Raw genomic sequence first — 144,179 nt, forward strand, 5'->3', positions numbered from 1 at the left:
CTTGTTTGTTGCCCTTGGAAAATAATATGAATTCTGTCTTCAGGGGATGAGCTTCAGGTAGGCCCTGGACATCCATGTCTGGATGATTTTCAGGCAGTGTTTGCGGTTTTAGATCACTGAAACAAATGACGCTTTAAAATAGAGCTTCATATCTGTGGCATATTGGTGAATCTTGATGCTGTTATCTATGAGTAGAGCTTCAAGTGGCTCCATGTAGAGATTGAAGATGAAGGGCAACAGTATAGAACCCTGGGGACTTGGGTCCAGGAGGTGCCCTTGTGGGCAAACTTGTATTGTTTGGAAACATAGGAGGAGAACCATTGAAAGACGTTGGTGCTGAATCACATTCAGGACTGCCGGGTGTGTTTGAGAGATCAATAGTGTACTGTGTCAAAGGAAGCTAAGAGGTTCAGCAATATCAGGAGGGAGATAGGGGTCATCTTCAACTGTGGTCAAGCAGGAATTGTCTACGATTGTGAGAAAGTAGCCTCTTTCTAGCATGGTTACCCCCATTTTTGGCCTATTTGTGAGTATGTATCAGTGTGTTTTTACTGTCTCACTGGGATCCTGCTAGCCAGGACCCCAGTGCCCATAATTAAAACCCTATTGGTCAGTGCGTTTTGTCTGTCTCACTGGGATCCTGCTAGCCAGGACCCCATTGCTCATAGTTTGTACCCTATGTGTGTGTTGTCAGTATGCTTAACTGAGTCAATGAAGCCCTGCTAACCAGAACTCCAGTGTTTCTGCTCTCTCTACTTACCAAATTTGTCACTATAGTTTAGTGACTCCATATTCCAATTGGCACACTGGACCCCCCCTTGTAAGTCTCTAGTATATGGTACCTAGGTACCCAGGGCATTGAGGATCCAGGAGATCCTAATGGGCTGCAGTATTTCTTTTGCCACCCATAAGGAGCTCAGACAAACCTTTCTTCAGGACTGCCACTGCAGTCTGAGTGAAATAGTGCACACACTGCCTTAAGTAACTTCTAAGTCACCTCTATGTCTAACCTTCATTTACTAAAGGTTATGTGCAAAGTTACTGTGTGTGAGGGCACCCTTGCACTAGCCAAGGTGCTTCCACATTGTCCAGGGCAATTACCTGGACTTCATGAGTGCGGGGATACCATTACACATGTGCACTACATATATGTCAATACACATATGTAGCTTCACAATGGCAACTCCGAATATGGTCATGTAAAGTGTCTTCATGGAATTGTCCCCATTCCAGATCTGGTATTGGAGGACCAATCCCATGAACCCTGTTCTCCACCATGGACCCCCAGTACTGTCAAACCAGCTCTCTGAGGTTCCACTTCAGCCCCAGCTGCTGCCACCTCACAGACAGGTTTCTGCCCTCCTGGGGACTGAGCAGCTCAGTCTCAGGAAGGCAGAACAATACATTTGCTTTAGGAGAGGGGTGTTACACCCTCTCCCTTTGGAAATAGGTGTTACATGCTTGGGAGGGGTAGCCTCCCAGAGCCTCTGGAAATGCTTTGAAGGGCACAGATGGTGTCCTCCTTGCATAAGCCAGTCTACACTGGTTCAGGGACCCCCAGTCCCTGCTCTGGCATGAAACTGGACAAAGGAAAAGGGGGTGAGCACTCCTCTGTCCATCACCACCCCAGGGGTAGTGCCAAGAGCTCCTCTAGTGTGTTCCTGACGTTAGCCATCTTGGATTCCAAGGTGTGGGGACACTCTGGAGACCTATAAGTGGCCAGTGCCAGAAGGTGACGGCAGAGACCCCTCCTGATAGGTGCATACCTGGGTAGGTAGCCAATCCCCCTCTCGGGGCTATTTAGGGACTCTTTTCTGGGTGTTTCCTCAGATTCAGCTTGCAAGACTAATCTAGGAATCCTCTGCATCCTCTGCTTCAGTTTCTGACCATCGGATCAACTGCAGACTGCTCCAGGAACCGCTGTAACTGCAACAAAGTATCCAGGACGGCTCCTGTGATCTGAAACTTCAGCTCCAGCTAGCATTTGCAACAGTTTCCAAGGTGCGCACGCTCTGAGGACTGCCTGTCTTCATCCTGCACCAGAAGAACCAAAGGAATCTCCTGTGGAGTGACACAGTCACTTCCCTGCTTCTGCAGGCACTCTTCTGCGATGATGACCAGTACTCTAGGACTCCTCTCCTGATGACGAGCTTGCTCCCTGGAACACAGGTGGTGGACCGACGTGACCCAGACTGTCCTAAGGTCCAGCTTCCAAATTTGGTGGAGGTAGGAGCTTGCCTCCCCATGCTGCGACAGTACCCGTGTGCACCACATCGTCTCCAGCTCCTTGGGCCTCTGTACACCTCTTCCAAGAATCCTTTGTGCACAGTGTAGCCCAGGTCCCCAGCACTCCATCCTGCGACGCACAACTCACTGAGTTGTTCTCCGGTGGCGTGGGAGTTTCCTTTGTAGTGCTGCGATGACTGCACTTTGGATCTTCTTTGTCCCTCTGTTCTGGGACTCCAGTGGTCGCTGCCTGGTCATCTGTGGGCTCTCTGAAGAGCCCCCTCTGTCTCCTCAGTATGAGTTGAGACCACCAGGTCCCTCATGGGTCCAGGCAGCTCCATTTTGATGAAAACTGCATACTTGCGCGAACCAAGGCTTGTTGGCGGAATCCAGCGACGCAAACAGCCTTCGTTCAACAACTCGACGTGGGACATTACCTGCAACAAGAAAGAACCCGCAGCCATCTTCTTTGGTGCTCTTCTGTACTCTTCTTCTTACCAGAGAATCAACTTTTGCGCCATCTTCTAGGTTGGCAGGGGCTCCTGTCCTTCCTATACTCTTCTTCGACTTCTGGACTTATTCTCCTCTCTCTACAAAATCTGTTATCATGAATTCTAGTGTGTCCTGAGGAAACTTACTGTACTTTACTCCTGCTTTCCTGGGCTCTGGGGTGGGGTACATTACTTCCCTTTTGTGTTTTCATGCACTCCTATCACCCCTATACACACTACACTTGCCTAGGGGGGAATTTGTGATTCATATTCCACTATTTTAGTATATGGTTTGTGTTGCCCCTAGGCCCATTGCAATCTATTGTATTTTCTACTGTTTGCACTATTCTATGACTGTTTACTTACCTGATTTTGGTTACTAGTGTATATATTGTGCATAATACTTACCTCCAGATGGAGTGTTGCCTCTAAGATATTTGTAGCCTTGTGTCACTTAAATAAAGTACCTTTATTTTTGGTAACACTGAGTATTGTCTTTTATTGTGTATAGGTACTGTGTAACTATAGTGGTATTGCAGGAGCTTTGCATTTCTCCTAGTTCAGCCTAAGCTGCTCTGCTACAGCTATATCTAGACAGCCTAAGCTGCTAGAACACTGCCTACATTTCACTAATAAAGGATAACTGGACCTGGTATACCTTTGGTACCCACTACAAACCAGGCCAGCCTCCTACATTGGTGGTGAGTGGCGGGATAAGTACTTGCAATTGCTTTACCACTTTGTTACTAGTGCTTTTCACAAGAAAAGTTTCCTCCAATTCTTAGAGCTATACATAATTGTACCCAGAAGTCATTATTAACTTTCTGAAAAGTTCTTTAAAAACTTTCTAAAAGTTTCAAAAGTTTTTGTAAAGTTTTTCTTTTCCCTAAATTCTTTTCCCTAACTTCTTTCTGTCACTATGGCCCACATTACAACCCTGGCGGTCGGTGTTGAAGCGGCGGTACTACCGCCAACCAGCCGGCGGTAAAAAAAATGGGATTTTGACCATGGTGGTTACCGCCATCCAAAACCGCCACTTTAACACACTGACCGCCAGGGTGGTAACGACCGCTGGGTTGGAGACTTCAGTCTCCAGCCCGGCGGCCGTCACTAGACCGCCGGCGGTATCAGGACCCCGCATACCGCCATGGATTTCGTGGGGTTTTGTACCGCCACGAAATCCATGGCGGTAGGCACTATCAGCGCCAGGGAATTCGTTCCCTGCCACTGATTGGGGTCTCCCCCTACCCCTTCCCTGAGTCCTCCCCGAACACCCACGACCCCCTACCATCCTCCAAAGGTGGTAAGACCCCCTCTCCACCCCCACCTCCCTGTCAGGAATAAGGCTGTGCGCGGTCCAAGTCCCGTCTGAAACTCCGCTACGCGTATTTGCGGCGCTTCATGTGCACCACTTGTCATCCCTTCCTGTTCTAAAAGTGTTCATCAGCGTCGCCTGCCCTGTGGTAAAGCTCATGTAGCTGCAGGGTCAGGACATTGGTGGACAAGATTCCCTTATCAGTGCTATTCTATGAAGGGACTACAATTCCCAGGGTTTTAGAGGCAGCGGCCATCTTGGGGTGTGGCAGGCCTATAAAGCCCAGCCACACCCAAGCACATTGCTCACTATTTTGAAGACTTCGATGCAGTCAGACCTCGTGGGGGTTCCTCTGAAGAAGAGCAGATTTCCTGCATGGCAGATTGACAGCAGGTTGGAGTATCCTTGTTTCCATGGTGAATTCAGACACGTGTATGTCGTACTCGTAGAGGTAAGGTCTTGATGAGCCCAATCTTGAAGGGAGTTGTTACTTCCAAAAGTCAGCCCCCCTTAGAACAACGAGCAATGCGTTTCCAGTTCTAAGAGTAAAGCGGCCTTGACACAACGATCAAAGCGCTTTGGATCACAGGAGTAAAGCGCCCCTTAGCACAACGAGCACAGGGCTTCAGGCCACACACATAAGCGCCCTTGGCACGATAATCAAAAGCCCTTTTGGCCACACATGTAAAGCGCCCTTGGCTACATTAATAAAGCGATCTGGGCACGAGTATCAAAACGCTTCAGGCCACATAAGTAAAGTGCCCCTTGGCATAACGAGCTTCAGACAAAGCAAGAAAAAGCGCTCTCTGGCATAATGAACAAAGCGCTTCATGTATGATGATCAAAGCGCTTCATGTACAACAAGCAAGGTGCTTCTGCCCAACGAACAAAACGCTTCAAGTTCAATGAGTAAACTTTCAGGCCTAGGTAGTAAATGTGAAAACGTTTCAGAGATAAGCAAATTATAGTTTCATTGTTTTTTGGGAAGCATAATATGTGAGATACATACTTAAGTCTTTGAGAATTTCTAGGCTGAGATCAAACGTTTATCTTATGAATGCATAATTCTTACCTTATTGATATTCAGAGTATGACCATAGTCCAAAGCTCTTGCCATCTCTAGGTTCAGAGGTTACAGTTTGTTCTTGTTCCATGATTCAAAGAAGGGGCTACGCCCAATCTACAAACAGTCTCAATCTGATATCACGGAGATGCCTTTATTCAAGAGTCTATTGGTGAGCTATACTGTTATGAATGAATGTATGCATATTTGTTCTAACCGTTTCTTTTCAGATCTCTCTCCCTGCAGTTCCCTACCCTAATTCCCTTCCCCCCACCTGGCTTCATCATAACTCTGTGCTATAATAGCTTTCCGGGAGGTGGGCCTTTTGTTCAGCAGCGTGCAGATCCTGAGGAAAGGGCACTGTGACAGAATAGTGAGCCTACGAGTTTATACTTTCCTCTTGGTCTGTACGTGAACTGTGCAAGATGGCCACCTTAGACACCGTTATGCAAGTAGTCATTCAAATGTAAAGGGATTTGACAGACTCAAAACATTTTACAGCTGATTTAGTTAACAAAGTAACCCAGTTACAGAGTAAGGTGGATGGTTCTGAATCTGATCCTCGCCCTACGCTTTCCACACCTACTAACATAGCTGTGAACGTGCCAACACAGATTCCTCTAGCTGCACCAGAAAGATTTTCTGGGGTCCCCAATAAGGTTCAGGTTTTTCTCACACAGGTGGAATTACATTTTACGTGTCGTCCCAGTGCCTTTCCGGACGCACAATCTAGAATTGCATTTCTTATATCATATCTGAATGGTGATACAGCTACTTGGGAAGTGCCATTAGTCCGATTAGACAGTCCCCTTTTGTATAATTGGCTTCGTTTTGTAGAAGAATTTGTAAAGGTATTTGACAGGCGCGCAATAACTATGTCTGCAGACAAAGAGTTACTAGAACTACGTCAAGGAAACAAAGACTTGATAACGTATTTGTCACACTTCAACCAGTTAGTAGTGGAAACCGCTTGGCCAGAGGAGAAAAGGTCAGCAGTATATTATCAAGGGCTAAAAGACGAACTGAAAGACGTATTGGCCCAAGTTGAACCGCAACCGGAAACTTGTACTGCTTTAATTAATCTAACCCTGCGGATAGATCATAGACTCTCAGAGAGAAAAGGAGTAAGGAAAAAATGGGAAAAACCCAACTGGCGAATGGAAAGATCCAGACCACTTCAGTTGTCCTAGATCCTATTATAGAACCGATGGATATCAGAACTGTTCGCCCATCATTGACCAAAGAGGAGAAAGACATGCGACGAAGAAATGGACAGTGCCTGTATTGTGGGAAAAAAGGGTAATTTCATAAAGGAATGTCAAAAGAAACCCAAAGATAAAATTGATCCATCATTTGTGACAGAGAAAAATATAGTGATTGCTTTGGAAAATTCACAGGAAAACTAAAGTACCCAAGAAAAAACGATGGGGACCTCTTGGGCAAATTGACAGTCCCTTCAGTGTGTTCTTGCACAAATCGCTATGTCAAGCATTTTCGAAATTTAGTACAACTGACTGTACAGGGAAAAAGACATAGGGCCTGATTCTGACCCCGGCGGTCACGTACCGCCGGGGCCAGGGTCGGCGGGAGCACCGCCAACAGGCTGGCGGTGCTCCTCAGGACATTCTGACCGAGGCGGTTCAGCCGCGGTCAGAACAGGAAAACCGGCGGTCTCCCGCCGGTTTTCCGCTGTCCTGCAGAATCCTCCATGGCGGCGCAGCTTGCTGCCCCGCCATGGGGATTCTGACACCCCATACCGCCAGGATGGCGGTATGGGGTGTCGTGGGGCCCCTGGGGGCCCCACAAAGAATTTCAGTGTCTGCTGAGCAGACACTGAAATTCGCGACGGGTGCAACTGCACCTGTCGCACATCCTCCACTCCGCCGGCTCCATTCGGAGCCGGCATCCTCATGGAGGGGTGCTTCCCACTGGGCTGGCAGGCGGCCTTTTGGCGGTCGCCCGCCAGCCCAGTGGGAAACCCAGAATCACCGCAGCGGTCTTATGACCGCGGAGCGGTGTTCTGGAGGGGGGAACTCTGGCGGGCGGCCTCCGCCGCCCGTCAGAGTTAGAATGACCCCCATAATGTACAAGTTCTAATTGATTTGGGGGCAACAGGAAATGTTGTGGACCAACAAACTGCACTAGATTTACATATACCCAGTGTCAAGAAAAATGTTCCTGAAGTTGTTTGTGCGTTGATGGTAGTGAATTGGCAGGAGGCACTGTTACTAAACAAACCTCACGAATACAAATGATTTGCAAAGATGATGAGAATCTGAACCACTGTGAGATAATTTGCTTCGATAAAATCAAAGCACCCCAATATGGTTTTATCTTAGGAATGCCGTTGTTAATGTTACACAATCCATGCATAGACTGGTGCAACCAGGTTTTGTGTTTTTCAAAGAAGGAAATCTTCAACAATCTATTGCTACTGCAGTCGAGAAGGAAATTAAGCTGCCACCACAGCATTCAGAATATACTGACGTTTTCTGTGAAAAGAAAGCGAGCTCCTTACCACCTCACAGGCCATATGACTGTCAGATCAACCTTGTACCAAGAGCCAATATACCAAATTGTAGAATCTTTGCATTATCAGAGAAAGAAAATCAAGTCATACGAGAATACCTTGATCAATGCTTAGCCAACGAGTTAATTCGGCCATCACGATCTCTAGCGGCTTCTCTGCTGTTTTTCGTACCCAAAGCTAATGGCGAATTGAGACCTTGTATTGACTTTAGAGCGATAAACAAGATCACTCTTAAAAATAAATATCCACTACCTCTCATACCAGTCTTGTTAGACATGGTGAAATCCGCCGTTATTTACACCAAACTTGACTTACGAGGTGCTTATCACCTAGTTTGAATTCGAGAGGGAGATGAATGGAAAACAGCTTTTAAGACTTGTTATGGTCTCTTTGAGTATCTATTGATGCTGTTTGGTCTATGTAACGCAGCTTTCCAATACTTCCTAAATGATGTTCTGAGAGAATACCTAGACATCTTTGTCATTGTTGTAGGAGGCTGGCCTGGCTTATAGTGGGTACCTGATGGTACTTACACCTTGTGCCAGGTCCAGTTATCCCTTATTAGTAGATTAGTAGTGTTCTAGCAGCTTAGGCTGATAGAGTTAGCTATAGTAGAGCAGCTTAGGCTGAACTAGGAGACATGCAAAGCTCCTACTATACCACTTATATCATATAGCACTGTATCACAAGAAAACACAATACTCAGAGTTACTAAAAATGAAGGTACTTTATTTTAGTGACGTAGGCCAAAAGTATCTCTGAGGATATACTCCCTTAGGAGGTAAGTAATATGCACAAAATATACACACAAACCAAAATCAGGTAAGTAAAACACTTAGAAAAGTAGTGCAAACACTGTAGAACACGATAAAATACAATAGGAGGAAATAGGCCTGGGGCAACACAAACCATATACTCCAAAAGAGGAATGCGAACCACGAATGGACCCCAGGCCTAGTGTAGTGTGTAGATGGCCACTGGGAGTGTAAGAAAACACTAAGGGTGTCCAAGATACCCCAACACAAGACCCTGAAAAGTAGGAGTAAAGTTACCCTACTAACCCAGAAAGACAGTAAAGTAGAGATAGGGGATTCTACAAAGACAACAACTGACTGCAAAGCACTGAAGATTGATTCCTGGACCTGAGGACCTGCAAAAGAAGGGGACCAAGTCCAAGAGTCATGCAAGTGTCCAGGGGGGGCAGGAGCCCACTAAACTCCGGATGAAGGTGCAAAAGGGCTGCCTCTAGGTGGAAGAACCCAAAGATTCAGCAACAACGGAAGGTGCCAGGAACTTCTCCTTTGGTCAAAAGATGTCCCACGGTGTGCTGGAGGATGCCGAGTTGTTCCCACGCAGAAAGACAACAAACAAGCCTTGCTAGCTGCAAGAGTCACAGTTGAAGGTTTTGGGTGCTTCCAGGGCCCAGGAAGGACGAGGAGGTCGCCCCTTGGAGGGAGAGACAGAGGGGTGATCAGCAACAGAAAGAGCCCATGCAGAAGCAGGAAGCACCTGCAGAAGTACCTGAACAGGCATTCAAGAAATCTGAGCACAGCTGTAGTCTCAGCACAACAAAAGATGGTCCCACGAAGTCAGAGGTCAACTCAGTGAGTTGGGCAATGCAGGACGAAGTGCTGGGGACCTGGGCGGTGCTGTGTATGAAGGAAGTCTTGCAAAAGTGCACAGAAGCCCTAGCAGCTGCAGATCACTCAGTACACAGGATTACTGTCTGGTGTGGACTTACCTCCACCAAATTTGGACGGAAGGACCACTGGACTGTTGGGGTCATTTCAATCCAGCTCCTGTGTTCCAGGGACCACACTCGCCAAGATGTGAGGGGACCCAGAGGACAAGTGATGCAGAAATTTGGTACCTGCGTTGGCAGGGGGAATATTCCGTTGACCCACGGGCGATTTCTTCTTGGCTTCCCGTGCAGGGTGAAGGCAGACAGCCCTCAGAGCATGCACCACCAGGAAACAGTCGAGAAAGCCTGAAAGATTAGGGGCTACAATGTTGTTGGTAGTCTTCTTGCTACTTTGTTGTGGTTTTGCAGGCGTCCTGGAGCAGTCAGCAGTCAATCCTTGGCAGAAGTTGAAGAGAGAAGTGCAGAGGAACTCTGGTGAGCTCCTGCATTCGTTATCAGAAGAGAAACCCGCAGGAGAGACCCTAAATAGCCCTCAGAGGAGGATTGGCTACCTAACCAGGTAAGAGCCTATCAGGAGGGGTCTCTGATGTCACCTGCTGGCACTGGTCACTCAGAGGTCTCCATTGTGTCCTCCCACCTCTGCATTCAAGATGACAGAGGTCTGGGACACACTGGAGGAGCTCTGGGCACCACCCCTGGGAGTGGTCACTCCCCTTTCCTTTGTCCAGTTTCGCGCCAGAGCAGGGGCTGGGGGCTCCCTGAACCGGTGTAGACTGGTTTATGCAAGGAGGGCAAAATCTGTGCCAGGAGAGGCTACTCCTCTCAGGCTCTTGACACCTATTTCCAAAGGGACTCTCAGAGGAAATCCTTTGTTCTGCCTTCCTGGGACTGGGCTGCCCAGGCCCCAGGGGGCAGAAACCAGTCTGACGGTTGGCAGTAGCGGTAGCTGCAGAGAAAACCACAGAGAGTTTGTTTGGCAGTACCCAGGTTCCCTGCTGGAGCCCCGGGGATGCATGGGATTGGCACCCCAATACCAGATTTGGCTTGGGGGGACAATTCCATGATCTTAGACATGTTACATGGCCATGTTTGGAGTTACCATTGTGAAGCTACACATAGGTATTGACCTATGTGTAGTTCACGCATGTAATGGTGTCCCCGCACTCACAAAGTCCGGGGAAATTGTCCTGAACAATGTGGGGGCACCTTTGTTTGTGCCAGGGCGCCCTCACACTTTTTAACTTTGCACCTAACCTTCACTAAGTGAGGGTTAGAAAGATAGGTGACATAAGTTATTTAAGTGCAGTGTAAAATGGTTGTGAAATAACGTGGACGTTATTTCACTCAGGCTGCAGTGGCAGTCCTGTGTAAGAATTGTCTGAGCTCCCTATGGGTGCCAAAAGAAATGCTGCAGCCCATAGGGATCTCCTGGAACCCCAATACCCTGCATACCTAGGTACCATATACTAGGTATATATACGGGTGTTCCAGTGTGCCAATCAGAATTGGTGAAAATAGTCACTAGCCTGCAGTGACAATTTTAAAAGCAGAGAGTGCATAAACACTGAGGTTTTGTATAGCAGCGCCTCAGTGAAACAGTTAGGCACCACATAGGGAACACATACAGGGCACAAGTTATGAGCACTGGAGTCCTGGCTAGCAGAATCCCAGTGACACAGGCAAAAACAAACATACACACAAGTAAAAATGGGGGTAACATGCCAGGCAAGATGGTACTTTACTACACAACCCCCCCCAAACGACAGACAATAAGGCTAACCTTGCCCAGATGAGTCTTCATTGTTTTAGTGGAAATATCTGGAGAGTCCATCTGCATTGGAGTTGGTACTCCCAGGTCTATGTTCCACTGTATAGTCCATTCCCTGTAGGGAGATGGACCACCTCAACAATTTAGGGTTTTTACCTTACATTTGTTTTAGCCAAAGTAGAGGTTTATGGTCTGTCTGAACAGTAAAGTGAGTAACAAACAGGTATTGCCTCACTTTTTTCAGGGCCCAGACCACAGCAAAGGCCTCCCTCTCTATGGCAGACCAACGCTTTTCTCTAGGGGTCAACCTCCTGCTGATAAAAGCAACAGGTTGATCCTGGCCCTCAGTATTAAGCTGTGATAGCACTGCCCCAACCCCCAATTCAGAAGCATCAGTCTCGACTATGAATTTTTCTGAGTAGCAAGGGCTTTTTAGGACAGGTGCAGAGCAGATGGCCTGTTTGAGCTCCTCAAAAACTTTTTGACATCTAGCTGTCCACAATACCTTTATAGGCATCTTCTTACTAGTGAGGTCATTAACGGGAGCTGCAATGGAGCCATAATTCTTGATGAATCTCCTATAGTACCCTGTTAGGCCTAAAAAGGATCTAACCTGGGTTTGAGTTGTAGGTGGAGCCCATTCCATAATGGTCTGGATCTTCCCCTGCAGTGGTGCAATCTGTTCCCCATCTACCAGGTGCCCCAGATAAACCACTTTCCCCTGCCGCCCTATCTGGCACTTTGAGGCCTTGATCGTGAGGCCTTCCTTTTGCAGGGCCTCCAAAACTTTCCACAGGTGGACCAGGTGATCATCCCAAGTGGAGATAAAGATAGCTATATCATCTAGATATGCTTCACTCAAAGCTTCCAACCCTTGCAGGACTATGTTCACCAACCTTTGAAAAGTGGCAGGTGCATTCTTCAGACCAAAGGGCATCACAGTGAATTGATAGTGCCCTCCAATGGTTGAAAATGCAGTTTTAGGTTTAGCATCTTCTGATAATTTAATCTGCCAATACCCTGCAGTTAAATCAAAAGTGCTTAGATACTTGGCAGAAGCCAGTGTAGCTATCAGCTCATCTGCCCTGGGTATAGGGTGAGCATCTGTCTTGGCTACTTGGTTGAGCCCTCTATATTCAACACAAAACCTCATCTCTCTTTTACCATCCTTACTGTGAGGTTTTGGGACAAGCACTACTTGGCTAGCCCATGGGCTTTCTGAAGGCTCAATCACTCCTAAGTCTAACATTTTCTGAACCTCTTGTTTTATGCAGTCCCTGACATGGTCAGGCTGCCTATAAATCTTACTTTTGACAGGAAAACTGTCTCCAGTATTGATTGTGTGCTCACACCAAGTAGTGGCACCTGGGCCCGTATTTATACTCCGTTTGCGCCGAATTTGCGTCGTTTTTTTCGACGCAAATTCAGCGCAAAACGAACGCCATATTTATACTTTGGCGTTAGACGCGTCTATCGCCAAAGTATGGGCAAATAGCGTCATTTTTTTGCGTGAACGCCTTCCTTGCGTTAATGAGATGCAAGGAAGGCGTTCCCGTCTAAAAAAATGACGGCGACGCAAATGCGTCGTATTTATACTCCCGGGCAAAAATCACGCCCGGGAGGTGGCGGGTCAAAAAACCCCGCATTTGCGCCACTATTTAACGCCTGGGTCAGGGTAGGCGTTAAGGGGCCTGTGGGCTCAAAATGAGCCCACAGGTGCCCTCCCCTGCCCCCAGGGACCCCCCCTGCCACACCTGCCCACCCCAGGAGGACACCCAAGGATGGAGGGACCCACCCCAGGGACATTCAGGTAAGTTCAGGTAAGTATAATTTTTTATTTTTTTTTATTTTTTTTGGGTGGCATAGGGGGGCCTTATTTGTGCCCCCCTACATGCCACTATGCCCAATGACCATGCCCAGGGGACACAAGTCCCCTGGGCATGGCCATTGGGCAAGGGGGCATGACTCCTGTCTTTACTAAGACAAGAGTCATGAAATGGCGTCTGGGCGTCGTAAAAAGATGGCGCAAATCGGGTTGAGGCGATTTTTTTGCCTCAACCTGACTTGCCCCATTTTAAGACGCCCTAACGTCATTTTTTCCCAACGCCGGCGCTGCCTGGTCTACGTGGTTTTTTTCCACGCACACCAGGCAGCGCCGGTCTGCTTGCGCCGGCTAACGCCATTCCATAAATACGGCGCCCGCATGGCGCTTCAGAATGGCGTTAGACGGCGCTAAATTTTTTGACGCTAAACTGCGTTAGCGCAGTTTAGCGTCAAAAAGTATAAATATGGGCCCTGGTATCAGTGAGAAAACTGACTTAAAAGATTTACACAGTTGGCGTTCTGTTCAGCAGCATGACAATCTGCAAGTACTACTCCCTCCACTAAGCCATCAGCTTCAGTGGTGGAGAAGAGATCAGGGAGAGGGTCACTCTCTTCTTCATGTCCCTCATCAGTTGCCATGAGCAGGGTGAGATCAGCCCTGTCATAGTAGGGTTTTAGGCGGTTGACATGGAGCACCCTAAGGGGACTCCTGGCAGTGCCTAGGTCTACCAAGTAGGTAACCTCACCCTTTTTCTCAACAATTAGATGGGGTCCACTCCATTTGTCTTGGAGTGCTCTTGTGGCCACAGGCTCCAATACCCACACCTTCTGTACTGGGTGGTACTGGGTCAGGACAGCCTTCTGGTCATGCCATTGCTTTTGCAGCTCCTGGCTGGCCTGAAGGTTTTTACTGGCCTTTTTCATGTACTCAGCCATTCTTGATCTTATGCCAAGTACATAATCCACAATGTATTGTTTAGGAGCTTTTAAAGGTTTTTCCCAACCCTCCTTAACAAGTAGGAGGGGACCTCTCACAGGGTGCCCAAAGAGGAGTTCAAAGGGGCTAAAGTCCACTCCTTTTTGGGGTCCCTCCCTATAAGCAAAAAGGAGGCAAGGTAAGAGGACATCCCATCTACTTCTGAGTTTTTCAGGGAGTCCCATTATCATACCTTTGAGAGTTGTATTAAACCTCTCAACCAGACCATTTGTTTGTGGATAAGGAGTAGTGAACTTGTATGTTACACCACACTCCTTCCACATTGCTTTGAGGTTTCCAGACATTAAGGCCCGTATTTATACTTTTTTAGCGCTGCATTTGCATCATTTTTTGACGCAAAAACGGCGCAAACTTGCAAAATACCATTGTATTTTGTAGGTTTGCGCCGTTTTGCGTCAAAAAGCGGCGCAAATGCGGCACTAAAAAAAGTATAAATACGGGCCTAAGTTACTACGTCTGTCTGACACCCCTTCCTTAGGGAAGCCCACCCTGGAAAATATTCCCAGGAGGGCATTTTCCACTGCAGGAGCTGTAGTGGTCCTTAAGGGAACTGCTTCAGGATACCTAGTGGCATGGTCCACTACCAACAGGATAAACTTATTGCCTGAAGCTGTTGGAGGGTCAAGGGGGCCAACTATGTGAACCCCTACCCTTTCAAAGGGCACCCCAACCACAGGAAGTGAAATTAAGGTGCCTTTGGAGTGCCACCAGTCTTGCCACTGGCTTGGCAGGTCACACAAGAGCGACAAAACTCTTTGGTGTCCTCTGACATATGAGGCCAGTGAAACAGGGGAACAAACCTGTCCCAAGTTTTACTCTGGCCCAAATGCCCATCCAAAGGAATGTCATGTGCCAAAGTAAGAAGGAACTCCTTGTACTGCAAAGGGATGGCCAATCTCCTGACAGCTCCAGGTTTAGGGTCCCTTGAATCAGTATACAGGAGGTTGTCTTCCCAATACACCTTATTGCTATCCCTGACATCCCCATTCTGCTATTTGACAGCTTGCTGTCTTAAACCCTCTAGTGTGGGACAGGTCTGCTGTGCCACACTCAGCTCTTCCCAGCATGCCCCCCTGCACCCAAAAGCTCAGCAGTGTCTGCTGCCAGCTCGTCTGGTGTAGGTTCTGCACAGAGAGAGGATTCCTCTTCCTCCAAAGAGGAATCTTCTGGTGAGGGAGGGATAGTGGGCAAGGATTTACCCTTTCAACCCCTAGCTTTTGCGAGTACTTGGTCCATTGTTCCAGGATCCAAGTTTCCCTGTTATTTTTGCTTTTTGGCCTGAGCCCTTGTCAAAGCAAAAATATGCCCAGGAATGCCCAGCATAGCTGCATGAGCCTCCACCTCCACTTCAGCCCAAGCTGATGTCTTCAAATCATTGCCTAGTAACCAATCTACAGGTAATTCAGTGGCTACCACAACTTTCTTTGGACCAGTACCTCCCCCCCCCAGTTGAGATTCACAACAGCCATGGGGTGGCTAAGTGTGTACTGCTGACCAAGTAGGTGTTGATCAGGGTGAACCAGTCTCTCTATAATCATAGTTACACTGGCTCCTGTGTCCCTGTAGACCTCAACCTCAACACAATGAATTAGGGGTAGTTGCTTGTACTTACCCATATTAAGGGGACAAGCAACCAAGGTGGCAAAGTCAATGCCTCCATCAGAGACTAAAACAGCCTCTGTGGTCTCCCTAACAAGACCAACCCCAACTACACTGCCAATAGTGATCCCAGCTACACCCTTGGATTGGCTATTTGTAGTAGACTTCCCACCACCACTGCTATTACTAGGGGCACTAGAGGTTGCAGTTGGGATTGTGGTAGTGGGAGCCTTGGTGTTTTTCTTTGGACAAGTGGAATCACTTGCCCAATGGTCTTTTTTTTTAAATATGTTTTTATTGTTATATCACTCAACAAATAAACATAAAAGAAAGATACAGGTGATTATGATATGATGCAAAGGGTGATACACTCTACTCAGCCCTTGGCAGCCACATTTACCATTTCCGGGCAGATGCCCCTCCCCATGCCCGCACACGCAAGCGCGGGAGCCCCAGCATGGGTGCGCGCCAGGCCGAAGGACAGGGCCCGAGCAAAGCGTTAGTCTAATCTACCTTGTGAAATAAAGAATCCACGAACAGGGGGGTTTGAAAGAAGAGCCCAGTGAAAGGGTCGGGGGGCCCAGTGCGCGAGGAAGGGAGAGGACAGGCGGGGGGAAGCATAGAAACGATAGGCCATAGACCCCCATCCACGCTCCGGCGACTGACTCCCTGGCCGTTAACCGCGCCGCCCGGCACGCTGATCTGGGGCAGGTAGAGAACCCCAGGGGGAGCCAGTCCACAGGCGGACCTAGGCAAGGAGGGGGGAATCCTCAGGCTGGCAAGAACGGGCAAGATCGCAGGTCCCTCTGAAGGGCAGGCAAACCCGGCGCACGCGCTCTCGTCTAGTTGGTGCGTTAGTAGTACTATCACTGTGTGTCACTTTTTTTTTTTTTTTTCTTTGTTGTTGTATGCTTATTTGCCGGTAGTGTGACTGGGCATTCACATGTGACAGTGTAATCTTGTGTGCGTTGGAGTGCGTCTTTGTAGTGTTTGTGGTGGTGTTTGGTTATTTTGACGTATTTGTTGTCTCTTTCGCACGGGAGTTGTCGTTTAGATAAATATTCATGGCGGTCGCTCGTCGTCTTTGCTTTCTATGGCTGTTACGAAGGAGTTCCAAGTGTTTAAGCCCTTGACCGGGATCCCTTTGACCAATAGAAGCTGCAGCGTCTGCGCCTCGGCCTTGGCCCAGCGCAGCAGCTCAGCACGCCACTGATCAATCCCTGGTGCGACCGGGGCTTTCCAGTGCATAGCTATGAGGCATCTGTACATCACCAGCACTAAAGCACTAAAGCTATGCATCTGAGTGATTGCTTCCGGTTTTCAGGACATGGGCCTATTCCCAATAAGCATAATTCAGGTGTAGGAGAGAGTGTAATGGCCTTCCATTCTGTCAGCAGTGTTATTATGTCATTCCATACAGTTTGGATTGGGGGGCAGTCCCAGGTCATGTGGAAGAAGTTGGCCTCGGGAGTAGAGCATCTGGGGCACATCTGCGTCGATTGAGGGAACATGCGCGTGATGCGGTGAGGTGATAGGTATGTTTGGTGCAAGTAATTGAACTAGGTATAACGGAAACGCGGGTTGCGAGACACTTCTTTTATCATTTTCATAGCCTGACTCCATGCGGGCTGTGATAGGGGTTCTGTCAGCACACTATCCCATCTGTTTTTTGCTTGTTCTTGTCTGTGTTCTAGGTGGGTGGTTAGGATCGTGTATATTCTGGATACGTTTAGTGGGGCGGCTATGCTTGGTAGCAAGTCATGAAGCGTTGGAGAGACGTTTGGTTCTGAGTTTCCGCAATTCCAGCAAGAGCGTAATACCTGTCGCACTGCTCCGAATGCTATGAAACTACCTTGCCCCAAATTATATTTGGCAGAGAGAGCATTGAAAGTTAGGAGGTGCCCTTCATTGTATATGTCGCCGACTGTGCGTATGCCCTTGTCGTACCACCCTCCCAGGCACACCTTGGAAGCTATATTAGCGAGTTTCGAGTTGGCCAGAAGTGGAATCCTGGAGGAGTACTGTGGCTTTTTGTCGCCGGCTAGGGTGTAACGGCCCCATATCCAGTGCGCGGTTTTCGTGGATGTTTGGGGTACTCGCGATTCATGAGGTAGTGTAATACTCCCAAGTTTCCCAAAGTTGAGAGGATCAATTGTGATTCCGCACTATCGGGGCATCCAAGCCAGGAAGATATCAATTGCAGGTGTGCAGCTGCATAATATAATTCGAATCTGGGTGCTCCTAGTCCACCCATAATTAGTGGTTGGTATATTTTAGTTAGTGCCACGCGCCACCGGCCATTGCCCCCTATTAGAGCTGTTAAAAGGCTATTTAGGGGTTTAAAGAAGGAGGCTGGTAAAGCCAGTGGGAGGGCCATAAAGAAATACAGCAGGCGGGGTAGAATTATCATCTTTGCTATGGCCACTCCACCCAGAGGCGAGAGTTGAAGCTCCACCAGAAGGGCAGGGAGCCTCTAATGGATCTGATCGCTTGCCCAAGGTTGCCGTCCCTGAGATCGTGTGTTTTGTGGTATATATTTATGCCCAGGTATTTAAAAGTGGTGTGGCACCACTTCAGATCGCACGGGTTGGAAAGCAACCTGTGTGCTTCGGGGACTGGGCGCATGGGAAATATACATGATATTGACCAGTTCACCATCAGTCCGGCTAGTGAGCCAAATTTACGCAGTAGTTTCAATAATTCGGGCAGAGATTCATTGTGTTTTCGGAGAAAAATGAGTGCATCGTCTGCGTTTAGGGACACTATACGACATGTATGATCGTTGCAGATGCCCCACGACGGGGCGACCGCCCGCAGACGGGCTGCCAGTGGTTCGATGGCAAGGGTGAATAAAAGTGGGGATAATGGACATCCTTGTCTGGTACCTCTTTCTATATTGAATGATTGAGAAATCGTGTCACCAGTTTTAACCCTCGCAGATGGGTTAGTGTAAAGCACCTTTACCCACTCAATGTATGCCCATCCAAAGCCCATGCGACGGAGTGTTTCAATCAGAAAGCGCCACCCTAGCGTGTCAAATGCTTTTTCTATGTCTAATGACACTGCTACACGGTGGTAGTCGCCCTCTGGAGAGTTTGCCATTAGGCGCAATAAGCTCCGGATGTTACTGAAGGTACTGCGACCCGGTATAAAGCCGGACTGATCTTGGTGGACCAAATCTGTCATACATGGGAGTAAACGATTGGCTAATAGTTTACAGAGTAGTTTACAGTCTGTGTTCAATAGCGATAGTGGCCTGTATGAGCGTACATCTAATGGGTCTCGACCCGTTTTAGGCAGTACCGCTATCAGTGCCTCCCGGCAAGTGTCAGGCAATTGGCCACGTTTCAAGGGTTCAGATAGCATTGCAAGATATGGGGTTAATATTTGAGTCGAGAACGTGCTATAATATTCAATGGGTAGGCCATCGCTGCCGGGTGCCTTGCCTTGTGATAGTTGTTGTAGAGCCCGTTGTATTTCCGTAATATCTATCGGCCTATCTAGGTCCGCTGCTTGCATGGCAGTTAGGCAGTTTAAATTATTATCATTGAAAAACTCATTTACTAGTGCTGTGGAGGGTGGGGGGTGAGCTTTGTATAGTGTGCTATAATACTCCCTAAAGGCACTATTGATATCTGCTTGGGTATTTACTATTAATCCTGTGTCAAGGCGGAGGGCCCCTATGGGAGAGCTCTGGTGCTTGGAGCGTGTGAGCCATGACAGTAATTTGCCAGATCTATCCCCTTCCGCATGCTCATGGGCCATGTAGTTACAATAATCAAAAAGCCCTAGCCGCTTATCTATTTCGTACCATTGCGCTCGCGTTCCAGTAAGCTCAGCTTGGGTAATTGTGCCACTTGCGAATTTACTTTCGGAGGAATGGACTTCCCTCTCTAGATTGCGAAGCTCACGTACTAGTGTTTGACGTACTCCAACCGTCGTTGAAATGCATGCTCCTCTTATGACTGCCTTGTGTGCATCCCATTCGTTTGCTCTGGAGCTCGTTGACCCATCATTTTGGGTGAAATAAGAAGAAATGTGTGTGGCTAATTCTTTTCTAAATGGCGGGTCCTGTTTTAACTGAGTTTGCAGGTGCCAAGTTGGGATACAAGCGCATGGCCTACCCCATCTGATGTGGGCAATAAGTGGAGAATGATCTGAGATTACCCTGGCAGTATATTCGGCGCCCGTAATTCTATGTGTAAGGTCCTGTGTGGTGAGAATGAGATCTATGCGGGTGTGGAGGAGATGTACCGGAGAATAATAGGAGTATTCCCTGTCTTGTGGGTGTAAATGTCTCCAAGAGTCTATCAGGCGGTGATTTGACATCCACAGCCGCAGTGTCTGTGAGTTTTTAGTTATTGGGGTGGCCGCTATGGGGGTGTGTGATCTGTCCATGTCAATTTGTGGAACACAGTTAATGTCCCCACCCCAGATGCATGTTGAGGGTAGGTCATTTGATATGTGGGAGATCGTTCTTTGTAAAAAGTCACCCTGTCCAACATTCGGGACTTATAGCCCATTAATCACTAACATCTCCCCGTCCAAGTGGCCTACTAGTTGTATGTACCTGCCATCCCTGTCGGTTACGCTGCATTGTACCACATAGGGGACCCCTGGGGCTATCCAGATCAAGAGCCCCCTGGCGAAAGATGAGATTCCAGAACCATAGACTTGTACCGCCCAGCTCTTTTCTAGCCGTGGGATATCTTCAGAGGTGATATGTGTTTCGTGGAGAATGGCTATGTGGATATGGTGTCTTTTTAAATGTGCATGTATCCTATTGCGCTTTTTTATTCCCACCATGCCCTTTATGTTCCAAGTCATTTTATTGTATATTGGTTCCTTATTCATTCTGCTGGATTAAGTTCTAACGCGCCAAGCGTTGTGATCCCTGGAATCCCAACCCCAGTGTCGTCAGCTAATCGCCGTCAGCCTGATGCGCGCACCCCCTTTCATGCCCCCCGTCTACCCTGCACCCACCAGCCAGCCAGCACGGCTCTAAAAGGGGAGGATAGTGCAAAGATGGGATAGAGAAAGAGGAGAGAGAAAAGAGAACGTAAAAAAGGATATTTCGGGTAAAGCCCGGTTTTAAACAAAGTGGCACAACCGGTGCCTAAACAACAGTCCGAGAAGTTATGTTCCATACTTGTATAGTTAGGGTGGTGGGGAGCGTGGGTTGGTTGAGGTCGGACATCAGGTGGCCCACCTCCAGGATAGTTCTTTCCCTGTGTGCACCAAGTTGTGGTCGCTTCTTCCAGTGGTAGTCCAATGAGGTACTGATGGGGCAGCAGTCAGTCGGGCCCCGTCCCGGGGCAGTCGCATACCTCCATGCGCGGTTACGGGGAAAGAGGTGCCCCGCCTCCCCTCACATAGCATCCGGAGAGAGCCCGACGCAGACACGCTCCAGGGCCCTAGAGTTCGTCCGCCGAGCGCGGGGTGAGGTCGGGGCCAACCAGAAGGGGGAGAGGGATGCACTGGATTCCCCTCCAGGAGAGCCACTGTTGGTGATGTCTGCTTCGCTCCTTGTGTTGGTTTGTGATCGGGTGAATGTGCTAGTTTCCCTTAAACTTTGCGCTTGATCGGCTTCCATTTGTGACTTTGTTGGGCGCAATGTTGTTTTGGCTTTTTTTTCCCTTCTGGCACTGGGGGTGATCCACTCTTCAGTTGCTTCTTTTTCTTTGGGTGAGCTGACCAGACCCTTTGCGTGGATCCATGTCTATGCGTCCTCCGGAGTGGGGAACATGATCGTTTTCTCGTCGATGATTATACGCAGGCGGGCTGGGAACATAAGAGAGTAGATTATATTATGTTCTCGCAGAAGTTGTTTTATCTTGACATATGCTGCTCTTTTACGTTGCACTTCCATCGTGTAGTCCGCATAAGCAGATACATTGCTGTTTTCCAAGCTGAGTGGGTTAGAGGATCGGAAATGTTGGAGGACTGAGTCTCTCTCTTTATGATTAAGAAACCAGGCTATCAGAGGGCGAGGTGGTGTGCTCCGGGCCGTGGGGGCCTGCCCGGGATTCTATGGGCTCTTTCTATCACTGGAGCTTTAGCGGCGCCTTGTATGTTCATTATGTCTTTCAGCCAGTTCTCTATGAAATCCTCAGCTTTAGGTAGTTCCAAGTGTTCCGGGATGCCAATAAATCTGATGTTGTTGCGTCTTGAGCGGCCTTCCGCTTCCTCGGTCCTTCGTTGCAACTGTGCTAGTTCCGTTTCCATTTGTTGGATTTTGTTTTTCATGTCTGCCACCTCTGGTTGAACAGTTTTTAGCGATAATTCTGTGTTGTGCACTCTATCTGTTAGTTTGCGGTGGTCAGCGCGAAGCAGCAAGACTTCCAATGCTGCAGCGTCAATTTTCCCTTCCAGTGAGGTTTTGGTCTCCATTATTGCTTGCATGATTTTGTCAAACTGTAGAGTGTGTGTACGTAGAGTTTCGCTCAGTTGGAGCAGCGTTGCAGATTGCGTATCAGAGTGCCCAGCAGCAGGGAGGGGATCCCCATCCGTGGGGGCCCCCGGTTTGGGGTGTTTCGGTTTGACCATGGCACCTTCCTCGCAGCGGGAGAGGATCGGGCTGGACGAGGTCACCAGCAGGCCCATGCGGATCAGGACAGGCAGCTTACATGCGGCGAATGGATGGTTCGAAGGGGGGCCGGATGGTGGTACAGTGGTAAGACTCACTGGAAGGCAGCCCAGAGTTTGGCTTTTGAGTGACGCTTCTAGCTGCTTGAGTCTTTATTGTTGTTGTAGGCCCAACTTTTCCACCACCACCTATTTAATCCCTGGTGTCACCGCTGGCTCTGCCCCGGTAGCCGTGGTTTCCTCTTGTTGTGGATTGATGGGTTATATCTTGCACCAATATTGTCCTTGCTCTAACACCTTGGTGCTTTGTTAATTTAATTGTCTTTCTACTTGTATTTTTTTTTCCCCTTTCCTTAAATTTCTCCTGTGTGTATTTTGCTTCACTTGTGACCCCACTCCCGGTCACCGCCACAGTGCCAGGTCGTCGTTCCCTGCCGATCCTCCACAACAGGGCCGTGGACAGGCCTGTATACTTTTCTGGCATGGGGGGAGGGGCAGCCGCTACCAGCAGGCCGCCTCTCCCATCCCAGGCCCAGGCGCGTACCGCGCCTGTGTCAGTAGAGGGCCCAGGAAGAGAGTTCCCGCCGTCTTGCAGCAGATGGGGCGCTCCGGCGGGCCACCCGGGGTCCGGACCCCCCGCAGATAAGCAGGGTCGACGCGTGACCAGCTCTCACGGATCTAGGAAGTGCTAGGCTTCCCCCAGGCAGGGGGGATTAGCCTCCTTGTTGAAGCGCACATCAGGGGCCAGGATAGTTGTGTAAAAGGTGGGCCGTGAGCGGAGCTCTTTGTTCTAGCGTCCGCTCCGGCCACCATCTTGGCCACGCCCCCGCCCAATGGCCTTTTACTTTACATAAATAACACCATGGCTTTTTCTGATTGTGAGAAGAGGATTTGGACCCACCACCCCAAGAGGATGTTTGTGGGCCTGATGAAGACTCAGAATGTTTTTATCTTTGTCCCCACCCTTTTCAGAAGACTTACCATCCTTCTTCTTGCCATCCTTGTCACCCCCTGTATGAACGTTTCTGTTCACTCTTGTTCTGACCCATTTGTCTGCCTTCTTTCCCAATTCTTGGGGAGGGGTCAGATCTGAGTATACCAAGAGCTGGTGCAAGAAATCAGACACACAATTGTTCAAAATATGCTCTCTAAGGATTAGATTATACAGGCTTTCATAGTTACTCACCTTACTGCCATGTAACCAACCCTCCAAGGCCTTCACTGAACAGTCTACAAAGTCTGTCCAGTCTTGAGAGGACTCGTTTCTGGTGTCTCTAAACTTAATCCTGTATTGTTCAGTGGTTAAGCCAAATCCATCAAAGAGTGCATCTTTCAAAACTTGGTAGTTATTAGCATCACTTTCTCTGACAGTAAGGAGCCTATCCCTACCCTTACCAGTGAAAGATAGCCACATGATAGCAGCCCACTGCCTCTGAGGGACCAACTGTAGCATACATGCCCCCTCAAGTGCAGCAAACCACTTGTTAATGTCATCCCACTCCTTGTAAGGGGGGACTAACTTATGCAGGTTTCTGGAATCTTGCTCTCTAACAGGATTGCTATTAAAAACACTGCTGCTGCCACCATGGGGAAATAACCCCAACCTCTTCCTATCCCTTTCCATATCCAGAGATGCCCTGTCTAAGGCCAGCTGCTGCTGTTTAAGCTTCAGCCTGGTGTCTTCCAACCTCAGCTTTCTGATTTCCCTATCCATTAAGCTACCCTCAGGGTGGGAGGCTTGGGAATTGTGAGACACAGAAAAAAATGTGGGAATTGGCAGAGTTGAACCTGTCCCTAACTGACTGCAATCTAGTAACCTGGCCTTTAGGAGTGAACGGTGTCCTACTAATGTGTGACCCCCTCCCACTACCAGTGTCACTAGGTGGCCTGTTAGCTGGCAGGTCCTTGGAAGAACCCTCCCCACCATCCTCAGGGGAGTCCTCTGAGTCTGGCTGGGTACCCCCCTCCTCTACCTCCTGATCCTGCGATGGGCCAGACTGGTTCTGGTCACTTTCTAGGAGAAGGTTAAGGAGAAGATCTTTCATAGGATTCTTTCCAATTGCTAAACCTCTTTCAATGCAGAGACCCCTCAAACATTTAAAGTTTAGATTCCCATATGTTGCCTGGACAACTGTGGGAATAGGCTCTACTGAAGACATGACAGAAAAGGTTTAGGACAGAGAGAGAAAAACGTTTTTGGAACTTCTTAAAGAACAGAGAAAACGTTTTCAAACTTATGAAAACGATTAAAAGTTTTCAGAAACTTTTCAGAAACTTTTTAGAACGTTTTAGAGAAGGAAAGTTGAACTGTTTAGGTTACTGTGTATATTCTGAAGTATTTGGTATATGTTTTTCTTATGAGAAGCGCCAATGACAAAGTGGTAAAGCAGTTACAAGTACTTATCCCACCACTGCACCACCAATGTAGGAGGCTGGCCTGGCTTATAGTGGGTACCTGATGGTAGTTACACCTTGTGCCAGGTCCAGTTATCCCTTATTAGTAGATTAGTAGTGTTCTAGCAGCTTAGGCGGATAGAGGTAGCTGTAGCAGAGCAGCTTAGGCTGAACTAGGAGACATGCAAAGGTCCTACCATACCACTTATATCACATAGCATTATATCACAAGGAACACAATATTCAGAGTTACTAAAAATAAAGGTACTTTATTTTAGTGACAATGTGCCAAAAATATCTCAGAGGATATACTCCCTCAAGAGGTAAGTAAAATACACAAAAGGGTGTCCAAGATACCCCACCCCAAGACCCTGAAAAGTAGGAGTAAAGTTACCCCAGAAACACACTAAAGTCGTGATAGGGGATTCTGCAAGGACAAAAACTGACTGCAAAGCACTGATGATGGATTCCTGGACCTGAGGACCTGTAAAGGAAGGGGACCAAGTCCAAGAGTCACAAAAGTGTCCAGGGGGGGCAGGAGCCCACTAAACCCCGGATGAAGGTGCAAAAGGGCTGCCTCTCGGTGGAAGAAGCTGAAGATTCTGCAACAACAGAAGATGCCAGGAACTTCGTCTCAACACTACAAAGGAGGGTCCCACGAAGCTGGTGGTCAACTCAGCGAAATGAGCAAAGCAAGACGGAGTGCTGGGGACCTAGGCTATGCTGTGCACAAAGGATTCCTTGCAAAAGTGCACAGAAGCCCTATCAGCTGCAGTTCATGCAGTACACAGGATTACTGTCTGGCGTGGAAAGGCAAGGACTTACTTCCACCAAATTTGGACAGAAGGACCTCTGGACTGTCTGGGTCACTTGGATCCAGCTCCTGTGTTCCAGGGACCACGCTCGTCAAGATGAGAGGGGACCCAGTGGAACAGTGATGCAGAACTTTTGTGCCTGCAGGAGCAGGGGGAAGATTCCATCGATCCACGGGAGATTTCTTCTTGGTTTCCAGTGCAGGGTGAAAGCAGACAGCCCTCAGAGCAAGCACCACCAGGAAATAGATGAGAAAGCCGGCAGGATTAGGCGCTACAATGTTGCTGGTAGTCGTCCTGCTACTTTATTGCGGTTTTGCAGCCTTCCTGGAGCATTCAGCGGTCGATCGCTGGCAGAAATCGAAGAGAGAGATGCAGAGAAACTCTGGTGAGCTCTTGCATTCGTTATCTGATGAGAAACCCACAGGAGAGACCCTAAATAGCCCTCAGAGGAGGATTGGCCACCTAACCAGGTAACCATCTATCAGGAGCGGTCTCTGACATCTCCTGCTTTCACTTGCCACTCCAAGGCCTCCATTGTGCCCTCACACCTCTGCATTCAAGATGGCAGAGGTCTGGGACACACTGGAGGAGCTCTGGGCACCACCCCTGGGCTGGTGATGGACACGGGAGTGGGCACTCCCCTTTCCTTTGTCCAGTTTCGTGCCAGAGCAGGGGCTGGGGGGTCTCTGAACTGGTCGACTGGCTTATGCAAGGAGGGCACCATCTGTGCCCTTCAAAGCATTTCCAGAGGCTGGGGAGGCTACTCCTCCCCAGCCCTTAACACCTATTTCCAAAGGGAGAGGGTGTAACACCCTCTCTCAGAGGAAATCCTTTGTTCTGCCTTCCTGGGACTGGGCTGCCCAGACCTCAAGAGAGCAGAAGGCTGTCTGTGGGTTGGCAGCAGCGGTAGCTGCAGAGAAAACCCCAGAGAGCTAGTTTGGCAGTACCCGGGGTCCATGCTGGAGCCCCGGGGATGCGTGGGATTGGCACCCCAATACCATATTTGGCATGGGGGGACAATTCCATGATCTTAGACCTGTCACATGGCCATGTTCGGAGTTACCACTGTGAAGCTACATATAGGTATTGTTGGACTTTTGCTTATGCAGGGTCATCCCCAGACTTTTTTGCCTCCTGCCTCCTATATTTTCTGACATGTTGCTGTTGGCTTTTCAACTCTGAGCACTTTACCACTGCTAACCAGTGCTAAAGTACATATGCTCTCCTGTTTAAATTGTATGTAAGTGGTTTATCCATGATTGGCATATTTGATTTACTAGTAAGTCCCTAGTAAGGTGCACTAGAGGTGCCAGGGCCTGTAAATCAAATGCTACTAGTGGGCCTGCAGCACTGGTTGTGCCACCCACATAAGTAGCTCTGTGATCATGTCTCAGACCTGCCACTGCAGTGTCTGTGTGTGTATTCTTACACTGTAAATTCGACTTGGCAAGTGTACCCACTTGCCAGGCCTAAACCTTCCCTTTTCTTACATGTAAGGCACCCCTAAGGTAGGCCCTAGGTAGCCCCAAGGGCAGGGTGCAGTGTATGGATAAGGTAGGACATATAGTAATGTGGTTTATATGTCCTGACAGTGAAATACTGCCAATTTCGTTTTCACTGTTGCAAGGTCTGTCTCTCTCTCATAGGATAATATGGGGGCTACCTTTAAATATGATTAAAGTGTAGATTCCCCTAGAGAGTAGATGGACAGGTGGAGTTTGGGATCCCTGAACTCACAATTTAAAAATACATCTTTTAGTAAAGTTGATTTTGAGATTGTGCGTTTGAAAATGCCACTTTTAGAAAGTGAGCATTTTCTTGCTTAAACCATTCTGTGACTCTGCCTTGTTTGTGGATTCCCTGTCTGGGTCAGTTGACAGTTGGGTTGTTTTTCACCTCACACCAGACAGTGACACAAAGGGAGCTGGGGTGTGATCTGCATTCCTGATTAGCCATCTCTGCTAGGAGGGAGGGGTGGAGTGGTCACTCTCATCTGAAAGGACTGTGCCTGCCTCTGACAATGCTGTCTCCAGCCCCCTGGTGTGTGTCTGAGGCCTTGCCTGGGCAAGGCAGGATTTCACAAGAAGGTGTGAGTCCCCTTTGAAGGAAGGTGACTTCAAAGACTAAAATGGGTATAAGAAGGGCACCCAAACTTACAAACTTTAGAAACACTTCTGGAATCAAGGGGAACCTCTGCCTGGAGAAGAGCTGATCGCTGAGGAACAAGTGCTGCCCTGCCTGTGACTGTGCTTTGTGGAGCTTTCCTGCAGTGCTGCTTCTGCCAGAGTAAGAGGGCAAAGACTGGACTTTGTGTGCCTTCCATCTTGAAGAAGAAATCTCCAAGGGCTTGATGTAGAGCTTGCCTCCTGTTATTGAAGTCTCAGGGATAGCAAAGACTTCTTCCTGCCAGCATCTGGAGTCTCTGGAGAGACCCCTACTCTGCTCTGTGGTGCCCTTCCAGTTCCTGGGACCCTGAAAGGAGAGGCTGGCAGCCTAAGGACAAAAATACACGCACCGAGCGCCGTGCGGAGAAAAGATCGACGCGAATCCGATCGCGGCTGAGAAAACGACGCGACGCCGGCTCCGCAGCTGCGAAACGACGCCGCAGGAAACGCGACCGAAGAATCGACGCCCGGAGCAGGAGAAACGACGCGCAGCATCGCTGACGAAGGCTGAGAGATCGCAACCTGCGCCGCGGGACTTTCGGACCGTCGCGGGGCTGGCTTTTTCGACGCGCATCGCCGTGCCGAGCTGTTTTCAACGCATATAACCGTGCAGGGTTATTTTCGACGCACACCGCCCGTGCGGGGTTATTTTTGACGCAAACCAGGTACATTTACACGCTAGCAGCGCTAGTGTGTTGTTACAACTACCTAAAGACTCTTTTTATTTTAAACCTTTTAAAAATCATAACTTGACTTGTGTATGTTGGATTTTTGTCGTTTTGGTCTTGTTTTGTCTAGATAAATATTTCCTATTTTTCTAAACTGGTGTTGTGTCATTTTGTAGTGTTTTCATTAAGTTACTGTGTGTGTTGGTACAAATACTTTACGCCCAGCACTCTGAGGTTAAGCCTACTGCTCTGCCAAGCTACCAAGGGGGTAAGCAGGGGTTAGCTGAGGGTGATTCTCTTTTATCCTAACTAGAGTGAGGGTCCTTGCTTGAACAGGGGGTAACCTGACTGTCAACCAAAGACCCCATTTCTAACATTGGTGACCAGCGGTCGGGATTTGGACTTGTATTTGTACTTGACATACAGTAATTAAGTGTACACTACTGTTTTGATCTCAGACCACTACGTGACCACATACTACTTGTCTTGTGATTCTGCTTTTTGTTCTCTGATGTCCTCCTGGAAGTATTGATGATATTTTTGGACTTTGTTTTTGGTTGTGAAGCCTTTGCAGAAATGGAAGTCAATTTCTGGCACCTATCTATGTATAAAAAGTGGCAGCTTAAAGCATTCTGCATGGAAAGGGGACTGGCTGTGAACAAGGAATCCAGAAGGGAGGATCTTGAGTCAGCCCTGTTTCAGGATGAATTGAAACGTTGTCAGGCAACACCACCAAATGAGTCTGAGGAGGATAACTACTCTGAGGAGGAGGACTACTCCAAAGAGGAGGGCAGTGGCCCTGAGGAGGGAACAGAAAGAGATGATAGGCTCCTAGCTCGAATCCGGAGTCTGGAAGAGCTTAAGAGGGCCGAGGAGAAGAGAGCCTTAGTCCTGGCAGAAAGGAGGAGGGACTTAGAGATTAAAAAAATGATTTATGCTTACGAGCTTAAATTGAAAGAGCTGGAAGTCATGAGGGCTGAGTCCAGCTGGAATGGTGGCAGCAACAATTGTATATCCAGTGATGCTGCAGAAGTACACATGCCCAGAGAGGTGGTGCCCTACTTGAAGGAGGGAGTTAACACACGCCAGGAGGTTCAGGGGTATGAGGTAGCTCCAGTGATGCACAGGGTCTCTGAGGTAGATTGGGGAACTGGCATGGGGAGTCATATTCCTACTGGTGGGAGGGACACTCTACTGACTCTAGTTGAGAGTGACAGGGAGAGGGGTTCCCCCCAGGTAGAAGTCCTGGTTATGGAGTGTGAAAACATCCCAGAAGAGTGTGGGTTGAGTGTCAGGGACAGTCAGGTACTGTCTCACCAGTCTCAGGAGGGTGATGTGGGGTGCTTTTTCAAAGCAGAGTCACTGGATGGTTGGGTGAAGGGTACTTTGGTTAATTCATGTGAGGGGCTGAGTGATGTAATGGCTGGAGAGCATATGTCTAGTCCTTATTTTCCAGAGCTATGCCAACACCAGGTGGAGTGTGAGTTCTCTGACCCCAGGGAGCTTACAATGGAGGCAGACTTCTGGGTGAGTACCAGAGAGTCTGAAGAGGCATTTGGGGGTGCTCCTGAGAGGAGTGGTCTAGGTAGTTCCCAACCAGGTGAGGTAGGGAAGGATTGTAGTGTCCCAGGTAGGTCCCAGTGTAGTGGGATGGGTGAGGGACCCCATGTCCAGTCTCAGAGGAGAGGGAATGGGGATGGGTTGAGGCCCAAGGTGCCCGAGATCCGGTCCCAGGTCCTGGAGGGTTCCCTGCGGGAACACCAGGAGGGGAGCCTAGCCTGTACCATAGGGCCATCTGTTGAGGGAGACCCCACAGTGTCAGGAGAACTTGGGGGGGCGGCTGTAGCCAGCGTCCCACCAGTTCTGGTGTCTGGCAGTACCACTCCTAGTGAGGGGGTGCAGAAGTCCAGACAGAGGGTTGAGAGGGGGTTGCGGACCCCAGTGGAGAACCTGGAGGGTCAGGGGTCAGCTCTGAGAGCAGAGCCCCCCATGAATGACCTTGGTGAGACCATTTCTGGGTTGGGGGGAATCCAGACTCTGTCAGATGGGCAGAGGTCAGGAGACCTGCGCCAGCCAGACTCTTGTGTGGCCCTTCGGGACAGTGTGTCCCTTGAGGGGGGTAAGTGTGCCCCCCTGGAAGTCCTGGTGTGCCAGGCAATGGTTCAACCGCAGGGTGGTAACTCTGGGTTGAATGATCAGGTTCAGGGGGTAAACTCTGACCTGATGGGGGGTAAGTGTGCTCCCAAGGAAGTCCTGGTGTGCCAGGCAGTGGTTCAACCGCAGGGTGGTGACTCTGGGTTGAATAATCAGGTTCAGGGGGTAAACTCTGACCTGATGGGGGGTAAGTGTGCTCCCCAGGAAGTCCTGGTGTGCCAGGCAGTGGTTCAACCGCAGGGTGGTGACCCTGGGTTGGATGACCAGGTTCAGAGGGTAAACTCTGACCTGGTAGGGGGTAGGTATGCCCCCCAAGAAGTCCTGGTTTGCCAGGCAGTGATCCAGTCTGTGGGTACAGGCCCTGGATTGGGAAGCCAGGTTAAGGGTGTCCCCCCTGACCTGGAGGAAGGGGCTACTGCTAACAGTGCCCCTACCATGTTGTCTTCTGGGGGGGCCGCTCCTAGTTGGGTGGTTCAGGACCCCAGAAGAGAGGGCAGGGGGAGGGAAGCCTCACCCCTGGCCCTGGTCCAACCTGAAGGTACAGACCCCAGGTTGGAGGATCAGTTGCAGGTTAACATCCCTGCACTGATGGAAGAATTGTGCAGGACTGCTTATACAAGCACCCTGACAGTTTTTGACTCTGGGGGTGCCGCTTCTGCAGGGAGGGTACAGAGCCCCAGAGGGGAGGACCAGGGTCAGGTTGTCATCCCTGACCTGGTGGAAGAGAGAGTGGTCAAAGGGTGCCAGGCACCTGGGGCTACCACCCCCCACTCTCCACAGTCACAGTGGTTAGAGAGGCCTGAGGTCGGGCTCTCATCCCTGACAGTTGTCTGGGGCCACTGTGGCTTGCTGTCCTGGTGGACAGAGTTGCCCCTGGGGGGGGAAGGACGAAAGTCACACCCCAGGGGTGGAGTGGGCAACACCATTGTGTTGGCCCTGGTGGTACTATCTGCCCATTGCAATACATCTGTGAGCAAAGTAAAGTTAGGTGTTGCACAGATGGTGTCTGTAGATGTGGAGAAGGGTTCCCCATGGGTTAGCTTAGTGGGCCCTGAGAGTATGGACAGAGGGATCCAACTGGAGTCAGGAAGGCGTAGAACTGGAACATGCCCCTGCTGTTGTGGGCCTGGGTCCCTGTTCTATCGCCCCAATCAGGGAAGTACATCAAGGTATTGATTGTTCTCCCCTGGCTTTAGGCTGGTAGGGGGTCGTGTTGGACTTTTGCTTATGCAGGGTCATCCCCAGACTTTTTTGCCTCCTGCCTCCTATATTTTCTGACATGTTGCTGTTGGCTTTTCAACTCTGAGCACTTTACCACTGCTAACCAGTGCTAAAGTGCATATGCTCTCCTGTTTAAATTGTATGTAAGTGGTTTATCCATGATTGGCATATTTGATTTACTAGTAAGTCCCTAGTAAGGTGCACTAGAGGTGCCAGGGCCTGTAAATCAAATGCTACTAGTGGGCCTGCAGCACTGGTTGTGCCACCCACATAAGTAGCTCTGTGATCATGTCTCAGACCTGCCACTGCAGTGTCTGTGTGTGTATTCTTACACTGTAAATTCGACTTGGCAAGTGTACCCACTTGCCAGGCCTAAACCTTCCCTTTTCTTACATGTAAGGCACCCCTAAGGTAGGCCCTAGGTAGCCCCAAGGGCAGGGTGCAGTGTATGGATAAGGTAGGACATATAGTAATGTGGTTTATATGTCCTGACAGTGAAATACTGCCAATTTCGTTTTCACTGTTGCAAGGTCTGTCTCTCTCTCATAGGATAATATGGGGGCTACCTTTAAATATGATTAAAGTGTAGATTCCCCTAGAGAGTAGATGGACAGGTGGAGTTTGGGATCCCTGAACTCACAATTTAAAAATACATCTTTTAGTAAAGTTGATTTTGAGATTGTGCGTTTGAAAATGCCACTTTTAGAAAGTGAGCATTTTCTTGCTTAAACCATTCTGTGACTCTGCCTTGTTTGTGGATTCCCTGTCTGGGTCAGTTGACAGTTGGGTTGTTTTTCACCTCACACCAGACAGTGACACAAAGGGAGCTGGGGTGTGATCTGCATTCCTGATTAGCCATCTCTGCTAGGAGGGAGGGGTGGAGTGGTCACTCTCATCTGAAAGGACTGTGCCTGCCTCTGACAATGCTGTCTCCAGCCCCCTGGTGTGTGTCTGAGGCCTTGCCTGGGCAAGGCAGGATTTCACAAGAAGGTGTGAGTCCCCTTTGAAGGAAGGTGACTTCAAAGACTAAAATGGGTATAAGAAGGGCACCCAAACTTACAAACTTTAGAAACACTTCTGGAATCAAGGGGAACCTCTGCCTGGAGAAGAGCTGATCGCTGAGGAACAAGTGCTGCCCTGCCTGTGACTGTGCTTTGTGGAGCTTTCCTGCAGTGCTGCTTCTGCCAGAGTAAGAGGGCAAAGACTGGACTTTGTGTGCCTTCCATCTTGAAGAAGAAATCTCCAAGGGCTTGATGTAGAGCTTGCCTCCTGTTATTGAAGTCTCAGGGATAGCAAAGACTTCTTCCTGCCAGCATCTGGAGTCTCTGGAGAGACCCCTACTCTGCTCTGTGGTGCCCTTCCAGTTCCTGGGACCCTGAAAGGAGAGGCTGGCAGCCTAAGGACAAAAATACACGCACCGAGCGCCGTGCGGAGAAAAGATCGACGCGAATCCGATCGCGGCTGAGAAAACGACGCGACGCCGGCTCCGCAGCTGAGAAACGACGCCGCAGGAAACGCGACCGAAGAATCGACGCCCGGAGCAGGAGAAACGACGCGCAGCATCGCTGACGAAGGCTGAGAGATCGCAACCTGCGCCGCGGGACTTTCGGACCGTCGCGGGGCTGGCTTTTTCGACGCGCATCGCCGTGCCGAGCTGTTTTCAACGCATATAACCGTGCAGGGTTATTTTCGACGCACACCGCCCGTGCGGGGTTATTTTTGACGCAAACCAGGTACATTTACACGCTAGCAGCGCTAGTGTGTTGTTACAACTACCTAAAGACTCTTTTTATTTTAAACCTTTTAAAAATCATAACTTGACTTGTGTATGTTGGATTTTTGTCGTTTTGGTCTTGTTTTGTCTAGATAAATATTTCCTATTTTTCTAAACTGGTGTTGTGTCATTTTGTAGTGTTTTCATTAAGTTACTGTGTGTGTTGGTACAAATACTTTACGCCCAGCACTCTGAGGTTAAGCCTACTGCTCTGCCAAGCTACCAAGGGGGTAAGCAGGGGTTAGCTGAGGGTGATTCTCTTTTATCCTAACTAGAGTGAGGGTCCTTGCTTGAACAGGGGGTAACCTGACTGTCAACCAAAGACCCCATTTCTAACAGGTATTGACCTATGTCTTATCCAGGTGACTGGTTGACACCTTTTCGGTATAAGTCAATAAGGACGCTCAATGAAGGACCACACGCCAATTATGAATACAATTTAGCTTTATTAGAATTTCAGGTAAATGTATGCATTTAGCACATCAACAATGGTAGAATAAAAATAGCAATGAAGAGCATCTATTTATATATGAGTACACTACAAAGAGCATCTATATATATATATATATATATGAGCAAAGAGTTAATTGACAGATATAAGCTTTGATTTACCAAAATGCATCACACTACGGTGTTCAGAAAGCAAAATATAAACGAGCTGAATACTTCAGATACGCTTTGATTAACTGCATACAAAAATGCATGTTTCAATTACTGCAGCAAGCTCACACTATGATGTTCAGAAAGCAAAATATAAACGAGCTGAATACTTCAGATTATAAACACAGTGCAAGCATAATAATCAATCATAATAATAGAGCAGAGAAACAAAGGCCTTTCATCCCTGTGTGGAACTTAGCTTAGTCCACCAAATGCTGGGAAGCCCTCTAACGCCTGCTTGGACCTCTCTCCCACTCAAGCGCCACGGTCTCTTAACCACAAACAGGGAGGCAGCACTGGGCCTGGAGATGGCAGCTTTCACAACCCCATCTGCGAGCTTCAAATCCCTCACCCGCACTTCAGTGCTTAAATAACTCGAAGCTTGGATTCTATCCCTTTCTGGCATTTTCTAGCTATGTTATCAGCACTTGTCTCTTGGCTGCTCTGCCCTTCCCCAGCCATTGTTTTCATTCCATCTTCTCACTGTACTCCTGTTCTCAAGGTTGAGACGGAGTCTCCTACACAAGCAAGCTTGAAAATAACATTGTGAACTTTTCCACGTTGTTCTTCGGGATTCAGCTGGCATCACGCTCATCTACACTGCTCAAGCTAATTAACCTTTCACGTCACAATGTCTTCCACACCTTTCCCTATACTGATCAACCTATATGTAGTGCACGCGTGTAATGGTGTCCCCGCACTCACAAAGTCTGAGGAAATTGCCCTGAACAATGTCGGGGCACCTTGGCTAGTGCCAGGATTCCCTCACAATTAGTAACTTTGCACCTAACCTTCACTAAGTGAGGGTTAGACATATAGGTGACTTATAAGTTACTTAAGTGCAGTGTAAAATGGCTGTGAAATAACGTGGACATTATTTCACTCAGGCTGCAGTGGCAGTCCTGTGTAAGAATTTCCTGAGCTCCCTATGAGTGACAAAAGAAATGAAGCCGCCCACAGGGATCTCCTGAAACCCTAATACTGTGGGTACCTAGGTACCATATACTAGGGAATTATAAGGGTGTTCCAGTGTGCCAATCAGAATTGGTGAAAATGGTCACTAGCCTGCAGTGACAATTTTAAAAGCAGAGAGAGCATAAACACTGAGGTTCTGGTTAGCAGAGCCTCAGTGGTACAGTTAGGCACCGCACAGGGAACACATATAGGCCACAAACTATGAGTCCTGGGGTCCTGGCTAGCAGGATCCCAGTGACACAGGCAAAAACAAACTGACACACAAGTAAAAATGGGGGTAACATGCCAGGCAAGATGGTACCTTCCTACATATGGTTGGCGGAAGACTGCCACCACTGGCAGTCTTCGGTCCGGCGGAACCTCAGCGGTCTTGTAAAAAGACCACCGAGGTTGAAATGAGAGCCTATATCTGGTGTAGAGGCTAACCCCAGAGCTGTACAGACAACTTATGAAAGTTTGAATTTCAAATGTTTGAGGGGTCTGCATAGAAAGAAGTTTAGAGATTGGGAAGAACCCCAACAAGAAATTTCTCTTAAATCTCCTCCTGCAGGATGACCAGGAACAAACCACTGATCAGGTACAGTCAGAGGGGGAGGTATAGGAAGATTCCAACCAGGCAGACTCAGGAGAGCATGCTGAAGATCCCAGGGAGGGTCCATCCACAAATCTTTCCATCAACATACCCCCTAGTCTAGCTGGTAGTGGGAAGGGGTCACACACAAGTAGGGCTCCCTTCACACCTAGAGGCCAGGTAACTGGGGTTACTCAAGTTAGAGAAAGATCTGCCTCTGCCATTTCCCATGTCACTTCTGTCTCAGAGGTGTCACACACCTCCAACCCTGAGGATCAGTCCCTAGATAGGGAACTCAGAAAGCTGTGGTTGGAAGAGGCCAGACTGAGGCTACAGCAGCAACAGTTGGTCTTAGACAGGGAATCCCTGGCTGTGGAAAGGGAAAGGCAGGGGTTGGGAGTAGTTCCCCATGGTGGCAGCAGCAGTACTTTCAGGAACTCCAGTGTTAGGGAACACACATTTGATTCCAGAAATCTGCACAAGGTTGTTCCCCCTTACAAGGAATTGGATGACATTTGTAAGTGGTTTGCTGCACTTGAGAAGGCCTGTAAAGTTCAGAGGATCCCTCAAGCACAGCGGGCTGCTATCCTGTGGTTGGCTTTCACTGGCAAGGGGAGGGACAGACTCCTTATTGTCAGGGAGGATGACTCAGACAACTATCACATTCTGAAAAGTGCACTCTTAGATGGTCTAGGCTTAACCACTGAACAATAAAGCATCGAGTTCAGAGAGACCAGAAAGGAGTCTTCACAGGATTGGATAGACTTTGTAGACTGTTCAGTGAAGGCCCTAGAAGCTTGGTTAAATGGCAGTAAGGTGACTGACAATGAAAGCCTGTATAAATTAACTCTGAGAGAGCATATATTGAACAATTGTGTGTCTGATTTGTTACACCAGTATCTTGTGGACTCAGATCTGACCTCTCCCAAAGAATTGGGAAAGAGGCAGACAAATGGGTCAGAACATGGGTGAGCAGAAAAGCTCATACAGGGGGTGACAAGGACAGCAAGAATAAGGATGGTAAGTCTCATGACAAGGGTGGGGACAGAGGTAAGAAATCTTAAGAGTCTTCATCAGGCCAAAAGAAATCCTCTGGGGGAGGTAGGTCCAAATCCACATCAACAGAAAAAGCCTTGGTGTTATTTATGTAAGCAAAAAGGCCATTGGGCAAGTGACCCCACTTGTCCCAAGAGAAACACCAAGCCTCCCACCCCCCCAAAAACCTGACTGCTTCCACTAGTGCCCCTAGTGAAAGCAGTGGTGGTGGGAACAACACTACTAATAGCCAGTCAAAGGGTGTAGCTGGACTCACTTTTGGTAATGTAGTGGGGGTTGGTCTGGTTAGGGAGACCACTGAGGCTGTTTCAGTCTCTGATGGTGGCATTGACCTTGCCACCTTAGTTGCTTGTTCTTTTAATATGGATAAGTACAAGCAACTACCCCTAATAAATGGTGTTCAGGTTGAGGCCTGCATGGACACAGGTGCCAGTGTCATTATGGTAATGGAGAAACTGGTCGCCCCTGAGCAACACCTACTTGGTCGTCAGTTCCAAGTGACAGACGACCATAACAACACTGTTAGCCACCCCATGGCTGTTGTGAATCTCAACTGGGGGGGGGGTTACTGGTCCAAAGAAGGCTGTGGTAACCTCTGACTTACCTGTAGAGTATCTCTTAGGCAATGATTTGGAGACTTGGGCTGGAGTGGAGTTTGAGGCCCATGCAACAATGCTGGGCATTCCAGGGCATATCTTTGCTTTTATCAGGGCTCAGGCCAAGAAGCAAAGAGGATAGGTAAACTTGGATCCTTGAATATCAGACCCAGTGCTCCCAAAAACTAGGGGTAGAGAGGGCAAACCCTTGTCCACTATCCCTCCCTCTCCAGATGATTCCCCTTTTGATGAGGAGGAGTCAACTCCCTGTGCAGAACCTACACCAGAGGAGCTTGAAGCTGATACAGCAGAGCTCTTGGGTGCAGGGGGTCCTGCCTGGGAGGAACTGAGTGTGGTACGGCAGACCTGTCCCACACTAGAGGGTCTCAGACAGCAAGCTGTCAAACAGAAAAATTGGGATCTCAGTGATGCCCAAGGAGTTTACTGGGAGAATAATCTTATCTATACTGAGGCTAGGGACCCTAAACCTGGTGCCACCAGGAGACTGGTCATCCCTTTACAGTATAGAGAATCCCTCCTAACTCGCACATGATAGTCCTTTAGCTGGACATTTGTGGCAAAGTAAAACATGGGACATGGGTCTTGTGTGACCTGCCAAGCCAGTGACAAGACTGGTGGCACCCCAAGGGCCCACTTAATCCCACTGCCAGTGGTTGGGGGGCCCTTTGAGAGGGTAGGGGTTGATGTTGTTGGCCCCCTAGCCTCTCCTACAGCTTCTGGAGATAGATTCATCCTTGTGGTAGTGGACCATTCAACAAGGTATCCAGAAGCAATCCCCTTAAGGACCACTACAGCACCTGCAGTGGCAAAGGCCCTCCTGGAAATATTTTCCAGGATGGATTTCACTAAGGAAGTTGAATCAGACAGAGGTAGTAACTTCATGTCTGCATACCTCAAAGCTATGTGGGAGGAGTGTGGCGTAATATACAAATTCACCACCCCCTATCATCCACTGACAAATGGACTGGTTGAGAGGTTTAATAAAACTTTGAAAGGCATGATCATGGGACTCTCTGAAAAACTCAGAAGGAGATGGGATGTGTTCTTGCCATGCCTCCTTTTTGCCTACAGGGAAGTACCCCAGAAAGGAGTGGGCTACAGCCCATTGAACTCCTCTTTGGTCACCCTGTTAGGGGTCCTCTTGCTCTTGTGCAAGAGGGGTGGAGGCAACCATTGAAGCCCCCTAAACCAGACATTGTTGACTATGTACTTGGCCTAAGATCCAGAATGGCTGAGTACATGAAAAAGGCTACTAAAAAACTTCAGGCAAGCCAAGAGCTTCAAAAGCAATGGCATGCACAGAAAGCTGTCCTGACTGAGTACCGCCCAGGACAGAAGGTGTGGGTATTGGAGCCTATGGCCCCAAGAGCTCTCCAGGACAAATGGAGTGGACCCCATCTCATTGTGGAGAAGAAAGGTGAGGTCACCTACCTGGTAGACCTTGGCACTGCCAGAAGTCCCCTTATGGTATTTCATGTCAACCGCCTTAAACCTTGAGGGGCAGGAGGAAGAGAGTGACCGTCTCCCTGACCTATTCCCCAACACTGAAGCTGATGGCTTGGTAGTAGGAGTAGTGCTTGCAGACTGCCTCACAGCAGAGCTGAGGGAGAACTGCAAAAACCTCCTAGGCCAAATGTCTGACCTCTTTTCCTTCATAACTGGTACAACTACCTGGTGTGAACATACACTTGATACTAGAGACAGTTTGCCTGTCAAAAGTAAGATTTATAGGCAGTCTGACCATGTCAGAGACTGTATTAAATCTAAGGTGCAGAAAATGTGGGACCTAGGAGTTATTGAGCCCACTGATAGCCCCTGGGTCAGCCCAGTGGTGCTTGTCCCCAAACCTCATTGCAAAAAAAGGAAAGACAGAAATGCAGTTTTATGTGGACTATAGAGAACTTAATACTGTAACAAAAACAGCTGCTCACCCTATACCCAGGGCAGATGAGCTCATAGATACACTGGTTTCTGCCAAGTATCTAAGGAACTTTGATCTGACTGCAGGGTATTGTCAGATCAAGGTATCAGAGGATGCTAAAGCAAAGACTGCATTTTCTACCATAAGAGGGCATTATCAGTTCACATTTATGCCCTTTGGTTTGAAAAATGCACCTGCCACTTTCCAGAGGCTGGTGAATACAGCCCTCCAAGGTTTGGACGCTTTTAGTGCAGTATACGTAGATGACAGTGCTATATTTAGCTCCACCTGGGATGACCACCTGGTCCACCTATGGAAAGTTTTGGAGGCCCTGCAAAAAGCAGGCCTCACTATCAAGGCAGATAGGGGAGGGCAAAGTGGTTTATCTGGGCCACCTGGTAGGTGGAGAACAGATTGAACCACTACAGGGAAAATCCAGACATTTATTGACTAGGATCCCCCTACTACTAAGACCCAGGTCAGAGCCTTCTTAGGTCTCACTGGGTATTACAGAAGGTTCATTAAGAACTATGGCTCCATTGTTACCCCTCTTAATCAACTCACTTACAAAAAGATGCCTAAAAAGGTATCGTGGACAGACAGCTGTCAGAAAGCTTTTGAGGAGCATAAGCAGGCTATGTGCACTGCACCTGTCCTAAAAATCCCAAATGACTTCAAAAAATTAATTGTCCAGACAGATGCTTCTGAACTGGGGGTTGGGGTAGTGTTGTCACAACTTAACTCAGAGGGACAGGATCAACCTGTTGCTTTTATCAGTAGGAGGTTGACCCCTAGGGAAAAACAACGGTTTACCATAGAAAGGGAGGCCTTTGATGTGGTCTGGGCCTTGAAGAAATTGAGACCATACTTTTTTGGGACTCAGTTCATTGTTCAAACAGACCACAAACCTCTCTTATGGCGAAAACAGATGAAAGGTGAAAACCCTAATTGCTGAGGTGGTCCCTTTCCCTACAGTGGATGGACTTTACAGGGGAACATAGACCTGGGAGTATCCACTCCAATGCAGATGGACTCTCCAGATATTTCCACTTAGACAATGAAAACTCATCTGGGTCAGGTTAGCCTTATTGTCCCTCGTTTGGATGGAAGGGTTTGTGTAGGACAATACCATCTTTCTTGGCATGTTACCCCGAAATTCAGCCTGTTTGTCAGTATGTTTTGCCTGTCTCACTGGGATCCTGCTGGCCAGGACCCCATTGCTCATAGTTTGTGGCCTAATGTATGTGTTGTCAGTAGTGCTTAACTGTGTCACTGAAATTCTGCTAACCAGAACTTCAGTGCTTATGCTCTCTATGCTTCCAAGTTAGTCAATATAGTTTAGTGACTTAATATTCCAATTCCAATTGGCACACTGGACCCCCCTTATAAGTCCCTAGTGTATGGTACCTAGGTACCCAGGGCATTGGGATTCCAGGAGATCCTTATGGGCTGTAGCATTTCTTTTGCCACCCATAAAGAGCTCAGACAAACCTTTCTTCAGGACTGCCACTGCAGCCTGAGTGAAATAGCCACAGCCATTTTCACTGCACCTAAATAACTTATAAGTCACCTATATGTCTAACCTTAATTTACTGAAGGCTAGGTGCAGGTGGCCACACTGTCCAGGGCCACTTCCCCAGACTTCGTGAGTGCGGGATTACCATTACATGTGTGCACTACATATATGTCAATACCTATATGTAGCTTCACAATGGTAACTCCAAATATGGTCATGTAAGGTGTCTAAGATCATGGAATTGTCCCCCATTCCAAATCTGGTATTGGGGGGCCAATCCCATGCAGCCTGGGGGCTCCACCATGGACCCCCAGTACTGCCAAACCAGCTCTCTGAGGCTTGCACTGCAGCTACTGCTGCTGCCACCTCACAGACATGGTTCTGCCCTCCTGGGGGCTGAGCAGCTCAGTCCCAGGAAGGCAGAACAAAGCATTTCCTTTGGGAGGATGGTGTTACACCCTCCCCCTTTGGAAAGAGGAATTACAGGCTTAGGAGGGGTAGCCTCCCAGAGTCTCTGGAAATGCTTTGAGGGGCATAAATGGTGCCCTCCTTGCATGAGCCAGTCTACACCAGTTCAGGGACCCCCAGTCCCTGCTCTGGCATGCAACTGAACAAAGGAAAGGGGACTGACCACTCCCCTGTCCATCACCACACCAGGGGCGGTGCCCCGAGCTCCTCCAGTGTGTCTCTGGTGTTAGGCATCTTGTTTTCCAAGGTGTGGGAACACTCTGGAGATCTCTGAGTGGCCAGTGCCAGCAGGTGACATCAGAGACCCCTCCTGATAGGTGCATATCTGGGTAGGTAGCCAATCCCCCTCTCAGGGCTATTTAGAGTCTCTCCTCTGGGTTCCTCTACAGATTCAGCTTGCAAGACTCCTCCAGGAATCCTCTGCACCCTCTTCTTCAACTTCTGACCATCAGATAAACCGCAGACTGCTCCAGGAACTCCCGTAACTGCAACAAATCATCCAGGACGACTCCTGTGACCTGCAACTTCAGCTCCAGCCAGCATTTGCAACAGTTTTCAAAGTGTGCATGCTCTGAGGACTCCCAGTCTTCACCCTGCACCAGAAGAACCAAAGGAATCTCCTGTGGAGTGACAGAGTCACTTCCCTGTTCCTGCAGGCACCTTCCAAGACGACAACTGATTCTCTGGGACTGCTCTCCTGACGGGGAGCGTGCTCCCGGGTACACAGGTGGTGGACTGATGTGACCCAGACTGTGCTAAGGTCCAGCTGTTCAAATTTGGAGGAGGTAAGAGCTTGCCTTCCCAGTTTGCGACAGTACCCCTGTGCACCACTAGCTCCTTGGGCATCTGTGCACTTCTCCCAAGAATCCTTTATGCACAGTGTAGTCCAGGTCCACAGCACTCCATCCTGCGACGTACAACTCGCTGGGTTGTTCTCCAGCAGCGTGAGACCTTCTTTTGTTGTGCTGCAGCAACCGTAATTTGCACCTTCTTTGTCCCTGTGTCCTGGGACTCCTGTGGGTACTGCCTGGTCATCTGTGGGCTCTCTCCAGTGTTGGAAGCCCCCTCTGCCTCCTCAGTCTGAGGTGCGGCCCCCAGGTCCAACCTGGGTGCAGGGAGCACCATTTTGACGCAAACCGTGACCTTGCTTGAACCAAGGCTTGGTGGATGAATCCATCAAGGTGAGACATCTCCTGCACCATGCAGGAACCCACAACCATCTTCTTTGGTGCTCCGCTGGCGTCTTCTTCTAACCAGAGAATCCTCTTTTGCACCATCTTCTAGGTTGGCAGGGGCTCCTGTCCTTCCTGGAATCTTCTGGACTTGGTCTCCACTCTTCACAGGTCTTCAGGTTCAGGAATCCACCATTTGTTGCTTGCAGTATTGCTTGTTTCTTGCAATAACTCTTATCATGACTTGTAGTGTGTCCTGAGGAAACTTGCAGTACTTTACTCCTACTTTCCTGGGCTCCTGGGTGGGGTATTTTACTTACTTTTGGGCCCACATTTCACTTGTTTGTGTCAAAAAATGTACCGCCAGCTAACACCATTCCTACGAGCCATGTGTGTGCCATATTTAAGGATTGGTGTTAGCCGGCACTGCGGGCTGGTCAAAGTCAAAACACATGACTCAAACCAGGCAGTGCCGGCGTAGGGGAAAATGGGGGTTGTGCGTCAAAAAATGGTGCAAGTCAGGTTTGAGTAAAAAATTATGGCTCTAACCGGACTTGCACCATCTTTTGGCGCAGAACCTCCATTAAAATGACTCCTGTCTTAGCAAAGACAGGAGTCATGCCCCCTTGCCCAATGGCCATGCCCAGGGGAATTCTGTCCCCTGGGCATGGCCATTGGGCACAGTGGCATGTAGGGGGGCCCAAATTAGGCCCCCGCATGCCACTTAAAAAAAAATAATAATAATACTTACCTGAACTTACCTGTACTTACCTGGGATGGGTCCCCCCCATCCATGGGTGGCCTCCAGGGGTGGGCGCGGGTGGCAGGGGGTGTCCCTGGGGGCAGGGAAGGGCACCTGTGGCCTGCTTCCATGGTCAGAGACCATGGAAGTGAGCCCACAGGTCCCTTAACGCCTGCTCTCACCCAGGCGTTAAAAAACAGCGCACATCAGGCTGTGCAACGTTTTTTAAGGCCCGCCTCCTCCTGTGCGTCAGAATGACACAGGAGTATAAATAAGGGGCACGGGCCTTAAAGTCATTTTTTGGGCAGGAACGCCTACCTTGCATGTCATTAACGCAAGGCAGTTTCCCGCATCCAGAAAAGTGACGTAAACGATAATTTTGACATCTGCAGGGTCGGGCGTCATGGTATAAATATGGTACACGGTTTGCGCCGAATGTGCGTCAAAATGTTTGGCGCACATTTGGTGCAGACAGAGTATAAATGTGCCCCTCAGTGTTTTCTTACATTCCCAGCACCCCTCCACACACTACACTTACCTAGGGGGGGATTTGTGATACGCATTCCACTGTCTTAGTACATGGTTTGTGTTGCCCCTAGGCCAATTGCATTCTATTTTATTTTCTACTGTTTGCACTATCCTATGACTATTTACTTACCTGATTTTGGTCTCTAGTGTATATATTGTGTATAATACTTAACTCCAGAAGGAGTATTGCCTCTAAGATATTTTTGCCTTATGTCACTAAAATAAAGTACCTTATTTTTGGTAACACTGAGTATTGTCTTTTATTGTGAAGAAGTACTGTGTAACTATAGTGGTATTGCAGGAGCTTTGCATGTCTCCTAGTTCAGCCTAAGCTGCTCTGCTACAGCTACCGCTAGACAGCCTAACCTGCTACAACACTGCATACATTTCACGGCTAAGGGATAACTGGACCTAGTATAAGGTGTAAGTACCTTAGGTACCCACTACAAACCAGGCCAGCCTCCTACAATGATGCATAAGGTAACAGTCTCTGTATTGCAGCGTGAACTGAAGTCAGACTTGTAGAGATGAAGGGGATGATTAGCATTTATATAATTTTGAATTTGAACATTGACTGCTTTTTTATGTTCCTGCCGATGAATGGTAGTTGACTAATGAGCTCATAGTTAGCAAGATCATCAGTGTCTAGTATTGGATTGTTTGGGTGTCGCAGGCATATCTTGAGTGCTCTGGGAAGGTCCCTTGAGAAAGTGAAGTATTGAAAATGGTGACTTAGGGTCAGAGAGTGTCCCGAGGGAGAGCTTTGATGAAGGACGAGAGTAAGACATCATTGGGCACTTATGAGCACCTTGCGCCATATTTGCGGCATTTATTTTGCCACAAATGTGACATTAAGGTGGCATTTCCCACACACCATATTTACAAAGTGGTGCAATGCTAGCATTGCACCACTTTGTGAACCCTTGTACCCCATTATGCCAGGCATAATGTATGCAAGGGGGCGTTCCCCCGTTAGCGGGGCTGAATAATTTCGCTAGAAAATCTATGAGATTTCCTTGTGCCATTTTCTATCGGCACTTTTAGCACCTGCCCATAGCAGACGTTAAAAGGGGCTTCCATTATTATGAATGGGCTCCTATGTGCTCTGCAGGAGTACCTCCAACATTTTGGTGCTACTCCTGCAGAGTACGTCAATAGTGTCACATAGAATTACATTATTGCCCCCTACTCTGGAGCACACATTGTGGCAGTAGCGGGGTGCTAAGGGGTTCAGGGAAAGTGGCGATGCACTCGTTGCAGCGCCACTTCACATCTGCCCCAATGTTCATAGAAGTGGCTTCCAGCACCAATAAGTACAGTCTGAGCTGAAGACTGGGAAACAGGAATGGTTTTATACTCAGCTTCATAAACCCATATATTAAACTGATTATTACTGTTAGACCTTTCATCCTTGGTGTGGCTTTACTCCAAACCTTTTTCCTCTGCACCTCCTGTTTTCTCAAAAGTGTCTTTTCTGGCATTATAATTGAATGATTTTAAATCACAATCCTCAACATGCCACTTTTAGAAAGTTACAAAGAAACAGGGTAACCCAATATTCCCCAGAGAACTGGGTAATCTAAACTGTAAAGCACACAGGCCCTCATTATGACACTGGTGGTAAATCCTGCTTACTGCCACGCTGACGGCCGCCAACTTACTGCTGCGGTGGAGGATATATGTTCACCATGTTATGACACACCCCCACCAATCTGAGAGAATACAGCCACATACACAAATCCACCAGATCAAAGGTCAGTCATAAACTGGCGGTCTCAAAACTACCACATTGTTAAGCCAACAGCACAACACCCATCACATTATGACCCACGAATCACCACGGCGGACATTCAATGGTGGTAGACCATTGGCGGTACATACCGCTGCACTCACAATGGACACCCACAGACAAAACAACATCACATTGAACAATTCAAACAACCCACACCTGACACCCATACACACACCACACCCACACACCCACACCACTATAAAACACACACCCACAGTACCCACAACCCTTTACGAATACAATTCATTGGCACGAGACTGACATCAAGACCACTGCAACAACTAGACCCACACACCACTCACACCCATACACCCCTCATGCACTCCACATCACATAGCCCAACATATTACCCAATACACCCTCACCAACACACATCACATAACACCCATGGCACCACAAAGGCAACCCCGTTTCACTGAGGAGGAGTTAAAGGTCATGGTGGAGGAAATTGTCAGGGTAGAGCCACAGCTATTTGGAGCACAGGTGCAGCAGATATCAATAGCAAGGAAGATGGAGCTATGGTGGAGAATCGTGGACAGGGTCAATGCCATGGGACAGCACCCCAGAACAAGGGACAACATCAGGAAGAGGTGGAACGACCTATGGGGGAAGGTTAGTTCCATAACAGCAAGACACCAGCTCGCTATACAGAGGACTGGCAGTGGACCCCCACCTCCTCCCCCACAACTCACAGCATGGGATGAGCAAGTCTTGGCGATACTGCATCCTGAGGGCATGGCCGGAGTTGGAGGAGGACTGGACTCTGGTAAGTCAACTTTCAACATTTATCAGCCTCCATACGTGCATGCCAACACACACCCTCATCCTCACTCCCATCACTCCACTCCATCCCACACACTCTGGACTTCAGGATCTGGACGGTCTGGACGATCTACCTGGACCATCAGGAACCACTGGACAGTCGGTCACCCAAGCCCAGTCACAGACCACCACAGAGCCTCCCCCATCACAAACCAACACCACAGCACCCACCCGGCGTCCTCAAACCTCTGTCCCCAGGACACATCAATCAGAAGTGTGCCCACCAGTACAGGGACACTAGGCCACACCTCGCACACAAGACACGGACTTGGGGTCAGTGGCAGTGGGCACACCGTTCAGGGGACAGAGGCACAGGCAAACAGGGACACTGGGAGCACTGCTGTGTGCCAGGGGAATGACAGAACCAGGGAACCAACTCTCCAGGAGGCACTTCCTGAGATCCTGGAGCCTACCAACATTCCCAGGACACGATGGGCCAGATCCTAGACAACGTGCAGGAGAACAGGCAGCTGCAGGAGGGGTAGTATCAGGGGATCAAGGAGGACTTGCAGACCATCAACAACACCCTGATCTCCATAGCAGGGGTGCTGGCAGACATGGCCAACAGTGTGAGAGAGGCAGTGTCACACCAGCAGGCTCCTGCCACTAGCCAGTCATCTGACCAGCCTTCCACCTCTGCTGCCGCTAGTGGCCAGGAGGCCCCGCCACAGGACCAACAGGCCATCAGCACCCCTCCCCCTGCAGAAGGTGAACCACCCTGCAAACGTTCCCTGCGAATTAGACAGAAGCCAGAAACACTTGCTGAGACCACCGCCAGGAAATTAAACTCTCCTGATTGTTCCCCTTGTGTCCCACTCAGTCACCTTGTCCACGTTGAACTGCCATTGCTCCCCTTCCTATGTCCCCTTGGACAATGCACCTGTGCTACAAACAGACTGGAAAAATACCCTGGACTTTCCTCCATCATCACCTCATCCCATTGCACTTTCCCCTCTATGTATAAGCACTACAATAAACACCCTTGGATAGAAATTGACTACAAGTATTTCATGTATTTCAAATATGTATTGATTGTCTGAAACAGCTACAACCATTGCAAATGAACTGTACATAGAATGAGCATTGAATTAATGACCTGTAGCTGGCTGTTGTGATCACACCAGGAGAATTTGTCAAATCACCAACATCTGCAAAATGAATATCCAGAGGTAACAGTAAGTGTGCAAAGAAGTGGGAAATGCCAGCATGTCAATGCCACACAGAATACAACCAAAGGCAAAGAAATGTAAAGTTGCACTGTCTCACCTGTGTGTCATTGGAAGTACTGACGTATCACAGATGTTCTGTTGTCCACATCCTCATCCTCTGCCTCCTCATCCTCACTGTCCTCTGGGTCCACTGCTGCCACAGGGGCATCTCCAGTCTCCTCCTCCTGCAGAAAAGGCACATGTTGTCTGAGGGCCAGGTTGTGCAACATGCAGCATGCCACGACTATCTGGCAGACCTTCTTGAGTGAGTAGCACAGGAATCCACCTGTTAGATGGAGGCACCTGAACCTGGCCTTCATAACCCAAAGGTCCTTTCAATGATCCTTCTGGTTCGCCCGTGTGCCTCATTATAACGTTCTTCTGCCCTTGTCCTGGCATTCCTCACAGGTGTCAGCAGCCATGATAGGTTTGGGTAACCAGAGTCACCTGCACATATTGAGGGACAACATTTAGCCACACACTATCCTATATGGCCCACACTATAGGCATACACCAACATATACAGGGTGGGGCTTATTTATTAGCTACCACCTGTGCCTCTGTAGTTAGGCCATCACATTTGGGATAGTGCTATTCCTCAGGACAAAGGCATCAGGCACCAACCCTGGATACTTAGCATTGACGTGGGAGATGCCAAGCACACCATCTGCGCATTCAGGGAGTGGAAACTTTTATGATTCCTGAACACCTGTTCATTCTGGCGTGGGGGCACAAATGCTATATGTGTTCCATCAATTGCACCAATTATATTGGGGATATGTCCCATTGCATAGAATCCAGCCTTTACAGTGGCCAAATCCTCAACCTGGGGGAATGCAATGTAGCAGCACATGTGTTTTATCAGGGCAGACAACACTCTTGTTAGCACATTTGAGAACATTAGCTGTGACATTCCTACTGCCAAGCCCACTGTCACTTGGAAAGAACCAGTTGCCAGGAAATGCAGAACTGATAGCACTTGCACAAGAGGAGGGAATCCCAGTGTGGTGACAGACAGCAGAACTCAGGTCAGGCTCCAATTGGGCACACAGCTCTGTGATTGTGGCCCTGTCCATTCTATAGGTGAGTATTATATGCCTGTCCTCCAGTGTAGCGAAGTCCACCAGGGGTCTGTACACAGGAGTATGTCTCCATCTCCTATTCATCTGCAGCGGTAGATATCTAAGGGACAAAAGAGTGAGCAGGCTGTCACAAACTGAACAATGGAGCCACAACAGCAGTCCGCAATTTGCAAACATGTTATGGGACAGTGTAATTTGTGAAGTATGTGCCTATTTATCCTGTGACGCAGCATTAATCCATAGGCCTGTTCACCCCCTCTGAAATGGCGTCTGCCTGTCCTGTGTGGTGGGAGAGGTGGAAGCGAGGTAATGCCGCTGATGTTGTGTGTCATGGCAGTAAGCGGTTGTGAACCGCCATGCAATTCCTCATTGGTTATAATTGGGCCCTATGGGGTACAGTGGCCAATGGTGATCTACGCTGGCGTTGATGGTATGCACCGCCGCGGACATGACTGCCATTTTCTATCTGATTCCTCACTTGTTTCCAGAACTTCCATAGGAGAGGACCTACACTGCAAGTGCTGCTGTGACCGGTGTCTAGAAGCGACCATGGCTCGAGTGTTTGGGGAAAGGGCCCCTGCCAGGAGTTGGAGAGACTGGTGGATGGGGTCCTACCCCAGTACGGACTGCTGTATGGGCCTCCAGACCAACAGTTGTGTACACTGTGGGCACAATGCATGTGGCATGAATACATGGAGTTGATTGTGAAGGCCTCCTGTAAGAGGAGTGGGTGGATGTCCTCTTGGCGGTGTACACGTTGTGTACTGAGCTATGTGTGTGCTAAAGGTGATGGAAATGGATATGGTGGGCCATTTGTGTGACTTGCTGGACTGTTTGTCCAATGGTATTCTCCTGTCTGTATTTCCTCTGCAGGTCAGTGCCCATCAAAAGAAGGGAATATGGCGTGCCATTGTCAAGGACGTGAAGACCCTAGGGGTGTACGGCAGGCGGAGCACCCACTGTTGGAAACGGTGGAGGACCTGAGACACTGGGCTTGAAAGACTTCAGAGGCCCAGCTGGGGATAGCCTCCCAACAAGGAAGGAGTGCCCATCGGACCCTGACTCCCCTGATGGCCCACATACTGGTGATGGCCTACCCTGAGCTGGATGGGCGTTTGAGGGCATCACACCAGCCCCAAGGAGTGAGTACAGTGGCTATCATTGAAACTTGCGGCTGGAGGGGTGGTATCTGGGTGGTGGTTGTATGTCAGTGGATACCCCTAGGCCAGGCCAGACATAGCAGTGTAGGTCCTCTGGTGGCTAAGGGTTTGATTGTGAAATACTGCTTACCTAGCTTGTTAGTATTCACTACTGGTCAGGGCTGAGTGGGTCCCAGGTGTGCTGAAGTTGTGGTGTGTACCCCTCCTCATTCCTTGTTGAGTAGCCATTTCATTGTGGTGCCATGTATAGTGCATAGGACTGTTACCTGTGTGTGAGGATGCTGTGTACGCCAACAGTGGTGTTGGTGCAGTCATTGACCCAGTGTATCCTTTGTCTCTCTCTCCCCCTTTCTTGTTTTGTCATCCTGTCATTATGTGCATTAGCCTCATCTGGCGGAGGAGCAGAGGCACTGGCAACAGAAGGAGCTGCATCCCACAGGACCCTGGAGGCAGAGTCCACCAATGCTGAGTGCACCAGTTGGATGGAGGGTGAGGGAAGCACCACGGCGGAGACTGGAGGGGACAATACAGACTCTGATACCTCCTCCGATGGTATCTCCCTGGTGGTGGCGGACACTTCTGTGACCACCCCAGCTGCAGGTACAGCCTCCATCCCCGTACCAGCACAGCCCTCCCAGTAGCCCCTCAGCGAGTTGCCCGTGCCCGCTCACCCGGGAGGGTGGGCATCTCCTTCGCCCCAGGCACCTCAGGCCCTGCCCCAGTGAGCCCTGCTGCCCTGAGTGAGGAGACTATTGACCTCTTGAGATACATCTCTGTAGGGCAGTCAACCATTGTGAATGCCATCCAGGAGCTGGGAGCCCAGATGCAGCAAGCTAATGCATTCCTGGAGGACATTCACGGTGGATTGGCAGCCCAACAGAGATCGATTCATGCTCTCGCCTCCTCTCTTATTACAGGCATTGTCCTTGTTTCAACCATCCCCCCTCCAATTTCCACTTCCCAGTCCCATTCTCCTCAACCCCATCCCATCCCAAGCACACAGCCCCCCAGAAGAGGCCCACAGTGATGACAGCAGCTATGCACGCCTGGATCAGGATGACCAACTGGCCCATCAGGGACCTCTGGACAGTCGGTGACCCGGCCACATTCCAAAACCACCACAGAGCCTCCCCCCAGGAAACACCACCCACCCAGCGGGCCCATACCTCTGTCCCCAGGTCACGTCAATCAGCAGTGTGTCCACCACTACAGGGACCCCAGGCAACCCCACAAACACAGGACGATCAGGGACCTGGGGTCAGCGGCAGTGGGCACACAGTTCAGGGGACAGAGGCACAGAACAACAGGGAAGCTGAAGGACTGCTGTGCGACAGGGGGAGGATAGGCCCAGGGAACCGACTCTCGACGAGGCACTCACCAACATCCTGGGAGCATACCACCATTCCCAGGAGACCATGGGCCAGAAACTGGCCAAGCTGCAGGAGACCCAGCGGCTGCAGGCGGGACAGTACCTGGGGATCAGGGAGGACCTGACAGACATCCACACCACCCTGGTCACCATTGCAGGGGTGCTGGCAGACATGGCCTACACCATGAGGGAGGAGGTGGCACACCAACGGGCCCCTGACACTAGCCACACAGATGAACAGCCCTCCACCCCCGCTGATGCTAGTGGACAGGAGGCCCCACCACTGGAACAACAGAGAACCAGAACCCCAACCCCTGCAGAAGAAGAACCCCCACGCAAAAGGTCCCTGCGATCCAGGTAGAAGCCAGAGAACATTGCTAAGACCCCTGCCAGGAAATAAGACACCCCTGAATGTCACCCTTGTGTCCCACTCTGTCACCCTGTCCACCTTGAACTGCCATTGCCCCACTCCCTATGCCCCCTTGGACAATGCATCTGTGATACCAATAGACCTGACTCTATCCTGGGCATTCCGCCATCATCAACCCAGCCCATTGCAATACCCCCTACACTTATTATCACAGAAATAAACACTCTTGGAACTAATACGTAAGTATGGAGTCTGTCAATTGATTGAAAAATGTATTAGTCTAACAAGCTGTAAACACTGCAATTCAAATGTACAGTTATATATACATAGGTATGACCTGTAGTGGGCAGCAGTAGACACACCAGGAGCCAGAGTGGGGCACAGATATCTGAAAATAGAGATGCCAAAGGGTACAGTAAGTGGCCATAGGTTTTGGAAAATCAGGCTGCCATGTACAATGTCCAACACAAAACTGCAATGAAAGGTGAAGTTACAGTGTCTTACCTGTGTGTTACTGGAAGTACTGTTGAATTATGTTGTCCACATCCTCTGCCTCCTCTTCATCACTGTCCACAGGCTCCACCGCTGCCACACGACCATCTCCAGCCTTATCCTCCTGTGGAAAAGGCACCTGGCGTCTCAAGGCTAGGTTGTGCAACATGCAACATGCAACAATGGTCTGGCAGAACTTCTTTGGTGAATAGCACAGGGATCCACCTGTCAGATGGAGGCACCGAAATCTGGCCTTCAGGAGGCCAAAGGTGCGCTCAATGATCCTCCTTGTTCGCCCATGTGCCTCATCGTAACGTTCCACTGCCCTTGTCCTGGCATTCCTCCCTGGGGTCAGTAGCCATAAGAGGTTGGGGTAACCAGAGTCACCTGTAAATATCGAGGGATACCTATTAGCCAGACACTAACCCTTAGGGACAACCCCACACCCATATACCCCCAGACACTGCGTGAGGACCATGGGCTCACCTGAAAGCCACACCAAGTGCCTCTGGAGTTCAGACATCACATACGGGATGCTGCTATTCCTCAAGATAAAGGCATCATGCACAGAGCCAGGATACTTTGCAGTGACATGGGAGATGTACAGGTCCGCCAGGCACACTATCTGCACATTCATAGAGTGAAAGCTATTTCGATTTCTGAACACCTGTTCATTTCTCCGGGGGGAAACAAAAGCAATATGTGTACCATCAATAGCACCAATGATGTTGGGGATATGTCCCACAGCATTCACTGTGGCCAGATCCTCCAGCGGATGGTCATATCCAAACATATACTCAGATTAATATGCTTTTCTTTTTTTACAGAAACAGTAGGTGAATGTGTAGGTCAGTTGATGTGCCATTGTCTGCTGTGATGCAGTTAGGTGTCATGGCCTGTGCCCCCCCCTGAAATTGCAGCCGCCTGACCTGTGAGGAGGGACAATTGGAAATTAGGTAATTCCGCTGGCATTGTGCGCCATTGTGGGCAAGATTTAGAATACCCAAATCTTCAATGAGGCAACATCCCAAATTACATTTGGGGTTTTCTAAATAAATATTAAAGTCCTCCCTGTTAAGAAGTGCCTCCTACAGTGTCAAGTCAGATGTTAGTAGAGAGTGGTAATCTGCTCCTGTCATCTCTCCACTGACTGCCAGACGTGAGGCCTGCTACCTCCCACCACTATGCTGCTATGGTGTGGTTGCAATTTTCACTCAAGTCAAATATTGTCAGTTGGTGAGGAGGATGGAAGTGAGGTCTATCAGCTCTGATTCAGCAGTGCCCCCCTTATCCACCCATTTATGGTGCCTGAGGGATCAGACCTGCATGCAGGGATAGCATATCAATGGGAACCCTGGGGACACCTTGACTAATAGGGAGTTACTTTAATGTGCTATCACCCCACATGCTGGGTCACCTCAATATTTCTCAGGATTAGTTTTGCTTGAGAGCCAAAGAATTCCAACAAGCTAAAATCCAAGAAAACTCTTTTGTATATTGGTGATTACCCACCTAAGGAATATTGGCCCTCATTACAACCCTGGCGGTCAAAGACCGCCAGGGCTGTTTTGGAGTTTGTGCCGCCAACAGGCTGGCGGTACAAACTCAGGAATTACGACTGCGCGGAAGGATTTAATCCTCCAGGGCAGCGCAGGGGATTACGAGTCCCCCTCCCGCCAGCCTTTTCATGGTGGTATGAACCGCCATGAAAAGGCTGGCGGAAAGGGGAGTCGTGGGGCCCCTGGGGGCCCCTGCTCTGCCCATGCCACTAACATGGGCAGTGCAGGGGCCCACTGCCACGGCCCCATGGAGCTTTTCACTGTCTGCATAGCAGACAGTCAGTGAAAAGCGCGACAAGTGCAACTTCACCTGTCGCACCGCCGTAACACTGCCGGCTCCATTTGGAGCCGGCTCCCGTGTTGCAGCCGAGAGACCTGCTGGGCCGGTGGGGTCTCCAAATAGACCCCGCGGAAGTGCGGCCGCATTAGCGGATGCCCGGCGGTCTCAAAAGTTGAAATGAGGGCCATAACCTTTCCTGTAGACCTGAAAAAGGCATGCATACGACCGGCATACAAGGGATTGCTCTCGACTGGATTACTTCCTATCTTCAAAAAAGATTGAATATCATCCACTCGCCCTCCTTCTCGTCCAAACACTACCTCACAAAAGCAGGGGTCCCCCAAGGGTCAATCATCTCACCTTTGCTTTTCAACAGCTTCATGATATCTTTACCAGAACTGATCAATGATTTCCATCTTACATGCTACAACTATGCAGATGACGCACAAATACTACTTAAATTAGAATGCCCCAAAAACATTGAAAACTCACAAATCTTCAGTTGCCTCAGAGCCGTTGATCAGTGGATGACCTGGAGCCATCTCAAACTAAATACCTCCAAAACAGAAATACTCATATGTGGTGACTGGAAAATGTATGACCCTCTGTGCGTCTGGCCTGACGATCTCGGACCACCTCCTCAATGATCCAAGGAAGTTCAAAACCTAGGAATCACCATGGATTCCAAGTTAACTATGAATGCCCAAGTGGACAAATTAGCACGAACAAGCTTCATCACCTTGAAGACTTTACGATGCATCTTCCCCCACCTCGGATTTCCACACAAGGTGCAAGCTACTATCTCGCTTGTACTATCCAAACTGGATTATGCCAATGGCCTCTACCATGGATCATCTCTATTTGTTATGAAAAAACTACAATGTATCCAGAATTCCGCAGCCAGGCTACTATTACATGTAAAGCCGCAAGCCCACATTTCCCCTGCCTTGAGAGCACTACACTGGTTACCCGTTGCCAGAAGATGCACCTTCAAGCTGCTTTGTATCACCCACAAAGCTATACATGGAACAGGACCCCTTTTTATCAGAAACAAAATAACCAAATACATCCAACAAAGAAACCTCCACTCAAGATTGGCACCCCGCCTTAGAACACCACCATACATGGAAAAGACTATATAGGTGGTACATCCTTCTCCTTTCAACAGCCAAACTATGGAATTCATTACCCCCAACTATAAGAGCCACAGATAACTTTCTTGTCTTCAGAAAACTACTCGAGTTGGCTCTTTCCTTCATAACCACCATATTTAAACAACTATGGACTGCATATGCCTATGTTGATAAATATTGTTTTCCGATTATGTGTATATTTCTAGTTGTGTATAGTTTCTTTAGAAAATATGTATCGCTACTATGTCATAACAATAAAATACACACACACTCTTTAAACATGTTTGACTAAGTATATGTTATCCCTGGTTCTAATTATGTATTGTATGTGCATATGTGTATGTATTCATGTGTGTGTGTATGTATATATATATATATATATATATATATATATATATATATATGTATGTATATATGTGTATATGTTGTTTCTGTGCTTGGCATGTTCGTGGGTAATTGCATGGCTCCTGGGTGGGTTGTTATACTAGATATCTATGAATTCCTGCTCTCATCTTATCACACTTATCTACCCATCATCATATGTCATGACTCTATCAAACTATTCTCCATTCTCACTCTGACTCATCCCAAATCCTTTCTACTAATTTCATCTCCTAAATAACTCTGCCTAAGCTCTTCCCTCCGCTTCCACATCTAACTCACCAAACCTCAGCCTACTACCGTGACCTCCCACACAACCCTACTAAATTCTCCCACATTTATCTCACCCTGCTACTATGCTCTCCCTAACCCTTCAACATACTCTTCCCTCCTCCATCCCCTTTACTCATCCCAACCTTTTGGGTTGAGTAAATTAAGGATATACTCCCAATTAACACTTCTGGATTTCTTTCCTCCTCCACCACTCCATTTCTCCAGTCAATCTAACTAACAAACTCTCATATCCGCGGCTCAAATTAACTCATATTAATACTAAAACTGTACTCATTATATCCCGATACTAATCCATCACTAATTCTTGTTGGGTTCCAGAGTAGCGTGCTACTCACTGAAAAGCGCTTTGACACCTCGTCAGGGGTAGTAAGCGCTATATAAATACGATTACAATACAATACAATAATATTAGAATGTATTTAGGGTCTCAATATGAGGCGATTCTGAGGATGCATCTTGTGCACTATTGTATTAGCCTGACCATAAAAAGATAATCACAGGGAGACAGTGAAGGGCCTGAGCTTCTCTAGTGGTGTCTGACATTACATGGACATCAGATTATTTTAGTATGCACTTCTATTGAAGAATTAGGTGGCAGTTTTACTAACTTTTCAAGTAACCTAGTAACCCAAGTTTATTGGTTGCTCTGCATGAAAGGAAGAAAAAAGGTTGATGTTTTCTCTCTCACTGCACTGCCCACTTTAGGCTGCCATGCACCAAGACACCCCTTTGCGCTAAAGTGCAAGACGGTATGCATTCTATCAAGCATACGTTTTGTTCTGAAAGGGAACCCATATTGAACAAAAACTATGCTTTGATGATTTTCCCACATTGTATAAGCGCTGTACAGGGGAGCACACATGCAATGTTGCAACAATGTGGACATTTTAAAACTTGTTCCACAGTTACAGGGGATTCAACACGCTCTGCTTTGCATCTGTCCCCCATCCATCATCTCAAGATTTACTGTTAATCCCTATGATTATCTTGTGCATGGAGGGCAAGAACACCCGGCTAAAGAGGAACCCTGGGCCACATTGCAGGACAGACATCATGATGGAGGTGGTTGGACTATCATGCAGATGATGTTCACCACCACTCTGATATTCTCTCGCCACTGCACCGATGTCCAGTAATTACCAGTAATTGCTGCTGGTGGCTGTTGGCATGGAATGGTGGGATGGTGTGGAGGTCTAAAAGAAGGCCTTAAATCTATCGAAACTCGTGGAGTAGATAACAAAATAAAAAAGATGATCCCTTCCACATTGTGGAATGACTTTATGTAGTCATACTTTCCAGTTGACCAACCCAATGCTAGAGAGGCATTTGTCATAAACATCCTTTTGGTAGGGCACAGATTTTGATTTGCCTGTTTTTTAATGATATAAAGTAGACACCTCGCCATCTTTTTTATTCAAGTAAGATACATAATAGGATTTCGAAGTACAGAAGGATCAGCCCTAAGTATATAGGTAGCTTCTTTTTCTCTGAGCTATCTTTCAAATGCAGTAAAAATATTAAAAATAAGCTAAATTATCACAAGGAAATGTCTTTCATTTTTGCTACGCTTATACATCTGAATCAGTCCCATTTGTGAAACTATTCCGAATAGCCAGCATTACCTGAAAGTACATAAAATTGATCCTGGAAAATAGGTCTGTCAGGCAATTTCGTATAGCGTTCCCGCCACACGGCCAAGATGATGTGATCAATTTGAAGAGACAAAGTAATGACACCCTAAAAAGGAATTTATTTAAACTAGTAACATGTAATACTTTACTGCAGATACCTACAGCTAAATAAGCATTTCTTTTTGGGCCACTTTCTTGCGCGTATCTCTAAATGTAAGCGAAACATAGAATGTAATTTTGTTTCTAATTAATTTGAAGCAAGCAGCGCTTAGACATTGGAAGGCTTGGAATGTGCAATGTGTGCAAATATATATGTATGTTGTTTAAATACATGTATGTAATACATGTATAGAGTAATTAAAATATATATATATGTTAAGACTAAAAACTATGGGTCAGATTGCATCATGCAAGGTTACACAAGGCAGCGCAATTCCTTAACTCAAATTTACAAAGCCAAGCAAGGAGCAATTTGTTCGCCTTGCCTGTCTTTGTAAAGAAATATAACACAAAGCAGCTGTTACATTTCGAGCTGGGAGGCGTTCCATGGTTGAAGCATGGGCGTTCCCATGATTCCAGCCATGGATTTAATGCAAGTTCCAGATTTACAAACCTGGGATTGCATCAAGTTGGTATGCATTCTAGACGGTTACATCACGAGCATTTCTCCAGTCCTGCCTGTAACACAGGCACCCTCCACTTTTTTTGCAAGGGTGCCTAAGTTGGTGTAAGGCATCACATCGTTCACCAGTGCAAGGAGATGGCAGAAATGCTTCATATCTATGTAAAAATTGAGCATTTCTACTCTCTCACTTTCATGCAACTCAGCACAGCACAGCAAGTTCCCTTGCTGCACTACGTTAAGTCAAATAATAGTAAATGTGCCTCTATTTTTCAAATGAATGGTATGAAAAAATAAATTATTCACAATTCTGGATTTTTTTAAAGGCAATGTATTGCACATCACTCTCATTACAAGACGTGGTCAGTGCTTTAAAGTAAAAAAGCCCCAAAATAATTGCCAAAATATTGTATATCACGTGTCAGACAAAGCCTGGAAAAATGGCTGCATTTTCCCATTCAAAGAATAGAAATATTGCAACATATGTAGACTTACTAATACTCCATGAGGTAAACTCTACAGATTTGAGGGTGCCCAATAAAATCTAAAACTGTCAGTGTTACCACTACTCTAAATCAGGCATGCATCGTTAGCAACCTCAATAAAGTGAACATCACAACATGCTGATTGTGAGACCTGGCAACTTTAGGTGTGGTTTCCTCCCTACCTTTTTCAGCCTCCCTGTTTTGCTGACTTCATTTTTGTTGGCCTTAGGACTCTGCTCGCTGTACCACTGCTAACCAGTGCTAAGGTGCTTGTGCTCTCTCTCTCCTTAAAACATGGAAGAATTGGCTTAAACCCAATTGTCATATTTAATTTATTAGTAATTACCTAGTAAAGTGCCACTACCTGTGCCTAGTCCCTGTACATTTAGGCCCATATTTATACTTTTTGACGATAAACTGCGCTAACGCAGTTTAGCGTCAAAAAATTTAGCGCCGTCTAACGCCATTCTGAAGCGCCATGCGGGCGCCGTATTTATGGAATGGCGTTAGCCGGCGCTAGCAGACCGGCGCTGCGTGGTGTGCGTGGAAAAAAACCATGTAGACCAGGCAGCGCCGGCGTAGGGGGAAAATGGCGTTAGGGCGTCTTAAAATGGGGCAAGTCAGGTTGAGGCCAAAAAATCGCCTCAACCCGATTTGCGCCATTATTTTCGACGCCCAGACGCCATTTAAATGACTCCTGTCTTAGTAAAGACAGGAGTCATGCCCCCTTGCGCAATGGCCATGCCCAGGGGACTTATGTCCCCTGGGCATGGTCATTGGGCATAGTGGCATGTAGGGGGGCACAAATAAGGCCCCCCTATGCCACCCAAAAAAAAAAAAAAAATGTACAAAATTATACTTACCTGAACTTACCTGAATGTCCCTGGGGTGGGTCCCTCCATCCTTGGGAGTCCTCCTGGGGTGGGCAGGGGTGGCAGGGGGGGTCCCTGGGGACAGGGGAGGGCCCCCTTAGGTTCATTTTGAGCCCACAGGCCCCTTAACGCCTACCCTGACCCAGGCGTTAAATAGTGGCGCAAATGCGGGGTTTTTTGACCCGCCACCTCCCGGGCGTGATTTTTGCCCGGGAGTATAAATACGACGCATTTGCGTCGCCGTCATTTTTTTAGACGGGAACGCCTTCCTTGCATCTCATTAACGCAAGGAAGGCGTTCACGCAAAAAAATGACGCTATTTGCCCATACTTTGGCGCTAGACGCGTCTAACGCCAAAGTATAAATATGGCGTTAGTTTTGCGCCGAATTTGCATCGAAAAAAACGACGCTAATTCGGCGCAAACGGAGTATAAATACGGGCCTAAATTCTACTAGTGGGTCTGCAGCCCTGATTGTGCCACCCACTTAAGTAGCCCTTTAAACATGTCTCAAGGGTATCACAACAGCCTCTGTGCGCAGTTTTAAACAGCCATTTCAATGTAGCAAAATAAACCTCTTTCTAGTCCTAAACCTTCTTTTTTTAATACATAACAGTCTCTGCTACGGTAGGCTTTGAACAGCCCATAGGGCAGGGTGCAGTGCATCTAAAAAGTTGGACGTGCACTTTTAAGTTTTATATGTCCTGGTAGTGAAAACCTCTTAAATACATTTTTCTGTACTTCAAGGTATACCTCTCCCACAGTATGACACTGGGTTACCTTATTACATTAACTAAGTGATACCTTTCAATTGGGTCAGATGTAAACGTTAAGGTCCATATTTATACTCTGTTTGTGCTGAATTTGCATAATTCTTTTGACACAAATTTGGCGCAAACTTAACTCTAGACCCGCCTAGCATCAAAATATAGGAGTTGACGTCATTTTGTGGAGGCGTGAACCCACCTTGCGAAAATGAGATGCAAGGTGGGCGTTGCCATCTAAAAAATGACTCTAAGCCTGTAGCGCCATATTTATCCCCCTGGTGCTTAAATGACGCACGGGTTTGGTACGGACCCAAAAAATGATGTTAATCCAGTTTTGTGTCAAATGTTAATGCTTGGGACTGACCAGGCTTTAAAATGAGGCACATACATCATTGCTTAAGGAAATTTACAGAAGTGACCTTTGCTACCTCCAGGACAACATGGAAGTTGTACTGCTCCAGCTAGGTATACGCCGCAGACATCTGCAATGACAGCATCTCCCTCCACAACAGCAACCGCAAAGCACCCGGAAAGGCCTCGCAGAAGGCAGGAGAGGATTATTCGGCAGAGGACAACCCTCCTTGGCCTCAGGGAGCAAGATATTATCAGGACTTACTGTCTCAACCGGGATTCCATTTTACGCCTGCTGAACCAGATTGTGCCAGACATTACAGCCAGGCTGCAGACTCCCAATAACATCCCACCCATCACAAAGCTCCTCACTGTTCTGCACATGCTGGCTTCTGGATCCTTTCAGACAACAGGGGCACTTGTTTTCCTGCCTAAGGTCCTAAATGCCATCAACCACCTCACACCCCACCACATCTGCTTCCCAAACACCCAGCAACTGCAGCAGGAGACCAAGCAAGGTTTCTATGTAATTGCTGGGTATCCACATGTGCTGGGTGCAATGGACTGCACCCATGTACAACTGGTGCCACCTGCTGACACAGAACATCTCTACAGGAACCACAAGCACACCCACTTGATTAATATGCAGGCCATTGTGGACCACCTTGGGCTCTTCACGAACATCTCATCCAAGTATCCTGGCAGCGGTCATGATGTATACATATTACGTCACTCCATCATCAACAAGCGGTTCTAAAAGGGACAATATCGCAATGGCCTACTTGGCGGTAAGTCAACTAACCAGTCAAAACACACACAACACACCAACCCTGTAGAACCAACAACATATACAGCACAACAAATACACATGGGTACGGGACCACAGATGTACTGGCAACAACACATATGCAACATGCCGCAGTACACCGCAATGATTGGACATCACAAACGCAGACACCCACATGTACCTAACACAGCCACAGACTAACAGCCACACCACATGAAGGACAGGTGGAGCTATGTCCCCCTTGCGTACAGAAGAAGCCCACAAACCACTACAAGTGTCCACTGGTTGACTACTAAATATACTTCATCCACATCATACCAAACCAACAATAGCTCTGAGTGTCAATGGCATATGGCTTGGCCATGTAAAAAAAGTCACACCTAGGCGCATCCACACCTTGTTCATGGTGTGCAAGACTCAGGCACAATCTATATCAAATGCCACCCATGTGGTGCCAACAACAACTACATCTCATCTACACATACCTGTCGGCTGCACATACATCTGTTGAATGCATTGTATTGCACACATAGGAAGACCAATGTACCTGGCAATAAAGACTATGGAGTAGAATAATGAGAAATGGTGCCCCAACTACACATCTGAAACCTCACATGCCCCACTTAGCACCCCCTAACACCATCATGCCTGTACTGTAGACTATCAATAGTTCTCAATGGTGCTGATTCTCTGCTAAACTGTAATGTACATGAATGCCATAGTAGGCCCCTTTTGGAGTATGGAGGACATGACTGGCCATATATGCACTGTACTAAGTGACACTTTAGAAAAATAACTGGGCCCCCCTCCCAAAGTCTGCACAGTGTATGTGTAGTAAGGCTGTCTGAAAATCCTATTACTAAGAAGCTAGGACATACACCTGTACCAAATGTGATCATCATACTAAAATGTGATACACACCCTTGGACACCTGGGCACTCATTATGAGTTTGTTGTCTGGCGGAGGTCGGTCGGCAAACTTCCACTGCCATCAGACCACCATTGGGGTCTAAACCCCGCCGACCCTATTAAGATTTCACCACTGTTTCCACCCGCCAGCCCAGTTGGGAAGAGGGTATAAACATTGCAGCCGTTCATAATTGAGCCAACTGCAATGTGCCGTTGGGGCGGGTGCAGCAGCACCAGTTGCGCTTACTACTGCCTGTAATTCATGCAGTGGAAAGCGCTACAGGGCTTTGCATTGGGGCCCAGGCACCGCCCATGCCAAGTGCATGGCCAGTGCAGGGGCCTCCATGGGGCACCTGACACCTCCATTCCACCAGCCCTTGCATGGCGGTGGATCCGCCATGCAAAGGCTGGGAGATTGGGGAGCTGAAATCCTGAACCCTGCCCTGGTGGACTAATACCGCTGGCACTGCCAGGCTGCTGGCTGGTGGCAACCTGGCGATGTTGGCGATCTAACCGTGGAGGGTCCACCCCAGTCATAATGTGTTTATCATTTTGCCACGACCACGGCGGTCCAACTGCCACTGTGAGTCTGGCGGTTTTGAGACCTCCAGATTTGTAATGAGGGCCAAGGTGGCTGACACAACCATCATTTGCCACTACAGCCCACTAAGTGCTGCACTGCATGCGTAATGCCACATGCCAACATCAACGGAATAGGCAGGCTTTGTAGGTCTACTATGCTGGCTACACATCTGACACTATTGTGCTGCAAGGAGGTGGTAGCCTCCATCTAACATAAGGACACTGCTAATAATATGGACTACACAAAACATGTTACATACATGATGAGCATACGTATTGGAATCCAGAAGGTCATATACAGGTCTTTGAGTCAGTGCCCAAAAACGTCTACATCAACAGAGTCAAATTGAAACATATCACAAGATCAGGAACATAAACTACCCCACAATCACTTCTGATTCATCACTCAAACTGCAATCAACCACTGCCATGGAATATTCCAGATCCCTCTCAAGTCTTTACTAAATTTCACCCTCTTATCTTTGCAGCTGACCAGGGTTATGGCATACAGCTGAGGGTCATGACACCATTTGCAAATCCATCAACCACTGAACAGCGTGCCTACAATAAAGCATACAGGATAACACGCAATGTGGTGGAGAGGACATTTGGCTTACACAAATCCAGGGTCAGGTGCCTGGACTTGACAGGAGGAAGCCTCCTGTATGTTCCCCCACTGGTATGCAAGATTATACTGGTATGTGCCATCCTGCACAACATGGGTGTTAGATAGAAACAATGTCCCCTGGGATGGACAAGTTGATGTCCACAATGAGGGGGAGGAGGATGATGAGGCTGGGGACCTTGAGGGGGAACAACCAAACACAGCAGCAGGGGTTCGCAGGAGACTGACCATTGTTGAGAACTTTTATACCTAGTCAACCAAAAAAAGTACTATGTAAATAACTCCAATAAATATTTGTTTAACAACATTATCCTTGGTCTACTCATTGTCCTATACATATACTATGGGAATGTGACTCTATTCTCATGGAGTGTGTCAGAAACACAAAAACAGCAAATATGGCACCCAAATCCTTGGTGATGTATGAGGTTCTATGGACTCCATTTCACATATTAGTGACACCCAAATCCCTGGCATGTGACGTCTGAAGGCCTAGATCCATGCACCACTACATTCATTGTGCCATCACATGGGCAATGTGCAATTTCTTAGGCCGGTCACCACCATAACACCATGCCTAACAGGTTGTATGCAAGGGGGCCACACATAAGGTAGGGGCTGCCAAGAAATGGAGCTTGAGTAATGTTAGAAGTGAACACTGTCACTACTCCGTGTGATTGTAGCTTTAACTGCACAGTACATGTGTGTCAAGGAGGGGACATCATAGGTAACAATGCTCCTTCAGCAATTGCCCATGGATGGTAATTAATGTTGGAAGCTAAGCCTGCACAGTGTGTCCATGGGAATATGTTCTGGCACTGCAATTGGCCACATCTCTGACATATGGAGGACTGCAAATCATGTATGGCACACACACAGTGGCTGGGGAATGGCCAATGGACCCAGAGAGTCCCCTGCCCCCCCTTCCAATCTCCAGCAACCAAGATCATCTGCAGAGTTCCCCAAGGTTCCTCCCTCAGCCCTACCCTCTTCAACATTTACATGGCCCCACTCGCCAACTTCCTCCGCCCACACGGAATCACCATCATATCCTAAGCAGACGACACCCAGCTCATCATCTCCTTCACCAGAAACCCCACCACCACCAAGAGCAACCTCCACGCCGGACTCCTAGACACTGCCAAATGGATGACAGCAAGCCACCTCAAACTAAACTCCAACAAAACCGAAATTATCATCTTCGGCCCCAACAAAACAATATGACTCCTGGTGGCCCACCACCCTAGGACCACCGCCAACACCTACCACCCACGCACGCAACCTCGGCGTCATCTTAGATTCTTCTCTCTCCATGACCCAGTAAATCAACTCGATCGCCTCCTCCTCCTTCAACACCCTCCACATACTGCAAAAAACCTTCAAATGGATACCCATAGAAACTAGAAAGACCGTCACCCATGCACTCATCAGCAGCAGGCTAGACTACGGAAATGCCCTCTACACTAGCACCACAGTCAAGCTTCATCACAAACTCCAGAGGATCCAAAACGCAGCCGCACGCCTCATCCTGAACCTCCCACGCCATGAACACATCTCCACCCACCTCATATCCCTCCACTGGCTTCCTATCGACAAAATGGTCATCTTCGAAGTCCTCATCCACGCACACAAATCCCTCCACAACACTGGACCAGCCTACCTCAATGAAAGAGTGAACTTCCACATTCCCACCCACCACCTCTGCTCTGCCAACCTCGCCCTAGCCACAGTTCCCCGCATTCCAATGCACCACCTCAGGAGGCAGGTCATTCTCCTACCTCACCCCCAAAACCTGGAACTCCTTCCCCACCAACCTCTGCAAGACCCAGGACCTCCTGTCTTTCCGAAAACACCTCAAGACATCGCTTTTTGAAAAGTAAAATGGCAGCCCCCCCTGTTTTTCTCCCCCCCCCCCCACCACTCCCAGTACCTTGAGACCCTTACGGGTGAATAGCGCCCTTTATAAATTCTTTGATTGATTGATTTATTGACATAAAGCAGCTAGGGGTGTTGAATCCATATACAAACACATAACAGATAGTATGGTTCAATTAATTTTAATGGGAGAATGCATCAGCCAAATGATAGTCTCACTGGAGTATAGGCAGAGTGTGTAACACCCTATCTACACAGGATGCACACCTGTCACACAATTTGGCTTGCTTCATACATGCCTACTACTAATAATGAGAAATATCTGAAGACAAATGTATTGGTGTCCGTCCTAAGTAGAATTTCATTATCCCCAATGATTGACTTGTGTCTGCATGTCTACACAGTATGCTCTGCATGATAACATTACACAGCACATAGTAATACAGAGCACTCATTGTCACTTACATGACAGATCCATTGCATGGTACCAAATGTAACTAAATAGCTCATACATGTACTGGCCTCTAATATCACAAACCGGTGTGGCATGTGTGAACATGTGCAGCATTGTACTACACTGTCAGAGAACCACATCACACTGAGTGGGAGTACACTCAGCCATACCGGTAGCATCTGGCAAAGGATAAATACAGCACTATGAAAATAATATACCTCAACATCATTCAGTCATGGTAAGAGTCAGCTAGGTTGTGGCATTGCATGTTCAACAGAGGATGTAAATGGACAGCTCTGAGATACCCACAAACAATTGCTGATGCAATACACTATGTCACATGGAGGCTACTCAAGTGCTGTGGCATGTGTAATGTTATGTGTGTCTGGCACTCAATACATCTCACTAATATCGCCAATGGGACATTAACTACTAAGTTGACAGCTTTAGGAGAAGGGAATATCTCCACATTACACAAGTCACATGTTGTATCCTGTCCCAATATCACCAGACAATGTTGCTGTAGAAGATGTGTACAAGGTGCTAGCATACAAAAGACCGGGAGCAATGGAGGACACAATGTATATCTCACCAGTTATCGCTGAAAAAAGGGATAATGACCAGGCATACACCAAAACAGACACTATAAGACACCAATGTCTAAATGTCAAACTTTAACTAATGTACAGAGGTGGTGGCCACGTTCGTACATGACCCAGACATGTTTGCAACTAGTATACCATGGTATTTGCCCTTCGCATGGTACCAGAACAGGAGACAGTCACATACAACACCATCTGTACCATGTCATTTGTCCAACCTTGACGTCACAACAGTTGTACAACCCCTGAGCCAGAAGAACATGGGCACAACTTTGGACTCCAAAAATCCATACATGTCCTACATGTGTAAGCACATGACCTCTGTACCTCAGAGGGGAAGGCTGACATCAAGTTCTGCATTGTAAATCATAACAACCAGGTCTGTATGACCGCATTTGTGCATGTCTCCATCTACTAGGGAGTGTGCACAGGCTGGAAATTAGCTATCATTAATGGTAGAGATCCTAGCTCAATAAACCCACGCACCACTATTCTGACAACATCAACGCATGATAATGTCAGATGCTTGATGCACGTGCACAGGGGGCAGAGTGAAGTGGAGCATCACTAACCTTCACCTTCACATGCAACCCTGATTTTGTGTTGCCACACAAACTCACACCTTGATGAAGATGGGTAGGCCTGCCATCTATGCCACACTACAACACGGCAACACAGTGGTACAGCATTGTATGTGACAGTCATGACTAACATGATGTTGACAATTCAGAGTATACATTTGGAGGCAAGCATCCATATCCCAAAGATCTCTGCACACATGTACCACCATAATGGACCAGCCATGGTAATGTGTATGTATTCAGTACAAAAGCTAACCTAGCAGCAAAATAATGGCATAGGTATCACAAAACCTGTCAGATTAAAATTATTCTCATCAATTGTGTAGTGACATACCGAACATAGGTGCCAGTAATGTGACTAGACAGGCAATAGTAAAAAACAAACCTTTGTCCATGCAGGAAGAAGTCAACGTGAGCTTGCACATCCCCTTGACACAGCAATGTTGTGATGTAGGACACAAATGAGACAACACATGTCTATACAGACACATGGCACATAGCATTGTTCACCAACGCACGTGTCCATAACATCTGCTGCAACTAAGATACATGGGAAACTCCACGGCACATGTGTAGCTGACCTATTACTAGTTAAATACGAGACGTAACCAGTGAGTAGACACACATGTGCACTCAACTTGACAGGGGATACATGATGTCAATCCAGTTCCAGTCCGCTGCATACTCTGAGTACAAAATGCAATGGCTGACACATGCCTTAGCATGTGTTTGAGACAGGGCATAAATATAAAGATATTTGTAGGTGCGTATACATATATTGACCACAGACATAGCCATGTAGTCCACCTGCTACTCATTAGTCATACACTTATGTACACACATAGCACACATGCCAATATACATATGAACACAGTGTAGGAACACATGCACATATGCACAAAGAATGAGTGAGTGCCTACAGCTAACTCATGAATTGGTTGCACATACCAATGACACCGTAATGACATTCATGCATAGACTTGCACATGTAGCCAAAAAACATATACCATATAGTAGGACAGCCCATGTAACATATGAATTGAATCAGGGTGTATTCAAGGGCTACAATGGAAAAAAGGACGCTACTCCAATATGCGTCAAACTAAATGACGCAAATGCATCACCACACCGCAACGTGGAAAAAATTAAATCTGGGCCCTGAGCGACAATTCAATGTTACCACTACTCTCAGTGCACCATGGAGAAAAATCGATGCATGACTTTCATGCATCAAAAAAATCCACGCATGATGCAAAAAATGTGATGCATACGCCCAGGAAGTGATGTACCAGGACATCCTGCCTGCGAGCATGGTACAGTAAGTGTATTTTCACTTTCACCTCACAGTTTGTTCCCCTGTGACTGTGTGTGTGGTTGTGTTTTGGAGGTGCTGGTGGATCTGAGGTGTGTTTGGAGGTCTTGTTGTGTCCCTTGTGCTGTGTCCTGTGTTTTTTGGTGTTTAAATTGTTTATTTACTTGTAATTTGAAAGTGTACTGTTTTTGTCATTGTATTGTGGGGTGTCTGTCTGGGGTATTTTGTTGGGGTAGTTTGGGGTAGTTGTTGGGCTAAAGTTGTCCTTTCCTTATATTGTTTTGGGTGACATCAGTTCCCGTTGGAAATGTCTGAGAAGGGTAGGATGGGCAGAATGTCGTCAGATAAACTGGGGGGGTTAATATGGTTTGTGGCCCATTACCTGCCACTGACGCTGCAACTGGGTGGCCGGGTGATCCTCGGCTACCCCACCGAGGCAAGGCGGCTGCGGTGGGGCAAGGGGGTATACCACCTGACATGCATTTTCGAGACCGGACGCAATGAGCACCAGCTCAAGCATCAGTGGGCAGATCTGGTGGCTAGGGAGCAGGACCTGCTGGATCATTTGGGCATTGAAATCGGTGGAACTGTTGGTAAGTCTCCTATTGCCATACAATTATATGCATTTAGCATTTGACTGACAGTTTCAGATAAGTCGGAGTGCTGCATGTCATGGTTGTGAACATGTTGTATGCAACCTGTATGAAGACTCTCTGCACAACTTGAGGCCTGCAGTTTCAAATGTAGATCAATTCAGTCAATGCAGGACACATTTATGATGAACCATGCATAACCATCATGAAGGGGCATATTTAAGAGCCCCTAGTGCAACCTTTGTGCTGTCATAGTTTCATATTATTAACGGTAAGGCGGTTCAAACCTACCATTTACCCCGCGTTGTCTTTACAAAGTGACGCAATGCATACATTGCACCAGTTTGGAAAGGCTTGGCACACACTATGGCTATGCCAGGCACAATGTATGCAAGGGGTCTGTTCTGGTGCAAATGTGGCCTCCACATTAGCACAAAGAATTCAATGAGATTGCTGCACCACTTTTGTGGAGGATTTCTTAACACCTGATCTTTGCAGGCATTAAAAATATGCTCCCATTATGAACAAAAGGCCTCTGGGTTCATAGCAGGACTAACAAAATCATTTTGACACTTATCCTGCAAAGCGCCAGACGACTGGCAAACAATTTTGACACTACTCCCCCTACCTATTTCCATGGTGCGCAGTCTATTGGAGATGGTGCAGACATGGGGGTATCACGAATGCGCTTGGCCCTCAGGTGGGATATACATGTTAAAGCTGTCCCAAATGGTCATGGAGGTGTTGTGCTAACAGACAGCTGCCTGGCAATGCCATGTAGAAAGGGTGCAGTGAAATGCACCACAAGAGTGTCATGGACAGTGATAGTTTGTAGATGTGTGGGTCTACCTCATCAGAGAGTATGTGTGATTGAGTGATCATAATTGTCTGTCAGATTCACTGATCTTCCATTAGTATGACTTCCTCACACAGCCTAACAAGCTTACACTGAACTATGTTCTCCATTTGCATGAACTTTGCATTTACACAAAGAAATGTTTACCATTCATGTAATACAGGTGGACCTGCCCCATACGCCATTGGAGAGGTGGCGAGATTCTAAGACCCAGATGCATCCAGTAAGTGTCATATTGTGGCTCTTGATAGCTACTCCAGGGTTTGGTGTGAGTCAGTCAGAAGTATGGAATGTAATGAGTAATGTTTTTTCTGGACCAATGATCAGAAATCCTAGGAGGATGGATGGTGACATCATGGGATATGCACCACTGGAGCTTCAATATTTTTTAGGCTCTGGGGACGCTATGCCCGGCAACCTGTATACAAGGTGTGCTTAAGATACATTTTATGGCTTCACATTACCTTGTCAATATGGCCCCTTCACATGCAGGACTTTGCGCCGGAAGGAGCGTGCAATGAGTGTTGTTGTGGCTGTGCCACAGCAACATGCATAGCAATTAGACGGTGTCCCAGATCAACATATTTTCTCATACCAGAGGCTGTACCAAATTCTGAAAACACACCAAGGTTTGGCTTTAGCAGGCCACAATGAGCTAAAATATATGTTGTTGTACCCTCCATTTTTGCTCTTTCAATGGGTGCTGCATTTGTCAGCACACATCGAAAGTGCAATGACCCTTTGAAGATTATGTTTGTGTAGGAAGGTGTCCCTCCATGTACAATGTCTATCTCCCCCTCAATGCAGCCAGCTATGCACCATGGGGAAAGGGTGGCTAGGTCAAGTACTGGAAGCAAGATTAGCACTGGCGTAGGTGACAACACAGTGATGCGCCTTCTTCTATTCAATACGGAATATCCCTGCATTGTGAATATGGCAGAGTGCTGAACTGCCAACTGTCCGTCATCATGGTGCTCCATCACATTCCCATCATGTATGTTGGGAGGTTGTGCAATGAGATTGGCTTGCATGTAGTCCTAAGGGCAACGTGTGCTGGCATGGAATTGTGTGTAAAAGGAATAGTTATGGCTGACCACATATTCATGGATGTCTGCCATCGTAGGTCACAGGCCAGCAGTATATGTACATGTTATGCCTGTTGTAAACAAACTTGTCACAGCACCATAATCAGCAATGTGTACCACACATAGCTCACACTTGTTGACATAATGGCACAGATGTTGGGTTCCAACTGCAGTATTCTCTAGGGGGATTCTGTAGGAGACATACACATACCACAGGTGCCTCAGTGCCCTGCAGAGATGATGAGGTAGTGGTACAGCAAGGAGCCATGATGTGCAGAATTGCAGTAATCAGTGCACACAATGAGTGGAGAACTCCACTCAAGGTGTTTAAGGTAAAAGTCTATTAATCTCCTAACATCACATGTCAGCAGTTTTACCAATATGGTACAGCCACCATGTGAATTGTGACTGATGTAGGTCACATCACAGATGCAAAAGAAGCCAATGCTGTGTGTGTAGCTGGTGCCGTGAGGATATCTGATGTCCATCTGCTAAGGATGTAAGATGCTTCTGGATAGAGTTGCAGTACCCAAAGCTGTGCCACAATTACTGTGGCCTTAAGGGCATCTATACAGCCACCATGTGTGTGCTAATGAACACACAAAGGGCTACATGACACAGGGTAGGGGGATTCAGTGCTGTTATGTCTTGACAACAGTGATGGGCAGCTCAGGGTTTACCCAACTTTCTCATGGCAAGATAGCATCAGTTGCACATGTGGCCACAGCATGGAAGATGCAGCTGGGACCTTGTAAAGTAATCTCAGGTCAGGTTTTATACCTAGACACATGAATGTAGATGTACTAAAACATAGAGTACCAGCTTTGTAGTTAGCATCCTCCCTAACAAATGGCCCACACCTTCACTCCATGATGAGTGCTCAGGCCTTGGTGTATCACCAGGGGTGTTGAGCTGATGGATTGCATGCCCATCCACCCTTCTGCTCAGGGAGACAGGAAATCCAAACTTGTAGACACACATGTTGCTCACAGTGTAGATGTGAGTGATGTTGAGCAGGCCATTATTGGTTCCTACCAGCTTTGGCCCCTTTGGTTTCACAATGGATTTATGTCATTTCACTGATATGTACAAGATACTGGTGATGGATGGCTGAATATAGACGCAGATGAGGAGCAATTCATTTTTTTGAGGAATGTGTGTAGGACTGTATCTGTAATCAGCTGTAGCAGTGTAAGTTACAAAACTGTGCATACTCCACCCAATGCTGATACTGATGGTTGCTTATCCTCATTTACAGCTGCAAACATGACTAAGGATGAAAGGTGCCATTTCACCAAGCGGGCCGAACTCTACCACCACATCCTATAAGTGCATACAGGATACTGCTGCATGGCACGCCGTTTTCGTGCAGAAAAAGCTTCTGGGGAATGGCGAGCATTCCCACACGGGGTACCCACACAGCCAACCAAGACAATGCATGGAGCAAGCTCCTCAACCATGCAGAGGCTCCCAGCTTCACCAACCCCATCCACATCTGCAGCACCAGCCGCCACACAGGCACCAGTTTTGCCACCAGCAGCCGCTGGGCCATCCTAGTTTGAACTGGATCTACGTTGGGACATCAACCTAATCCTCAGTTGTTTGGATAAGTTGGAGGAGGATTTGGCGGAAGACCGCTAAATCTTGAGATACATCAAGAAGAAAGTGAAGAAGTCCAAGAAATTAACATATACAGTGATGCACTACCTCTCAGTTCCTTCCCCTCCCTTTTAAAGTTGAGCCATATTTTAGTTTGGGTTTTATGTAGGTAGTGGTGGGTTAGTGTAGTATAGCCATTAGTTAGGATAAGTTTAGTTGGGGGGTGGGTTACTATACTTATGTTTTTATTAGTGGTGGGTCATATTGGGGAATGTATGTGTTTATATAAAAAAAAAAAATACAAAAAATATATACTTGTTTAAGCCATAGGATTAGTTAGTACATGTCCTACATGTTTCATGTTTCTTAAGGGGGGTTGGGGTCCAATGTTTAGAGTGTGGTGTTTTATTTGTAAGTTAAGTTTAGCATAGGTTAGATAGCTGTAGGTGTATGATAAGTGTAGGTAGTATAGGTTAGTTTAGGATAAGGTAGGTTTTAGTTGTTTTTAAGTAGATCATTTTAATAATAAATATCTTGTTATAGTTGCATACAGTTTGTGTAATTAGTGTGAGTCTCAGGGTTCTCCCTATGAATGCACTGGGCAAATTAGAGAAATGGCCTAGGGAATCCGTCCTGCCTTCAAAACCCTCATTTACCATGTGCCACCCGTATTGACAACTGAGCTGTCACAGTGACTGAAACATCACATCTACTAGACCATGCATCTACCATCCAGTGTACCCACCATTCATGATGACTATGTATACTTTGTATTGGACAGGTAAGTCTGATACCTCAGCTGTCAGAGTTGGGGTCCTGTAGTAACAATGTTGGGAACTATGACACATCTGACAACAGTCACAATTGGAACTCTATCCTGCAACACTGACCGGTGGCCATCACGGATAAGGTTAGTTACCTCTGTACCACACCAATGAGTTCTTCTGGTACTCCCAGCTGACAATATTGCCCTACACTTGCTTTTCAGCCATACCTGCCGTATATGATGAGGAATCCATATATGTTCCCCTCATTTATAACATACTGAGTGAATTGCTTGTAGGTGATGAGACCAGCATACACATTTGTCATGCTAGGATCCTTGTATGTAGCTTTGTGCCCCCACAGTCCTGCACTCATGTACTGATATTCTGTAACCAATGACATGGATTCACACATTACAATCATTTAGCTGAGTAGATGGATCACAGTAGAAGTAGATATGCGAAATGTGTACAAGGTGTTTATATACAAGTGGAAGTGTGAAAGTGAGATAGTTACAATATCCAGGTCAGAGACCCCATTTGTGAAATCCAGATATGTGTGACACAATACAAGTCCAGGGTTAAGGGATATGTCATGAGATATGCTTTGGAGTAGTGTTGATAGGTGTGGAGGAATAAAAATTGCCAAATGGTAAGTGAGAGACAATGACAGTCCATTGCAGACAAGTCAACAGTGGATGGATGAAGAGCTCCCATATCCTACTGTGACAACACTGGCATGATCTTAAGCCCAGAACTAAGGAGAAAACTGCCCATGTGGCACAGACTGGTTCTACCGGGTACTTTTCCGAGTAAAAGTAATTTGTTCCACATCTTCATCCTCTAATGTGCATGGTGCCCCCTGTGCCTTTGGTGGTGGTGGTGGAGAGCAAGAGGGGGGCCACACACACCTTAGAGGTTAAAAATGAGGAGTACAAGCTCCCAGGAGCTGACATTTCTGGTATGACATATGGCATCACTGCAGCAAGGAGGAACTGCTGATTTTTCAAAATAGCTGCAACACTGCGGTGGTAGGCAGACCTCTTTTCCCTGTGAGAGGCCACTCCATGCTGAATGGACTCCAGTCTGTTGTCTGTCATGCTGCTGCTAGTTTGGGAGGGCAGTTTTTGTGGCCTCTCCCTCATGACAGCAGCTATGTTCACCAGACAGTGCTGGACTCCACGCAGTGGGGAGTGTGTGCCTCGGATGGCAGCTGTGTGTTCATTAGCTGTCACGAGGCATGTGTGCACTCCCTCTAGCTTGCTGGCTACGGTCTCTATCCACTCCCGCTGGACTCCTTCCACTGATCTTTGGAAGCTTGTCCCTGCTTGTGCGTTTAAAGTTTACGGAAATGCTGTGTTAAAATAGGACAAATCCATTTGCCACATGTTTAAGTACCACAAAACAGTTTTGAGTCAGTTTTGCAGCATTAACGTCATTTTGCCATACGACAGGGCGCAAGGGTTAACGTCATAATTTTTTACGCTAACCATTTCTTAGCGCCATTGTTCGTCATAGTATAAATTTGATGCATGGACGGCGCTGAGGAATGGGGCAAGCTGGCGCTAAACATTTTTACATAAAAATATCAATGTGTGATATCCTGACCCATTCGGATATACACCTATGGACAAATGACAGTACCAAATAACAACAGGTTCAATTCCATAGACACAAGGGAACAATTTAAAACAACACAATGACAATGACATGGCCTTATCTGGCAGTACAACTTGGAAGATGAATCTTTCAATATCACATCAATAACACTCAATCAAACACCCTTCCAACCAATACATACCGTGTAAGGGGTGTGTAATGTGTTATGCTGCAGGTCAAACACCATGACACACCTAGCATGATGATGACTACAATGAAGGTGACATGGAATCATTGAGGCTGTACCAATATCTCACATCACTCCTGCTCTCACATTGCCCACTACCAATAAGCAAGTGGACTGTGTGAAGAACACATATGATGTGACAATATTGAAAGTGCACATTCCTACACATACGGATTGAGACAATTTCACACACACACACAAAAGATGTACAGGCATATGGACCTTCTGACACTCAAAATTACAACCTCACAACCAAGTTAGCCAACTGAACTAGTACATGTTCAGTAGTATAGGTACACGTTACAACCTGATTCGACTTGGCAAGGGCAGAGAAATAGGTTTGCAGAGAACTTGTCACACATGGGATATTTGTCAAATGTCAACACGTCAGTGCTGACAACATACGGAGATGTGTTGTACATTGTCACCTTGCCAAATCTAAGGGTCTCACTGATGTTTAAAGAATTCTATTGCATATGTGAAATTGGATGGGATGTCCAGGGTATGTAGATGCAACCGTGTTATCACCACTGTGGAACTGATTCTGTGTATGGAAGTATCATGTCACCCCCATTTAAGACACATGTACAATGTACTGCAACTGTACAAAAAAACTGGTGACAGCCAAACACCCGTTCAGATTAGGAAACAACCCAATGCTGATGGTACATCCTAGAAGCCTAGGATTCCACACAATAACACAAACACCGATGAGTCACAGACAACACAAGAGAACAACTGCCATGCTAAGTGATAATCATGGTGCAAGGTACATCAACATGTTCTCACTCATTTTCTCTTTCAGCTGATCAGGGTTATGGGATCCAGCCATGGATCGTGACCCCATTTGCAAACCCCAGCACTTCAGCAGAGCGTGCCTATAATGAGGCACATCAGAGGACACGCACCATAGTCGAGAGGACCTTTGGCATCCTGAAGTCAAGATTCAGGTGTCTCGACATCACGGGAGGCAGCCTCCTATACTCACCTGAAATGGTGTGCAAAATCATTTTGACCTGCGCCATCCTGCACAACATATGTGTAAGAAGCAACATTCCCCTATATGAACTGACCCACAAATGCCTGAAGAGGAGGAAGAGGAGGATGCTGTCAATCAACATGAGGGGGACCATCCAAACACAGATGCAGGATTGCGTCAGAGACAAGATATTGTCTAAAATTTCTTTTAACTCTACTCATCCATCACTACTGTCTTACCATATGTCAATAAACTCCTATTCTAATCACTATATCATGGTCTGGATAATCATTTTTGCATAAAATTATCCCTAACTATCAGAATCAGAGTGTAGCCTCATGGAGCATTGCAGAAATACAGATTAGGATACAGAAAAATCCACATCAAATTTGATGCGTATGAATGTACAGCCAAATTCACACACACTGTAAATGACATATATCCTGTACATTTCACATTTGAAGGGCAATAGCAGAGGACCACAGCTATTTCACACATACATGTTGGCAACATGGTTCATCGCAGCATATGGCACACAACTAAGACACCATCAGTCAATAAGTGAAAAAAATGCCCCACACATAAGGCAGTGGATGTGCTATTGCATTGGTGACAAGAAGGTATGACCAGACCCTTGACAGCAGTAAGTGTTACATCAGCTATCTTTGCAAGGACTATGTGTGACAAGAATTCCATATAAGCAGCAAATGGATAGCACAAGTGCCCTAGGTATGACTAGCATTGCTCACAAGACATCCCCTGCACATGGCAGCCCAGGTCTTAAGTCCTGCCACACACATGTTCCCGGTCTCACCCCACCCTTCTTCAGAGGTCCCTGGAAAGGGAATATGTGCACCCAGATAATCCCTCATCTACACACACCCAGACTCACATTGTGAATCCAGTGTGCTTCCCTCTTTAGTATAGTATTCCATAGTCAATGTACTTTTATCTGCATGGACTTCTGGTTAAATAATGCACTGCCTTATTGTCTGTAGGACCTGTAATCACCTGTACATTGCTTCCCATGTGAAAGGTACTGTTGGCCCTTTGAACTTGGTTCTCACCTACAGGACTTGTGAGAGACTGGAGCTGCACACACCTGTGAGCACCTCCATGCAGACCAGCCATTTGAACATGCACTGCCCTTGCAGCTGCCTGGAACAGCATAGAAGCTGCCATTTTATGTATAACACTGTTATTCATTGCAGTATAAATCACTTGTGTAACACAGCTCTTGGGTTATTGTGTTACGTTCCAACACACAGGACAAACACAGTTTTCATTTTCCACAGTGTTATTCCACCTTTGACCAGTCTCAGTCTGCTCACTGTGTATTTGCCTTGTTCATTTTTGTTCCCGATTGACCCTGTATCCTGTTAGCCTGACTGGTTCCTGTCTTTGCATCACCATAAAGGTTCCCTGTGGCTACATTTGTCTCATAGTTGCTTTACATGCCCTCACTCTCCTCCTGGGGTATTGTATCATGTAGATCCACAATGAATACTCAAATACATAGTATAGCGTAATCAGTTTACTTATCGTATCATGGGGTGGAACTTGTCTTCAAATAGCCTAATCATGGCCCATCTCTTGTCTGGGTTTCATGTATGCATGAGTGACAAGTAGTGACAGTGTACCATGGCTGTATGCATGGATTGGGTATGGTGCCTCCATCACAACAAACAACGTCAGATAATGGTCATGAAATGTCAACACATGTTAGGACCCTGACCGTCCACACGCTGATTCACATTGCCCCCCAAATATTGATGGGGCTTGCGTGGTGAATAGCTGTGAGATTAATCAGCACAGAGGCACTGACGTTCCCGGATGCAGTGGGAATTTTAGAGGCCAACCTGTGTACAAATGTTGTGAGGAAACTTGCTGGTTTATAATTCCTGATCCATTAACTTTGTCAGCACACCAAGGTTGCCCTGTTGTCAGTCTCATAACACGTCTGCAGTGCCATAGCTGGACTATCCCCATGTGTGTTCTCAATTCCTCATTTGCTTTCCTTCAATTCAGCTGTGAATGATACTTTGTAGATGCAGGAAATGGCTCCTCAGACTCATGACTGGACCTGCACGTAACTGTGACAACATAGACCCCAATAATGATACAGGCTAAACATTGGCCCACACACTTGAACCGGACACCTTTGTGCATTTTACCACTGGAAATATGTGAACACGTGCTGCTTGGTCTGCTGGTCTTCCGCTGCCACAGGAGAGACATGGCTCATTTATATGACTCCAACTGTGGCGTGACATGACATTTGTGGATTGTATTTGGGACTCGGTGTCACAAACACTGTACCCACATAGCATTATCCCATGCCTGACTTATGGGGAGTAGACAAACAAGTGCCTAGGAAGTAGTATCCAACATTCCAGGACATGCGATGGCTTAGTTTTGGAACATTGCCATGATCAACCGTCTGCTATCTATCCTGTGCATGCTTTGTCATTGGTGGTGCTTATGTTAAAAAACCCTAGGAAGTACATACAGTATTTGTTGCTACATGTATGACAAACACATTTCCTCTCTCATTTCCACACTGAATAGCATCTGATGGTTGGACACATTGACTCCCCATGCATACAAGCAGATTTGAAAAAATGCGTCTTGTGATGTTCACACAGTGGGACAACTACAATTGTAAGAGCCAAATCACACACATTGACACATGGGCATTTAGTTACTGTATTGAGTTGCATCGCCCTGCTATCCTCTCTTGACGCAATACATGCCCTAACTGGGTAATACCTAATTGTATTCCACACGTTGGCCATCTATTGCGTCAGTGAAGAGTGCAAATCCGGTACAAGAAGTAGAGGATCATGGTCCGCAGTAGTATGATCTGCCACATGTGCCCATACACCAAAATGCACAATGTTGGTGCAATCAGCCTATCTCTGTATTGTCACACCTGTCATGTACTATTACAAATGAGAAATGACCCAAACTCAGTCAAAGACAGAAATTTTGAAGCAGACACGTCAAAAAAGACACACATGCGTAAAAAAAATGACGCATATGCGTCAAAATATGACGCTCATTGCCATAAAACATCCATTGGCCCTGAGCGGTAATTCCCACACTGTACCCCCTGAAATTGGTTAAATATGAAACATATTTCAATATATGGATACAGGGTTATTTCTAAGCATGTGCGTAGAAAAGAAATGAAGCACAGACTAAGCGTTATAATATTTTGACGCATATGATTAAAAACGCACCGCATTTGAGGCAGGAAGTGATGTAATAGGATATCTTGTTTACTGAATTGGTACAGTGGGTGTACTTTCACTTTCACTTTGCAGTCTGTGATATTTCCTGACTGTCTGGCTGTGTTTTGACTTGTCTCTTTGTGCATTTTGTGAATTTGTCTCCAGTGTGCTCTTTAAATTGTCTTTTTGTGTTTCCTGGTGTCTGTGGTATCCTGTGTTAGTGTTTTTTTGGTAATTTCTGGTGTCTAAATTTGTCTTTGTACTGTTGGGAGCCTGTTGTGGGTAGTGTTAGTTTGGGGATAGTTTGGCGGCTGTGTTCTGTTAAATTTTTTCCATTTCCCTCTCCTACTTTCACTCCATTCTCCTCTGTACCCCTTTATTCCCTTTTTTGGTGCAAGCATGTTGGGTAGGCATCGTCTTGGCAGGATGGGAGAGGAGGAGCTGGGTGGCTTTATTTGGCTGGTGTGTCACTTCCTACCCTTAATGATCGAGGCAGGTGGGCGTGTGATAGAGGGGTATCACACAGAGGCAAGGAGGCTCCGGTGGGCAAAGGTCCTGTACCATCCACAGAGAATCTACAACACACTGCGCAACGACCACCAGCTGAAGCACCATTCGGCTGACCTGGTTGCCCGGGAGCAAGACCTTCTGGACCACCTGGGGATTGCGATTGGTGGCCCTGTTGGTGAGTACAAATCAGAGTAATGTGCACAATTAAATGCTCTGTAGTGACAGTAGCTGATTTGTTCGTATGCTACAGGCAATCTTTTTGAACATGTGGAATGCAAGTTAAACATACAGGCCCATATTTATACTTTATTAGCACCACATTTGCATAATTTTTTAAGCAAAAGCGGTGCAAAATTACAAAATACAATTGTATTTTGTAAATTAGCGGCGCTTTAGCGTCAAAAAGTAGCGCAAATGCGGCGCAAAAAAAGTATAAATATGGGCCATAAATATGGGCCACAGTTGCCAGTGAGATATACAATAATTCCTACACATTACCGTCATTTGTTGACGCAACAGGTAAACTAACTTACAAAACACAACAGGAGCCTCTAACTTAGTGCTGCCTTCACATCAATAGATGATGCAAATGTAGCTCTAACATATGTTTCATGTATGGTCTGAGAGTGTACCAGGAAACACATGTTTTCAATCCAGATTTTTACAAGAAATATTGTGTTCCTCAATTTTTTCGGATATATGTCTGAGCTGGATTCTGACACATACGTAACAAGTTATAGCTGACCTCAGGTAACATCTTAGACTTATCTTTGGGCTTTGTAGTGCCACAATTAAATTAGGGATAGATGCCAAAAGTTATGCACACAGGTTCATATCTCTATGGTTGGTGCAACTTACCATAGCTGTGGCACATAAAATGAAGAAAATGATACAAATTGAGGGCTAACAACTGTCCCTGGCCCTCTGTACGTTGTACCTTAGTCACAATAGCTGGGTGACTGGAATTGCAGTCCTCCAGGAAAGTAGCTTTGCCTGGCTCTAATGGATACACATCATGAGAGGAATACACTCCATGAATTAGTCTGTTATCTAATGATGGGGCATGTTTGCCACCACATGATAGGGCCACTGCATGTGTGCAGATATGTGTGTATCACTCACTGTAGTGCCCGGGTCTGTACATGTTTGCAGTGGTATGTCGGATGCAGTATCATCATGTCTGAGAGGCTTCACTTTCTGATTTAAAATTACGCATAGTATTTATATTTGGAAGTGCTGTACAGTGCACAGACATTGTGCACATTTCTCCCTTCCATGCCTTAGAGGTGGACCAGCCCCCTACACTATTGAAGAGGTGGCTCGATTTGCGGACCTAGACATCTCCAGTAAGTGTTGATATTTCTGTTCTGTGCTGTGTTTGCTGATGTTGTGTGATTGACTCCTGTTTCTTGGACACATAGCAAGGTATGATGCGCTGGTCAATGATCGGATTTGTTCCTTGAGTGGAGTATCATTTTTTCCCCATCTTTGAGTTGGTCAATCATTAGCGTATTGTCATAATTTGGGATTGTAGGTAAGTCCTGTAGGCACGGCCATGTGAATAGGGAAGAGTTTTTTGGATAAAACTTAAAATCTGAGAATGTAGCAGAGGACCATATTTGTGATTTAGGGCCAGATGTATCAAGCAATTTTGCATTCGCAAACGGTGCGAATTGCAAAATTCGGCTTTTTGCGAATGCAAAAATGCCTTTCAGAATGTATGAAAGGCAATCGCAGTGCAATTTTAAGGAATCGCTATAATAGCGATTCCTTAAAATTGCGACCCCATTTAGAAAATCGCAAATTGCGATTCTCTAAATAGGAAATCGCAAATAAGGAATCCTTATTTGCGATTTCTTAAGCACATGTATCAAGCATTTCCTAAATGTGAATTGGGCATTTAGGAAATGCAATTACCACCAACAAAGGTTTGGTGGTAACCATGTGCAAATTTTAAAAATGCATTTTATATGCATTTTTAAAATTGACATGTAGCGCACACATGCCCCTAAGGCATGTTTGTGCTTCACATGTCCGTCAAAATATTTTTGGGGTGCAGCAGAGGGGGCCTTAGGCCCCCAGCACCCTGGGATTTGCATTTCCTAAATTGCTAATTCCTAACTGGAATTTGCAATTTAGGAAATGCAAAACCATTTGCAGCAGGCCCATAGGTGCAAATGGAGTTGGATTCTCTATTTGCGATTCGGTAATAGCATTTGCGAATTTTAAGAAATCGCTATTACCGAATCGCAAAAATCATACATACCATTTTGCATTTCTTAAATAGCGATTTCTTAAAATTCGCTATTTAAGAAATGCAATTTGTTTTTTTGATACATCTGGCCCTTAGTCAGCAAGCCAGACCCTGATTCTCACAGAATAGGGATGCCAAAGTCTTACCCACAGACATAAGCTTCCCTATTCACTAATGAACAGGTTTGACTGTATGTTTGACTTCATAGCAGCATGTAGCGCCACATGTTGTGCTACGAGTATGAGGCACTTGGGTACAATGGCCTAGGTGTGCATGCAGCTCATGGGCAGATGTGTGCTTGCATCTATCTGCTTGTTGTAAGTCATGTGTTACTGGTTGGGAATGATGTTGACAATTGTGTGTATTTGCAAACATGAGTGTGGATGGAATTGTCTAAGGTTTGGCAGTATCCTAGTTGGACTTCATCCTTACCTGTTGTGGGTTGCCCGAACCCAAATACAGCTGTCCAAAGCTTCCTGGGTGTCCTTGTTGTTTAAAAGTATTTTTTGCCTGCCCCCGCCCCTCCTCAGGCACAGGCGTAGGGTTGTGAAAATTGTACCTAGGACTGATGATCCAAGTTTAGTACACAGACATGTAAATCTGTAAGTGACTTGTCCAAACCTAGGATACCCACTCATGATTAGAAACTGCATTCTATCCTGGCAATTCCATTTACAACTTGCAGATCTTGTGGCCCTTGATTGTCATCAAGAACAACGTCATTAGTTGGCCTGTCAGTAGTGGAGGACTTGCAGCTTTTGTTTTACCTGACAAATGGCTGAACAGTGATGCATAAGTCATTCAAGTTGTTACCCATCTTTTAGAGTATTGCTGTGCTGTTTGATAGGACATGTATAGGCTGCACTGGCATGTACTTCCTCAGGGACAATCAGTGATCTGTATGATGATATGGCCTGTTTCTGGTACATTAGATGTATTGTATGATTTACTTATGGAGCAATATCACATATTGAAGTACATAATGTTAGCTTTTCTATTTGTTCTAACAGCTGCCAATATGAATCCCATCCAGATTCGGGACTTTCAGTGCAGGGTGATGCGTTACCGCCACATTCTGGATGTGGAGTTGGGGTTCCACAACATGGCAAGGCGTGATCGCCATGAAAGAGCCTCCGGAGTGTGGAGGGCATTTGCCCATGGGGGCCCTTCCGTGTCCACCACAGCCACCACCACTATCACCCAGGTGGCACCAACCTTAGCAGGCACCTTTGCTGGACCGTCAACCTCCACTGCTCCAGGATCTGTCACAGCACCACCTGCACCTCCTCCTACAGACATGGCACCAACAAGGGCACATACTTTCTCAACTGGCACCCAGACCACCCCTGCTGCAGTCATAGACCCAGCAGCTTTTCAACAGATGCAACGGAACTTAGACCATATGTTGCGGAAAATGACCAGGCTGCAGCAGGATGTGGTACAAATAAATCGTAGGGTGCGTGCCATAAAAAAGACCCTGCGGAGGGCAAACTTGTAGACAATATTCCCTCAGCCATGATTCGCTCCCCTCCCTCCTCTTTCCTGGTTCTTTTAATTAGTGGGTTTAGGGGGCTTAGTGTTAGGTTAGTATAGGCTGTTAGTTTAGTTAGTAGTAGTGGGTGGGGGTATGATACTTTTAATATCTGTTTTTTATTATGTGTGTGGGTGGGTGGGGGATGATGTTGGGGCTTTGGTGTTTTAAAAAAAAAACAAATAAAAAAACGAAATAAAAAAAAATACAAAGAAATATATATTTGTTTAGTGTAAGATAGTACATGTTTAGGTTAGTATATGTTGTCCTCCATGTGTCCCGTCTTATAAGGGGGATGAGGGGGGTTTGATGTTTACATCATTTAGTTAAATGTGATAAGTAAGTTTAGCTTAGGTTAGTTAGGGCCAGTTGGTGGGTAATGTGTAGTTAGGTTAGGTTAGGTGTTTCCCCTGGTTTTAGCTTCTGTTTTTACTGTTTAATAAATATTTAGGTACCCCTTTACACTATGGCCCTCATTACAACATTGGCGGTAAATGCCACTTACGGCCGTGCAGAAGATCGCCAACACACTGCTGCGGCGGCGGAATTCTGCTACAGCTATTATGACCCACAGGCCGGAATCCGCCAAAATCCAGACACCAATACAAGTCTGCCACACCAAAGGTCAATGATAAAGTGGCAATAAAAAAACCTCCACTGTCACGCCAACAGGAATACGGCCACACTATCACGACCCACGAATCCACATGGTGGTCTTTCAACCGCGGTATTCCATTGGCGGTACACACCACTGCGCTCAAAATACACACACATTTACAAAACACCACCACATTGGACAATTTGAAATACACCCACCTGATACACATAAACACACCACTCCCACACACCCAATACAATATAAAACACACACCCACATCATCCACAACCCCCTACGACAAAAATAGAGAAAGAAGCACACAGAGAGACACCACTATCAACAATACTAGCATCCATAGGCACACACCATCATCACTCACACAACATCCACGCACCTCAGACAACACACACAAACACATTCCCCACACATCACAACACACACCACCCTACACATCACCCACACCACATCATGACACCGCAAAGACACCCAAGGTTCTCTGAGGAGGAGCTCAGGGTTATGGTGGAGGAAATTGTCCGGGTAGAGCCACCGCTATTCGGATCACAGGTGCAGCACACCTCCATAGCTAGGAAGATGGAGCTATGGTGCAGAATCGTAGACAGGGTCAACGCAGTGGGACGGCACCCAAGAACACGGGATGGCATCAGGAAGAGGTGGAACGACCTGCGGGGGAAGGTGCGTTCCGTGGTCTCAAGACACCAGAATGCAGTTCAGAGGACTGGCGGCGGACCCCCACCTCCTCCCCCACAACTAACAACATGGAAGGAGCAGGTCTTGGCTATACTGCATCCTGAGGGCCTCGCAGGAGTAGCAGGAGGAATGGACTCTGGTAAGTCAAATCTTAACCATTACATCCCCCACCCTAGCTGCATGCTATCACATCCCCTACCCTCACCCTCAGCCCCATCATTCCAACACCTCACATATGCCCCACTATCACAACCCACACATCCCAATACCAAGCCCTGCATGCAACAAGCATGGACACCCATCACCAAAGCATGTCCTCTACAGATACTCACACAGATCCCCAAACCAAGAATCACACAAGATCCTAGACAAGAATGCAAGCACTGGAGTAAAGGGTCACCCACCCATTGCACACAATGGCACACACAGATGCAATAATCATGCCTTTCCACCCCTGCAGGACCCCTTCCCAACGACACCGGACAGGAGGTTCCAGACATGTCCACTCCCCCCACAGAAGAGACCCACAGTGATGACAGCACCTCTGTCCAACTGGATCAAGATGACCAGCCGGCCCATATGGGACCTAGGGACAGTTGGTTCCCCTCACACTGACACATGCCACCACAGAGCCTCCCCCCTCAGGAAACACCAGCACAGCAACCTCCCAGCGGGCCCATACCTCTGTCCCCAGGACACGTCAAGCAGCAGTGTGTCCACCACTACAGGGAAACCAGGCAAACCCACCAACCCAAGAAAATCAGGGACCTGGGGGCCGTGGGCACACGGTTCAGGGGACAGAGGCACAGGATAACAGGGGAACTGGGAGGACAGCTGTGCGACAGGGGCAGGACAGGCCCAGGGAACCCACTCTCCACGAGGCCTTCTCCAACATCATGGGAGCGTACCATCATTCCCAGGAGACGATGGCAACGGTACTGGCCAAGTTTCAGGAGAAGCAGAGGCTGCAGGAGGAACAGTATCTGGGGATCAGGGAGGAACTTAAGTCCATCAACACCACCCTGGTCACCATTGTAGGGGTGCTGAAGGACCTTGTGGACACCAGGAGGGACACTGTGGCACAACAAGGGGCCCCTGACACTAGCCTGGATGATGGACAGCCCACCATCTCCGCCGGCGCTAGTGGACAGGAGGCATCGCCACAGGACCACAACACCAGCACCCCACCCCCTGCAGATGGAGAACCACCCCACAAACGGTCCCTGAGATCCAGGACAAAGACAGAGAACAATGCCAAGACCCCCGCCAGGAAATGAGACCACCCTGAATGTCATCCTTCTGTCCCACTTTGTCACCCTGTCCATCCATCAACTCCCCTAGCTCCACTTCCTATGCCACTTTGGACAATGCACCTGTGAAACAAATAGACTGGACTCTGCCATAGACAATCCTCCACCATCACCCCTATCCATTGCAGGGGAGGTACCAAGGCCACATGTGTCCCATCAATGGCACCCATGATGTTGGGGATATGTCCCAGGGCATAGAAGTCACCTTTCACTGTGGGAAAATCCTCCACCTGAGGGAAAACAATGTAGCTGCGCATGTGTTTCAGCAGGGCAGACAATACTCTGGACAACACGTTTGAGAAAATAGGCTGGGACATCCCTGATGCAATGGCCACTGTTGTTTGAAAAGACCCACCTGCCAGGAAATGGAGTACTGACAGGACCTGCACTAGAGGGGGGATTTCTGTGGGATGGCGGATAGCTGACATCAGGTCTGGCTCCAACTGGGCACACAGTTCATGGATTGTTGCACGATCAAGTCTGTAGGTGACTATTACGTGTCTCTCTTCCATTGCCGACAGGTCCAGCAGCGGTCGGTATACCGGAGGATGCCGCCATCTCCTCACTGGCCCCAGCGGACGTGCCCTATGGACGAGAACAGCGAGCAGAGATTCAGCCAACACTGAGGTAGTAAAAAAATGTTTATTGCACACATTTGTCAATCCGCAATGTGCATGTCTCTGTGTGTATGCAAGGCCTAGATAGGTGTGACACATTTAAAATTAATGCCATATGGCCCCCTGAAATGGCGGCTGCCTGACCTGTAAGGTGGGACAAGGAGATATGAGGTAACTGCGCTGGCGTTGTACACCATTGCGGTAGGCGGTCGAAGACCGCGGCGCAATCCTGCATTGGTTAAGATTGGACCCTATGGGTCCCAGGAGCCAATGACAATGTACACCGGCGGTGACGGTACGCACCGCCGCGGACGTGACTGCCATTTTCTGTCTGTTCACTCACTTGATACCTGACCTTCAACAGGAGAGGACCTACACTGCAAGTGCTGCTGTGACCTCAGTCTGGAAGCGATGATGGCTCATGTGTCTGGGGAAAGGTCCCCTGCCTTCACTTTGGAGGAGTTGGAGAAGTTAGTGGATGGGGTCCTCCCCCAGTACACGCTACTCTATTGTCCTTCAGACAAACAGGTGAGTACACTGTGAGCATGCTGTATCGGCAATGCCTGTTTGGAGTAGTGTGGATGGAAGATACAGGGGGTGTGGGCGTCAGGGCACGGATGGGAACGTGGGCCAATGACTGTGACTGTCCGGACGATTAAAAATTTTCCTTTTTCCCCTGTACTATTCCTGTAGGTCAGCGCCCACCAGAAAAAGGATCTTTAACGTGCCATCGCCAAGGACGTCTGGACCCTGGGGATCCACCACAGACGGAGCACTCACTGTCGTAAACGATGGGAAGACATTCGCTGCTGGAGCAAGAAGACAGCGGAGGCCCAGCTGGGGATGGCCTCCCTAACGTGGGATCGGTGCCAGTCGCACAATGACCCCCCTGATGTACCGGATCCTTCCAGTGGCCTATCTGGATTTGGATGGGTGCTTGAGGGCATCACAGCAGCCACAAGGGGGTGAGTAAAGTCACATCCATCTGACTCTGCGCGCATTAAGAGGTGTCTGGGCGGGGGAGGTGGGCTGTGGGTTCTGCTAGGCCAGGGCGAGTTTTGCAGGCAAGGTCCCTTCGTGAGGCAGGATATGTGGCACCCCAACCCCACCAGTGGTAAGGGCCAACTAAACCTAGTCAGGCTCCTGTGACTTCCATGTGTGCAGCAATCGGGCATAGGCCTTGTACCCCATGTCCCTGTGATCAATTAGGGAAATCTAAGTGCATGGCGTAGTGCAGAGGGCTGCTGTGGTATTGCATGCACTGAACATGTCTTTCTTCTGTCTTTCCCCTACCCTTTTTGTGGTCTCCCTGTTCTTGAGTGCATTAGCATCATCAGGCGGAGGAGCAGTGGCACCGGAGCAGGGGGGAGCTGCATCCCACAAGGCCCTGGAGGGTGAGACACCGGAGTCTGAAGCCACCAGTGGGACGGAGGGTGAGGGGAGCTCCACGGCGGGGACCAGAGGTGACATCAGCGACAGCTCCCTTGCGGTGGCGGGCCCCTCTGTGCCCCCCGCATCAACAGGTACAGCCGCCATACCCCCTACCAGCACTGCCCTCCCAGCATTGTGTCCAATGGCCGCTCAACCAGGAGGGTGGGCATCTCTTTCGCTCCAGGCACCTCAGGCCCTGCCCCAGTCAGCCCTGCTGCCTTCAGTGAGGAGGCTATTGACCTCCTGAGATCCCTCACTGTTGGGCAGTCTACCATTCTGAATGCCATCCAGGGTGTAGAGAGGCAGTTGCAACAAACAAATGAATACCTGGAGGGCATTCATTCTGGCCAGGCAGCCCAACAGAGAGCATTTCAGGCTCTGGCCTCAGCACTGGTGGCAGCCATTGTCTTTGTGCCCAGCCTCCCCCCTCCAACCTCCTCCACCCAGACCCAATCCGCTGTACCTCAGCCTATCCCAAGCACACCATCAAACCAGCATGCACACACCTCAACACACAAGAGTGGCTCAGACAAACATAAGCACCACACATCCCACAGGCACTCACATAAGCATCATACCCAAGCAGACATACCAACATCGACTGCCTCCACTGTGTCACCCTCCTCCACATCTCCGTCCTCCCTCCCTGTCTCGTCTCCACTCACACCTGCACACACTAAATTTTCAGCCACTACCTCCATCACTAGCACTGCCATCACCACACACCGCTCATGTGCACTCACCACCCCCACTACCATTCACACATCCCCTGTGTCCTCCCCAGTGTGTCTGTGAGCCCTCCTCCCAAAGCACACAAATGCAGCCAGACACCCACCCAACAGCCATCCACCTTACAACAGCCTCCAGCCCATGCACCTTCACCCAAAGTCAGCAAACGTACACCTCCTGCAACCACTACCTCTTCCTCCACTCCACCTCCAAACCCACACCATCTACCTGTCCCAGTGTGTCTAAAAAGCTTTTCCTGTCTACTATTGACCTCTTCCCTACACCTCCCCCGCCCCGTCCGTCCCCAAGGGCCTGTCTTTCCAGGTCCCAACCCAGCACCTCAACCACCACATCACCGGGCACAGTGGCCAAGCATCAAGGCTGCCAGTGTTCCACGGAGCGAGGGCAAGGACATTCCGCCACGTCCAAAAGTCAAAAAGTTGCCCACATCCCGGAGGGAGAAGGCAAAACACCTGCCCCCAAGGGCTCAGGCAAAACAAAAGTGGATAGTGGAAAGACAGCTGCGCCACCATCCAAGGTGGGGAAGGGCCAGAAAATCAAGGGCAGGTCCACGTCGACGGCAACCTGCACGGCAGACAAGACCACTACCAGCACCGCCACCTGCACTGCCACCAGCACCGCAGTCATTGAGCCCGCCACCAGCACGGCAGTCACTGGGCCCACCACCAGCACCGCAGTAACTGAGCCCGCCATCAGCACCGCCGCCACCGAGACCGCCGCCAGCACCGATGCCACTGACACCGCCGCCAGCACCGCCAGCGGCCCGCGACATCCTGAGCCAGTGGCACCAACGCAGACATGTCTGCCATCCCCAGTGGTCAGTCATACTAGGCTGGTGGTCAGTTCCAGGAGTCTGGGCAGCTTGCATGTTGCACCACCGTCAGTGGAGTATCACATCCACTACCTCAGTCCTTGGCAGGATTAAGCACTCTGGGCACAAAGCCTCCTCCAGAACCAGTGGAGAGATACATTCACTACCTCAGTCCTTGGCAGGATGAAGCACTCTGGGCACAAAGCCCCCTCCAGAACCATTGGAGAATCACATCCACTACCTCAGTCCTCGGCAGGATGAAGCACTCTGGACACAAAGCCCCCTCCAGAACCTGTGGAGAAAGGCATCCACTTGAGAGACTGTGGCTTGGCACTCCTCAGGATACAGCAGTGGGCAACCCACCCACTGTAAAGACTTGTGCAACTGTGGCTTTGCACTCCCCAGGATAGAGCAGTGGGCAAACCACCCACTGTAAAGACTTGTGAGACTGTGGCTTTGAACTCCCCAGGATACAGCAGTGGGCAAACCACACACTGTAAAGTCTTGTGAGACTGTGGCTTTGCACTCCCCTGGATACAGCATTGGGCATGGAGCCCCCTCGTGGAGCTGGCGTCATGCACTCATCCGGCTGAGGCGCCCCCCCCTTTCCCTTCTCTCTGAGGTGCCTGTTTCATTTCGATCTGATGCCCCTGCAGTGTTCTCTCCGTTTGAAGTCTGGTATCGAGTGTGGGCCTTGCCCATGCATTTTGGGCCCAGTGGTCCACGGAGTATGAATGGTGCACTATCCGGACTTGTGTAGTTGGTGTACATAATTGTACTGTATTTAAAGTTTTGACTAATGGATTTTTATTTATTACACTCGTTCAACTCATTTCCTTTTGTCCTTGCTTTCTTCCAGGGGGGTGTGGGGGGTGTAAATGTAATGTTGCAGCATGTATTTGTGTGTATGTTGTTGTGGGTGAGGGTGGGGTGGGGGTTTTGTGTGTTGCGTGTGTGTGTCATTCTCTTTTCCCTCCCCCATCCCCTGTGTTGTAGGTGCAGTACTCACCGTGGTCGTCATCGCCGTCTTTCATGCTCCTGGTAGAGGAGCAGGAATAACATCTCAGGGAGTATTTGGAGTTCTGGCTCCATGGCGTCCTGGTTCCTCATGTGGATGGAGAGGTGAGTGTTTTCCCTTCCAAGTCGTGTGTCCGCCGTGTTTTTGTTTGCCTTGGTTCCGCCCCGGAAAAGGTGGTGGATTGGCCTCTCATAATAGTGTGGGTGGTACATTGTCTTCAGCCTGTCTGTTGGCGGTGACCTTTGCACTGTTTGTTTCTACCGCCGAGGCGGTCGGAGTGTTAAAGTGGCTGTCTATGTTGGCGGTTTCCGCCATGGTCGTGATTCCATTTTTTTTACCGCCGGCCTATTGGCGGTCTTACCGCTGCTTTAACACCGACAGCCAGGATTGTAATGAGGGCCTATGTGTCACATGTTTGGAGATCAGGGCCTTGGCATGAGTGAACAGTGTCTCTTTTGTATTAGCTTTTGTGTCCCATGCTGCAACCAAATCCCAACTGAGCTGTTACATTGGCAGCTACACCAAAGCTACTTTGCTAAGATTCTGCCATCCATTGCACCCACCACTCACGGTTACTATGGATCCCAAAGTGTGGTTAATTTCTGATGTATGTTTTCAATGTCACATACTTTGCTACCAGAATTGGTATTGAGGACACTGTGTTAAGTCAGCCTGCTGCCTGATGTCCAAGCGACTCCTTATAAGGTGACTGGTAGTATGCTGTCATGTAGTATGGTATACATAACTCACACCTATCATTTGTTACAATGTTCAGCCCAGTGACATCTTTGTATGGAAACTCATACACATCCATTCATGCAGTATGGTCTGTGTTAGGTAAAATTTGAGTCAAATGTCACATATGTAGGTTTTGGCTTGAAGAAAAATTTGAAGGCAATATTTTTTGGCTCAGACATCCCTTGGGGAAGCATTTTTCTGTCCAACACAGCATTATGGTGTATAATTTCTATTTTCCTCTCAAATAACCCTCAGGAATGGCAGATGATGGTACAATCAAGACCACTGTGCATAGTTATCAGCCAACATTCTTTCAGGTCAGGTGTATTAACAATCTATAATCATTGACCTGAAGTAAACATCACTGATCTACCTCACGGTTGATGTGTCACATTACACAGAGACAAAGATGTTGTGTAAGTGCTATTTATTTTAAAGTGCAGTAGTGCTATATGTACATTGTCCATTAGTGTGACACCTTCCATTGTAATCCTACACAAGTGCAAAAGGACATGTCATTGGACATGCTAGGGTGAAGTGTCAGACAGTGCAGAGGGACAGAAATTGCCAATGAGTTAGTGGGAGACAATCACAGGGCAGAGTGACAAGATAAACAGTGGGCTGAAGAACAGTGCTTGAATACAGTTGTTGCAAGACTGGCATGTTACAAAGCACAAGACCTTGGCAATAGGTGGCCATGTGGCAGGGACTAGTGCTAGCGGGTACTCTTATGGGTGAAGGTGATCTGTTCCACGTCTTCATCTTCTGAAGTGTGTGTTGTCTCCTCTGCCCATGGTGGTGGTGGTTGTGAAGGGGCAACACACACTTCAGTGTTTGAAGACGCGGAGTCAGACATCCCGGTAGCTGCCAACTGTGGGGCTATTCAGGGCACTACTGCAGCAAGGAGGAGCTACTGGTTCTTAAGAATAGCCGCCACATCACTGTGGTAGGCAGCCAGGGGGGTTCAATATTGCATTCGTGCACGCGTTGACAGGATTGTTGTTGTAGGTGTCGGGTCAACTCTCTTACAGCTGTGCTGATTTCTTTCAACCTTTTTTCAAGTTCCTGCAAGATTGTTGTTAGCCCTTGCATAGCTGCTGCCTGTTCCTCAGTTGACATCATGCATGAACGCACCCCCTCTAGGCCGGCTGCCATATTTTGCATCCCCATCCGCACCTCCTTGGCCAGCTCCTGCTGTACTCCAACTACAGTTCTCTCAAAGCTGGTGCCAGTGTCGTCAGAGTCCTCAGCTGTGTTGGAGCTTGCAGGTCGTACAATTGGGGTGGTGGATGGGTCCTCTGTGATGGCTGCTAGTTCTGTTCTCCTCCTTTTGACCAAATGTGGGGTCTGGAGGGTTCCAAGGACATCTTGGAGGGTCTGCTGGCTGATGTTTGTCAGCTCATCATCCATGTCATCAGGGTAGTCCCGGACAGGCATATCCGCAAGAGAGCCATCGTCCTCTGCAATTAGATATGGTACAATTAGTGTGTCTGTGTTGTGGGATTTGTAATGTGACGTGCCTGCCTTCCTATTATTTTCACATTGTGATCTTGGTTCCTGTTCATTGTTCCTGTCTTTCATATTAGCATTCTCCCAGCCCTATGCCCCACCTGCATGTCACTTGTATTGTGGTCAGTTTGTGGAGTTGTCAGCATCACATCCTCTAGGTGTTGGTTCTGGCCAAATTGTGAATCCTCCGTCTACTTCCATTCTCATAATGAGGCCTTTCAATGGCTGTGGGTGTTCTGATGGCACTAGCACCACACTTAACATTCTGGAACTGCCCCAGTCTCTGATATTTCACATCCACCTACATGTTGCTGAGATCTAGAATATACTATGTATAGCACTGGTATGGCACGATATGATGTCAGCATTGGTAATGTGTACTGCTGAGGTTGGGAAATGTGTGCTACATTGGATTGCACTGATGGTCCTAGAAGTGTTCCATTTCCTCCTCTCACTGTGTGGGTGTATTTCTGTAACCAGTTACATATGTCCTCCTCCTCAATGCTGTTGTCTGAGCAGTATGACATTTGGGATGTTGCATTGTGACCCAGGCACAGGGTGGACCTTGACATATGAAGCATGGGTATGACATTAGTGTTGTGTACCTCATAATGTTTATGACAATAGCTGATGTTTGTAGCAACTGTGTACAATCACAGTTGACAGGATTGGAACATTCGTATTGATTTCAGCGGATTGATAACGTTGTCATCCTAAACCCTCTAATTTGGGTATGTTTGAATTCATGGGGACGTTACTGCCATTAGCTACTTGAACTGCACACACAACAGTGGTGATAATGGCAACTTACCCTCCTGGCCTGGCTTTACCTTTCCAACATCCTTGACATGGCAGCATACCCCTATGCAAAGGTTGTTGGTGTAGTGTAGAACTGTGCCCCCGGTTTCCTCTGAATGGGCCATGCCCCCGTACTGTGCTCCTTTAACCATGCCACTCCCTGAATATCATGACTTCCATGCATTGTGTAGTGGCTATTACCCCCCCCCGGCTGCAATTAAAAATTAGGCATTTTAGTTCCCCATGTGATTTACCCTGCATCTGTGTTGTCTCCTGGTAGTCTGCCCTGTCCTGTCCTTGAATCCTTGTGATGATCTCCTCCGGGATGACGGCTGCCACCATCTCCTCCATGTGGTCCAGGGCCTCCTGTGGTGCTGGACTCCTACCTCCAGTCTGCAGTGCTGCCTTCCTGTTCCTGGCCATCTTTTCCTTGGTCCTGCGCTTGCGGTCATGCCAGCGTTTCTTGCACTCGATGACTGTTCTCCGTACTTCTGACACACTGTTGATCTTGTCAACAATTTGTTGCCATATTGCCTCTCTCCTACTAATTGGCAACTTTGAGGTGACAAACAGTTGGTGCTGGTATTCCGTCACCTCTTTCACCAGACTTTCCCGCTCCTCTGCACTGAAGCAACACTTTCTTTTCTTCTTCTCCCTGTCCTGGGTCTTGTGTAGGTCCTCCTGGATGGTTCCTGGTCTGTTGCAAGCATCTAGGATCCATTTTGGCTCTCCTTAGCACACTTTGCTGTGTTTGCACCGCTTTTTGATGCAATTGTGTAAAAAAATGGCGCCTTTCCGGTTTGCGATGTCGTAAACCGGCTTGCAGTCATTTTCGCCACGTTAATGTCATTTATCTTCATGACATGACGCATTGGTTGGAGTAAAAAAAAAAAAGACTCACTCCTGTGGTTTGCGCCGCCGTGCGTCAAAGTATAAATTAGACGCCCGAACGGCACAAAGAAATGGCGTTAGCCGGCGGTAAAATTTTTGACGCAAAACTGCGTCTGCACTGTTTTACGTCAAAAAGTATAAATATATAAATTTGTGCCCCAGACAAGCTGGGAGCAGGGCAGTGAGGTAGGAAATTCCAAACACCTCTGGGATGGAAATCTCCAGAGCTTCCTTCTACTTCAAAGCTGACACCAAGTATAAAAATTGTACCCTCGGGTCTAACTCTTTAGTACATCTCTGGACCTGTGGAAGACTCAGAAGGACTGCTGTGCTGTTCTGCTGCAAGAAGGGCTGCTACTCTGCTGCCTTGGTGCCCTAGTGAAAAGGACCAGACTTCCACCTTGAACCCAAGACCACCAAAATGACCCCAAAGTTGGCTGGCCTCCTGATCAGAGCATAAGGGAGAGAAAAGCCCCCCACCACCTTGACTTCAGCGCCTGCTGTGAGTCTTGCCCCCACAAGTGGAGTCACTACGTTCCCAGACCCTTGGAAATGGGCCTGAAGGTGCTATGCCAGCTCAGTTGTAGCCTTTTTGGCAGAACCAATGGAGTGGGAGATGTAGGTGCAGCATTGAATGGAAACCGCAGCTGCGCCATGCATCCCCAACATAATGCTTTGCATCAAGCCTCTTGGAACTGCTGCTGCATGAAGCATCCCTGGCGCAGGGCTTCACATTGCAAGGCTCCGTCTATGGCATCCTCGCCAATGTGGCAGGAACTTGCACCATAAGCCCAATCAACAGCTCCACCGGAACCGCCACTGAGCAATGCATCCTCAACACAGGACCTTTCTTCACTGCCCGCAACTCAACAGAACCACCGCTGCACGACATATACTCAATGTGGGATCTCACGACGTTTCACAACCAGGATTTAAGCTACTTTATTCAGCAGGCCTAAATTGGTCCTTGTATCCACCACATGCTCCATTGCGGTCTGCCTACACTTGTGACTTTAGCCCGGTGCCGTGGAACTAGATACCTGCAGCTGGAACTTTGTGCTTTCAAGCCCCATTTTCAATTAAATCTTTCAAAATTGCATACCTCCGGTTCAATTAATTGCATTTATGTTGTTTTGGTGTCAAATAATTTATGATATTTTACTTTATTTTCCTAAATTGGTGTGAGATTTTTCTTGTGTGGTGTTTTCACTTTGTTACTGTTTGACATGCTGCATAAATACTTTGCACAATACTTCTTTGTTAAGCCTGGCAGCTTTGGGCCAGCCTACCGGAAGGTTAAGCATAGGTTAATTTTGTGCTGTCTGTGACTTCACCCTGACAGGAATTGTGTTTGCTGCTTGAGTAAGATTTTGCCCCCATCAACCGGTAACTCATTCTCCTACATGCAGTTTCAGTAAAGTCTTAATTGTTTTATTCTGGTGCAAAGAAATATCAACTTGACAACAGCCTCTACTCTAATTTCATGACCCATTACTTGTTACTTACATTTGGTTGATGCTTCGTGCATAGTTCTTGGTGTGATGCTGTAACTCATGCACCATAGCAGCACAAATTATCAGATGACCCAATTCCACTGCAACCACTCTTAAGTTGTCTGGCATACTTCACACAAAGCCATTACTTGATGACCTTGACTGACTGGTCTGGGTTTTGTCCATTGATTTCTGAAATTATCCGTGACCTCCTGAAGCATTCTCTTGTTTTTGCTTAGAGCAATTTAGTTTCTGGGTCGAATTCCTGGTCTCAGGAAGGGATACTACTTAAAAAGGAGTGCAAGGTCAAAGAAAGGAGGTGGAGGAGGGGCTATTATGTGACCAAGAGACTCATTTACAAAGCTTCTGTAAAAAAATATCAACATGCCAATCGAAGAGCGTGGATAAATGATTTTGGCAGTAGGATAAGCTCATCTTCTAATTCTACAAAAGAAATCTACCAGATTGTAAAATCTTTTTTGAATGCAACCCTCGCCGAGGTCGGCCTGCCACCTTTGGAAGAGTGCTGTGAGTTATTGGTGACTCACTTCCTTGGGAAAGTGAGTAGCATTTATGATTCGCTGGCATCCAGGATAGAGGACAACCTGGATGGGGAGTATGGCATCAAAACTCAGGGAATTAGACTCTCTAGGTTCCCTCATTTAAAAAAGAGGAGGTAGCAAGTGTGGCAAGATTGGTTACATCAGGCTCGCCATTAGATCCAGCCCCCATAGACATCTTACTGAAGGGTGGAAATGCAATGTTGTCTGCATTGACATAATTGAGATAATAATCTATCTCTGAAGATCGCGCAGATGTCTTCTGATTGGAGGCATGTAATTATCTGTTCCCTACTTAAGAAACCTTCTTTAGATCCTAAACTCGTCGAGAATTACAGGCCCAAATCCCTACTCCCAGGGCTGAGTAAGATCTTGGAGAAGATCATCAACAGGAAGTTATCATCTTTTTTGGAATCTAATAACATCCTCCACCCGACCATGACAGGTTTCCTGGCAGACCACAGTACAGAAATTGTGCTTTTGAAGGCGACAGAAGTCCTTAAACCGGTCCTTGACCAGGGTGGATCGGCGGCACTCATACTCCTGGACCAGAGTGCTGCCTTTGATACAGCTGCCTATGCTATCCTATTGCAATGCCTGGAAGTAATAGGGATCAGAGGAATTACATTAAGATGGCTTGCCTCCTTTCCGAGAGAGAGGAGTTTCCTAGTCAGTGAGGGGTAATGTTACTCCACATTCAACAGATGTCTGGAGTGGGTAGCTAAATTGATGGCTTATAGTTACCTAAAATTAAATGGAGAGAAAACTGTGGTAATGATGGCAGGCCACAACCCATCCCTCTGGCAACAGAGGTAAAAAGCTTGGTCTTCAATTTAGATAATCAAGATCAAGCAAAGTTGCTGGATCCTGTTTTCGTTTTCCAAGGGCATGCAGGGAAACCTTGAAATGGCTCCCGGTGGAGTCCAGAAGAATATTGGTATGCAGGGGTTAATACTTTCACGTCTGGACTATGGCAATTTGGTTTACTTAGGTAGACCTAAGGGAGTTATGAGAGAACTTCAAGTCATCTCACACGCTGCAGTGCAGACTTTCCTGGGCATTCCCAAATCACAGTCAGCAAGTGAAGCACTCAAAACCCTTCAATGGATGCCTATAAGCAGCAGAGTCCAGTTCAAGGTACTCTACTTGGTTCACTGTGACAGACATAAGTTGGGCCCCAAAATCCTCCACCGAATGATTAAACAATAACTACCTAACAGGACCCTTAGATCCGGCTCACTGGATCTTCTAATCACACCTAGGATAAAAAGATGTAGGTGTGGTGGTTGATCATTCTCATATTTGGCTCCCAAGCTTAGAGGCAAAAACAACTGGTTGCACTTTAGGAGCAGCTCAAAACTTATCTTTTCCCTTAAGGAGATATGCTTGTTGCTCACTGGTACCCTTCAGCACTGGGAAGCCAGGTTCCAGGTTGCCATGTGCTTTACAAATTCGGTGTAATGTAATGTGAATGCGTTTGACATTCTTGATATTTAGACCTGGGACCTTTTGCCTTCCATAGACTGTTATGATTATTTATGTCTCAACATATTTTGTCTAATGGCTTTATGTACTTATTCGCTTATACACATATGTATATTTTTTGGTTTCTTTCATATTATTGTACAAAGAACATATTTTCTGCTCAAATGCTGCTGGGCTTGTTGACAATGAGAAGCGACATTGATTCCTGTTGGACTACTGAAAAGTCCTACCGTTAAGTGCACACAGCGATCTTATTACTGCTCATATATATCAACGGATTGCGTTGCCCTTGCGTCACAAAGTGTCCCTTCCTGCACAAAAACAATTCTGCCTGCAACCAGGAATGCTTCCACCATGGTGCAAGGGTACTTGCATTGGTGCTGGGCAGCACATAATGGCCCTCATTCCGACCCTGGCGGCCGCGGGCAATGGAAGCACCACCAACAGGCTGGCGGTGCTTCATTGCCCATTCTGACCGCGGCGGTAAAGCCGTGGTCAGAAAAGGGGATCCGGCGGTTTCCCGCCGGATTTCCCCTGGCTGGGCTGAACTCCATGGCGGCGCTGCAAGCAGCGCCGCCATGGAGATTCCGACCCCCTTCCCGCCAGCCTGTTTCTGGCGGTTTTTACCGCCAGGAACAAGATGGCAGGAACGGGTGTCGTGGGGCCCCTGGGGGCCCCTGCACTGCCCATGCCACCGGCATGGGCAGTGCAGGGGCCCCCTAACAGGGCCCCAGCATGATTTTCACTGTCTGCATATCAATGAGTGCATATGTGTAATCCTAGTTACAATTATATCTTTTACAGCCCTGAGGAAGTCATTGAGATTATTTTCTCGTAAGACGAAACACGTGTTGGCTGTTATCTGTTTTACAGGTATATGAATATCACATCTCAAGAATAAATTGGATTCATGCTAACCTTCCACGGTCTACTATGTACCTGATTGCTTGGAAGAGGACTTAACAGTATACGTACATGGACTACTGACCCTTTACTAATTCACGAGTGCCTTGAAATTTGTTGATTATACTTTCCTTTTTGTGTCTTTAGGAAAGAGTCTGTGAGTGTGTTTATTGCCCTCCACTTTGTTGAATGCCTCATCAATCACTCCTTATCTTCTTCTAGTTTTTTTATGACTACTATATCACCTCACCTCTTTCACTTTGTTTATTCTTCCTCATCTCCTTCCTCTGATTTCTCTTTTGTTTCTCTTTACTGCTCAAACCTAGACAGACCTTGCTACTCCACCAGCCTAATCCACACTAATAGTGCCTCTAACAGCTCTTCCTCTCATTAGAAGTGTGTCAAATTTGCACAATTTGCTTTCTTGTAAGTAAGCAAAATTTCAGCAAAAATTAAGCAAACTGTGAATCTGACATTTAGAGCTATATTTTAGGATAAAATGCATTTTAGCATCCGTTTTGGCCGGGAGGATGCATTTCACATTAAAAGCCAGAAACAAAAAAACAACCACCGGGAACATCTTGCATTCAGGTCTTTGACATTGTTCCTGCACTGCAATTTTGATAAATACAGCTGGCAGGAATTTTGCATCATAAACTTGATCCGCAATTCTCAAAATTATGAGAGCATCATTGAAATTTTGCCCAATCTTGTTCCCTCCTTCTGTTTCCTGTGAAGATCTGCAAGAAAGAACAGCAGTCACCAGCATAACAGAGCAGTCAAAGGCTGATCTCCTTCCTGCCCTACCCAGCCAAGATAATGGAGAAAATTATTAACAGGCAGCTGACCCAGCACCTCAGCAAGCACCAGCTCTTGGACACAACACAATCAGGCTTTAGAGCCAACCACAGTACTGGCTCAGCCCACATTGGAGTGACAAACGACATCAGAATGGTCCTCGACCGAGCAGAAACATGGGTTATGTATGGGAACACCCACTGCAGCACCCATAGAATGCCTCCCTGTCTCAGGGTGAGTCAACACAGCGACTTGCGCCGCGTTAACTCAGTCCATATATTCAACACCATGAAAAGCCACTGTGGGTGTCTTCACGTCGCCTTGTAAATACGGCCTGCAGTGTGCACCAACAGACTGTCACCAAAAGTGATGTTCTGGCTGCACAAAGGGCCTTGCAAATATGGCCCTGGGTATCCAGAGACCTTCCCTCAACTGGATCTGCTGCTTCCTTACAGGAAGAGCCCAAAGAGTCTGCCTGTGCCGCCTTACAAGTTGAAAGCCAAGAACCTCATATGCATAGTCTTCTCTCAGCCTGACCCTATTCCACATCTACATGGCCCCCCTGGCAGACCTCATCACATCACATGGCATCAACATTCTTTCATACATAGACGACAGTCAGCTGATACTCTCTCTGTTAGACAAAATCACTGAACCCAAAAACAATTTCACCAGATGCATGTCCTCTGTGGCAACTTAGATGAGATCCAACTGCTTAAAGCTAAACATGGACAAGACCGAAGTGGTGATCTTCAGAAAGATGACATCAACATGGCACTTCACCTGGGCGGCAGCAGAGTTTGACTCCACACTGCAGGAGGCTGGCCTGGCTTATAGTGGGTACCTGATGGTACTTACACCTTGTGCCAGGTCCAGTTATCCCTTATTAGTAGATTAGTAGTGTTCTAGCAGCTTCAGCTGATAGAGGGAGCTATAGCAGAGCAGCTTAGGCTGAACTAGGAGACATGCAAAGCTCCTACTATACCTCTTATATCATATAGCACTATATCATAAGAAACACAATATTCAGAGTTACTAAAAATAAAGGTACTTTATTTTAGTGACAATATGCCAAAAGTATCTCAGAGGATATACTCCCTTAGGATGTAAGTAAAATACACAAAATATACACACAAACCAAAAACAGGTAAGTAAAAGGTGTGTAGAGGGTCGCTGGGAGTGCAAGAATACACTAAGGGTGCCCAAGATACCCTACCCCAAGACCCTGAAAAGTAGGAGTAAAGTTACCCTACTACACCAGAAAGACAGTAAAGTAGAGATAGGGGATTCAGTAAAGACAACAACTGACTGCAAAGCACTGAAGATGGATTCCTGGAGCTGAGGACCTGCAAAGGAAGGGGACAAAGTCCAAGAGTCACGTAAGTGTCCAGGGGGGACAGGAGCCCACTAAACCTCGGATGAAGGTGCAAAAGGGCAGCCTTCGGGTGGAAGAAGCCAAAGATTCTGCAACAACAGAAGGTGCCAGGAACTTATCCTTTGGTCAGAAGATGTCCCATGGCATGCTGGAGGATGCAGAGTTGTTTCCTTGCAGAAAGACTGCAAACAAGCCTTGCTAGTTGCAAGAGTTACGGTTAAAGTTAATGGATGCTGCCCGAGCCCAGGAAGGACCAGGAGGTCGCCCCTTGGAGGAGGAGTCAGAGGGGTCACTCAGCAACAGAGAGAGCCCACGCAGCAGCAGGCAGCACCCACAGAAGTACTTGAACAGGCATTCAAGAAATCTGAGCAAGGCGGTCATCTCAACACAACAAAAGAGGGTCCCACGAAGTCGGTGGTCAACTCAGCGAGTTGAGCAATGCAGGACGGAGTGCTGGGGACCTGGGCTATGCTGTGCATGAAGGATTCCTTGCAAAAGTGCACAGAAGCCCTAGCAGCTACAGATCACACAGTACACAGGATTACTGTCTGGCGTGGGGAGGCAAGGACTTACCTCCACCAAATGTGGACAGAAGGACCACTGGACTGTCGGGGTCACTTGGATCCAGCTCCTGTGTTCCAGGGACCACGCTCGTCAAGATGAGAGGGGACTCAGATGACTGGTGATGCAGAAGTTTGGTGCCTGCGTTAGCAGAGGGAAGATTCCGTCGACCCACAGGAGATTTCTTCTTGGCTTCCAGTGCAGGGTGAAGGCAGACAGCCCTCAGAGCATGCACCACCAGGAAACAGTTGAGAAAGCCGGCAGGATTAGGCGCTACAATGTTGCTGGTAGTCGTCTTGCTACTTTGTTGCGGTTTTGCAGGCGTCCTGGAGCACTCAGCGGTCGATCCTTGGAAGAAGTTGAAGAGAGAGATGCAGAGGACCTCTGGGGAGCTCTTGCATTCGTTATCTGAAGAGGAACCCACAGGAGAGACTCTAAATAGCCCTCAGAGGAGGATTGGCTACCTAACCAGGTAAGAGCCTATCAGGAGGGGTCTCTGATGTCACCTGCTGGCACAGGCCATTCAGAGGTCTCCATTGTGCCCTCACACCTCTGCATTCAAGATGGCAGAGGTCTGGGACACACTGGAGGAGCACTGGGCACCACCCCTGGGGTGGTGATGGACAGGGGAGTGCTCACTCCCCTTTCCTTTGTCCAGTTTCACGCCAGAGCTGGGGCTGGGGGCTCCCTGAACTGGTGTAGACTGGCTTATGTAAGGAGGGCACCATCTTTGCCCTTCAAAGCATTTCCAGAGGCTGGGGGAGGCTACTCCTCCCCAGCCCTTAACACCTATTTCCAAAGGGAGAGGGTGTAACACCCTCTCTCAGAGGAAATACTTTGTTCTGCCTTCCTGGGACTGGGCTGCCCAGACCCCATGAGGGCTGAAACCTATCTGAGGGTTAGCAGCAGCAGTAGCTGCAGAGAACACCCCAGAGAGCTAGTTTGGCAGTACCCGGGGTCCATGCTGGAGCCCAGGGGATGCATGGGATTGGCACCCCAACACCAGATTTGGCATGGGACAATTCCATGATCTTAGACATGTTACATGGCCATGTTCGGAGTTACCATTGTGAAGCTACATATAGGTATTGACCTAACTGTAGTTCACGCATGTAATGGTGTCCACGCACTCACAAAGCCCAGGGAAATTGCCCTGAACAATGTGGGGGCACCTTGGCTAGTGCCAGGGTGCCCTCACACTTAGTAACTTTGTACCTAACCTTCACTAAGTGAGGGTTAGACATATAGGTGACTTATAAGTTACTTAAGTGTAGTGTAAAATGGCTGTGAAATAACGTGGGCGTTATTTCATTCAGGCTGCAGTGGCAGTCCTGTGTAAGAATTGTCTGAGCTCCCAATGGGTGGTAAAAGAAATGCTGCAGCCCATATGGCTCTCCTGGAACCCCAATACCCTGGGTACCTAGGTACCATATACTAGGGAATTATAAGGGTGTTCCAGTGTGCCAATCAGAATTGGTGAAAATGGTCACTAGCCTGCAGTGACAATTTTAAAAGCAGAGAGAGCATAAACACTGAGGTTCTGATTAGCAGAGCCTCAGTGATACAGTTAGGCACCACACAGCGAACACATATAGGCCACAAACTATGAGCACCGGGGTCCTGGCTAGCAGGATCCCAGTGACACAGGCAAAAACAAACTGGCACACAAGTAAAAATGGGGGTACCATGCCAGGCAATATGGTACTTTCCTACACACACCAACCCCACCAGCTCATGCCAGGACATAGGAATCATCCTCCATGACAAACTCGACCTGTCAACCTAGATAAACTCACTGACCCATACCTGCTTTCACATCATGAGGATGCACAGAAAAATCTTCAAGTGGCTCCCAGAAAAAAACAGTAACACAGGCCCTGATTACCAGCAGACTAGACTATGGCAACACATTCTATGTGGGACTACCAAACAACTCCTGATGTAGCTCCAAACTGTACAGAACACAGTACCAAGACTCATCTTCCACCAACCTCACCCCGCTCACATCTCCCCTCACCTCAAAGCACTGCACTGACTACCCATGCGCAAGCGCATTCAATTCAAACTGTTCACACACACATACAAACCATTACACAACATAGGCCATGCCTGCCTCAATAGCTATCCACATCTCTCTCACCTCAAAGAAGCACTACACTGGCTCCACAAACACAAGAGCACTCAATTCAAACGGCTACACCCACATAAACCATTACACAACATAGGCCCTGAGAGAAAAATAATTAAAGTAAGATAGAAAGAAAACAAAAAAGAAAAAAGAAACAGAATTAAAGAAGAGAAAAAAGGAAAATTAATAAAAGGAAAACAGAAGAACAAACTAAAGATATGGTGGGTAAAATGGAGTGAAGGCAAAAAAGAGACAGGTTTATACAGAAAACGATAGTGGGAGAGAGTCCTGTTATATTTACACACATTGTACAGTCGATGATATTTTGCATTTTAAGTTCTATTTATTGCTTCCCATTTACTTCTCAATGTTCGCCACTGAATCCCAACTAAAATACATGTATTTTTTAAAGCATGCAAGTTCGGATTTAGGCGGTTATATTGTTTGATTAACATAGTGAACTTCAGTTTCCAGATGGATGATTAAGGTTCAAGTAGAGGTGTACGTACCAAAATTACTTTCTCAACCATTCCTCCTCCAGTCCTTACATAAAAGAGGTAGATTCACAGCTCTTCAGGCATCATGTGACCTAGCCAAAAACTCTTGCCTTTGAAATAACCCCTCAGACGCTTTCTCGTCTGGGTGAACGAGGGGGCATATTTATACTCCGTTTGCGCCAAATTTGCGTCGTTTTTTTCGACGCAAATTCGACGCAAAACTAACTCCATATTTATACTTTGGCGTTAGACGCGTCTAGCGCCAAAGTTCATGGAGTTAGCGTCATTTTTTTGCGTGAACACCTTCCTTGCGTTAATGATATGCAAGGTGGGCGTTCCCGTCTTAAAAAATGACTCCCTGGCATGTGCGTGGTATTTATACTCCCGGGCAAAAATCACGCCCGGGAGTGGGCGGGGCAAAAAACCCCGCATTTGCGCCTCTTTTTAACGCCTGGGTCAGGGCAGGCGTTAAGGGACCTGTGGGCTCAGAATGAGCCCAGAGGTGCCCTCCTCTGCCCCCAGGGACACCCCCTGCCACCCTTGCCCACCCCAGGAGGACACCCAATGATGGAGGGACCCATCCCAGGGAAGAAAAGGTAAGTTGTGGTAAGTATTTTTTTTTTTTAAAATGGTGGCATAGGGGGGCCTGATTTGTGCCCCCCTACATGCCACTATGCCCAATGACCATGCCCAGGGGACATAAGTCACCTGGGCATGGCCATTGGGCAAGGGGGCATGACTCCTGTCTTTGCTAAGACAGGAGTCATGTAAATGGCGTCTGGGCGCCCCAAAAAAATGGCGCAAATCGGGTTAAGACGATTTTTTTGCCTCAGCCTGACTTGCCCCATTTTGGGGCGCCCAAACGCCATTTTTCCCTACGCCGGCGCTGCCTGGTGTACGTCGTTTTTTTTCACGCACACCTGGCAGCGCCGGTCGGCTAACGCCGGCTAACGCCATTCAATAAATACGGTGCCCGCATGGCGCTTCAGAATGGCGTTAGCCGTCGCTAATTTTTTTGGCGCAAAACTGCGTTAGCGCAGTTTTGCGTCAAAAAGTATAAATATGGGCCGAGATGTTTTATTTGTGGTGCAACAGACATACCTACAGTTTTGGCTCAGCCAGGGTGTGGTTCTTTCTAGATTCTGGTGCATCCATAATCATGTGAGTATGACAAGAAGTGTGGCTTTCTTACATTTCGGCTGGGTTTACCAGACTATTCGCCCATCCCTGCTTCTCTCAGGTACCAACCGCTGACAAATGATCTGCAGGACTTCCATTTGTCCTGGTAGCTGTCCTATTTTGGTGCTTTTGGTCTGGAGTGCCTCTGGATTTTGTTTTGGACTATTGTTATCCATGTATTGATGTGCCATAAAAGCTATGTTACATTACCTCTGGGGTTTGTGTGTTTTGTTAGGGAACAGGTTATGGATTTAGCCCTCTGGTATGGCCTCACTTAGGTGAGGAAGGGGGCGAGTAAGTGTTGAAGAGGTGACGTGTCAATGAGTTGCTTGTCATTTGGATTTCTCATATAATCCTTGATTTTCATTCCCTCTGCTTCTTAATGACAGGATGAGTTGTGGGTGATTAAACAGTGTATGGTGCTTCTGGGCACGGTGTTTCTTGAGGGAGGTGTAATAGAGAAGGGGCAAGAGTTGTTGCCATTGTGCTAGGTCACCTCATGCCAAAGGGGAGAGGGCCCACCTAATTTAAGCATGTACAGGGAAGAGTCATTAGAGCAATGAGGATTATCAGTCAGTTATCGGTGCATTAGTGCAGCAGGTTCTGTGGCACCAGGGTCCACAAGTGTGAGCGACGACCGCACCACAATAATAATTGCGCTGCAGTACGAACTTGGGAGGCAAGCAGCCCATTTTCTTTACTTGCATTAGGGCGCAAGGGCACCATTGCTCTGGAATTGCTTTCACCGGGTTCGTCCACACTTAGAAAACAGCCTTCATGTCATGCACGTATAAGCCATCTGCTGCTGCTGCTATAAAAGGAAAGCTAATGATAGTAATGCTAGCTGTGAATACCACTTGTTAGACAACAGATCATCACCCGCACCAAAGCAACCGAAGAATAAGTATAGCTTTTCCTCTTAGGAAATTACACAAGGTAGAACAGCTCATGCACAGCATTCTGTAGAAGTGATCAGTGAAAGGGCAGAAAAAGACTGAATTTTACAGTAAGCGGTAAGGTATTTCACTGTCATCTGAAATGTACAGAAAAAAAATAGTTTTGCGCAGATGTATGAAAAAAACCTTATTTCACTTGACTTTCATTTTTATGGTCTGGCGTGACAGCACAGCTGTCGCAAGACAATTATGTGAGGATCACTAGAGAGAGGCTTTGGCTCCACCCACATGTTGGGAGCCAAGAGGACATGTTTGCCAAAGCCTGTTTAGTTGTGTAATCCTATAAACGCTTACTAAAGGCTTGCTTTCGTTTACAGTGCCACTGCCTTCAACTTGAGACATGGAGCGAAGAATTGTGGAGAGGACATTAACTTTGGAAGGCTCAGTACCTAGAATTGGCTTCTCAGGGGAAATGCTGTGATGCCTACTGCAAAGACTTAAAGCAATTAACTGTTAGGGCCATATTTATACTTTTTGACGCAAAACTGCGCTATCGCAGTTTTGCGCCAAAAAGTTTAGCGCCGGCCAAAGCCATTCTGAAGCGCCATGCGGGCGCCGTATTTATTGAATGGCGTTAACCGGCGCTAGCAGACCGGCGCTGCCTGGTGTGCGTGGAAAAAAAACACGTACACCAGGCAGCGCCGGCGTTGGGGAAAATGGCGTTAGGGCGTCTTAAAATGGGGCAAGTCAGGTTGAGGTAAAAAAATCGCCTCCACCCGATTTGCGCCATGTTTAACGACGCCCAGACACCATTTACATGACTCCTGTCTTAGTAAAGACAGGAGTCATGCCCCCTTGCCCAATGGCCATGCCCAGGGGACTTATGTCCCCTGGGAATGGTCATTGGGCACTGTGGCATGTAGGGGGGCACAAATCAGGCCCCCCTATGCCAAAAAAAAAATACAAAAAAATACTTACCACAACTTACCTTTTCTTCCCTGGGATGGGTCCCTCCATCCTTGGGTGTCCTCCTGGGGTGGGCAAGGGTGGCAGGGGGTGTCCCTGGGGGCTTGGGAGGGCACCTCTGGGCTCATTCTGAGCCCACAGGTCCCTTAACGCCTGCCCTGACCCAGGCGCTAAAATCCGGCGCAAATGCGGGGTTTTTAGTCCCGCCCACTCCCGGGCGTCATTTTTGCCCGGGAGTATAAATACGACGCATATGCATTGCAGTCATTTTTTAAGACGGGAACGCCTACCTTGCATCTCATTAACGCAAAGAAGGTGTTCACGCCAAAAAATGACGCTAACTCCATGAACTTTGGCGCTAGACGCGTCTAACGCCAAAGTATAAATATGGAGTTAGTTTTGCGTCGAATTTGCGTCGAAAAAAACGACGCAAATTCGGCGCAAACGGAGTATAAATATGCCCCTTAGTTTATACTTTTAAGTACAAAAAATAAAATACATCTTTAGTTGATTGCATTGTCTATTAAAACCCTTTGCACCAGGATTGCAGTCCTCCTACTGTATTCATCATCTTCAGAAGACCGACAACAAGCACATTTTCTTTGAGGAATTAATTTGCCAAACAGAAGGCTAAGGGGCATATTTACAAGTAAGTGGCATTTCACTAGTGATGCGCCACTTTTCTAGCAGCCTCCTTGCGCCCCCTAATGCCACCATGGTAGTGCTGTATTTACATTAAGGCACACCATGGCGCATGTTAGGTGCAATAGCGTCATTTTTTTGATGCTATTGTAATGCTATACTGGAGTAGAGTAAAAAAAAATGATGCTAAACCAGTATAGTGTTATGAGGCCTATTGAAATCAATGGGAGCCTCATTTTAACACCTGCTTTGAGCAGGCGTTAAAAATGACTCTAGAAATGGTGCAGTGGAATCTTGTAGATTCCACTGCGCCATTTTTAGCGATCGTCTAACGATTGTACGGCCCCTTTGCATACATCATGAATATATTATGCATGATGTGGGGCAAAGGGTTTACAAGGTGGTGCACACCTACTTTGTACCACCTTGCAAATATGTTGCTATGATAGTGACCCGTTAGCTTCATATTTGCGGCAAAAATGTTGCCACAAATGTGGCGCTAAGGGGCGCAAGGGCCTTGTAAATCTGGCCCAAAACTCTCAAACGTCCATCTCATCCTACCACAACTTTACAAAGAGCTGCTGGTTCCATTTGGGTAGCTTGTCCCGGCTCAAGGCTTAACCTTTCAAAACGTGTTGAGTCGAATGGGAAATAGCATATAGAATTCAAAGCAGATAAGAAATTAAAGATTCCATTTACAAAAAAGACATTTAAATCTGCAGTGGATAAATTTATGGCTGTGCATGTGGTTAAGTTATTCAAGTTGGCATGTGTTCACAAAGAAATCATGCATAATGTATGTGGGAACAGGCATTAAAATTAAGCTGATACTCCATGATTGCAAATGGTTATTATATGTGTAATACCAATACAGCTGAAAATTACAGGCAAAACATGTAACGGCCATCAACAAATATATGCACATCACTTGTTATTTCCAATACGATGAAAGACAAGTTCCATCTATCGTGGAGTATATGTTCAACTTACATGTGGATTTGGGTTTGTATTGAAGTACTGAAGAGCTGATGTCTTCAAGCACTGCAACACAGAGGAGGGAGAGGGAGACATCACCCGAGGAGCTTCTGCGGAGGGTGTGGCTGTCCTTCAGTGACTGTGCCTTGGCCACCATCCTCCCTCCCCAAGAGCAGAGAAAGCACACAGACTTCATTCGGCTACCATGGCCCCTGCAGCCTCCCGCGGCCCCTGCATATATGGCATGTGGAGCACACCACAGGACACAGCCATCTGCGGTCCTGCCACAGCACCCCCAAGGCCTGCTCTAACTGTCCTAACTGCCAGCACCACCCAGAGAGTCTCAGAGGGCCCCAGGATGTCCCAAAATGCCAGGACCGACGTTGCCTAAAGTGCTTTGATTGCTTCAATTGTAACAGTCTGGAACTGTTACACACTTGTGTTATCTGGAGGACCCTAGGACACCAGAACTCTAGAGCCATGATACCAGGAGCCCTCATCTTTGCATCGACCTGGTGAGCAGGGTGTGCAGGAGTGAGCGGCTGTGGGCGGGAGTAAGTAGGAAGGCAGGCTCAGAGCCACGGACCCAACAGGTGTGGAGCGGAAGCGGGCAGCAGTAGGCCGTTGCGGCTTGCTCTCCTCGGTAGGTCTGCTTACAACATTACCCCCCCTCCCCACCACCTGCCCGATGCCTGACATCCGTTAGCTCACCCTGCATTGCACTTGCTACCCCTGCAAACTACAATCTTAAAACAGCATTCCAGGATCATGAGCATTGCTAGGTTGCAATCAGGGATAAAAAGAAAAAAGCTATCATATCAACCACACAACTATTCTATCATCACTTAACGTACAAAGGGGCATATTTATACTCTGTTTGCACTGAATTAGCGTCATTTTTGTTTACTCTAATTCGAAGCAAAATTAACTCCATATTTATACTTTGGTGCTAGACCCGTCTAACACCACATTTATGGAGTTAAAGTCACTTTTTGGAAGTGGAAACCTACCTTGCCTTAATGAGATGCAAGGTAGGTGTTCCTGTGCAAGAAATGGCTCTATGGCCTTTAACGCCATATTTATACTCCTGTGCAAAAATGGTGCACGGGAGGGAGGAGGAGTCAAAAAATGGTTCAAAGCTTGCTTTGCCCCATTTTTTAACACCTGGGTCAGGGCAGGCGTTAGGGGACCTGTGGGCCTATTTCCATGGAATAAGCCCACAGGTGCCCTCCCCAGGCCGCAGGGACACCCCCACCCTCACCAGAGGGACCCCATCCCAGGTAACTACAGATAAGTATTTTATTTTATTTTGTAAAGTGCCATTGAGGGCCCTGAAATGGACCCCCCTACATGGCACTCGGTGCATTGGCCATGCCCAGGGTCCCCTGGCCCCCTGTGGGTGGCTGGCATGACTCCTGTCTTTTTTAAGACAGGACTCATGTGGTATGGATGGTTTTGCGTCTGAAAATGACTCTAGGCAGGTTAGAGTCATTTTTTTTTACTCTAACCTGCCTAACGTCTTTTTTTGGTGCAAAAAACCCTTCTTCCATACTGCCAGCCTAACCCGACTAAAGTCATTTTTTTTGCCGCTAGCCTACCCTTTGCACTGGCTTGCACCATTCCATAAATATAGTGCCCGTCTGGTGCACAGAAATGGTGCAAGCCGGTGCTAAACTTTTTGGTGCAAAACTGAGTTGGTGCAGTTTTGCACCAAAAAGTATAAATCAGGGCCAAAGTCCCCATGTCTCCAAGTCCTGAAAGCTGACCAAGATCTACATAAAAGGGAGTATGCTCGTGCCCCCCTTGGCCTTCTGCCCACTAAGCCATAGGACAGTGAAAGGGGTGAAAGGTGCTCACTGGGCTTATACCGGGGCACACTAAACACCTGGAATGATGCAGTTATCTCTCTGTTGTTGCAAGTACCTGTAAATAACATCCCTGAAAATGGGAGGGCAAACAGAGGGGCATATTTACAAGAAAGTGGCGCATCGGTCTTGATGCACCACTTTTCTTGCGTCGCCCCATCTCCACCTAATGACACCGTAGTTCCACCCTATTTACAATACGGCGCACCATGGCAGTCTTTAGAACAAAAGAGTTTACATTTTTTATGCTATTGTGGCGTTTTCATGCACTAGCATTAAAAATGTTGATGCCAGTGCAGCAAAGTACAGGAAGGCCAATTGATTAAAATATGTGCATCATTTTAACACCTGCTCTGAGCAGGCGTTAAAATGACTGAAAAAATGGCACTGGAAATGTTGTAAATTTCACTGCACCATTTCGGGCTTCCCTGCAGGGGAAATGCCCCCTTGCATACGTTATGCCTGGGGCAGGCATAATGTGGCGCTAGTGTTTCCAAAGTGGAGCAATGCAAAGATTGCTCCACTTTATAAATATGGCATGGGAGGAAGGCCTCCTTAACGCCGCCTTAGCGTAAAAAAAATGACAATAGGGCAGAGCAAGGTGGCACTAGGGGCATGTCAATGTGCCCCAGAGTGCACTAAGGTGCAGAAGATAGCACACAATCACTCTATCATCACTCAGGCAGATTTAAGAAAAGTAATGCTGCACCTAGTGCAGCGTCACTTTCCTTGAGCCCCTTAGCATTCCCCTACTTCCATTATGTGTGTGCTATATTTAAAATTCGGCGCACCATGGCGCAGGGAAGGGTGCAATAGCATACTTTTTATGCTATCGATGTACTCTACAGGACTAGTGCCAACATTTTGACGCTAATTGGGCAGAGTGCATAGAGGCCCATTATAAATATTGGTAGCCCCCTTTTAACGCCTGCTTTGAGCAGGGGTTAAAAATGCCAAAAAAAAGGTGCAAGGAAATGTCTTAGATTTCCTTGTGCCATTTTTCGGTCCCCCTAATGGGGGAACGCCCCCTTGCATACATTATGCCAGGCGCAGGCATGAAGTGGTGCAAGGGTTTACACTTTGTTAATATGGCGCAGGGAAAATGCCATTTTTGCGCTGCCTTAGCCTAAAAAAATGATGCTATGGCAGCGCTAAGTTGGCACTAGGGGCTCTTAAATCTGCCCCAAAGTTCCCAAGTCCCTAAGTCTCCAAGTCCCCAAAGCCCTTCAAGGACTACATAAAAGGGAGAGTGTCCGTGTCCCGCCTTGGCCTTCTGTCCTCTTGGCCATAGGACAGTGAAAGGGTTGAGGCGGCATTCACTGGGCTTATATTGGGGGCATTCTAAACAACCTGGAATGAGGCAATTATCTCTCTGCAGTTACAAACACCTGCAATATATATCCCTGAAGACGGGAGGGCAAACAGAGTGCACTTAAGTGCCGAAGAAAGCACAGCCTCTAAACCACTTAATCAATTTTGTTATTAATCTGAGGGCAATTGCTCATCACAGGAAATGAGATCCGGAAGGACAAGGTAACAGCCCACCGCCATGCAAAGCTACTCAACAAGGAGTTCCCAAGGGCCTGGATTTTACCACTCACCCAAAGTTGCCCAGGGATGGACCAAGAGCCCCATCAGTCGAAATGGCAAGATAAACCAGGCCAAGTGATAATAAAAGGTCACTTTTATTAGAACATGTATGAAGTTCTGAAACTCATCAAACATTTTACAATTTAGAATTCATTGCCTCAGTAACATAATTAACAACTCCTAACACCCCACTGTTAAATCTCCTCCACCACAATAAAATACTCAAATCATTCTTACAAGCTTCAATCTTCACCATCCCCTTTCTTTCATCCACTGACCTTCCCATGTGACTCAACCATCACTCTCTGATGTTCCCTCTGCCAAAGCCTAGTCTGCAATGCCCCCAACCCTTCTGGTCTGCTGCACCACCAAGAAAAACCCTGCAAAGGTGTTATTTCCTGACCCCCTCGCCCCCCCCCCCTATTATATAGAGGAAAGGATTGTCCTTCACTTCTTGAAAGGAAAGTATTTTGTCCCCAAAACAGCTAGCACCACCAAATGCATTTGGAGCTTGAAAAAAACTGTCTGTCGTCCTACCAGCCCAGTAGGTATTAGCACCACCTTTGAATGGCTAAAACCAATGCAAACGTTTCTCTTATTTCAGGTTATAATTCATTGCCCACAAATGAGAGATGAACACTGTCCTGTCTAAAAAACGGAATGTCTCTAAAAAACGTTTTTTTTAATGTCATGATGTTACAACCAACCTACACCCCTACTTAAAAAATGTAACATTTTCTGGTTAACTTTGTGTCTCTCTCTTTCAACTGTAGTAAATGTAGCAGCACCTCTCCAAACTCTTCTGGGCACCTAAGCTGTTATCACAATTTTTGCCCAGATCAAGACCAACCAACGAGATCATGATCTTTCTTCATTTCTTTTAATTTCACTAAATGTAAAAGTAACACCTCAGGGCATACTCTGAATGACACCAGATTAGATAAACAAGGTAAAAGCTGACCCCATTTTATGCCTCCTGTCCCCAACCAATCAATCTTTGTTTCGTCACTGTGAAAATCCAAATTCCTTCAGAACGTCCGGTTCTCGGCTTGCTTTGCAGCCCACTTAATGAAAGAGTGTCCAACTATCCAAATGGAAAGGAAAGCCACCGCCAGTCCAGCCTCATAACCTGAAATGAGAAAAAAGAGTTAACAACCACTTACAAACTGAGCACCATAATATAGCAAAGACAACAATCAGATGATCAACGTCCTAATCTTTTCACCTCATTGAGAGAAAACCCCAAGCTGGCTGCTCCAGAAGCCACACCAATTCAAAAGAATGAGTGCCAAAACGGAAAGGATATACTCCAATATGACATAAAGGGGTAGATTTGAGAGCCCCTGGCACCACCGGAGCATCAATTTTTATGACGCTCCAGTGGCACTAATCACTGGTCCATATTTACAAGAAGGAGTAATGCCTCTTTTTGTGGCACCACGCCTCCTTGTAAATATGGGCTCCTCTGATGCCATTTATGCTTCAGAGGGGTGTGCAATGGGTGCTGCAGTGGGCGTTCCACCGCAGCACCAATTGCTTTTGACGCTGCCCCAGGTTTACGAGTAATTGTAAACCTGTGGCAGTGCCAAAAACTAATGCCACCCCAGTGGTGGCATTAGCATGGCAATACCAGGAGGAATGTTTTTATTCTTCCTCGTTTTTTGCTTTTTCCATGTGTGCTGCATTCCCCAGCACAGATAGAAAGAGCAAAATGCCAAGAGTGAATGTTTATGTGCAGGAAGGTGCCGCTTCCTGCACATAAACAATCATTTCAAATGACGCTTTGGTACACAGCACACATAGAAGTGCAAACTCGCCATTATAGATTGTTTATGTGCAGGAAGGGACACCTTCCTGCACATAAATAATCTATCTCCTCAACACAGACACCCTTCCACTATGGTGCAAAGATGCCTGCCTTGGTGCAGGCAGCTTAATTCAGCACTGGAGCAGGGTCAAACGCAGAGGTGCGCCTTTTCCCTCTAAATAAGGTGCATCCCTGCATTTCAAGAGTGGCGCAGCGCGGCACTGCTATTTTTGGAGCAGCACCGCACTGCCCCACTTTTGAATATATCTAGGCCAAAGTCTTTCTCATTACACCCCAAACCAGTGATGCAATCAGCCTTGAGCCATCTTGGTGAGCAAAGACCAGACCTGATTCGCCCCTGCTTCTTTAAATTCCTGCCAAGTAACCACTGGACACATCAGCCCACTTATTTTATTTAGCAATACATTAGCCCCCTTACCTCTTTGGTCCGTTGTAGAATGCCCCAGGAAAATCTGCATGGTTTTACCAGCCAGATACCCTAAATTCATCACAATAACCACTAGGACATGCATAACTTGAATAACGACTGTTCAAAAGAAGAAAAACCCATGCAAGCAAGGCCTTTATCAAACGCACCAACAATTTCATGGAGATAGGATCCCTGATAAGACAACCTCTCTGATTTTTTTTAGCCCAATCTTGCGACATTCTCCTACCCATCTAAGGGCCCAGCTGAGGGCTCATAGCCCCAGGAAAGTTGCCATAAAAACTCAAACCAGCTAACTTACCAGCAGTTAGTGAACTGAAATCTTCTTGTCAACATTACACATAATAAAACACAGGCCCGTATTTATACTTTTTGACGCTAAACTGCGCTAACGCAGTTTAGCGTCAAAAAGTTTAGCGCCGGCTAACGCCATTCTGAAGCGCCATGCGGGCGCCGTATTTATTGAATGGCGTTAGCCGGCGCTAGCAGACCGGCGCTGCCTGGTGTGCGTGGAAAAAAACCACGTACACCAGGCTTCGCCGGCGTTAAGGAAAATGACGTTAGGGCGTCTTAAAATGGTGTAAGTCAGGTTGACGCAAAAAAATCGCCTCCACCCGATTTGCGCCATTTTTAACGACGCCAAGACGCCAGTTACATGACTCCTGTCTTAGTAAAGACAGGAGTCATGCCCCCTTGCCCAATGGCCATGCCCAGGGGACTTATGTCCCCTGGGCATGGTCATTGGGCATTGAGGCATGTAGGGGGGCACAAATCAGGCCCCCCTATGCCAAAAAAAAAAAAAAAAAAAAAAAAAAATTATACTTACCTGAATGTCCCTGGGATGGGTCCCTCCATCCTTGGGTGTCCTCCTGGGGTGGGGAAGGGTGGCAGGGGGGGTCCCTGGGGGCATGGGAGGGCAGCTGTGGGCTCATTTTGAGCCCACAGGTCCCTTAACGCCTGCCCTGACCCAGGCGTTAAAAAGAGGCGCAAATGCGGGGTTTTTTGCCCCGCCCACTCCCGGGCGTGATTTTTGCCCGGGAGTATAAATACGACACATTTGTGTCGCAGTCATTTTTTTGGACGGGAACGCCTACCTTGCATCTCATTAACGCAAGGAAGGCGTTCACGCAAAAAAATGACGCTCTTTCCTCATACTTTGGCGCTAGACGCGTCTAACGCCAAAGTATAAATATGGCGTTAGTTTTGCGCCGAATTTGTGTCGAAAAAAACGACGCAAATTTGGCGCAAACGGAGTATAAATATGCCCCACAGTACTTCACCTCTCTTTAATAAGCAACCTGGCTCGTCTTGACTCCCACGGAACACTCTCATCCTCAAAAATACTTCTCAGGCTCTTCTGTAAGAGGTTCTAGGACTCACTGCCAGAGATTTCTCAACCAGTTCAAGCATTCTCAATCCGCTACCTCCCACACCTCCTGCGTCACCGGTGTTTTCTGCAAATCTGCTTGAGGCGCCAAACCACAGAATCTCTGCTACTGTGAATGAGACAATGTGTCTGCGATATTATTGTCCACATTTGGCACATGCTTGGCTCTAAAGACAATATGAAACATCACAACCTTGCATAAATCTTTGCAGTAGCCTGAAGAGATGCTTGTCCTTAACTTTCTGACCATTGACCAAATCTACGACTGTTTTGTTATCTACATTGAAAATGACCATCTTGTACTCCAATAAGGAAAAGAATTTAAAAAGGCAGTGCTCATTTTCTTTTCCACTCACTTCCCTACCCATTTCTCTGCACACCATCTGCCTTCTCAGAACAAACCAAAACCGATGGAGCCAGCCGCATCTAAGAATATCTAAACCATCCAAAAAAAATCCAAACCCAGAGACCACAGGGTGATGCCAATAAAACCTTTCAAAAACATTAATCAAACTTCAAAGTCCATCCTCATAGCTACAGTAATCCTGAATCTGTGCTGTGGTAGACTTACTCCTGACATAGAAAAATCTGACACCTACAAAACTTTCCACCTGTTCTTACAACTGGCATGCCAAACTGAGATGACCTAACAGCTGTTGAACTTGGTTCAATTACAGCTTAGGTGCTTGTATTGCTTCTTCGAGTAGCTCAATGATTTATTTAACTTCCATTTGAGGTAACTTTGCCTCCATTTTAACTTTGTCCAATTCAATTCCAAGAAAAACTAGCCATGTACTAGGACCCTCTGTTTTTTCAGGAGCCAAAGGTACCCCCAACTCATTTGCCATATCCTGAAAATGTGTCAGAGCTACCTTACAATCCTGTGTGCCTCCTGCACCTAAAAACAAAATATCATCCAAGTAATTGCAAAAAGGTACTAAACTACTCAAACAAACTTCAAGAAATGGCAAATCCCATTGTTAAAAAATTCATCAGCATCCAACTGATTATCAAATTGAATACCTAAAAAGGAAAAATCCAAGGGATGAACTGGGAGCAGACGAAAAGCTGACTTGATATTGAGGCCCATATTTATACTTTTTGACGCAAAACTGCGCCAACGCAGTTTTGCGTCAAAAAAATTAGCGCCGGCTAACGCCATTCTGAAACGCCATGCGGGCGCCGTATTTATTGAATGACGTTAGCCGACGTTAGCCGCCGACGCTGTCTGGTGTGCGTTAAAAAAAAACACGTACACCAGGCAGCGCCGGCGTAGGGGGAAAATGGCGTATGGGCGTCCACAAATGGTGCAAGTCAGGCTGAGGCAAAAAAATCGCCTCAACCCGATTTGCACCATTTTTTTTTCACTCCCAACCCCCATTGAAATGACTCCTGTCTTAGCAAAGACAGGAGTCATGCCCCCTTGCCCAATGGCCATGCCCAGGGGACTTCTGTCCCCTGGGCATGGTTATTGGGCATAGTGGCATGTAGGGGGGCACAAATCAGGCCCCCCTATGCCACAAAAAAAATAAAAAAAAAATACTTACCTGAACTTACCTTAATGTCCCTGGGATGGGTCCCTCCTGCCTTGGGTGTCCTCCTGGGGTGGGCATGGGTGACAGGGGGTGTCCCTGGGGGCATGGGGTGGCACCTCTGGGCTCATTCTGAGCCCACAGGTCCCTTAACGCCTGCCCTGACCCAGGCGTTAAAATCCGGCGCTAATGCGGGTTTTTTAGACCCGCCCACTCCCGGGCGTGATTTTTGCCCGGGAGTATAAATCCCACGCATATGCATCGGAGTCATTTTTTAAGACGGGAACGCCTACCTTGCATATCATTAACGCAAGGAAGGTGTTCACGCCAAAAAATGACGCTAACTCCATGAACTTTGGCGCTAGACGCGTCTAACGCCAAAGTATAAATATGGAGTTAGTTTTGCGTCGAATTTGCGTCGAAAAAAACGACGCAAATTCGGCGCAAACGGAGTATAAATATGCCCCTGAATTTTGCTAAATCTGCTCCTGGGACTACTGTTCTGACTAGAGCTGTAGCTACATTCACTAAAGCAAACTGCACTGCAGCATCCTCCTTTGCTGTATAATTGGTGACTGACAAATCCTGGAGCCATAAAAGCCGATGAATCATGTGAATTTCACCCATAGCCAGTGGGTAAAAAGACCTGCATCCTTCCTTCTCTTACTTCTTTGTTCACTTTTTGTCAGATTATATGCTGATGTTCTTTTGCTGACTTTAAATTCTCTGTAAACCTGTATGCCCTAGACCAGGGTTCTGCAAAATCTGTCCTGGAGAGCCAGGTTCATGCCAGGTTTTTAGCATATGCACATTTAGAAAAAAGATGTTGCAGAAATCTAGATTTTTCTAAATGTGGATATGCTAAAAATCAGGCATGGAACTGGCTCTCCAGGACCGACTTTGCAGAACCCTGCCCTAGACCCTGATAACCAAATTCCATTGTATTTTGTAAATTTACGTTGCTTTAGTGTAAAAAAATGACACAAATGAGGCGCTATAAAAGTATAAATATGGGCCAAGTGGGAAACCTTCTCTGAAACCCCATTCCCATCTTGAAGCCTCATCTCTGTTGGGGTAAAATTTTAACCAATAGCTCAAACGCCCTAACTTAATTAGAGGGGGAAGGATCCCCCCCGTCCCTGCCTTGTCCACTGCCTCCAAAACCTGCCTGTTCCCTGTAACACTGGAATAATGCGTGCTTACGCCTGTATTTAGGGCACTCATGTTTATACTTACAGGGATTTCATGGGCAAACCCCTGTTAAAACTCAAGCAGGCACTTTTATTGAGACCTTGACCTCTTCCCCATATTTCCACCCCACCCCATTGTAGGAGGAGGTCTCCGTGGGTACATCCATTTAACCCAGAGCGCATTGTCTACTCCCCCCATAGCTTTTCAGGTATAAGCACCATATGGACCCTAAGCTCCTCGCCATAGTGCAACCATGCAAAGCCCCCAAACTCCATATGGGACTTAAGGATTGTGTCTATATATTTAAATATAGACACTGCTCTCTCTGGAAATTTTTCACAGTATACGCGGCCAAATATTAAAAATGCAAACTTCCATGTGTCTACTGTGGTGGGCACTCTATGGCCCGTATTCAAAAGAAAAATGACGGAGTATGATGCTGTGCCAAAATTGGCAACGCCACACTCTGTCATTTTCACAACGCTGGGATGTGCAGTATTTAATTGAATATGGTGCACCCCTGTGTTGTCTCCTGCGCTGGTGCTAAATTGATCTGCCTAGTGCCAATGCAGATATCCTTGCACCATTGTGAAAGGATGTCTTCATTGAGGAGTTTGACTGTTTATGTGTGGGAAGGGAAACAAATACTAATGGTGATTTGGCACTTCTGTGTATGCTGCAGAATGCAGCACACACAGAAGTGCCAAAGCGTCATTTTGAAACGATTGTTTATGTGCAGGAAGGTACTCCTTCCCACACATAAAACAATTGAGTCTGGCATTTTGCTTTTTCTATGCATGCTGCAGAATGCAGCACACATAGATAAAAGCAAAAAACGAGGAGGAATAAAAGCATTCCTACTCATTGTGTCTTGCTAAAGCCACCCCTGGGGTGGCGTTAGATTTTGGCACTGAATCTCGTAAATCTGAGGCAGCGTCAAAATGCAATGGATGTTGCTGTGGCACGCTCTCAGCAACACCCATTGCACGCCCCTTCAACGCAAAGGGCTGCTTGTGAAGGGGCCTTATTTACAAGATGGCGTTCAGCCACAAAAAGTGGCTTAACTCCACCTTGTAAATATGTCACAGGGCATAGCGCCACCGGAGCGCCACTAAAAGTGCCGCTCCGGTGGCGCTAGGGGCTCTTAAATATGCCCCTTGGTCTTTTGGCCAGCTCTAAAGCCTCCTCTCTAGAACCTTCTTTAGATTATAGCTCTCATGTAATATATTGAAAACGTTCACAAACTCACCCCTTCAAATCATTGCTTAAATGCACCCCCAAAGGCATAAATAACCCCATGTAAGGCAGTCTTTTCAAACCTTGTGTTTTACTCTTTACCCTGTCCTTTTTCGGGTTCTCTTCTTTATCTATAATCAACTTAGATGTGTTTGCACTGTTACCTTTAACTGTGGTTTCTTCCGCTGTACCAGTTCCCGCATCTTTCCTCTTTAGTCTTAGAATCTGTACCCAAACCTTTATCCACTGCCATCGTACTCGTTCCCTTGTGTACCTTTTTGAGCTGCTTTTGTGTATTTCTCCTCCTCCAGCTACACCACCATTCTTAATCTGTTAGTTGATTCTGGTGGTGCCCTCTTTTATCCGTCTCTTTCTTGTGGCCTCTTAACACCCCATCTTCTATCCACTGATTCCATCTTTTACATCACTTGCCTGTAAGATATGACTTTTTTGGAAACATTTTTAGCATCCACCTTTTTTGTCTCCTCCACTTTTTAGCTCTCTTTATGCTCTTGTCAATATGGTACTTCCCCATCTTCCAATTCATCATCATCCTCATCATAGTTCAACTCACACTCCATACTTCACTTCGCATTTGCAGAACTTACACCAGGGCATTCACCATCACCCACACCCCCATCAAAATGTTTTCTGTCCATTTTTTTGGCACCAGGAAGTGATGCAGATGAAGTATTTTCCCACATTGTTGGGATGGTTGCACCAAACCTCTCCCTCTCTTTGGGCAATGTGTTCCAGGTCTCTGCAAACCCAGTCAGCTGGACATCACTGTATCTGTTGGAATCATGCAGTATTCTCCCTGCGCTACCCTGCAAGCTGCCAAAACCTGTAGGGACTGTGGTCTTATAACCAACCTGACCTGTACTTTCATGGGTTAAATCAGCCTCCCCAGGGACCCAAACCCACTTACCCACACATTTGAAACCCCTTGGGGACTGCTATGACTTTCAAAAATATTGCTGCTTGCTCTTTCTCACCTGTGCAACAGTAGCAATTTGGGCCCATATTTATACTTTTTGACGCTAAACTGCGCTAACGCAGTTTAGCGTCAAAAAATTTAGCGCCGTCTAACGCCATTCTGAAGCGCCATGCGGGCGCCGTATTTATGGAATGGCGTTAGCCGGCGCAAGCAGACCGGCGCTGCCTGGTGTGCGTGGAAAAAAACCACGTAGACCAGGCAGCGCCGGCGTTGGGAAAAAATGACGTTAGGGCGTCTTAAAATGGGGCAAGTCAGGTTGAGGAAAAAAAATCGCCTCAACCCGATTTGCGCCATTTTTTTACGACGCCATTTCATGACTCCTGTCTTAGTAAAGACAGGAGTCATGCCCCCTTGCCCAATGGCCATGCCCAGGGGACTTGTGTCCCCTGGGCATGGTCATTGGGCATAGTGGCATGTAGGGGGGCACAAATAAGGCCCCCCTATGCCACAAAAAAAAATAAAAAATATAAAAAATTATACTTACCTGAACTTACCTGAATGTCCCTGGGGTGGGTCCCTCCATCCTTGGGTGTCCTCCTGGGGTGGGCAGGGGTGGCAGGGGGGGTCCCTGGGGGCAGGGGAGGGCACCTGTGGGCTCATTTTGAGCCCACAGGCCCCTTAACGCCTACCCTGACCCAGGCGTTAAATTGTGGCGCAAATGCAGGGTTTTTTGACCCGCCACCTCCCGGGGCGTGATTTTTGCCCGGGAGTATAAATACGACGCATTTGCGTCGCCGTCATTTTTTTAGAAGGGAACGCCTTCCTTGCATCTCATTAACGCAAGGAAGGCGTTCACGCAAAAAAATGACGCTATTTGGCCATACTTTGGCGCTAGACGCGTCTAACGCCAAAGTATAAATATGGCGTTAGTTTTGCGCCGAATTTGCGTCGAAAAAAACGACGCTAATTCGGCGCAAACGGAGTATAAATACGGGCCTTGATTGCTAATAAGATTTGGCTTCTGATTGCCCACGCCCTCCCCACCACTGGTCAACATGTGCTCACTTGTCAATCTATATACCTGTGGTGCAGTCAGAACAACTTCCCCCATAAAAAGGCATTTTACTGGTTGAAGCGCATGTTCAAAATTAGGGGCAGCCTCTACTTCAATATTACAGTGCTGTAACAAATGCTTAAATATAAACACATTTTTATTATGAGCCTGACTACTTGCGCTAAACAACATGCATGAGCACTCTGCTGCTCCCTGCTGGACTGCCTCTATCACTGCGTGGCTCATGGGTTCAGCAGACACTGCGTGCTGCACACTGTGAACATTCAGCTCTAAGCCTTCCCCCATATCCCAGCCTTTCACTCATCGGGCTCTTACCTGCTGACGTGGTTGTATGTGCACAGCCGTTGCCTCCTCTCCCCGCATCAGAGATTGCTCCTCATGAGGTAAGCTGTGTAATGCTCGAGCCTCAGCAGCATCAACTGCCATCTGCAGGGTTTCCTCCCCTTGAAAATGAGCACCTTGAGCTTTCATTTTTTTTTGTGGCGACGAGCACGCTAATATCTCCACTACAACACCAGTGGCCACAGCACATTTAGGCCCCTCCATACCTTCCCATTCCTGTGAAAGAACACCTGTCCGAATTAGATCTTACTCGCCTGCCTCATATATACCCCTAAGCTCCTCTCTTACTGTCTGTGCTTTCTCCACCATTATAGATCACTTCACTGTAAGCCCAACCAACTAGAGAACCAGAAATAAAATTCAACCCTAATCTGTAGGACCACAGCATAGGAATGATGCAGTAAACCCCAAAGTGGACCCAATAGCTAAAATAACCCTGCCGGAGTGCAAAACTGCCCACTAATGAGTCCACAAGGGCCTGAATTTCACCACTCACCTTTAGTTGCCCGGGGTGGACATCCTAAGGATGCCCCCACAAGAGCCCCCATTGTGCGTTCTCTTTTTCCAAGGTAAGCAATGCGTGTATCAGTTTCGGAGCTCTGGGCAGCCACTGTAGGGAGAAGTTGTTTAATTCTTCCCATCCCTCTACCATGCCTAGTGTCAAACATTATGAGGTGTAGAAGGCCTCAGATGTCAGTCCATGTTTGTGGTGGGCGGAGTCAGGGCCTTCAGACTTTGCAGGCTCGCCACGAGTCACACAAGCATTCTTGTTCAGACCAGGGATGCCCTGGCACCATCAACTGGGCCAGCGGTGCCCCTGGCTATCCAGCAGGCCTCCACTGCGTCATGGCACAGGAGTAGACCTCATACAGTGGAGGAGAACTTCATGGCTGAAGCATGTGTGCCTCCCATCTCAAGCAACCGCACATGCTCTGACTCCTTGTTGCAGAGGCCAACCCCTTAAGCACCTCAGGAGTTTACAAAAGGGTTGTGACTCAGTGTGAAGGCCACCAAGTGCCAGTGGGAGGCTCAGAAGCCATGGAGGATTCTGTGTGGTGGGGCTGATCCCCTGCTGCCATTTTGGCCTTCCTGACACACCTCAAGATGTGCAGCCCCCTCCATCAAACTGTATCAGTTATCTCTCCATATGCATAACAGTTAATCACTACACTGTTGCTTTTGATGCTCATTTCTTGGATATCTTCCTGTATTTCATGTTAAGACTGCTGTTTTAAGATGATGTTTACTTGTGTGCCAATTATATGATGTAATATGCAACTGTTGTCATACTATACAGTGCTTTAATGCTCGGTGAAAAAGCACTACAGAAAGAATAGACAACATGCATCTTAAAGCTCATCCTGTGATTTCCTTGGAGAACTTGCTGAAATCCACTAGGACTGAAGGAAACAACTGTGTGTCAGACTTGAATGCCTGAAAGGCAATCCTTTGTGCCTTGTGTACAAAACACGTGACAGGTATTCCCTAAAGGCAAAACAGTCTGGCAGAAACTAGTGAAGACAGCCTGCAGATCGGGTTTTTAATTTGACATAAAATTACCATAAAGCCATCAAAGGCATGCCTGCAATCTAACTGCAGTTGCTCAGCCTGTCATACTGTAGATCGTCTATGGTACAACTAAATGAACGGTTTAGGCAGCATTATGATTTATGGCCATATACCACCTAGACTGTTCTTTTAGCTCCAGTGTTCTTTTTCTAGGCAACAAACATCTTGAAGTTCACTCTGACTCTTGTCTTGTGGTGGGTACTTCCAGAATCTCAGAATTTTCCAAATGCTCAGATTAAGCTTCCCAGTATTCCTCCAATGCATTAATCCATGAAGCTATGGGATATTACGTCAGACGGAAAAAATAGCACAAGGAAATCTCATAGATTTCCTTGTGTAGGAAAGTACCATCTTTCTTGGCATGTTAGCCCCAATTTATGCCTGCTTGTCAGTGTGTTTTCCCTGTCTCACTGGGTATCCTGCTAGCCAGGACCCCAGTGCTCATAGTTTGTGGCCTGTATGTGTTGTCAGTATGCTTGACTGTGTCACTGAAGTTCTGCTAACCAGAACTCCACTGCTTATGCTCTCTCTACTTACCAAATTTGTCACTATAGTTTAGTGACTCCAGATTCCAATTCTGATTGACACACTGGACCCCCTTATAAGTCCCTAGTATATGGTACCTAGGTACCCAGGGCATCGGGGTTCCAGGAGCTCCTTATGGGCTGCAGCATTGCTTTTGCCACCCATAAGGAGCTCGTCCAAAACTTTCTTCAAGACTGCCACTGCAGCCTAAGTGAAGTAGTGCACACACTATTTCACACCCATTTTTCACTGTACTTGGTAACTTATAAGTCACATATATATGCCTAACCTTCATCTACTGAAGGTTAGGTGCAAAGTTACTGTGTGTGAGGACACCCTTGCACTAGCAAAGGTGCTCCCACGTTGTCCAGGGCCAATACCCCGTACTTCTTGAGTTGGGGGATACCATTATAAGCATGCACTATATATCTGTAGCTTCACAATTATGTCCCCAAATGTGGCCATGTGAGGTGCCTAAGATCATGGAATTGATCCCCCAATCCAAATCTGGTATTGGGGGGGTGGGGTCCCATGCACCCTGGGGGCTCCATCATGAACCGCCAGTACTGCCAAACCAGCTCTCTGAGGTTTTCACTGCAGCCTCAGCAGCTGCCATCTCACAGACAGGTTTCTGCCCTCCTGGGGATTGAGCAGCTCAAATCCAGGAAGGCAGAACAATGCATTTCATTTAGGAGAGGGGTGTTACACCCTCTCCCATTGGAAATAGATGTAACAGGCATGGGAAGGGTATCCTCCCAGAGCCTCTGGAAATGCTTTGAAGGGCACAAATGGTGCCGTCCTTGCATAATCCAGTATACACCAGCTCAGGGACCCCAGTCCCTGCTCTGGCACAAAACTGGACAAAGGAAAGGGGAGTGACCACTCCCCTCTCCATCACCACCCCAGGGCTGGTGCCCAGAGCTCTTCCAGAGTGTCCCTGGGGTTAGCCATCTTGGAGTCCAAGGTGGGAGGACCCTCTAGATACCTCTGAGTGGCCAATGCCAGCAGGTGACATCAGAGACCCCTCCTGATAGGTGCATACCTGGGTAGGTAGCCAATCCCCCTCTAAGGGCTATTTAGGGTCTCTCCTCTTGGTGTTTCCTCAGATTCAGTTTGCAAGATTTCTCCAGGACTCCTCTGCTTTCTCTGCTTCAGCTTCTGACATTCGGATCAACCGTAGACTGCTCCCTGAACCGCTGTAACTGCAACAAAGTATCCAGGATGACTCCTGTGACCTTCAACTTCAGCTCCAGCTCCAGCCAGCATTTGCAACAGTTTCCAAGGTGTGCACGCTCTGAGGACTGACTGTCTTCACCCTGCACCAGAAGAACTGAAGGAATCTCCCATGGAGTGACAGAGTCACTTCCCTGCTTCTGCAGGCACCCTTCTGCTATGACAACTAGTACTCTGGGACTCCTTTCCTGATGACGAAGGTGCTCCCTGGAACACAGGTGGTGGACAGAAGTGACCCCAGAGTGTCCAAAGGCCCAGCTGTCCAAATTTGGTGGAGGTAAGAGCTTGTCTCCCCGTGCTGCAAGAGTACCCCTGTGCACCGTGTCTTCTGCAGCTCCTTTGACTTCTGTGCACTTCTTCCAAAAGTTCTTCATGCACAGCATAGCCCAGGTCTGAGGCACTCTATCCTGTGATGCACCGCTCCCTGAGTTGTTCTCCGGTGGCGTGGGAGCCTCCAGTGTAGTGCTGCGATGACCTCACTTTGCATCTTCTTTGTCCCCATGTTCTGGGACTCCACGCAGGAACCCACAGCCATCTTCTTTGGTGCACTTCTGTACTTTTCTTCTGACTGGAGAATCAACTTTTGCACCTTCTTCTAGGTTGCCAGGGGCTCCTGTCCTTCCTAGACTCTTCTTTGACTTATGGACTTGGTCTCCTCTCTCCACAGGTCTTCAGCTCCAGGAATCCATCAGTTGTTGCTTGCAGTATTGCTTGGTTCTTGCAAAATCCTTTAGCACGACTTGTAGTGTGTCCTAAGGAAACTTGCTGTACTTTAATCCTGCTTTCCTTGGCTCTGGGGTGGGGCAGTTTACTTACCTTTGGTGTTCGCTTATACTCCCAGTGCCCCTCTACACACTAAACTTGCCTTGGGAGGAATTCGACATTCACATTCTACTATTTTAGTATTTGGTTTGTGTTGCCCCTAGGTGTTTGCTTACCTGATTTTTGTTACTAGTGTATATATTGTGTATAATACTTAACTTCACAGAGAGTATTGCCTCTAAGATATTTTTGGCCTTGTGCCACATAAATAAATTACCTTTAGTTTTGGTAACACTGAGTATTGTCTTTTATTGTGTACAAGTACTGTGTAACTATAGTGGTATTGCAGGAGCTTTACATGTCTCCTAGTTCAGCCTAAGCTGCTCTGCTACAGCTACCTCTCAACAGCCTAAGCTGCTAGAACACTGCCTACATTTCACTAATAAGGAATAACTGGACATGGTATAAGGTCTAAGTACCTTAGGTACCCACTGCAAACTAGGCCAGCTTCCTACACCTTGCACCAGTTTTTTTAGCCCCCTTAAGGTGGAGCGCCCTCCTTGCATACATTATGCTTGGCACAGGCATAATGTGGCGCAAGGGCTTACAATGTTGCACAATGCAAGCATTGCACGACTCTGTAAATATGGCGCGTGGGAAAAGCCACCTTAATGCCACATTTGCGTCAAAATAACTTCTGCAAATGTGGCGCTAGAATCTTATAAATATGCCCCTTACCGTTTCTGTAAGAAAGGTAGGCATAGGTGCCTTGAGGTATTCCAGCTCCGCCTAATCGGTTCTTTCAGAGGCCCAATGTTCCTATCTGCCCAGCTCAACAACCACCCGATTATCTCCAGGAACAATGCCATCTGCATTCCCTTTCCCTAAACATGAACACTACTGTCTTGATACTCAATGCTGGAATGGTTCCTCATCTCATGCTGACCAGATCTCTTAAAAATAAACACTTTTGTTCATCAATATGAAACTGCCAACAGAAGGTGAATGTGCCCATGCCTTATGAAACTGTTTCTCCCTGACTGGCCTTCCACTGTCAACATTTTGATGTCAATCTGACCTATTCTGAGATCCTGTGCTGTCTTCCTCCGATCTGGTTGCAGTTATGCCCCTGATAGCGCCTCTTACCTTATTTGGCTTTTCATCATTAATTTATAAGGGGACGCACTAGAGGTTTGATGGACCTTTTGACTGCGCTTAGACTAATTCCCACTATCTGACCCAATTTCATTACCTATCAATAACAATATCAATCAATAGACTCAATAATCTTTGCAGTCAGTAGTGTTCATGCACCATGACCCCTTGGCCATGAATAACCACACTCTTATGTAAAAGTTAGAATGTTTATTTCCCTATATGAACAATGCAAATATTGCATAACTTAATCTCAAAATCAAATGATATACATACAGAAACAATACAGGTTGACCGAATCTCCTAATGTATCTCAATTTGATCAAATCATGTATGGTTATGCACTCTAGAATCACAGTACAAAACAATAGCAAGAATAACTGAGCAATAGAAATAGCATACATTTGGATTCAGCAAGGAATCAACATCAACTGTTGACAATAATTTGCAAACATCTTCTGTGAGTCTCCTAGCTAACCTTTTGATTATATTAGCATGTTTGGGCTCCATGCAAAACAATTTAGTCAACACAAATTTGGAAAAACATCTAGCTGTGGCTCTATCAAAATTAGCGGTTGGTACAAGGGACAAAAGACAAATTACATCCAGAATAGCAATACTATGATACACCGCTCCTCGGTATGGATCAGCAAGCTGCAATAGTCTTCGTCAATTGGACATCTGTTTGGTCAACATCAGCATTGGGATTACATCAACACCGGGATTTCCCAATAAAGTTTAAGATATGAAACGTCTCAGGAATAGGGATAATCGGAATGGCGCTTCTCAGTAAAAAGATTAAGGAAAAGTGAGCTCTCTCCTTGGTGCAGTTGGGCTAAGTTAAAGTTCCCTAGGGCTTCTTCCCATGTTGCTATTGGTCAAAGAATCGTACGTTTATATTTATTCCAATGAAAGCAGAATCTCATATCTAAGATACAACTAAACTGTCTTTCACATGTTGATGAATGGCTCCCCTTATCCTTTTCCCAGAGTCGGGCACGTCAGGTAACAATTTTGTATCTCTCTGTACTCCAGTCAGTGCATCCACTGTTAGCTCCTGGGAATATCGCTTTCACACACACTAAACTTTACATTGTAACGATAGCAAATACAGAGTATTCTAGCAAGCAGTTCTCAGGAGAAAGAAAATCATCTACTAGCATTTTGTCAACACGGTGTAAAAATACAAATATTAATTTCTCTATGCAGCCATCTTATGTGGTATTTAAGCAGTGCAACTTAACATGAGGCTGTGCAACTAGGCCCAAGACCTTGCTAACTTATGGCCTATCATTAATACAGCAAATACATAAGAAGGAATCATTAATAAAACACACTACTACATTAATCTGAATATAGGGACGTCATTTCATATTAATAACCAATTAATAAGAACACTTCATGATTACTGGCGCCCACTCAAGTAGGCACATCTTCAAAGTTGTGTATTATTTTTCTATATTAATTTATTTTCTATGCAGATTCAACATTCAGAATACATGAATATTTATTAGAAAAATTCAGCATTAACAATCCCTCCTCTAATGACTAAATATTTCATCACATTTAAATCTTCCCACACAAATTTTCACTCCACTAAAATGTGTCAACCCTATCTCTTTTAATTTTTTGTTCCCTCTTCGATTTTTCCTTAAACTATTTTTCCATTTTAATTTCTTCCCTCCTCCATTCGCTCTTCTCTTTAATTCGATCACATTATACAATTTACATATTCCCCATGCTCAAATTATGCAAATCATAATAATCAATATACCTTTTATTATTTTCATTATTATCCCTTTTCTTCGGTTGCCAAGCCAATTCCCCACAGAAGCAAATCCTTTGCCAACTTTTTCCCAAACTCCTGGTTCTTTCAGCTCTTTCAAATCAGCACTGTCATTAGTCAGATTACTAATCAAGCTTCTAATTTCTTTACTATTATCAGGAATATACGAACAACAATGCAATTGCAAACTCTGCCATCCTTTGCTAAAAGAATGTCTAACGCAAGGTGGTTCTGAAGAGTCATAGATCTTACTGCAGCTATTTCTGTATCCATCAGGATCATGGTTCCTTAAAAATTTGTCAGCATGTTATTCACAATAGTAGACAACTTTCTAATCTTTATAGAATTTGGGATAACTCCTATTGCTCCAAATATATCTCCAACTATACTAGAAGGAGACTCTCTCTTTTGTGTAACGTGGTGCAATTCAGTCATTTTAGGTATTTACTCAAGCTTTCTATCTCAAACTTCTTTGGGAAAACTATCCCTAAGTAACATGTGCCACACCATTCTCTTGGAAGATGGTAATATACATTTGATCCACAGATATAATAAACTCCAGGAATTGGTGGATCCTATCCATTCAACATGAACGTCCATTTGGTCTGAAACAAAAACACATGTCTGCATTCACTTGTTCCCACAAACAATGCATCATCTCTAGATTTAGGCCTATACACACACACAGCTTTCCTACATGTTGCACATCTAAAGCGAACCTTCCTTCTGTCTTTATTTCACTAAATGCATAATCATTTCTAAATGTTCTGTTCTCTAAGCCCTTTTCTAATTTCTCCTTTAATGCTTTTCTCCTGCCATTTGTCTGATCTAAAACCTATTTTCTATGGGTGTAAGGAGGCAGGTCAAATTGTTGCAGTGCGCGTATGTGGTACCAAATGTTAACGAAGGCTCAAAGAATCCTCTCACTAATTCTATAGTGTTCTCTTTAGCTATTCTACTCTGGTACTTAATTATAGGTACAAACAAAAACACAACATCATAATTGGAATAGAAATACTGAATGTTCTGCTGGTTATAGAATCTTGTTAGTAACAGACTATAACTTATCCCATAAGTGAGGGGCAAACTATGATAAGTAACTCCTTCCTCGACTGATGAAAGAATCTGCGTGCAAACATAACAATTTCTTTCATCCATAGTCTGAACATATTCACTCAACAAGCTATAGAAAATGTTAGAAGAAAGTTCTCCTTGTGTGCCATCTATGTGCAGATATTTCTCATCTACCCTACACTTCTCTGTTTCTGTGAGTGTAGTAGTTGTCTCTAAAGCTAAGGTATGGTTGGCTTTTCTCTTGCCAAGAACAGTCATTCCCACAATCAATACCAGGTACAATATCATGGATATAATCTCCAAACCAATACTCATGCACTTACAGCACCTATTCTTCCTACCCTGTTGGCTACGGTTACTCATGATCTGTAAAGAATCAGAAAGTAGAAGAGAAAACTTTATAACCATGCAGCAAAATAAAAAACAAAAATCTTCTATCTTTCTTTAGCAATTATTTACTGCTTTCAGTCTTACTTCCAGGATATTTTTGTCAAAAATCGGTAAGCTTGTCAAAATCGGTTTAGCAGCTTGACAAAATCAGATTATCAAAAGTATTTTCCTGTTGTTTTCAATAGCCTCTTTCTTTGCTCAGTTTACAGTTTTCAACAGTTCAGTTCCTTGACTTCCTTCAAGTGTCAAAATATTGACCTGGAATGTCTCGATCAAAACTAAAAGACAAAAATTCTCTTTGCCTGCGTATTTTCGACTCTTTCTTTTCAATCTTCGCTCTCCATCTAGTTCTCCATTACTCAAATATTGTTTCCTTTTGTGTCTACTTCCTCCCCAAATGTTGTCTCTGTAATTGCTTCTTTCCTTTTTGCTTATGACTTCGGCCACTTATCTGCTTTCAGTGGACCTTTCGTCAATGCTCCTTTCAGTATCGGACTTGTAATTTCTCTTTGTTCTGCAGGATTGTTTCTTGACGGACCTGCAACTGGTTCAGGAGGAGTTAGACCACATTAGCTTGGATCCGCCTCAACTCCTTTCCCCTCGGGGTTTATCGTTTGCTCTGTTTGTCTCTCAAGACAGTTTGCTTCTGGGTGAGCCCTCCTCTGACAACACTCTCCTGCTGCCTCAGTTGAGGATGGTTCACTTCCACCTTCCTGTGGGTCTTCTCCTTTGTGTCTCACAGAAGTGGCTGAACAGCTTTCATTTTGCTCCGCTTCAGTCTCAATTTCTTCTTCTCCCCTCTCCAGCTCTGGGGTTGGTTTGGACTTTGTTGGTACTCTCAACAACTCCTCTTCATTGTCCAAAGGACAAGCCACTTTCCTCATATGGCTTGCGTGAAACACTACCTGGTTAGGGCCTTGTCCACCGAGGCTCTAAACACGTCTTCCTCACGTGCTTTCTGAACACAACCCAGTCACCTGCTCTCAGGTTGTATCCTTGATCTTGAGACGGTTGCAGTGTGGTGGCTTCCACCTGATGAGAGAAAGAGCAAACCACACCAGCCAGAGCTTTGCAGATCATCTGTTATGTTCACAAAAGCATTGGCAGGAACCACTGGCAACCTCATTGCTCTGTCCATGAGGATCTCATGTGGTGACAGTCCTGTCTTCCTGTTGAGTGTGTTCCTCATTGTCATCACAACTAACGGTAGTGCATCCTGCCATATCAGATTCGTAGATGCACACATTTTCGCCATTCTTGATTTCAAAGTACCATTCATCTGTTCCACAAGTCCTGATGCTTCAAGGCAGTAGCTACAATGCAACTTTGGCTCAATTTAAATGCTTCATTTTTTAAGTGACTTCCTCAGTCTGATTCTAAAGAGATCGAAAACCCAAAATGTGGTGTCACTTCCCTAAGCAGTAACTTCGCTACTATGAAGCTGTCATTTCTTCATGTAGGGTAAGCTTTAACCCAATGGCTAAAGATGCAGACAATTACCAAAACATATCTCAATCCTCCACGCACAGGCATCTCAATAAAATCCACCTGCATTCTGCTGAATGGGCCATTGTGCTCTTCCAATGTGGCTCAAATTGACCACTGTCCCTTTACCCGTGTTCTTTTGTTGACAAATGACGCAGCGAAGGCAAACTGCTTCGGCAAACTGTCTAAACTTTGGATTGTACCAATTTTGTTTAAACACTCAAATCATAACATCCCTCCCAACATGTGTTTGGCCATGATAATATCTAGCCATTTGAATCAACAAGCTGTTTGGCAAGACCAAATGACCCTCTTCTGATACCCATAGTTCATTCTCACTATGGACACATTTCAATTTGACCCAGTACCTTTACTCTTCCCTTTCAACGCTATCCTCCAATGCTTTCAGTTCTTCCAAGGTATCTATAACATGTAATGCATAACTTGGGCACGTATTGTCTTCCTCAGGTAACAATTCCCATTTATCTTTGAAGAATATACAGTTTAACATGCAAAACCTTGTGACTTGGTCCGCATATCAATTTCCCATTGACACAAAATCTTGTAATTTCAGGTGTGGACTGCATTTCACCACAGCAACCTTCTCAGGCATTTGAATAGCATGTAGCAATTCATGAATCTTGAACCAGAAAAGGTCATGAAACCTCGCTGTGACCACAGCTGGCTAAAATCATGCACTATTCCAAGTCCATACTGACTGTCCTTATAGATGGTAACTTTAAGCTGTGCAGAAACATGGCATGCTCTAGTGAGGGCTATCAGTTCTGCCACTTGAGCCGAATATACTCCTTGAAGCCAGGACTCTTCGATTATTCCAGAAACTGTGCATACAGCATATCCTGCTCTCAGTGTTACCCTGCTGTCTCTTAAACAGGAACCATCAACAAAAATATTTTAGTCATTTTCCTCCAATCGGGTATCTCTAATATCAGATCTCGGCTTTGGGCACAGGTCGGTTACTTCGAGACAATCATGTTCAATGTCTTCCAATTTGACAATTTCAACATTCACTTTTGGGAGTAATGTTGCTGGGTTAAGCACTGTACACCTTTTCAACGACACATTTGGGGACCCCAAGATGCTTGTTTCATAGCAAATCAGCCTGGTACCTGTAAGGTATTGCATTTTGGTTCATGTAAGCAAAACTTAAATGGAGTAGGGACCATAATTGGCAGGGGGTGTGCCATCAGAATGCTCGCACTCTGAGTGAGGCTAAGTCCAACCTCAGCGACGGAACACAGACAGCCTGGTAAAGCTGCTGCTACTGGGTCCAAAGTAGCTTAAAAATATGCTACTGGCCGGTTTACACCACCATGGACTTGAGTCAAGACAGACAAGTAACATGCATCACGTTCATGACAAAACAAAGTGAAGGGTTTCATGTAGTCAGGTATTCCCAAAGCCGGGGCTTTGCACAAAGTTTCTCTCCACTCAGAAAATGCTTTCAATCAGGCTTGATCTAACACTAGGGGATCAGTAACTTCTTTGTGAGTGAGCTTCTGCAATGGCTTAGAAAAGTTAGGAATCCACTGGCGACAATAGCTTACCATTTCCAAAAAAGATCCTAACATCTCTGTGTGGCTGGGGGACTCATCTGCAATACAGCTGTAACCCTTTCTCTAGATATTTTCTTAATTCCTTTCTCAATTTGGGGACCCAAATATTTCACTTCTTTCTGACAGTATTGTAATTTCGATGGGGACACTTTATGACCATTTTTCCCTAAATGATTCAGTAAGGCAATCATATCATACTTGCATTCTTCTTTTGTTTTAAATGCAATTAACACATTCTCAAAGTACTGTACTAATGTCGATTGGAAAGTCATTCCTAATGACTTCAGCTTCTTTTTCAAGAACTGGTTCAAAACGGAAGGTGATTCTGAAAACCCTTGAGGAATTATACACCAACAGTAGACTCGATCTAAAAATTTGAAACAGAAAATAAATTGACTATCCTCATGAAGAGGTACAGAAAAGAATGCTTGCAGCAGGTCTATTATGGCAAACCATTCTGCATCGCACGGGATCTGAAACAAAATCACTGCTGGTTTTGGCACTACAAGGCAACACTTAATCACAATGTCAGTTAAGTTTCTCAAATCCTGAACAATTCGAAATTTCCCACAGGGCTTTCACAATCCCATTATCGTGAATTACATGGACTGCTCAATACTTCTTTCAAAACTCCTTGGTTTACAAATTCAGCAATTATTGATGCAAATCTTTCAATTGTGTACTGTGTCATGTGATACTGAGGAATCTGGGGAAAAATCTCATTTGGCTTCACTGGAACCTTAACTGGTTCAACTCCTTTTATTAGATCAATGTCATTTCCTGTTAAAACCCACGCCTTCATTTTAACTGTTCCCTGTAAGTGAGAAGGAAGATCTTTTACTGTGAAAACAGGAAAGAAGCTAATCAAAGGATACTCCTCATGTATTATCTCACAATCTGTCTCTGGAGCTGGGTCATCTTTGTCATCACTGTTTGTCTGAATTTCAATTCCATCATTTGAGCAAGTAACCGAGCATCTTGTTTTACACAACAAGTCCCGTCCCAGTAAGGATACCGGACTCAAGTCACAAACTACGAATTTGTGTAATCCTTTTGTGTGACTCCTCCAATCTGGACTGTTTTGCCTCAAAGGGGAATGTTTGGAACTTCTGCAGTTCTTACTTTAGAGCGTGTAGCTCCTGTGTCAACCAAGAACAAAACTTTGTGACCCATTACTTTTCCATTTACATATGGACCCTTCTGATCTACTTCTAGGGAAGCTGTAAGCACACACTCTTCTTCATCTGAACTCTCACCCACCCAATCATCGTTATTCCATTCTCACTGTGTAACAGGAATTGGTGTACTGTGTTCTTACTCTGGTTAAACCTTTGACCTGTGACCTGCTGAGGAAGCATCACATGCTGCTGCTCCATTGGGGCTTGAGGTATCTGAATTTGCTGCTTAGGTACCATTTGAACTTGTGATTGCATTGTCTGCGACTGGGGCATCTGCAAACGTGTAATTTCCACCTGTTGCATGGGCTGAAAACCTTGCATCTGATTCACAGTGTTTTGAAAATTTGGATTATGTCCTCTCATTCTTGATCCTGTCACGTTTTGGAAAGAGTTGATGTTGCTTATTTGCTGAATAACACCTTCCTGTATTAACATTGGACACTCCCGCTTCCAATGTCCGAGTCCACCGCAAGCGTGACATGGCAACAATCTCTTCATTCCCTGCACATCATTCTGAACCACTACAGTACTCAAATTGGGACTATGATTTCTGTTTCCAATTCCTCTATGACCTCTATCTCTTGCTTGATTCTGAAACACCACATTTCCCTGCTGCAGCAGAACGTTTCCCTGCATTCCTGTGTGCGCGCTTTAATCTGCATCACCATTGCCTTCTCTTTCAACTTTCTTTGCTTCAACTCAATCTTGTCACTACAGTGCTTTGCATACTGCAATACATCAACAATCGGCTTTGCTTGCCAGCAAATCAAATGGCTCTTACTCATCTGACTAGTTTCAGGCCTCAATCCTTCAGCAAATCTGAACACAAAATGAATCATGTCCTTCGGCTCAATTGTTTGTGTACCACTGTATTGTTTGAACGCCTGCAACAATCTCTCATAATATGCGTATATTGACTCTTTCGCTTCCTGGGCTGTCCTGTCTATTCTCTGCCAGTCAATGTTTTTGGGCAAAATTCTTGTTTTCAAAAATTCAGTCACCTTATAGTAAAATTTCATTACATCAGGGGACGGTGCACCTGTTGCCGGATCTCTCTGAGGTTCTTGTGTTGGCCAATCTATACTCCTCTTGCATTAAATCCATAAGTCTGCTGGAACTACTTTCTCTAACAGGGTGTTCAAATCTTCCCACAGGCATTTTGTGAGTTTCACAAACCTGTCTGTCTGTTGGTACCATTCTATTGGCCTCTCTCTCAACTTGGGATAATCATTTGTAAACAACAGAATGTCACTTCTGCTCCAAAGGACATGAACAAAATCCTCTTCTGGAATCTCTCTCATTGGTAGAACTTTCACTGGGTCCTTAGACCTGCTGCACATTTGCAGTAAGATTTACAGACTCCCTTTTCTTCTTGTCTCTTTTCTTCACCCATCTGCCTTCCCATTTGTCTAATGCTCCCCAAGTTTAAATGATCTGTATTAATTCCCTAAGGTGAATTTTCATTCCTGGTATTCTCATGTTCTCAAAATCTTTTGAATCAAAATCTAATCTGTAACTCTTCTTCAAGTGTTTTGTTTTCTCAACCTCTATGTCATATTTTTCTGCTAAAAATAGAATCTTCTTGTGTAGCACTCAGTCTCTCTTTCAATTCAGTAAACTGCTGAGCTGTCAAACCTTGTAACGAAACACTGTTGCGACTCACATCTGGTATTTGCTGTACTGTCAGTTTCGGGGTTTCTGGTGTCACCATGCTTGGATTTGGACCTATATATGATCTCACCTTGTTATTTGGAGGAGTCCTGAAAGGACTTAAATCAATTAACAGACCTGTCCCATCAAACGTTGATCTCATGGGAGGTGTCATTCTTGCAATTGTGTTGTATTCGTCCGTTTGTACACTCGGGCTGAGAGATTTCTGTTCTCTGTTCTCATTATTTCCCTGTGAAAACAGCGATATGACCGGACCTATGGTAACTGGTACTGACACTGCATCTGGGCCTGGTCTGACATTTGGCTCTCATGGGTGCACTATTCCTGTATCCTGATTTGTCAAGATGAACATTTCTGTCTGTGATCCTGTTATAGGGGTGTACTGTGGAACTGTCTGTGACTTTATTGGAGACATCAAATTTGGAGTGGACTCTATCTGGACCAATGTTGGCTTCTGGTAAACTTGTCCTGCTGGCACTATCAAATTTGTTGCAGTACGTACAATAGGTATGTCAGGGTAAATTATTGGGATATCCATTTGTGGCATTAGCCTCTTAACTGCTGAACTAATTGGAGAATTATGGCTAACCTGTATCTGGCTCTGTGTTGATTCAACTGATATGGGGGCTGTAGTGTCTACACTGGTGTTTGAGCTTCTCTCATGAGCTGCATATGGCAGGGGGCAATTTCTCAGTAACTGTAAAATGAATTCATCATCATCTGACTCTTCATCATATGTCAGGGACTTCCTAGATCTTGTGGATTTCTGCTCTCTTTCATTGGAAGGGTATGAATCCCTTTTCCTAATACTCTCTAGCTTCATTCTCATTCTACTGTGTAATTGCATGAAACAACTTAATTCCCTGTATTGTCTCGGTTCTCCAATATTTCTGATCCCTGTCCCAGCTAGCCTCTGCTAGTGTCTTCTCAGCTTTTCTCATTCTCCTCTCAAATTTGTGTTGCTGTTGCTGTCTGGCTACTAATTCCCAAATTGCTAATACCCCAAACTATGCTGGTCTCGGAGGAGGTTTCAAATCATACAGCACCCTCAACAAATTCTCTAAGCTCTTCAAATTAAACATTCAATGGGCAGGAAATGCTAACACACATCCTTCTCTGTCACTTTGCACTATTGTTTCAGCCAAACACATGGCGCAGCACCTTTTTCTTTGAATACAATATAAGCGGGTGTACCTTCTGGTGGTGTAATGTCGCCTATACTCATTGTAATATACGTATCTCCCCTTAGGGCACTCTTTAAAGCTCTGAAAAATTAAATTTCGGCGACTTTATGTTATTTTCCAACAAATCAGGAAGTGACTTTCAATCCCAAAATCCTTTTTGCCACCCTACCCAACTAATTGTGCTTCACGGTTGTCTGCCAATCCGTGTGCGACCCTTCTTGCTAACTGACCTATCCCAGCATGGCTCTAATGGCGTCACACTCACACATACAGCAGCTGACAAAGTCTTTCGGCTTGTCCTCCTCAACTCGTATTCACACTAAACTAATGCAAAATTATTGCGAGCACTAAACAAAATAAAAACCCAATTTGTCAGTTTACTGCAGGTAGGGTAATACAATCGCTTCAGAAACCTTATGGGTTTTTTACTGACGGCCTTTCGCTCTAGCAGCTACTCTTTTGTTCTCAGTTTCCCTGATTTGTAAGCAAAATTTGACCTGTAAATGTTACTCTCAACTGATCAGTGGGTCTGTCCTGGTCCACATAGGACTCGCCAGTTCTCAGTTGAAAAACCCTTTCACACACTTTGACACGCACTCTGGAGTTTGTCAATCACACCGACTGACCTATTAAACCAGACAAATTACAATAAGAACCAAGTGTCTCATACACTTTTCAATATACTCAGGAGTCTTAGATCTAGCAGGGCCAGTATACCAACAACCACATGGACAGTTTTTGAGCACAAAGCACCACACACATGTGAAGTTCGCCGACTTCCCTACTCTCATGCTTCGGAGTATGCAAACTCCTTCTACAACTTCATCTGAAGTACAGAAACTCCCTAAACCCTCACAAACATCACAATTCACCTGCGATTTGCATAAACTGTGCAAGTGCAAAACCTATTCCATTCATACTGTCACTAGAACACCGAGAACATCTTCAAACAATCATTGGCAAGCTCCAAGGTTCTGGGAAAGTCATTCTAATTTCTATGGGGCACATTTTCTCTCCACTTTGTATCGTCGATTCTGAAAATCTAAACTTTCCCAATTCCTTTTTACCAAATCTACAAATTATTTTCTCTTTAGGGGACTAACCATTACCCTTCTACCGACTCTGGGGACCTGCTATTTCTCAAGGGGAATCCTTTTGTGGTGGTCTCTTAAGGAGGCGTAACCATGCTACTCTCTTACCTTCTCTAGGGGGCAAATGCTTTAAGATGGGCTCTTAAAGAGACTAACCATCCTCTGCTACCATCTCTGTTAGCGCATCTAACCTTGTTTGGCTTTTCATCATTAACTTATAAGGGGACACATTAGAGGTTAGATGGACCTTTTGTCTGCGCTTAGAGTGATTCCCACCATCGGACCCAATTTCACTGCCAATCAATAACAATATCAATCAATAGACTCAATAATCTTTGGAGTCAGTAATGTCCACGCACCTTGACCCCTTTCACCATGAATAACCACACCTTTATGTAAAAGTTAGAATGTTTATTTCCCTATATTACCAATGCTAATATTGTGTACAGAAACAATACGGGTTGACCGAATCTCCTAATAAATCTCAATTTGATCAAAGCATGTATGTTATGCACTCTAGAATCACAGTACAAAACAATATCAAGAATAACTGAGCAATAGAAATAGCATACATTTAGATTCAGCAAAGAACCGACATCAGCTGTTGTCAAGAATTAGCAAACATCTTCTCTGAGTCTCCTAGCTAACCTTCTGATTGTAATAGCATGTTTGGGCTCCATGGACAACAATTTAGTCAAACAAATTTGGAAAAACATCTAGTTACGGCTCTATCAAAATTAGTGGTTGATACTTAAGGATGTTGTGTGGCCATTTTATTTATAGCTCCATGCACGTTAGTTTACCACACTAGGCAGCTGTGCACTTTGACCTAGATATAATTTATTCATCTTCGCATTGTTATTTTTTACAATAACCAGTTTTATGGTCTTGTTTTATTTTTCATCTATCTAACTGTTTTTGCTTAGCCCAGCACTGTGTTCTCAAACAAGACATTCTTGATCACTTTGTGCTTCAGTCAAGGCTACAGTTTGGTACATTGCCGGTGAACGTGGTAGAAGTTTAGCCTCCAACATTCGTAGAAAATACACAGCCTTACGTATGGACATTTTCTTAGAACATCAGCTGTGATATTATAAAAACACTTCCTAGTCCCATTACACGTTAAGAGGGAGATTCCAGCCAGGGAACCACGACTGTATGCTGATTGCTGAATGCTTCCCTGCTGATGCTAACGCAGACTACAGGCCTTTGCTCAGGTATGAGGGTTGATGTCCTCCCAGGGGAACCTGAATGGCAGAATTAGAGCTTAACATGCTGTGCTCAGATTATGACTTAGATAGGGAATAGTCCATAAATCCTAGTGACAATATGATAGTATTATTCTTATGCTTCACTCTCCTCGTCACTATTTTAATATTGTCATCTTGTGTTGTCCTGGTTATTGCAGCTCACGCTTTGCTATCTAATATGCAGTCGTTCTATTAAACCAGTCATTAAAACATATACTGCTTCTTATTGTCATTTATAGATGAGACCGAAGTGTGAATGAGCGAACCGGATGCGACTTGAGTGACCACGACTTCCCTGAGAAGCCTAATATGTCATGCGCTCGGCTCCCCAATCATCCCTATCTTCTGGTAGAGATGAGGCACTGCTAGTCAGCCAGAGCAAAACCCGGATTTAGGGCGACAGGTGTCACTCACAGTGGGTCAGACTCAGTCTCCCACACCGTGGATGATCTTGCTGCTCAAAATCCAGTAGTCTGATTAGAATAATGAGAGCCTACGCGACAGGGACAAAAGACAAATTACATCCAGAACACTAACACTCTGATATACCTCTCCTCAGCATGGATCAGCAAGCTGCAATAGTCTTCGTCAATTAGATATCTGTTCGGTCAACATCAGCATTGGGACTTCACAATAAAATTCAAGATAGGAAAAGTCTAACGAATAGGGATAATCGGAATGGCGCTTCGCAGTAAAAAGATTAAGGAAATGTGAGCTCTCCCCTCTCGGTGCAGTCGAGGTAAGTTAAAGTTCCCTAGGACTTCTTCCCACTTTGTTATTGGTCAAAGAATCATATGTTTACATTTAGTCCAATGAAAGTAGAACCTCAAATCTGAGATATAACTAAACTGTCTTTCACATGTCATTGATTGGATTCCCTTCTCCTGTTCCCAGCGTCGGGCTCATTAGGTAACAATTTTGTATCTCTCTGTACTCCAGTCAGTGCATCCATTGTTAGCTCCTGGGGACATCGCTTTCACGCACACGAAACTCTAAATTGTAACGATAGCTAATACAACGTATTCTAGCAAGCAGTTCTCATGAGAAAGAAAATAATCTACTAGCATTTGGTCAACACAGTGAAAAATACAAATAATCATTTCTCAATGCGCCCATCTTGTGTGACTTATTTAGGCAGTGCAACTTAACATGAGGCTGTGCAACTAGGCCCAAGACCTTGCTAACTTAAGGCATATCATTAATAAAGCAAATACATAATAAGTAATCATTAGTATAACATACTACTACATTAATCCGAACATGGGCACGTCATTTCATATTAATAGGCAATTCTTAAGGACACTTTGTGATTACTGGCAGCCACTCAAGTAGGCACATCTTCAAAGTCGTGTATTATTTTTCTGTATTAATTCATTTTCTATGCAGATTCAACATTCAGAATACATGAATATTTATTAGAAAAATTCAACAAAGCATACCTGTTGGTGTCATCATAGCACAAAAGGGATAAGGGACGGCATAAATAAACTCTCAATCTATATATATGCTCTTCTGTACTGTTTAGCCACCCCCTTCATGCAATATTTGTGGGGAAAATGCTAATTGTGAATCAACAAACCATCGATCAAATGCGCTGAAAAATGTCTATGTCAGCAAACGGCTCACTGTGTGGTGATGACGAGGTGACTAGATATGGGAGGCCTAGCCAACTCTAATGTGATTTACTCTGATCTACTAAGTAAGTTCACAGACGACCTGCAAAAGCTTTAAAACTGTGATATCTAGTGAAATCCAGGAAAATGTTTAAAACTCTGAATCATTCAAAAATCCACTGCCTACAAATGCCAGCCTCTATCTCGATACCACAGAACTTCCCATTCGCCAACCTATTCCGAATTTACCATTGATATGTGAAACGGAAAAGACGTCGTGTCTAATCACTAGCATGTAGGCTTTCAAACACTATCTCACGTGACCCAGAAGACAGGGCAGAATTAAACCACCTTTAATTCCGGAATCCTCGAAAACAGAACCGGTCAGACAAACATTCAACTAATGGACTAAACTTCGGACCAAGATCAAACAATGTATGATGGCTGGTTCTGCCTAGCACTCAAATGGAATGTAACTGGACCTGAAAAAGAGTTACTCGTTAGCCTACAGTACATCGTACCCGAAAGTGGGCACAAGCCGAAATGTAGTATGCTTTAAAAAAAAAATTTGAATAAAATAAAATAAACTGACAATAGTTTTGAGCCTAAAGTATTCGTTTTAAAGTGGGGCTCAAACTACATTATTAACTACTATCAAAGTAATGCCTATGCTATAAGGATCTCTTTTCGAATACAAAAGTTAAGGGCGGGAAGGCAGCATACACATTGGGTTCTCTTAGGTGTTTCATCATTGTCTTTACTTCACCAGTAACTGTTCAGCCGCGATTGGCTGGGCACAGACAATACATGCCGGAATTAGTGATTTGAAGTGGCATTTTACATAAATAGCTGTTTACTAGGACATAAAGGGCCTCATTTAGACCTCGGCGGGTCACCGTTGTTGACGGAGTAACCCGTCCACCGAGTTTTAAATCAGGCCCTAAGTGTCCATAATCGTTCCCTAATTAAGGTGTGATTACCACGTTTACTGCATTTTTAAAGCTACTTTTTTGTTTCCCTGTTAAAAGTAACCTATTTAAGATCTGTTTTAACAATCTATTCCTCCCCTGAATTTTTTGAGAAATCAATGGAATATGATACCTGTGCCATTTTGGATCCACGTGCAAAACAGAGTCCTTTGATTATTGAAAACAATTGAGTGTTTGGCTTGCAGAGATGATTTGGAGAATCAGTCACCAACTTTTAAGCTGCCAGGTTAGTACGTACTTTCCATACTAGTTTTCCCTAGGAGTGAGCCTTGTGTAAGGATCTCTGCAGGTCCTGTGAAATATACGGACAGCTACAGGTATCACCAAACGGTTTGTGAAATAAATTGCGGTTTGATATTCAAAGGGCATAATTCACTACTTTTTAAGCTTTAGTGTGTGAATTATTCGTAAGCATTTGTGGAATATAATTTCCCAAAGTCACGTTGAATTGAAATAAGGCACAGCTTTGCTAGCATAGATAACTGTTCCACTTTGACAATCATGAAAGACCCACCCATGCAGTCCTAAGCATCCTACATACACAACAAAAGGCAGAGACTTAGAACTTTCTAAACTCTGCTTCGCCATACTGACTGGAGAAATATTCAAGCTCTGGATAATCACCTATGAGACTTTCTAAACTCTAATACGAAAGAGAAGTTATCTCAAGGTTTGGGATGGCTGCCGTAGTCCATAATTCCTCAAAGAAGTACCTTAATGGAAACAATGATAAGAAAAGAATGCTGGTGCTCTGCAACATTTTACTGTAGAGCAGAACTTCATGGTCTGCCCCAGAAGATCCATGATTACATTCTTTTACAGAAAATGCGCTCATCCATCTTCATGCATGAGAAACTTCAAATTGCTTTTTTTCAGCCCTTTAAAGTTGGATTCCCTTCAAATCAATCGTTCTCATATATGTTTTAGATTTGCATAATCTGCTTTGGTAAAATCCAATTGTCACTGTAGTGTGAAATACATTTTGTGTAAACCTAGGCCCTGATTTATACTTCTAGACGCAAACCTGCGTTAGCGCAGGTTTGCGTCAAGAAGTTTACCGCTGGCTAGCGCCATTCCTGGACACCAGCCGGGCATCATATTTAAGGAATGAGGCTAGCCAGCGGTGGGCCCCGGTTAGCGTCAAAATAAATGATGGTAACCGGGTGGGGGAGGCATAGGGGAAACAGGAGGTTGAGCGTCGAAGAATGGCACTAGTCAGGTTAGAGTCAGAAAAATGACTCTAACCTGACTAGCGTCATTTTTTGATGCACAAGCCCCATGGACATGACTCCTGTCTTAGCAAAGACAGGAGTCATGCCCCCCTGCACAATGGCCATGCCCAAGGAACTTATGTCCCCTGGACATGACCATTGGGCACAGTGCCATGTGGGAGGTCCAAGCTAGGCCCCCATGGCACTTACAAAAAAAAAACTTACCTGGACTTACCTCGGATGGGTCGGGTGGGGGTGTCCCTGAAGCAGGTAAGGGCACCTGTGG

Source organism: Pleurodeles waltl, chromosome 10 (assembly GCF_031143425.1).
Source record: "Pleurodeles waltl isolate 20211129_DDA chromosome 10, aPleWal1.hap1.20221129, whole genome shotgun sequence".
Lineage (NCBI taxonomy): Eukaryota > Metazoa > Chordata > Amphibia > Caudata > Salamandridae > Pleurodeles > Pleurodeles waltl.